Source organism: Nelumbo nucifera, chromosome 1, assembly GCF_055504915.1.
Source record: "Nelumbo nucifera cultivar China Antique chromosome 1, China Antique-T2T, whole genome shotgun sequence".
Lineage (NCBI taxonomy): Eukaryota > Viridiplantae > Streptophyta > Magnoliopsida > Proteales > Nelumbonaceae > Nelumbo > Nelumbo nucifera.
Genome location: NC_142649.1, coordinates 28,469,411 through 28,613,589, shown reverse-complemented (window position 1 = coordinate 28,613,589; position 144,179 = coordinate 28,469,411). Strand labels below are relative to the sequence as shown.

The following is a 144,179-nucleotide window of genomic DNA, read 5'->3' as shown; positions in this document are numbered from 1 at the left end:
TTTTGTCAAATTTTTTAAATAAATAGCTTTGGACCGATGCATGGCCTAACCTAGCCCAAGGCTCGGCCCACGGGCCAGCCAAGTCCGCGGCACAACAATGGCCTGTAAGGGCCTGGGCCATGGGCCATGCCGGGCCGACCCCCCAAGTTATACCAGGGGAGGGTGGCACAGCCCGCGGGCTAGAACAACATTGTTTGTGCTTTGCACAGGCCACCCACGGGTCGTGCCATGCCGGTCCAGTACGACCCACTTTACATCTCTACCAGTAGTTCCACACTTGTATGTGATATCCAGCATGAACTGCGACTTCAAGAAATAATGCTATCATGTTAGTCTCGAAATCCTTGTACTCAATCCAAATTTCACCAACATATTAATAGAACCTCCGTCTTCCACAACTTAAGGCAAGAGCACCGATACTGTTCACATCACCATAAGAATCGGTGATGCACTCTAATGTCGAAAGTAATCTTCTCTAACGATTGTAGTAATTACGAAATAATGTAGGCCTTGGCACATAGAGAGAGAAAATCATGGAAAATGGTAGGAATAAAGCTCTTTCCAAATAAAAAAGAAAGTAGCCTTATTGGATGCCCGTTGGGTGCCCATGACCCAACCCACCCAATCCATTAAAAATATTTTTATTAGGTTGATCCACCCGCTAAAGACCCAAGATTAATAAATACAACCCAACCTGCTAATAAATGAGTGGATTGGGCAGGTTGAGCGGGTTGGGTTGTAAATTGCCATCCCTACCTTCAAGTGCAAAAGAAATGCCAAGGGTGAGATATCCTCCCTTGGCTGAAATCCATTTACAGTCAAGCTGACCTGGAGTTGACAGGATTTCTTGGACTAGTACACATATGGCATGTCTGTGCATCTTTTTTTTCTAATTTATGTTTCTAATCCGCTCAACAGGACAATGGAATTGGATCATATCTCTTTTGGGGGAATGGATGTACCTGATGAGGGGAATTGGATCAATCCATTTGATTAATCACTATCATTCAATAAGTTGGCAAATGTCACATGTGAACAAAGGAAATGGTAATGTTCAACGCATAACAATATATCATTTTAATTTATGAAGGAATACCTTCAAATGACCATTTGGTCAACTCCATCAGCTAACATAATCAGTTTTGCCTTTGTGACGAAAAAAGCATCCTCTCCACCTTCAAATCACCACTAGGCCGATGAATCCAACGTCCATTTTATTCTCTAAGAAAAAAAAAATGACTAGAGGTCAGTTATGATATAAATGAGACGGAAATTTACAAGTTAATTCAACACTAAATAATGTTAGAAAACATCTTTCCACTTATCAAGTGAGACAAGATACAAGAGAAGTTGATATTCTCACCAACGGTACCATATTCCTAAAAATTAAGACTTTTAACAAAAGAAATCATCTATAAACTAGCATTGAGTTATCCATAATCCAGTGAGGGCATTATGTCCAATTGCGTTTCTAGCGTCTCAAAAGAATTTTGCTGGTTCTAATCTCATTCTTCCTAAGTTGTTATGTTCTACTAGCATTCTTTCTAAATTGTTTCTAGTGGTAATTGTTTCTTCTTTGACAGGTTCTTACCATATGATGAGTTATCCATAATAGCATATACATGTGTTATAATTAGAAGAGAAGAGAATTTGATGCAGTCATGTCTGTAGGTCTTAAAGTTAGGGCTACAACTTGATATGAGTTGTGGTCAGGAATTTGTTAAATTTCCAATGGGCCGGAACCCTAACCTGAACTCTATGTAGGTGATTGTTTTCATCAGGCAACCAACCTGCATCCCTACAATGTCTACACATGTAGGCCCAAGCCTACAAGTGCACAATCTCTCACTAGCTTAATTGAATAAAAAGAATGTGGATTTGCCACCACTTGATAGTTTCTTATATGAACTCAATAAGGGTTGGTTTCATCTTGCCACGTGTCAAAAACAAGTAAAAACATGATTGAAAGCCTATCTTCTAATATGAACAGTCAGTCTTATACACCATTTAGCATTAGAGCCTATGTTCTTCAATTGAAAGTTTTATAGTTGTGGACAAACTTGCAATTCTTTCAATTAAGCCTCGAGACCCTTCATAACCTAACCAATCTATACCTTTAGTTCTGAAATCATATATAAACACATTTCTAGCTAATCGATACCTTCCTAGACTCACTTCTAGGTCATAGTCATCCTACATTAGTTTGATATCAGAACAATCAGTCCTATACATCATTTGGCATATGAGCAAGTGATTGCACATCATTTGTATAGGAGTAGTGAGCCCTACACAAATTTTGTGTCAAATCAAGCTGTCCTACATCAGTTGGTATAATAGCAAGTTATTCTATAATTATTTACAGCCCTATCTTAAGGTTCATACTCCGCCCTTTCTTAAGTTTCATACATATATTGCTTGCAACAAAATTAATTCTTGCCGATAACTAAAGTCTATGTCTGGTTAATTGTTTGGAGAAAGATCAACATATTTGTTATTCCGCCATTGGCTATTCATCATATGTCTGGTTGGACTGGTGCCTTGGGTTTTGGAGTCACTATTAAAACAAAGTAGTTTGAAAATTGCTCTCAGAGGTCCCATCACCTCCATTTCTTAAATTGATGGGTGGCCTTTCCATTTCTAGCCCAAGTGGCAAAGTGAGCCATTTTTTTATGCTCATAATTAGTTTTAGGACTGATTTGGGTGTGAACTTTCACCTTGGGATCTGCATCTGTGGAATCCATATCATGTATACATCTCCCTCTTTGTTTGGTTTCAAATCTAGATCGGTTGAATGAAAGATCGATCCGGAAAAATGTAGTTTTTCAAAACATAGAAAATTCGATTCTCAAAAGATTTAGGAAATTTTTGAAATTTCACCCAATCATCTAACATAGTTCAAACATCCATAAGATGGATCCTAACTCCTCTAACATAAGGCTGGTAGTGTCAATTTTATAGGTTTGAGAAAATTTTAATATCTTTCTGATTTTTTTTATATTTTTTGGGCTTTTATGTAAATTTTAAAGCTTCATTTAGTTTGAATAATCCCAATCCGGTCCATTTGCATTTTAGTTGGACCAGATTGGATCCGGATTGTATGGGGTTTGGACCAGATTTGGTCCAGTCCATTTTTAAATAGGCCAATGATGGACTGGATCGGATTGGACCAAATCCAATCCAATTGACACCCCTAACGGTCATAAAATGAAGTTACATAAACTCAATGAGTTGACACTAAGGAAATAAAATACTGACAAGAAACACTTAAAGGTTACTAAGCAACACTTCAACATCATCTATGAAATTCAGAAGATAGAAAATTTCAATTGCAAATAGCGATAGATTTTCTCTTACCTGGACCCATGCACCCAAAGGCGAGATTTGCCATTAAGAAAAATAAAGCAGAAGTTGATGCATGGAAACTCGATCTGTTATCAAGACTTGAGGGTCCGCTTCCCCCCGGTAGTACCAATGAATCATGTGGTGAAATCTGTAGAAGGATCACCCTATGCTCACCATTCCTTTGTATATCGCTGATTAACCCTATATAGAGAATCCAAATCATTGACATGCTATTCTAAAAAAAAAAGAATAAATAAATAAAATGAAGGTAGGAAGATTTAGAAGGGAATCAAGAAGCACATAAAATAAGGGTTTTAAAGAAATCTCCCTTGCACGTAATCCCTATGGGGTTAATCGAAACGCAGTTTTGGGAACTCGTACAGAACTGAAAAAGGGATCTTGAGTTTCTTCCATAATCTCAGACCAACGATTACACGTTCGATTAATAATATCCCAAAGAAAGACGAGGATGCAAGAAAGGCGGCAATCCATCATCCTGTGGTATCAGATGCCAGAGTCAATGGAAAGTACATCTGTAGGGGATTTTTTATCCAACCATCGGTAATGGAATTTGCAGTATTAGAGCCCTAGCATACAGTAATCCGATTTCTCTCCCTCGTGTTCAATGTACTAGCTTGGACATTCGGAATCATAGGAAGCGGGAGGTGGGTGGATGAAATGCTTCCGAAATTTAATCCCTGATTAGGTTTTGGCCTAAGAACAGTTGATACATGAAGACGAGAAACTTTAAATGAGCTTTGGCTTAAAGGAATTTAATCGGACGGTGCTAATCCCAGTAGCAAGGAACGGGTGTACGACTGATTTCTATTGAATCATGAACTCGGCTTAGATTGAGAAGGAATCGCCATTGTGGTGCTCCCTACCACTACTGTGTTCGGTGTCGAGAAGGAATAAGCGGATAGTTTCTTTGACGAGTTAGTGAAAATGGCAAGTGATGAAGAGAGAGGTTATAGTGGCAGCGGGAAGAGTTGTAGTAGTGGGGCGGTGTTTCCCTACTGCCGTGAACCCCTGTTGTCGCGCCATTCTATTCGGTTGAAAGAGAAAAGGCAAGTGAACAGCACTTCCTCCCACCAATGCGAAGCCGCTTGGTTGGAATTCAGATCGAATGACTGCAACGAGGGACATAGATCGTTTTAATGCCCTCTTCTCTGGAGAAGAGAGATGTAACCAAAGATTCTAATGTAGGTAGGGGATGGTCAGGCTATGTGAGAGTGGTCTAATCTCTGTAAGTCCGGAGAAGTCGATAGGGAAGAGAGAACATAGGGAAGAGATGGGAAGAAAGTAGAGGAGGGAGAGCCTCCTGAGAAACCTTATGTCAAAGTTGTATATCCTATTGTCTCCCCTAGGGAAGAATTGTTCTTCCCTTTTATAGAGAGAAAACCAAAGCTATAAACAAAGGAATTCTTGAGATGGGAAGAAAGTAGAGGAGGGAGAGCCTCCTTCTGAGAAACCCAATGTCAAAGTTGTATATCTTATTGTCTCCCCTGGGGAAGAATTGTTCTTCCCTTTTATAGAGAGAAAGCCAAAGCTATAAACAAAGGAATTCTTTCTTGCTAGGAAAGAAGATTTTTTCCGTTAGGAAATAGGATCTTTCCTTGCTTTTGACTATTAAGGGAGCATTATTATAGAATCCTTTCCCTTCAAGATTCTCTCCGTATATAACCCTTTTATATTGATGCGGCGCGGGTGATGTCACCATTCGGCGGACGCGCTTTCATTAAGCCTATGTAGCGTCTTATCACACGCATAATTTAAAGACGCATGTGTAACTGGTATTTATTCCCAGTCTTTTGTGATTCTGTGGTTCTGTAATGGTCTTGGGTTCATCACAACTCCACATGTATCTGAAGTTCATCGTAAATTCATGCACGTCTAAGCTTTATCATAAATGTATGTATGTCTAAGGTTTATCGTGGATTTGCATTAGCCGAAGTTCATCGCAATCTGTTTCGAGCACGAGTTCATCGTGGATTTGCAGTGAGTTATGAACTCATCACAAACGTGCGATAAGTTATGGAATCATCACAAACACCCTCTGTACTCTGATGGTCTTAGTGACCACTATATACCTACAAGTGGGTTATTTATCCAAGTAGGACAAGTCATGTTCAAATCGTTTCCAAGAAAGACTCAAACAAACACAAGTCATTCAAATTCAAATGTAACAATGGATTATGTAACTACAACACAATCCTCCGATCCCTAGTCTCTTTTCCAATAGTATACTCAACCGATATCCTCCCTAAAAGATTCCTCTTAGACTGTTGTAGCAAACATCTTTGATAAGATTGTAATGACTTCATCTCCTACTTGTAGAATTGATATTAGTGATTCCAACCACATGATCTCTTCACTTTCACTTTATAATAAGGTTCTTCTTCTTGACAAGCCCAAACCTATAAATTTACCAAATGACAATACCATTTTTGCCACTCACAAAGGGTCTGTAGTCTTAGGATCACACACCATCATTGATGTCTTGCATCTTCCCAATTTTACATGCAATCTCATCTTTGTTAACAAGTTAACTCAAAAACTCAAGTGTGTTGTGGTGTTCTTTCCAACATAATGTGTGCTTTTATCATTTTTCCTTGTCATCGAAGTTCTCCTCACTTCATGTAGCATACTCTAATAATAGCCCCAATGTTTGGCACCGTTGGCTTGGTTATACTTCTAGATCTTGTTTGACTCTTATCTCTGAATTTTGATGTGCCAATTCTACCTCCAAATGTTTGTTGTGATGCCAATTGATGTGGCATAATCCGGCTGCTCCCTGCTGGAGATGATCTGGCTGTTAGAAATGACGTTAACAAGGTAATCTGCAAGAGAGGAGTCAGAGATCCTGGGGTGGCTCACCCAACGGGGACACTCTGATGGCTAAGTTAGAACACACTAGTAGTAGAGAGCTTGAAGATTATAACAGTGAGTTAGAGAGCTAGAGAGCAAAGATTACACACAATAATAATAGAGCATACCTTCGCCCTCAGGGGGTGAAGTCTTTATATACTGGAGTCCTGACGGGTTTGGTGGAGTAGGTCCTGAATTTCCGTTGTGTCAGGTCCGTTACTGTGTTAGTAGGGAGTAACGTCTCCCGTTGTGAGGTTGGCCATCTCTGTCTGAATCAGGGAGTGGGTGAACTAATGTAGCCGTTACAAAGTACAGTCTCATGGGATGCAGAGTACGGAGGTGTGTTCTTCGAGGTTGCCAGGCGGAGGTCGACCAGACTAGGCAGCGAGCTGCTTATGAAGTGTTGGGCTGCTTGGGTTTACGTTCCACAGACTTGATCTGCCCCAAATGCCGAAGTGCTTTAGTACCGAGGTGTTCTTGCACTGAGGTAGGCTTGTCCCGAGGTGGCTCATCTGACCGAGCTCGACCTGTAGCGGACTTGGCACTGTTGTCCTGGTCACAAACCGGTACTAGGACGATCTTGGCCCGAAGTAACTTTAGTTCGGGGTACCAGCGTACCCGAGATCGCTTTGTAGCGAGCTGATTTATGCTGAGCTGTCACCCGCGTTGAGTCCTGTCCATGTGCCGATCTGATCATGTCGAGTTGTCACTTATGTCGAGTCACGCCCCGAGCTAGGGGTCTTGACCTGGTAAGGGAGTTCACGATATGACAAGTGGATTTGGCTCGAAGTCCAGGCCGCCCTGTCAGATAGGTTGTGTGTAGTTTACGCGCGGGCGTCACCTGATCTATGAATTCCGTAGACGCCAAAAAATGCGCTAAACTGTTTTCGATCTCGAGGGTCGTGCAGCCGGTTATCTTAGGAGCCATCAGATTGCTTTGATCTAGGGGTGTACGCGGGTCGGTTCGGGTCGGTTTCTTGGGATTTTCCCAACCGACCCGACCTGGTCGGGTTAGCTAAGGTGGGAACCGAAACCGACCCACTGACAGGCCAAACCAACCAGGTCGGTTTGAGTCGGCTTGGGTCGGTTTGGGTCGGTTTGGTCGGTTTTGCTCCTGTATGTATAAAGCCAAATAAAATCTGATTTATTTGATAATTTGAATATTTGATATTCAAGAGTCCAAAATAAATCTAAATTTAATTCAGGTAAAGAATAAAAAATTAGAAACCTTCTAAATTCTAAATTTCTAATCTAGGTAAAAAACTAGAAAAGGACACCTAATTGAATTCTAATTGTAATTGTCTAATGAGCCTTCTAGAGTTCTAATTCTAGTAGAAGTCTAAAAGTAGAAGATTAGTAGGAATTAGGAAACTACTCAAACTAGGAAGTAGGAACTACCAAACTAGTAGATCTCTAGGTCGGTTCGGGTCGTGTCGGATTCGGTTTTCATGCAAGAAAACCGAAACCGACCCGAGATGTCGGTTTCGTTTTGTGCCCAACCCGAAACCGATCGATATGGATGCAAACCCGAACAACTCGGGTTGGGTCGGTCCGGGTTGGTCGGTTTGGTCAGGTTGGGCATTCTTATGAACAGCCCTACAGTTTGATCTTGACCGTTGCTTCTTTGGTACAGTGGCTATAAATAGGGGGGCCCGTGACTCGTTCTTCTCGCTGCATACTCTGAGATTGAGCTCTCCCGAGGTCGCGTCAGACTCTTAGCTCGGTCTTCCCTTTGTTTCCAGAGTCGTCTTTTCCTTTGGTGAGTCTTCGTTCTTTAGTCTTTTTTCTGTTCTTGTAATTATGTCTAGCTCTAGTGTAGAGAGACTGTTAGATAGTTCTAGTGAGGTGGAGGGTGCTGCTATCCCTGCTGAGGAGGTCAGCTCTCGGCAGGGTGCCTCCCCTCTTCGGTCTTTAGAGGGAACCTCTAACCCTGAAGTCGAGCCATCTCGGCTCGGGGAGACCAAAACTCAGGAAGAGGGTCTGTGCTCCAGATCGAAGGCCCCATCTTCTTCCCGATGTCGAGATCCTGATGACTTCGGTCCTTCCAAACTGTCTTTGGACAGATTGTTGTACCTAGTGTCCCGTTACCGCCTTCCCGACAACTTAGTTTTTAGTCTTCCTTTAGGTCAATTCCCTTGGGCTCATGATCACCACGAGCTCGCCATCTTCGAGGAGCAGCTCGCGGCAGGGCTGCGCTTCCCTCTTCACCCCTTCTGATAGAAGTAGTTAAGTTTTACAACATTACTATCGACCAGCTTCATCCGAACTCTATTCGGAACATAGTGCGTACTATTTCTTTGTTCCATGCTTATAACCGTCCTTTAACCCTTGATATCTTTAGCTCGATCTGCGCGATCAAGCGAAACTCGGTCTGCCTTACGCGGGGACGTAAGGCAGAGCTACTACATCTCTCCCAGGCCCGGATTCAAAATCCTGTTCGGCTGCCCGAACAAGGTTCCGGCCTGAAAAAGGCGGTATCTCATTGTTCATAACCCGGAGGGGTGGTCTTTCCCAACCCACTGGAGGGTAGCTACCAAGGACCCCGGGGTGAGTTTGGATGCAGAGACCAGGGCAGTAATTAATTCTTGGAGGGACCTCGGCCTCGAGATGAAAAGCTTCTTGGCCGAGGAGGCGCTGGTTCGAGCTGGTCTGAGCCCTCCCGGTAGGCTTCTTTTCAGGTATTTATCTGAAAGAGTACTCTAAGTTCTTTGACTGATGTTTTTATTTGTGCAGTTATGATGCCGGTCAATGCAGAAAGTCTCTTAAGGAGTTCCCAAAAGGGGAAGAAGCGGAGGGCTGCAAAGAGACCCCATCAGGAGGCTGGGCTTTCAACCGAGGTGCCTTCAACCGAGGCCTTGACCATGGAGCCGATTCCCATTCAGCCCTCCAGGGAGGAGGCACAATCAAATGCTCCCGAAGTGGTAGTAGGTGAGGACCGCGAGAGGGGAGCTCGTCCCTAGGAGCTGGGAGACTCGTCTGCGCCTGAGGAGGCGGACGGTGATCCGGAGAGCGCTCCCGCAAGCGCACAAGAAAGTATCCTAGACCACATCCTTGCAGTGCGTAAGAGTCGGGATGCCGTCTTCCAAGACGAGGTCGCGAAATGGGCGGACATGCCTACACGTCGGCTTTTGGGACTAGCCGCTAGCCACTGTATGGTGGTAAGTATCTAGTCTTCAACTCTTTTTTTCTTTTTTTACTGACCATGGTTTTCTCTTGCTAGGCCAACTCTGTTGTTCACGCACTAGTCTCTCAATCTACGATCCATTCGAAGGAAGCTCGGGATGCCAAGGTGGAGGCACGGAAGCTTCACCGCGAGCTGGACCTGGCTCGGGGTGAAGCACTTCAAGCCAAGAAGGGAGCTAAGGGCTAGAGGCCGCTAATCCTGGCCCACGAAGGGCAAATCTCTGCATTGACTGAGGAGAAGGCGCAGCTTCAGCGAGAGGTCACAAACCTCGAGGCCATGGCCATGGTCAAAGAACGCATTGAAATCTTTGAGACCGCCATCGCAGAAGAAAGGAAAAAGGCCACCGAGAGCTTCAAAGAGTCCCCGGAGTTTGAGGCCTTGTAGGTTGAATATAGCTCGGGCTCCTACCGCTCCGGGTTCAAGTTGTACAGGTATCTGGTCCGGCAGAAATTCCCTGATCTCGACCATGGTGGCATCACGATGTCAGATTTAGCCTCCGGAGTGGCCAAGGCAACGAAGGAGGAGCCCGACTCGTCGGGGGAGGAGAGCGATGATGAGGTTGAAGTGGTGGACCCCTCCCCATGATAGCTTGTTGTTCTTTCTCTTCTTTTTGATTTGTGGATGTACACCACAAAGTCATTGTGCTTGGGTCATAGTAAAATTCCTGTAATGAAATATACTGTTTTTGAGTAACCTGAGTGCAAAATAATTCTAAGTGTGGGTGAGCCCCGAACTGGGCAATTTAATGTATAGGTTACCCGAATTGTCGAGCTACCGAGTAGGATAACCAGTAAGGATAACCAATAATAAAATTGCCCAAGTGTTTGTTACTCCAATCTGTGTGGGTTACCCCGAACTATCGAGTTACCGAGCTTGGTAATAAGTAAGGGTAACCAAAGTGGAATTTTTTCCAAGTGTTTATCACCCCTAGCTGCCTGCTATGGCTATTAGTACGGGTAACATCACGCAATGTACTCTGCACACGGGCTACTTGCTTAAATGGTGGTTTCTCCTTTTCAGGCCCAACCTGCCGAAGTCTTCATTAGTTCGGTGTTTTTAGCCCTTAGGCTCTGGGAGCGACTTAAGGTCCACTCTCCTTGGGTTTACCCATGCCGAAGAGGCGACTAGGTCTTGTAGTATTTTAGCCCTTAGGCTCTAGGAGAGACTTAAGGTCCATTCCAAGGTTTTGCCCATGCCGAAGAGGCGACTAGGTCTTAAGCAGTAACTTAGCCCTTAGGCCTTTGGGAGCGACTCATAGTCGACTCCCGAACTTTGCCCACAGCGAAGAGGCAACTGGGTCTTGATCAGTAACTTAGCCCTTAGGCCTTTTGGAGCGACTTAAGGTCCACTCCCGAACTTTGCCCACGCCGAAGAGGCAAATGGGTCTTATGCAGTATCGAGGTCTCTGCTTGTGAGGTGCCGAGTAGCCTGTGAGGTGTTGGGCTGACCAGGTGCAGGGCTGGATTGATGAGCTTCATTGCTCTTTAGAGACCTACAAAGATCTAAATGTCAGAGGACCTGGCTAACCTGGTGGGGTCACTCCGATGGCTAAGTCAGTACTTCTCATAGTAGACTGCGAGCTAATAATCACAGTCTGAGAGCTAGAACTTGCTTACTTGCTTCGGGGGTTGGTGTCTTTAGTTTGGCAATCACGGGTAGTATCACCTTAGATTGCTGATATTCCACACTCGAGGTACTTGCTTTTCTTCTAGGGTTTCGAGCTCATACGTACCTTCTCCGAGTACCTGCTTTACTCGGTAGGGACCTTCCCAGTTTGGTCTGAGCTTATCTACATCGGGCTCAGGTACCATAACTTTCCGAAGGACCAGGTCCTCGACACAGAAGTGTCGCTTCCTGACCCAGGCGTTATAATACCGGGCTACTCTTTGCTGGTAGGCTGCGGTCCGGATATATGCGAGGTCCCGTACTTCTACCAAGTCGAGGTTAGTGCGGAGCTCGTCACCGTTTTCTTCTTCGTCATAGGCTTCCAGGCGTAATGTAGGTACCTCGATCTCGGCTGGGATTACCGGTTCCGTGCCATAGGTGAGGTTGAAGGGGGTTTCACCTGTGGCGATCTTGACGATGGTTCGGTAAGCCCATAGTACACTGGGCAGCTTGTCTACCCATAGCCCCTTAGCTCGGGCTAAACAAGCTTTCAGTCCGTGGAGTATGGTTCTGTTCATGACTTTTGTATGCCCGTTCGCCTGGGGGTGTGCTACCGAAGTGAAGTTCTACTGTATCCCCATCTCGGCACACCAGTTCTGGAACTTAATATCTTCGAATTGCTTACCGTTGTCAGAAATGAGCACGCGAGGCAGTCCAAAGCGGCATACTATGCTCTTCCAAAAGAAGTTCTGTACAGTTCGAGTTGTTATTGTTGCTAGGGGTTCCGCTTCTACCCACTTTGTAAAGTAATCCACTGCTATCACTAGGAATTTCCTCTATCCTATCGCTGGCGGGAATGATCCAAGAATGTCGATTCCCCACTTTGCGAAGGGCCATGGGCAGGTGAGGTACTTTAGGTCGGTAGTAGGTTGGTGATGGATGTTGGTGTACCTTTGGCATTTATCGCATCTTTTGACAAGCTCGAGTGCATCTACCTTCATCGTGGGCCAGTAGTATCCTTGCCGTAGTGCTTTCTGGGCGAGGGCCCTACCCCCCAAGTTTTCACCACACAGGCCTTCATGAGTGTCGTGGAGAATGAGCTCAGCCTCTGAAGGTCGCAAGCAGCGCAAGTATGGGAACGTGTAGGATCTTCGGTACAGCCGTCCGTCTATCATAACGTACTTGGCTGCCTGTCGTTCTACCCTTCTAGCCGCATTGCAATCTGCAGGTCGGGTTCCATGAAGTAGGTAGCTCGCAAGTGGGTCAATCCAGCTTGACTTTGTTTGTGCAACAGGAGCGGCCTCTTCTGCCCCCCCCCCCCCTAGAGAATGTTGGGTCGAGGCAGGTTCTCTACGTACACGGTCCTCATGGTATTGTTGCTTGTGCTAGCTAACCGGGACAGGGCATCGGCCTCAGCGTTCCCGGACCTTGGAATCTGCCTGATGAAGTGTGATTGGAAGTAGTGTAGAACTTCCCTGACCTTGGCTAAATAAGTAGCCATGGTGGGGTCACGACCTTCGTAATCGTCAGTGACCTGGTTGACCACGAGCTGGGAATCACTATAAATGATGATGTGTTTCGCCTGTACCTCTTTCGCGAGTGTAAGACCAGCTAGTAGTGCTTCATACTCTGCTTCATTGTTGGATGCCACGAACTCGAACCGAAGTTTGTACTCCAGTTTCACCCCGCTTGGCCCGTGCAGAATAGCGCCAGCTCCGCTTCCTTATTGATTGGATGAACCATCTACATGGAGGATCTAGGGCTCCTCGTCCCAAGTCGGCCTTGCTCTATCCGGAACAGGTGTCGTACTGGTCGAGGCCTCCTCTTTGTGTTCGAGCTCCATCAGTTCGGGGGTTATGGTGCTGAAGGTACATTCTGCTACAAAGTCGGCTAAGGCTTGGGCCTTAATCGTCGTTTGAGGCTCGTACTGGAGGTCGTATTCGCTGAGTTTGATGGCTTACTTTGTCAGTTTGCCAGATACCTCGGGCTTGAATAAGAATTGCCTCAGAGGTTTGTTTGTGAGGACTACGACAGTGTGGGCTTGGAAATACAGGCGAAGCTTCCGAGCTGCTGTGACCAATGCGTATGCCAACTTCTCGATCTTTGGGTACCTGGTTTCTGCATCATGCAAAACTTTACTCGCATAGTAGATAGGTCGTTGGACCCGATCTACTTCATTTATTAGTACCGAGCTAGCCACCTCATTGCTTGCGGAGAGGTATAGCTTTAAAACATCGCCCTCCTCAGGTCGGGTCAAAACCGGGATACTAACTAGGTATTTCTTCAGCTCGTCGAAGGTGAGCTGGCACTCTTCAGTCCATTCGAAGTCTTTACTTTTCTTGATTGCTTTGAAAAAGGGCAGGCAGCGATCTGCTGATTTGGACATGAAGCAGCATACGGCAGCCATGCGACCATTAAGCCTTTGAACCTCTTTCAACTTGCGAGGTGGCTTCATATCTAGGATAGCCTTGATCTTTTCGGGGTTTGCTTCAATGCCGCACCGGTTAACTATGTAACCTAGGAATTTACCCGAGTTGACACCAAAGACACACTTGCTAGGGTTCAACTTCATACTATACATGCACAAAATTTCAAAAACACATTGCAAGTCACTTATTAAACAGTCTGAGAACTGGGTTTTGACGACCATGTCGTCTATATAGCATTCAACCTTATTGCCAATCAACGGCTCAAAAAGTTTGTTGACATGTCTTTGAAAGGTTGCCCTGGCATTTTTTAGCCCGAAGGGCATGACCTTGTAACAATACAGTCGTAGCTCGGTTATGAATGTCGTTTTTTCCTCGTCGGCGGGGTCCATCTTGATCTGGTTATAACCCGAGTATGCGTCTAGAAAACTCAGCAACTCGTGCCCTGAGTAGCGTCCACTAGACAGTCGATCTTAGGGAGTGGGAAACAATCCTTCGGGCAAGCTGAATTCAGGTCGGTGTAATCGATGCACTTGCACCATTTACCGTTGGCCTTTTTTACCAGAACGGTGTTAGCCACCCAGCTCGGGTAGTGGATCTCCCTGATGAAATCAGCTGCAAGGAATTTCCTGACCTCCTCATCGACTATCCTCCAACGCTCTGGGGCGAGGTTGCGTTTTTTCTGTCTAACTGCCCTGACTAAAGGATCAGTGTCCAACTTGTGAGTTATTACCTTAGCATCTATACCAGGCATCTCTACCGCGGACCAGGCAAACACATCTAAATTCTTAAGTAAAAAACTTACCAGTTGAGAGCGAAGAGGCTCCTCGATCACTGCTCCGATCTAGAGGGTTCTGTCTCGATCTTCTGTTGAGGTCAGGATGTGGATTGTCCCTTCAGTTGGTGTAGCTCGCTCCTCAAAGTACTCCACAGGCCGCTCTAGCTCGAGGTCGTCTGCCAGCTTGGCTTTCCCTTTGAGAGCGGCAACATAGCACTTGCGGGACTCGAGCTGGTCACCTCGCACTGTCCCAACTCTGAATTCCATAGGGAACTTCATAGCCAAGTAGTAGGTGGACACCACCACGCGAAGCACGTGGGTGATAGGCCGACCTATAATGGCATTGTACGGGGAGGGAGTCACGACCACCAGAAAGGTGTGCTCAAACCTCGCGATGCTAGGCCAGGTGCCGATCTCCACAGGTATCGAGATTCGCCCTAAGGGTCTGACTTCCTCTCCGCTAAAGCCTACCAGTGGAGTGCTCGTTGGCTTGAGGTCGCTTTCCTGGAGCTGGAGCTTGTCGAACGCATCTTTGAACAGGATATCTGCTGAGCTGCCGGAGTCAACCAGGATACGCTTCACCTCGAAGTCGTTGACCCTCATCCTTTTCACCAGTGCATCATCATGGTGGTACTGGACTCCTCGCGCGTCGTCTTCCGTGAAGAATATCGGGTCTTCGGGCCTGGGTCGCTTCGGCGGATTCTGCTCGCACTCTAGTTCACGAACTAAGGACTTTCCTGTGGCCGAGGTGTAGCCTGCTACTATGGATCCGCCGGTGATCGTGTTGATCATCTTGCGGATTGGTCTCTCCTCGGGCGGCTGTCTCTGCGGTTGCTTGTTGCGCTGGCTGCTAGGCTCGAGAGCATCTCTCCTTTGCTCCCCCTGTCAATCTACCTGGTTTTTATTACTTTTTTGTACAAAATTTTTCAAGTAGCCGCGACGGATGAGCTCTTCAATCTCATCGCGGAGTTTTTTACAATCTTTAGTACTATGACCGTGATCTCTATGAAAGTGACAAAATACATTTTTATTTCTAAGGGTCGGGTCCCCCCTCAATCGGGGTGGCCACTTCACAAAAGAAGCGTCCTTGATCGCCATAAGAATTTCCCCTCGCTTCGCGTTGAGAGGTGTGAAGCTCGTTCTTTCAACCGGGGGAGCTCGGGGATGAAACGGCGAACTTAAGGAATTCTATGATGTCTTTGGGTTTGTTTGCCACCACATGCCACTTGAATTCCCTGTGGGTGATCCCCTTTTTTGCTGCCACGAGTCTTACGGCGGGGTTTAAGTCTGGGATTAGTAGGCAAGTGTCATTGAAGCGTTTGATGTAGATTCGAATCGACTCTCCTTCCCTTTGGACTATACTGAGAAGGCTTTCTTGTGACCTCAGGCACTTCTTACTGGTGATGAAGTGCGAGGTGAACAATTGTATGAGCTGCGCCCAACTTTTAACTGTCCCAGGTGCAAGGTTTTTGTACCAAGTGCGAGCTACCCCTTTGAAGGTCATGGAGAAATCAACGCACATGCATGCTTCGTCAGCCCCAACGAGGTGCATCTGGGACTAGAAAGAATCTACGTGGTCATTTGGGTCAAAAGACCCGTCATACTTATCCAGGGGGGACCCTGAAGTTCATTAGCATCGGGGAAGCCAAGAGTTTGAAGGATAGTGGAGAGGGTACAGAGAGGAGGGGAGCGGTTTTTGTGACTCCCGAGCTTACCTCCATCCTACCTTTAGGCTGCTCAAGTTGGCCAGGTCCCGCGAGTTGTCCTGAATTTACCGCGTGAGGTGCCCTAGCATGTCTCCTTTGCTGTTGCTGGACTGGCTCCGCAGCAATGCTGCTGACCTCCGCACTATCAGATGGTGCCTTGGTCGGAAGTGATTCGGATTGTCGGCTACTACGAACCGAAATGCCTCGTCTGGAGTCCTCGACTAGGACTTCAAACTGGTTTCCTGCAAGAGTGCCTTCAGGTCACGATGGCCGAGGTGGACTGGTTCTGGTCGGTCGAGTATCTCTCGACTTGCTTACTTGCTGAGAGATGGGAGGAACAACTTGTCTTTCCCTCCTGCCGCGAGACGAGACCTGGGAGGTCTCTCCCCGGCAAGGACGGCTGCTTTGGCAGCGATGCTTGCTCGGGGTGATTGGACACTGAGGTGGGGTTGGTTGTTGGTTCTACTGCAACGGTGGGAACTGTTGCTAGTACATGTGGTGTAGAACTTGCTGTTGGTACTGCTGGAACTGTTGGACCTTCTGCGTTTGGGCTTGAATAGCCCGCACACAATATACCAGGTCGCTTAGTTAGTTTTGTCCGACTCCAGGGGGAACCATAGAGGGTTCAACGGAGGTCACACCCACTACAAGGGGAAGTGGGGCGTTCATAGGCTCAGTTGGTTGAGGTACAGTAGGTGCTGGAACCCCACCCATGGGGAGCGGTATGGTGAATTGGCCTATGCAGATAGTCGGGAACTGAGGTTGCCCCCCGGAGATGTTCACTTCGTTGTGTTGTCCGACGTTGCAAGAAGAAGCCATGGGTTTGAGTTTTAGGTTTTTGAAATAGAGATAAAAGGCTTTTAGTAACGAGTTTCCCACAGACGGCGCCAAATGATGTGGCGTAATCCGGCTGCTCCCTACTGGAGATGATCTGGTTGCCAGAAACGACATTAACAGGGTAGTCTGCAAGAGAGGAATCAGAGATCTCGGGGTGGATCACCCGGCGGGGACACTCCGATGGCTAAGTTAGAACACACTGGTAGTAGAGAGCTTGAAGATGATAACAGTGAGTTAGAGAGCTAGAGAGCAAAGATTACACACACAACAATAATAGAACATACCTTCGCCCTCGGGGGGTGAAGTCTTTATATACTAGAGTCTTGACGGGTTTGGTGGAGTAGGTCCTGAATTTCCGCTGTGTCAGATCCGTTACCGTGTTAGTTGGGAGTAACGTCTCCCGCTGTGAGGTTGGCCATCTCCGTCTGAATCGGTGAGTGGGTGAACTAATGTAGCCGTTACAAAGTACGGTCTCGTGGGATGCAGAGTACGGAGGTGTGTTCCTCAAGGCTACCATGCGGAGGTCGACCAGACTAGGCAATGGGCTGCTTATGAAGTGTCGGGCTGCTTGGGTTTGCATTCCACAGACTTGATCTGCCCCGAATGCCGAAGTGCTTTAGTACCGAGGTGTTCTTGCACCGAGGTAGGCCTGTCCCGAGGTGGCTCATCTGTCCAAGCTCGACCTGTAGCGGACTTGGCTCTGCTGTCCAGGTCGCGAACTGGTACAGGGGCGATCTTGGCCCGAAGTAATTTTAGTCCAGAGTACCAACGTACCCGAGGTCGCTTTGTAGCGAGTTGATTTATGCTGAGCTATCACCCGCGTTGAGTCATGTCCACGTGCCGATCTGATCATGTCGAGTTATCCCTTATGCTGAGTCATGCTCACGTGTCTCCTGATTATGAGGTCGGGCCAAATTCCCCTTCATCACCTACCACCAAGCAAAACAAGATCGGACACCATTTCCTATTAGTAACAACAGGTCTATTGTACCCTTTCAACTTGTTCATTGTGATAAATGGTGGGGGTGTATAAGACCCCATCCATCCCACGCTGGAGCACATTACTTTCTTACTATTGTTGATGATTTCACAAAATGTACATGGGTTATCGTGTCTTCGGGTGTCTATGTTATGCTCAAATATGACCACCACCATCCAATGAATTTGCCAGCCATGCAATTCATTATGTGTTTGTAGGATACAGTCTTTATGGTTTGAATACTCATAGCATATTCACAGCCTATGATATCACATTTTACAATTCCGAGTTTCCTTACCAATCACCCCCACTCTTGCCATCTTAGAAACAGCCTATACATGACGGTGAAACCACTATCACAAACCCAATACAGTTACACATACCCCAGTCTTCACCCTTAAAAGCTAGCTGTTAGAAAGAGGGAACCCAAGCACATATATACCCCACAACAGCATCCCATTCTACTGATGTGAGATACCTCACATTAGCATCCCATATTATCAACATGGGACAAATGGATCATACAAAGATGGTGAGGGAAGTTCAGGATCGGTTTCTGGTGGGTAGACAGATTTACAGCAGTCCTTTGGTGGGACCTCTTCACATGGCAATCCAAAGAAAGTAATTCGGTAGGTGTTCTCTCTCAAGCAAACAATTTTGTTCAACCTGAATTGGGTGTGTGAAGAGAACGTTGCTTAGAGAATTGATGCCCTTGCTGAAGACGACAATTTTTTTTTTCTTTTGAACCTGAATTTGCTAGTGGGGAAGAAAGAGAATTTTTTTAATCTTGTGCTTATACAAGGCAGAAGTAGAACTCTTAGGTTTAAATTATTGGAGACCATATTCATTTAAGTTGCTAGGTATATGTAGGATGAGTATTAATTAAGAGCATAATTCAGTTTTTGTTTGGCAACATGCTTCAATATCATCCCTTCAGTTTTTTATCAGATTATTAGGCCTTCTGGTACAGGTTCTCTAGTTCCCTTTCAAGGGTGTAAGTTTTGCACATTAAATAGGTAAAGTGGCAGGTTTAAACAAATTATACTATAAAAAACTGTTAGAAACTTGGTTAAACTGAGAGTGTACACCTAACTCTATTTATCATTAACACAAAACATAGCCTCATGAAATAAGATAGGCAAAAATATTTTCCCTTGAATAAAAGAAAATGAATTCCATGGAAGCATTTAATTGGTAAAAACATCAGCAATATTGCATTATTTTTTGTATTTTGTTATGAATGATATCTTATATATCATGAGATCTAGAAAAAGAGTATGATGTATGTTGAGATAATGATATTGATAACTAAATAGAATTAAGAGCAATAAGAAGGAAAAGGACAGGAAAATAGAATTAATGAGCATATTGAAGTAAGAAAAACCAGAAGAGGCATTCATAAGTAGGGGTGCTCACGGTTTGGTTAACCGAACCATGGGCCTTTTTCTGTAACCGAACCGGTACTACTGGTTTTTAGAAAACTAAAAGATGATTTAGTTACTAATATTTATATTTAAAGTATTTAAAAAACATTTATTTACAATATTATTTCATTATTTAAATAATAATATTATTTTAATTTTAAAATATTAATTATTTATTAAATATAACAATTCATAAAATTATAACTTATATTGTTAATACATAATTTTTTTATTCATTTTGTAAAATAAAATGTAAAATATTTAAATTGTTAAATATTTATATTGTTAATACATAATTTTTAACTATTAAAAATTTGGTTACGTTAAATATTTCATTATTTAAATATTTTCGTAATATGTAAAATATTTAAATTGTTTTGTTGTTTAAATTTTATTTTTTTTAAAGTTATTTAGCTATTTTTAATATTTTGTTATTTAAAACGACAATTATTTAAATAATATTTTATTTTCTAATTTTAATTTCTATCATTTGAATAACATTTAAATAATTTTATTTATATATTTAAAATATGATTTAGTTATTAAATTGAATAATCCATAACATTATAATTATTGATATTTTATTAATATAAAATTTTAAAATGAATATTATTAATAACATTTTATTAATAATATGAATATTATTAAACCTATTATAATTCTTTTGTGTTTTTAATGAATATTTTAAAATTATTACATAATTTCATTATAATATTTAAATAATTGTTAAATTTTTTAATTGGAATTTTCTTTAATTTTATTTTATTTCATGTGACTTTTTACAAACAACCAATAGATAAAGAAAGAGAGAGTTTCTTTTCTAATGTCTAGCAACACAATTTGGTTCCATGGGCCTATTTTTTAAACCGAACTAGTACTACCGGTTTTTGGAAAATCAGTAATTGAAGTCAATCAATTAACTGGTTGATTGGTTTGGTTCATTGGTTTTTCCATTTTCTGAAATTTATAAAAATATATAAATATATAATAAAAATACTAGAAATACAAATAAAATATTATATAATGAATAATAAATAATATATTATTTATTATAAGTATATATAATGCATATATATATTCATTTATAATATATAGATAGTATAAAATATATATGGAAAATATATATAATATACATAAATATATGTATACTTGTCAGTTCAATTAACCACAAATTTTGTATATTGGTTAACTGGTACCTTCGATTTTTTGGAAATATCAAACCGACTAGTTCAGTTATTTGGAATTTTCAATTTGATCTCATCAGTTTAGTTCAGTTTTTCAAATTTTAATGATCACCCCTACACATGGCACCACTATCCCCTTTACTCAAGTCTCAGTCCAACACCCCTCTATTCTCTGCTCTACTTTCCCATAAAAAAAAAAAAAAATTGCTTTAAGAAATTTTATCTCCAAAAAAGCACACCCATTAGGCCATTAATCTTGCCTAAATTATCTCTAATTCCTATTTATTCTCTCCCCCACTTTCTCATCTATATCTATCTAAACAAAGTTTTAATTAAAAAATTTAAGAATTATTAAAATATTGTAATTAAATTATGTCATAACTTTAAAGATTTATTAGAAAAACAAAAAATATAATGGAAAATTATTTAAATGTTATTTAAATAATAAAAAATTTAAAAACTAATAAATAAAATATTATTTAAATACATCAAAAACTAAATATTTTAAATAAAAAAATATTAAAAGTAGCTAAATGATTATATAACAAAATATTTAATATTATGTAATAAATTTAAAGTAAAAAAGAATTAAAAAAAATAAGTATAATAGACTTCATAATATTCAAATTAATCAAGTTATTATATTTTACAAAAATAATAACAAACTTATGAAATAATAGTACAAATTATACTTTTATGAATTATCCAATTTCACAAATAATTAATATTTTAAAATTTTAAATAAAGAAATTATTTAAATAACTAATTAATACATTTAATAAAAATTACTAAAAGCATAAAAGTAAGTATAATATATTTAATAAAAATTTGCTAATAAGAATATAAATTATAAATTATTTACAAAAAAATAAATATCATTGTAATAATAAAAGATAGATTTAATAATTTAGAGGTATTTAAGCCTCAAAATAACATAAATATGTAATCACCTTCAAAAATTAATTTTTAATTATATTAAATATTAGAATAATAATTACAATTATTATTGTACTAATGATAAAATCATTACTTCACTTATATCAATTAATAATGTAGAAAATAATTTTCAGAAAAATTAATATTTATTAATAATAGTTTTAAAATATTTATCTAATATCTATTATATATTATATATATACTATTTTTTTGTATTTTTAGTAATTATTTATTATATTTTTTGATAAATATATTTTCAATAAGTACGTATAAATCTATTTTTGTTTTTTTCATTTAACAACAAATTTTCAATAATTATTGGAGATTTAACTATTGTTAGTTAAATGTATTATTATTATTATTATTATTATTATTATTGTTATTATTATTATTATTATTATTATTATTATTTTATTTTGTATTGTAAAAATTATTAGGGAAAATTCCCGATAGGTACCCTGTACTTTAGGTCAAGTGCTAATTTAGTACCCGAACTTTAAAATGTGGCAATCTATTACTCGAACTGGGGTTGTTCACGGGTCGGGTTGGGTCGGTTTACTGCGGTTTTTCCAACCGACCCGACCTGATTGGACTACCTGACATATAAACCGAAACCAACCCAGTGTTAAGCAAAACAGTCATAAATTGAACATCATTTCAATCATCTCCTATGATAAAATTTAAATGAAAAGTTAATCACAAAAGTTGTTCATTAATCACTATTCACTAATCCAAAGTTTCTTGCAACCATTCAAAAACTAGGTGGCCTAATGGGCTTTGGAACTTCATGTTTTAACTAGGAACTAAGTTGGTTCAGTTCGGGTCGGTTTCAGTTTTCTTGTGTGAAAACCGAAACCAACCCGAATCATCGGTTTAGGAATTTGCACAACCCGAAACCGATCCGTGCTGATGAAATCCCGGCTAACTCGGGTTGAGTTGGTCAGTTTGGTCGGGTTGGGCCTTCTTATGAATAGCCCTAACCCAAACTTTCATTTTGAGACTATTTTATAAGAAAAGACATAAATGCCCTTTACGTGTCATCTAATTTTCTTTATCAACCTTCTGTTATTCCAATTTCAACCTCTTTGTCTATTGGACTAGCGGTGTAGATGGACATGCAAGTCAGCCGTTAAAGAGATCGGTGAGCTTTGGCGTAGCGACTCCACCCGTCTGTGCTCTCTATCTTAGCAGCCCTAACAGTCCTGCTGGATCCGACGTAAGTGATTCTAGCCTTACGGTGATATCATCTTCTCACGTCTATCGAGCTGTGGCGAGGACAGGCGGTATCCTACCTCCTTAGCAGCCGTCGCAACCACAGCTGGAAACATCATCTTTAACCAGCGATCCTCCAACTGGTCTGAGTCTTTCCCTTCCCAGAGCCGACTCGTGTGAGGTTTCGAATCATGTCTCCGGATCCAACCATGCGCCAAACCCGCCAAACCCTAGCCAGCTAGTATTGCCACTATCTCTTCCACCGCCGGCGGCCGTACTATTGCAACAGGTGTCCCCGGCGCCTCACCATACGCAGTTCAACGAGTTCGCGTCACCAGCGGGCCCGGTTGAGAAGCCGTTCATGCCGTTTAGTACAGAGTTAGGAACATCTCAGGGCTTGAGCAGAAAAGCCTATGTTTGCGCAGACTGACGGAATTAGAAATGCTGCAGCGAAGTGTATCGGCATCAGCAAGATCGAGTAGTAGAGAGAAGACGATGACGCCAAAGCCTCTCCTTCTCCATTTACATCTTGAGATTCCTCCAGCATAACCGCATCGCAGCTATCGAATTCCTTGGAAGAATCGCAAACAGACGGATCAGAGAAGTGACCCACCTGGTCTTGCGATTCAGAACCTGGTTCTTTTGACGAATCTAGGGTTTCAACAGGCAAAACACAAGGAATCGATTGAGGATAGGTACAAATACAAGCCCTCGTTCTAAGTCAGTTCTGTTTCCATCATGCTCACGTTCCGGCGGTAATGAGAAATTGAAAGCAAAAAGTTGGACTCTGTTTTATTTTCTCGAAAAAGAAGATGATGAATAGTATTATATTTTAAGGGTAATTTTGATATTTTCAAAAGTTTTAAATTGTATATCTGTCTATTAATAAGGTACTAGATTATCTCAAAATCAAAGTTTGAGTATTAGATTATCACATTTTATGGTTGAGTACTAAATTGACACTCAGCTTAAAGTATAAGTACCTATTGAAAATTTTCTTAAATTATTAAAAATAGTAAATAAAATATAAATAATTATTAATTATTTAAAAATTAAAATATAAAAAATTATTTATTCTTATACGTTTCTATTGTCGCAATTTCTGTTAACAAAGCTCATACATTGCACAAATCCCTTCCTAATACTTTAATAAATGGTGAAACAATAGTTCGTTGTGTGCTTACCACACGCTACATTTGATCACTCAAATTAGGCTAGTTTTGTATATGAATTATTATAGTCAAAGTGGGAATTCAAGAATGTATTTGCATGTTTCATTACATTTGTATAGTTGCATATACAAGTATCAACATGAAAATTACTCATGAACCATGAGATTCACAATCTTGATATGATGTTATCTTCAACAACCCTAATAGGCTATTATTTTCACAACAGAAGAATAATTGGACTAGCATTTAGTGACAAAATGTGCTCATTCTAATTTATTTCAAAAACAAAGTTTTTGATTTTCAATATCTGAATATTTTTGTCTTTCAAATTTTCAAAACCTGAATATTCCATAATTTAACAATGTTATGGCACCAAACAGAAATGGCAAATCACGTAGCCGACCCCATATATAGTTTGGGATAAGGTTAATTTGGATGATCCCCAAAAAAAAACAAGAATACTAGCCGACCCCAAATTCTTACAACCGCCCACTAGAGCAGACACAATCCCCATTTATTTAAAATTCAAAATGCTGAATCATCTTTTTTTTTTTTTTGGGGATTGTACTAAAAGGGTCAATTGAAAGAGATTTTTCTGCGATAATGGTCGCGGCAGATGCAGACTTGTATGAAGTAGAGTAGTAGGGTCCATGGGAAGGACCTTTTCTTTCGCTTCTCTCCATTGGATGTACTTCTCACCTCTCACTTTCTCAGTTTGCAAAGCACCATCTTTTCTTCGAGTAAAAAGGTATTGTTATATTTGAATATTTTTTTCATGTTTTGGCTACATTTTATAGATAGCCACAATTTAGTCCATGGTTTTCAAAATCGGACCGGCCAGATGGTTGGACCGGAAAAATCGGGAACCGATCAGGTGACCGGTTTCGATTTTTACTAAAATTGGAATTTCTTCAAAAATCGTTGATTTTGGTTAGCAAACCGCTGACCCGAGTGGTTAACCATTCGAACGGTTTTGACTATTTTTTATTTTTTAATTCTTTTGTCAGAACGGGCCAACCATTCGACCCGATAACCAGATCCCTGACCGATTCGGTTTCTGAGTCGGTTTTAAAAACCATGATTTAGTCCCTATAAATTTGTTTTGTGACAGAAACCCACTGAAATTTTGGATTCCAACACTTTGCCCCTAACCCGCTAATAGGGTTTGACAGTGAGAATAAAAATATTAAATTGCCCATTTCAGATTTTATGGTCTGACAACAATAAATCAATGTTTTCAAAATCGGATCGGACCAGAAAAATCGGGAACGGTTACTTGACCAGTTCCATTTCACTCCAAAACCGTCTTTTAGCCAAAAACCATTGATTTGGTCATGAATTTGCTGACCTCGGCGATCGAATCGTTGAACCGTCAATCCGGACAACGGTTTTGACCGCTTTTTATTTTTTAAACTTTTAGATTTTTTTTTGTCAGAGCAGGCCATCCGTTCAGACCGTTCAATCTGGGAACTGGACCCTAGAACCGTTCCCTATCTAATTCAGTTTTAAAAACCTTGCAATAAATATCAAAATAATGAAAATAACCATCTTAAAGCACAATTTACTCTCATGGCATTGGTGAACCGGTTAATTATTCTAAAGGTGTTCCCAAGGTGAACTTAATTTGTTATAAAAATGAGAAAAACATGTGAGAGGAGAGAGTTAAGAATTTAAAAAAATAAATTAAAAGGGCAAAATGGTCTAATAAAATAACGTAAAGGTAGTTCGTGGTTTTAGAAATATTTAACGGAATTAATACCCCATGAACTTAACTGATGGAATATTGATCTTGGTACAAAGTGCTGAATCCAAAAGTTTAATAAGGTGTTTGTTGCAAGACAAAGTTCATCAGGGAGCCAAGTGTTACAACCCCGCAAATACAGGGTGGCTGTCTGTAACTATCTCTATCCATAGGGGTGTCTATAGACCGTTTTTCGACTGGATCTCATCCAATCCAAAATCAATTTAGATGGATTAGATGGACCAACAAAACATATTGAATTGAATCAATTCGATCTCAAATATTTATTAGATTGGACTGGACCTGGCCTGTTCGTAATAAATTTATATTGGATTTGATTGGATTAAGCCAATATCTGGTCTATTGACCTAGATAAGAATATGTGTTAATTGACGAGGTTTGGGTCGAAACTAATTTAAATTAAAACAAATTTAAACAGATTAGATGGTTCAGACATTAAATTAGACCGGTCCAAAATGGTCCAAAACATTCGTTGAATTAGATTGAACCTAATCCATTTGTAATAGATTCACATTGGACTAGATCGGATTGGAACAAATCTTGGACACCCCTATCTATCCATAATAGATGTGCTCAATTACTTTGCTAATTTACAGTCATCTACTTGTTTAGTTTTCTTGGTGAAAAAAAAAGAACTCAGACATTTTCCACCTGGACCACCTAGAGTATGGTTTATTGGTTTGGGCCCAAAAGGGTCCACAGTGCATCCTATTCATGGAGCAAATTCTAGCTTACATCTCTCTCCATCTCCTGTGTAGCCATATTAATTGTTGAAATATGGAGTATGGAGAGCCGATATGGACCGATAAGTTAAAAGAACATGTCATAGTTCAGATGGCCCACTAGCCAGTGAATAGTTCATGTCAGCCATAGATGTGGCAGATATAAGTGAGGTCATGTAGCAGCCTTCCCCATTTGACAGAATAGAGACTTTTCTCCTTGAAATAATTTTCCCACTTCCTTCCATTTCTCTTATCACACAGGTAGCTGACATCGTCCAATCAGATTCATTCAAAAAAGGAACAAAGAAATACCAAGAAGCAACTTATAGAGGATCTAGAAAATATAAAAAAGAAGCAGACAGAAGTTTATTCACAGAATTATGGGATATGTAATGCTGCAACGATTAGAACTGTTTATGGGTCGGGCTTCGGGTCCAACTTTATACTGTTTTGGGCTCGAGCTTCAGGCAAGGCTCATTAGAATTTTGATAAAAGCCAAATCCGAACCCAATTTATACATTGGCTAAAAATATTAGAAGAACCAGATGAATGGTCACAAGTTTATATTTTTCAACTAGAAATTAGAGTTTATTCTACATGAGAGGGATTCTATATTAGGATTCAGGAATAACGAATAAATCTTACATAATTTTTATATTTCTTAGACAAAGAAACCTACTAGCTAGCAGTGGATCATGATCCCACTGCTATTACTTTTTTAAATTTTGAATGTGTAAGATCATCATATTTAATTTTTATTTTTCCTTGTAAAGGGATGGAGTAATGGCTAAAAGCAAAATTTATGATTCCGACCTTTCTGTTTATTTTCAAGAAATGGCACATCTAGTATCAGAAATGTACAAAAAGTCTTGAAAAGCAAAGCGCTTTTGAATTTCAAAAGCAAAATGCTTTTCGATTTTACATTCTTCTTGAATCAGTACATTTTTAAACTTATTAGAGTTGCAGGGGTGAACTCAGCACTGCTTTCTGAAAAATTGGAAAAAAAGAGACATAAAGGTAGACTAAAATTAGATGCATTCATGCATTATTACATGGGACCAACTGTACTAACAGTTGGGACTTGGGAGGCCCACTCGAACTGATACAATGTTTCAGATGCATGATGTTCAGTGCATTTATAAGATATCTAGAAAGCAAACAAGTTTGTATGCTTAGCATTTAGCATTGCCCTTTGTATTATTAGTTTATTACATGTGGAGGGAGTGGGGCTCATGAGAAAGACTTTTTTCTTACTCTCATCTCCATTAAGTACTTTTTCATTTCCCCCTGTGCAAAAGTAGGGTTTTATTGGTCTGAGGCCAATTTATGGTTGAACATTTATAACTTGACACTAAATAGTTTGCAGGATAGATGTGATGCACTAGATTAGTCATGTTTGATGGGGTCCTACAGTCCTCTGACTTTTCTATGACTTGTTTGGGCCCATATCCAAGTTTGCCCCGTTAAGAATAAGGATCTAATGCATAGGTTTATGCATTAGGCCTACAAATGGATTATTAGCTCCAATTCAATATACCTAATCCAAATTTGATTCATTAATGCTTCAAACATCATTGACCATGTATGTTGGTGGGTTTGTCAGGTGGACTCTTGGATGGTATCTTCCAAATTTTCATTGGTTCTAGCGTAAGGACTTTCAAATAAAATTCAAAACAAATCCTATCTATTAGATTTAAACTAGTGGGGACCCGTAGGATGTATGGCATTGTTAAAAGAACTTGAGGCAAAAGGAGATACGGGTGCAACTTGGATAGGTTCAACCCGAGCCCGATTTAGCTCAACTAAAGCTTTTACACAGGCTGGGTTTGAGTTTTTGAGTTGGGTTTGAGTTGGGCTTGAGTTGAAGCTTTGAGTAGTCCAAGCCCGCCAACCAGACCCAATTTGTGTCTACCCAACATTTTATGAAATGCATGTCTACATATTATCAATCTATCTGCCCAGAAATTGGGTTAAAACATGCCCAAGCCCATGCCTAGTCTGAGATGTGTTGGGTTAAGCTCGGGTTAGGCTTAGGTTGATAAACTCAGGCTTAACCGTGAGCTGGGTCAAGTTTGAGCACAAGGTTTGTGACTTAGGGTTGGGCTTAGGTTGATCCACAACCTGACCCAACATGCATTAATTTTTATTTTTTATTCAATCTTTTAACTTTTACTAAATTTTTATTTAGTATTAATTTTGTTTATTTTCAATGGATCGGGGGATTTTAAATTAATAGTAACTAAAATTTAAAACTAATAGTTTTGTTAATCTTTTAATTTTATCAACAAATTTGTAGTAGCATTTTATTTTTTTAAATGGATATGAAATTATAAGATTTAATTTCAAAACTATAACTTTCTTACTTATTGTTGTTTTATTAATAAACATGTATTAATTTGTATTAACTTTATTTTGAAATAAAAACTTGTATTAATAAAAAATTACTAAAATAAATTTTATTAAATCATATTGTTTTTATCATATAATTAATGTAATTATAGATTATTAAAAAATTGATGTAATTAACTAAAATTATAATAATTAAATAAGATTAATTTTCAATATTTAAATAATAGTAATTGAAACTTATTAAGTGTAATGGGTCAAACCTAAGCTAGATAAAGAAAAGATCTGACCCATTTACACCATCACCCTGACCCGTTTTGTATCTACACCACAAAATAAACTACTCGGAGGAATGTTGGATTGCTCTCAAAACTCAACCACAGACTCCCAACACTCAAGTAACAACATGGCAATCCAACTTGGTGTAGAAAATTACAGAAAATATAGTTTCACTTGTGAAAACTTCCCTGTGGAAATTGATTTCCAAGGTGTTAGTGAGTGGAGGTTGTAGAGAAAGATCATTGTACTGAGTAGTAGATAACCATACTGTGTGGCAATGGAGTTGTAGAAAAGTGATCAATCTCAAACTAGAAGAAAATTCTATTAGAAACATAATGGGGTCAAGCCCTATTTCAATGTCTTGAAGGAAACGGGTGGATCCCCTGTTTAGATGAGCGGAAGAAGAAAGGAAGATGAATACATGTACCTGTGCTTCGATGTCTAAGCATTGTCAGTGAGATGAGAGATTTAAAGGGTTGTCTCTAAGACCAGAAAAGGATAAGAAGAGAAGTAGAAAATGAAAGAAAACTTGCTAAGTAATCTAAGAAGGTTTCCTAAATACTGTATGGTTATGTAAACTTGGTTGGGTAGGAAGGTTTCCTTATAGAAATTATAAGAGTTATCTCTTGTTTGGGAGTATCTTTTTATCATGTATCCTAGGTGCTATATAATTGTACATTGTTTTATTTGTTCTTTTATTCTTTCTTGTACTTGAAAAGGGCATAATAGTCCCTTCTCATCTTTTGTATCTCATTAGTATGTAATACAACTTGCTTGGGCATGTGACTATGTGAGACACTTTTACACACCCTTCAAACCCATTTTCTCTTCTCTTGTACAAACCCTAGCTACCCTATCTACCCTAGCTACCATGGTATCAAAGCAAGTAATTTGCATCAACCTTTAAGGTTAGAAGGGTTGCATTGAAGCTTTTCTAGCACTGTTATTGAAGATTGATTTAAAGACTGTTTGGAGGTTGTTTTGTTCAATACAAACTCAGCGTTATTTTTCTGGATTCTTGCTTTTTAGGTTGGATTTTTTTCCTCTTTGATCAATCACTATGTGCTTTATCCTTTCTCTTGGATCAAAGATTAGACTATTTTTGAAGGGTTTTGATCCCTTTCTTTTAATTATTGGGCTTACAACTTACCTATTATGGATGTTACATATTGCATCAATTTTTCTAAAGTTTTTATTGAAGGTTTTGATCCTTCTATTTTTCCCTATCATTTTCCACTTGTTATATCATTGGGTTAGTGCTTGGACCAATTGTTTCGGAGGGTTTTGATCCATTTTTCTATTTCATTCAATTTTGTACCTTCCTTTTTTGGATGTTACCAAAATACTTATTTGAGGTGATATTGTGGTGACTAATTTCACCATCAGATTTGATTTTGATTAGTTTATAACAAGTTTTCTTCCTATTATTTGCTTTGATATCTATTTTATTGCCTTGGAATGTACCTACTTGGTTTTTCTTGCTGGAATGGCCTCAGATAAGAGAGATATTCTTGCCATAAGATTTGATGGAAGTAACTATTCATTATGAAAGTTCCACTTCTAGTTTTATGTTGAGCGGTAGGGTCTTTGGAGTCCTATTGATGATTTATCGCCCAAAACCAATGAATTTGATATCAAGGGGATTAAACAATGGAAGATTGATGTTGCCAAAATTGTTTCCTGGATTCTTGGATCATTTAAAATTGATATAGTTATTCCAATGAGAAGCCTAAAATGATCAAGGAGATGTTTGAGTACATGGAAAAAAAATTATTAAAAATCTAATCCTTTCAGATGGTATTAGATAGAGACTGAAGTCTTCTCTTATAGCCAAGGGGAGAAGAAAATTCAAGAGTATTATGTAGGCTTTATGAATTTATAGGTAGAGCATGGACTAATAAATATGGGTGGATCTTTAACAATATGTTGTGTCAAGGCTATAAAAGAACATTTTGATAAAAGATCATGCATTTCTTGATGCACTTGTGACTCAAATATGAAGTGATCAAATTAAACATTTTGAGTAGAGATATTACTCCATGCCTAATTAAATGTGATTTTGAGAGAACTTCTAAGAGAAGAGAAAAGACTTGTAGCTCAGTCAACTATCAGTAGGAAGCAAGATTTGGGGGCATAACCAATTTTTTAGAAAACAAGCCTATGCCTAAAAAGGATCTATCTAAAATGTAGTGCTACGAATGTAAAGAGTACAGTGGTTTCTCATTGCAAAAAGAAAAATTCATGTACTTATTGCAAGCACAAGGAACACATAATAACTAAGTATCCTATGCATCTACCTAAGGGAAGCACTTCTACTTACACAAAGGGACAACACAAGGCTTTTTAGACTAGTATCGAGAATTAAACTAGTGGTAGTATAGTTCCCTCTTCTCCAACTAGGCTTTCAACTAAGAGTAAGTCTTATGGAATTCTTAGTGAGGAGAAAGTACTACAATTACTTTATACCGCTATTTCTTCTACATTTTCAACCATTGGATTGTCTGGTGAGTCATCTCTTTGTTGTTCTTTACCCAATCATGTTTAGATAATTGATTATGATGCCTCTAATCACATGATAGGGGCACATTCTGGTCAATATCTTAAACACCAATCCCTTAATAAACATATCATTACAGCCAATGGTGAAAAATTAGAAATCATTAGCTGTAGTGATTTGTCTTCACATACTTCCTCCTAATTTCACCTTCCTAAGACACTTCTTATCCCTAAATTTATTATTAATTTCATTTCGATTAGAAAACTTGTTGAGGATGGTAACAATGTATCTTTTTACACCAGTCCCTTAATAAACATATCATTACAGGCAATGGTGAAAATTAGAAATCATTAGTTGTAGTGATTTGCCTTTACATACTTCTACTTCCTCCTAGTTTCACCTTCCTAAGACACTTCTTATCCCTAAACTTACTATTAATTTCATTTCGATTAGTAAACTTGTTTGAGGATGGTAACATTGTATGTTTTTCTTGTGATGGTTGTCTGATTCAGGACTGATGCTTTGGGACAATGAAAGAGAAGGGGTGTAAACTTGGATAGTTGTTTGCTTTGAATTTCCAGAAGACACTTGCATCACGTAGTCCATCTTGTTTTCTCTTTACTACACCTAGTTTAAAACTAATTTGCAAAAATAATGAGTGGCACTTATGGTATAGACGCCTTAGCCACCCTTTCACTAATAAACTTGAATTTTTGTTTTGTTCTAGTTGTTTGTCTTCTAAATATACTTCTTTTGCTCAAGTTAATAAATCTTGTATTTCTTATGGCACTTATGGTATAGATGGCTAGCCTTGGGCACCCTTCTTTTGTTTACTCTTGCATTTTCCTATTTCTGTTGCACATTATGATGCTCCTTTTAAGTTGATTTATAGTGATGTCTGGTCCTCTCCTATGACTTCACATTTGGGCTATAAATATTTTGTGATTCTTGTTAATGATTGTACCCACTATACTTGAATATATTTCCTTAGATAGAAATCAAAAGTTTTTTTCTATATTTAAACTTTTTCTATCTATGGTGAAAAACCAAATTGGTACAATTGCAAAAATATTCCATTTAGATTTAAGGGATGAGCACATTGATGGGTACTTCCAATTATTTTTTAGGAAACATGGAATACATCCACAAAAGTGTTTCCTTAGCACTCCACAACAGAATAGGGTAGAAAAACGCATAAACAAGCATATATTGAGTGTTGTGAAAACTTTGTTGCAAGATTCCTATGCTCCTACTTTATTTTGGGTAGAGGCGACCAATACAATTGTTCATCTCATTAATTTTATTCCTTCCTCAATTCTCCATAATACCTCTTTATTTCAAAGTTTGTTTCATTAGCCACTAGATGTCTCTTTCTCTTCATATTTTTAGGTGTGTGCATCCTTTGTCCACCTTCCTTCCCATGAAAGGACTAAGTTCACTCCTCAGTTTGCCATGTGTGCTTTTATAAGATATAGCTCAGATCATAAAGGATTTCTTTATTATAAGCCTCAAGCTCGTTCTATCAAGATTTTCAGAAATGTTGTTTCTTGAAAATATCTTTATTTAGTCATATTGCAAAGCACCTTGCTCCTTCCATCTCAGTTCTATGCTCCTTTGAATTGCAAATTATTTGGATTCCTCATTAGCTCTTGCTCCACATTTCCTTCAATATGTTAGAAAGTGGGTAGCTACCCAGGAACCTACTACCCCAACCCCAACATTACCAGTTCAAAGTCCTTCCTCCTTGAACACTGCAAGTTCATTATTTATCTTTTATTTTGAAGCTTTGCCCTCTTCTCCTTCACATTTTTTTCATTCTACTCACATCTCTAAGCCCCCTGACCATTATTGCTTCTCTTTATACCATAGCTCATTTTCCACCATTTTGTAATCTGTAGATATTCCTAAGACTTACTAGCATGCTATGGTTGTTTTGCATTGGAAAGAAGCTATAGACACTAAAATCCAAGCCCTTCTGGAAAATGATACTTGGGATTCCTGCTCCTTTAGATGCTTCTATCATTGGCAATAGATGGATACATTCTATGGAATTGAACTCTGATGGAAATCTTGATAGGTACTAGACTTGTTCATGAGCTGGGCTTCAGGCCTGACTTACACTGTGACGGGCTCGAGCTTCGGGCTGGGCCCCATTCAAAATTTGGCAAAAGCTAAGCCCGAGCCTGGTCCATGAACAAGTCTAATAGGTAGAAAACATGTTTAGTGGCATAAGGATATAAACAGAAGTATGGCATTGATTATGAGGAGGCATTTCCTCCTATTGCCAAGATGATTACGGTTCGCATTGTGCTCGCAATTAGCTATCAAACAATGGGACATCCATTAAATGGATGTCAAGAATGCCTTCCTACATGCTCATCTAAAGGAGAAGTTTATGAAGCCCCCTTCGGGATATTGTGATGATCCTACTATGATATGTTGTCTTAAGAGATCCTTGTATGGTCTTAAACAAACTCCTAGAGCTTGGTTTGCAAGGCTTTGTTTTGTCATTACAAATGTTGGATTTATTCAAAGTCCTTTAGATTATCCACTCTTTGTCTAGTTGGCCACAAGGTATTTACTCTCTTACTATTATACGTGGATGACATTCTTATTGCTAGAGATGATCTTTAGGGTATTAATAATCTAAATAATCTTCTCAGTTAGGCTTTCAATGTGAAAAAATCTTGGTCTTCTTACCTATTTCTTAGGCTTGGAGGTAATTCATTCTTTTTGGGGACATTTTGTTATCCAGTAGAAGTATGCTACAGATTTAATCAAATTAATCCATCTTACAAATGATAAGCAAGTTGATACAACTCTTGAGGTTAAACTGAAGCTATCTAAAGATGATGGTGAATCTCTTATAGATGCTACATTATATCAGTAGCATGTGGGTAGTCTTGTTTATCTCACCATGACAAGTCCTAATATCTCCTATGTTGTCCAAATGGTTAGTCAATTTGTCTCTTCTCCCTGAGAACCACATATGTCGGTTGTCCTTCAGATTATTAGATGCCTTCATGGTAATCTATTTCACATCTTGTTTTCCTCATCAGCTTCTCTAGACTTAATTGCTTATGTTGATACTAATTGGGTGGGGTGTCAAGACTGATAGGATAGTGTGCTTTTTTGGGTGATTCTCTTGTTTCATGGAAGTGCAAGAAGAAACACGTAGTCTCCAAATCTTCCACTAAAGCAAAGTATCATGCTATGTCATCTATTTCCAATGAGATTGTATGGCTAAACACATAGCCTCCAATTTGGTTTCCATTCATGATGATCATGTTAGTTCAATTAAGATAGTCTCAAATTCTGTGTTCCATGAACATACAAAGGACATTAAGGTTGATTGCCGTTATATTTGAGATAAAATCATAGTAAGCTAAATTTACCTTCCTCATCTCTTATGGCCTTCAACTTGCAAACATATTCACCAAGGCTATGAATTGGCCTCACCCCAAATTGCTAGTTGTTGATGCTCGGATTAGCCGAGGACAACAAGGTAATTTTGTTCCCGAGCTCCGAGGTAGTGGACCAAAGGCTTCGAAGGTCCAAAGAGGGGAAGCCAAGGCCGAGGGCTATGTCCGAAGCGGAAGGTCTCTTCGAGTACTATAGAAGCCGAGGGCTGATGCTGAAGTGGATGCCCGAGGGGTCCGAAGGAGGCCTCAGTTTGAGTCCTGCGAGGAAGGAAGTGTCAAAAGCCTCGAGTGGGTACCTGAGGCGAAGACTCCAACGATCAAGTTAGTACACAGGTAAAGTAAGCCGAAGGTTTGGAACCAAAGGCTCCAAACGAGGTCTCAAGTAAAGCTTAAGCCCTCAGAGAAAGTTAATGCTCAGAGATTGCTCAAGTTTTGGATCCCTTACCTCATGGTAGGTGAGTCGTATTTATAGTCGGAGCTGCCTGGGGGTAGTTGAGTTTGGATGGTCCAAATGCAAGCCATACAAGGGCCTGGTGAGATCTTCCACCAGCGCCACATGGTGCCCTACGTATGGGTCCGTTCAATCTGTGCATGCTAGTCTGAGTGTCCTCGTGGTACGCTCAGACTGGCACCCTGGGGTTCAACATGTGTCAGCCTTTTACAGGCTGGCCCGATGCACCTACATCAATGGCTAACAAACTAATGTTTCTTCTCTAGCATCATTTGAGGGGGTGTAGAGATTATAAGAGCCAATAGGGTTGCACATTCACTTGCTAGTTTCTTCTTGCCATATTTGGATCCTTTGCTCCAAATTTCCTTATGTTCACATTGGTCGAAGACATCTTTTCCATACTTCCTTTTGTCTAGATTGGTTGAATAATAATGTAAGCCCTGATTATTTGTTGAATGGAATCAGTTTTAGTGATTTAAAAAATATTACATAAAAAATAGAATTACTTGAAAATCATCCAAACCAATTTTACTAATTTATACTACTCTGAAATGTATGAATGACATGTTAAGATTTTTGGACTTTTCTTCTTGATAGAAATTAAATTGTCCATGCTTTTTAAGTTGTCTTCGAAGACGATGACAATAACATCACTTGATCAACTATAGCATTTACTTTGGAAAGTATTTTAGCAGACATGCCCATACTTTTGAAGTTATCCTTGTTTGTCTAGTTGGGCAAAAATGTAAACTTAATTGTTATAACATTTACTTCTTCATATAGTGCCTTGGTTGTTTACAAAACCACACTCACTACTAACCACCAAATAAATCTATATCTAGATCTATGTATACTACTATTAAAAGTAGGAATCAGGTTTAGATTCCAGATTTTTTCTTGACTAAAATACCTCTATTGTTGAATTTGGCCCCTCTTTATTATAAGGGCAAAAACATAATTTGAATTACTACTTATATTAAATTCGTTTCGTTTCCTCTTATTAAGTCCTATATTTAAGGTATTAGCTTTCATCCTCTCTCATTAAATCATATATTTACTATATATTAAATGAATGACTTTTGTGAACTTTTTCTTGACTAAAACACCCCTACTTTTGAATTTGATCCTTATATAACCGTTAAGGTAGAAAATGTAATTTAAACTATTACTTTTCACTTCATTCAATTCCTATGTTAAGGTGTGAACTCCCATTCTCCCCCATAATCCTTTATTTGAAATTATTTTTGTTTATCACCAATAAATACTACCAATTAAATATACACCAAATAATTTTAACAATACAAAACATATGTTTCTACCCAATAGGAATAGCAATAGGGCGGAGCACCCCCTCCCCGTCCCCGGTGGCAGAGTGGGTTCAGGTGGAACACCCTTCCCTCATTGGGGATAGGGAATCCCCAAAATTTCCCCACCATAAAGAAATTACTTAAAAATACATTAAATTACAAGGGTATTTTAGAAATAGAATTATGGGAAATTTGGGGAAAATTTGGTGTGCTAGTGCTTTAACCTTTGGTGAATTTTAAAAATATTAAAAATATAAAAATACAAAAAATGTGAAAATATAAAAAAGATAGAGATAACAATTAAACACATCAACTAGTATCTTCTTAAAAAAGAGATCATGACTTAATGTTGGGAGGGGTAGACTCGGTATTGCCCCAACCTCTAGCATTTAATAATATTAGTGTAAGAACACATGTGCAAGTGGTATGTGCAAGTAAGTATTAACCATATATGATATATGGTATTGGGATTTAATTTTTACAACCTGCACAAAAAAGAAGGCAAGTATTCTTTATATAATTTAGATGAAATGGCCTTAAACTCAAATCTTCATTCTCATTACCCTACCCAATGGGTACCCACCTGATGGGATGGTTTTCTATTCAAAAAATTGGTTTAAGGGACAGAGATAGTTTTGGGGATTTTGAAACGTGTACAAATACATGTAAGGTATCATATTAAACTAAATCGTATAGGTTGTAGATCCAACCTGCCCCGCCTTCAAATGTGAGGAGAAAGGCTCAATGATTGTACTTACATATGCAGAGAGGATTTAGATTTTGAAAAATTGGGATTTATTCCTCACAGCCCCATCCCACCATGTATTGGGAAAATCTCCCTTGAATAATAATACACAAATATGGGGGAGATACAAACAGAATGGACCAAATTCGAATCAGGGGTATATCTGAATCTGATCTGACAACACATATCCGAGATACGATCAGATCCAAAGATTTTATCGGATCTCACAAATGGTGATTTGAATCCGAATTTGTTAAGGATGTCGGATATTCGAAACTGATATGATCTGATTCAAATTCTGAAAAATTTAATTAATTATCAAAAGAAAAAAAAGCATAACAATTTATATAAAGAAAAACAAAAAAATATAAGTATTTCTTCAAATTTTCGTCATATATATTAATACATACATGTCTTTCTATGAGTAAATATTTTATAAATATATACATATATAAGTCAGATTGGATTGGATCATTTTGGATCAGTTATGGAGTGATTTGAATTCGATCTGATTTTATTCTCAATAAGGTCCTATTATCTGATCCAAAAATCCAACAAAGAATGATCAAATCCAACAAAAATAATATCAGATCCAATCATGATTCGATCCATTTGTACCCCCTAAATGTTCTAGTTTGGAAACAGTACAAATGCAAATATGTATAGGGTGAATACATACAAAATATAAGGTTTTGTACTCTACGTATTTATATTTGTACTCCTTCCAAACCGAGCCTAAAAAGTATAAATATAAATACATAGAGTGCAAAACTTTATATTTTATATTATTTTTCATGTATTTTTACTGTATATATTTCTATTTACACTCTTTCTAAACTGAGCCGAGCCCGATTTTGAAAATCCAACCGGCTGCATATTTTGGGAGTTTTTTTTTTTTAAGAAAAGCTTTTGAAAGGATTTGGTAATAATGACCCCTAACTGCATATATATATGCATGTTATTTTCTTTGATAGAAATTAGTATGGGCAAATTCTTTGCAGAAATAAGTTTGGAGTAAAATCTAAATTGGATCCATTTATAAACAGATTGAAATTGGATTTGCCTTTATACATTGGATTTAAATTCGAATTTGGATAAACTGATATCATTTGCAGCCCTGACAAGCATCCCTCCCGTACAGGAATCTCGGGCTGAATTCACTAGAGGTATCATTTATCACAGGCAGCCAGGAACTACTGCTTCATAGGCGTATATTTTCAGGCAACGCGCTCCAATTATTGTTAATTTATTATTTCCTCCATCCCTTCCCGACAATCCACACAGCGGAAGGTACGCTTATTTTTTGCTTTTAAATTATCCACCCAAATTATCGAAAATCAAAATCAAAATTAATTAAAAAGCAAACTATATATTGTTTTTTAATTTCCCGCTAAAAATAAGCCGCGGGAGTTAGTTATATGGGTAATTGGTTTGGGTGTGAGTATGACCGTATGACAACGTCTGACCGCTATTTATAGTTTAATGAAACTTTACTTTTGATGATATAGTTTAATGAAAATAACATTAAATAATAAAATATTTATATATTGATAAAACAAGCATTTTTAATAAAAATTACAAGAAAATTCGAAAAACTTTTACATATTATTAATTGTAGAATTGGTTCGAAACAGCATGAATCAGTCCCAACCCAATTGTTAATTGGGACACAAACCACAAAACCAGAATCAACATTAGACCCGACCCGTTGATAGCTTTTTTCTGACTTGAGTATTGATTTTTGACCCCCCAAAAAAGAGAAATAAATTTAAAACAAAAATATCCATATTAATTTATTTTTTATTTATTAAGGGTATCTTTATCTTTTCACTAGCACTGTGAGAGATTAAGCTTTCTTAATTCAGTGGAAATCAGGCTTTTATTGGAAATATCGACTTTAATTAAAACAACTTTCCTGAATCAATTTAATGTAATTAGACTTTCTTACTTTTCCAGAGGGAAAAGAATTTGAAAAAGCTGTGATGTCAGAAGTAAAAAAGTATTTCTTACCATTTGAAATGAAGGAATTTCTTGTTTTGCTTTTTATAAAGGAAATGTGAAGAACAAGAGAATCTATCTAATTAAAGTATTAATCTTTTAATTCTTTGTAGGGGTCTTGCTTGATTTGGAGGCAGAAGGAATCAAGCACAAGCAGCTTTTCCCAATGAGAGGGGAATTATAATGTCGTTAGTCTGGCCCTTTTTTTTACTCTAGACCATACTCTTGGATGTGCCGAGGTGTTTATTTAATCCAACAATTGAACAGTCAAGATCCTTGGATTGGTGGGCCCAACCATGATGATCAACCTTTTGGTGAATTCAATGTTCTGGGACCATCTCCTTTGTGGGTACCACTAGGGTGGGACCCCTTAACTTTTAAATGGAGAGAGCTTGACTCAAACGTACATGGGTCCCAGATCATCATGACCGTCTGATAGATACCTCTTTGTTTTTCACATTATTGCCAAATGCCATCAATTGGATGGTGACGATTCTCTGATTGATTCGCCTTTGGGTCCAGGATAGATCTGGATGGTGGGACCTCATCATGTGAAGTGGAGTTCTAAAGTTGTTAGCTCTTTCTAACCCCAGCTTCTGTACTTACGTCAGTTGCAGCACAAGCAAGGAACAAGATTGAATAATCAGATCCTCGTGTAGCATCAGAAGATTTCATATTGGGTTAGCGACAACTAATCAATGAAATTAATGGAATTTATATTCCACATAGCTCCACAAAAAGGCAAGCCTCCTCTGCAACTTCACCTTCCCACCTATCTCATGCTCTGAAATCAGAATTCATGTTTCTCTGAAGCAACCCATCTCTCAGAAAAGATAAAACCAGAAGAAGAAAACCCACCTCCATTTCCTCTCCAATGGCAGAACCAAGAAATCCCAGAAAACCTATCAAGAAAGCCCACCAGGATCAGAACCTTCAACCCCAGAAGCCAAACGAAAAACCTCCTCCTTGGGCAGTTGTTAGGAATCTTCTTACTTGTAAATATGTGCAACCAGTAGAGCAGCAAGCTGTGGTAGCAAACAGTAAGAGGTACAAGAAAATGAGGTGTTCTGGTTCGCTTTGTAATGATACAAGAATCATGCAAAGGCCTGATTCATCTTTACCTGAAGATTGTAAGAAATGGGCTTCAATCTGTTCTTCCACCAATACTGCTTCTAGCAGATCCATGAAGGTTCCTCTGAACGAGATCAATGGAGTTGTTCCTACTCCCTCTTCTTCTTATTCATCCTCGTCTTTGTTCTCCTCTGGTTCTTCTGTTGGTGGGCCTTTCAGAGGAATGCCTTTGAGGAGGCTTTCAGGTTGTTATGAGTGTAGAACGGTTGTTGATCCCATTAATGGAGTCCGAAAAGCTCCTGCTCTTAGAACTGTAGTTTGTTCTTGTCCCGAATGTGGAGAGATTTTCAGCAAAGCTGAGAATTTGGAGGTCCATCAAGCTGTTAGACATGCGGGTAATGCAGCATTCATTTTTCTTTTTTCCTTTTATGTGATTCTTATTTCTTTTATCCATTACTGTTCTTAAATCTCTGCTTTCTTCTTTTATATTTTTCTTTATTATGGATTTCAGAATAGATTTTGTCTTTCAGTCAGCATCTACAACATGTTTATTCCTTTCTGAAATTACAAGTTCATTAACCAAAACCCAATTGATCTCTTGCGTTTCTTTCTGAATTCTGAGATGAATCTATATAAACTCAATCCCATTTCAGCAATCTAATGCTCCTCTTTTTGGGTGCAAAAACCACAGTTTCTGAGCTGGGTCCTGAAGATACTAGCAGAAACATAGTAGAGATCATATTTCAGTCAAGTTGGTTAAAGAAGCAAGCAGCAGTTTGCAAGATAGACAGGATTCTGAAAGTTCACAACAGCCAGAAAACCATCACTAGATTTGAAGATTACAGAGAGTCCATTAAAGCAAAAGCAAGCAAGCTTGCCAAGAAGCACCCCAGATGTGTAGCAGATGGCAACGAACTTCTGAGGTTCCATTGCACAACCTTCGTCTGCTCAATAGGCATGAACGGGTCCTCCAATCTGTGCAACTCAATTCCCCAATGCAACATCTGCAACATTATAAGGAATGGGTTCAAGGTCCCCACCGGCGACGCCGGAGCCGGGATCTGCACCACGGCCACCAGTGGAAAAGCACACGACAATGCTCAAATTAAGTCGGAAGACGATAAGCGAGCAATGTTGGTTTGCCGGGTGATCGCCGGCAGGGTTAAGAGGACCCAAGACACCAATCCAGCAGAAGAGTTTGATTCAGTCGCCGGTCCGACTGGAATCTACTCAAATTTGGATGAACTGTATGTGTTCAATCCCAAGGCTATATTGCCATGTTTTGTTGTAATCTACAGAGGCTTTTAGTGGTTCCATGGTTCCACTGATCAGCCATTGTTCCATATACAGATTTGGTTTAAGTAAGTAATCTTGATTTTGCTGGTTAATTAGTTTTGGTTCAATAAACGCTTGGCGTTTCTACTTTTTTGTGATTCAGTTCTTAGTTTCTTAGTGCTTACTACATGCATGGATGGGTCATGATCTGATTTGAGTTCTTGTTTTATTAGATAATTTTGACTCTTGTTTTGTATTTACTGGTATAATCTGGATTTTCTTTTCAAATACAGTTAGCAGCTTTTGTGGGTGGTAGGCCAATATGTGAGATTTTAGAGAAATGAAAATGGGGCACTTGATCAAACCTCGTCCCATCCAGTTTTTGTCTGGATTTGCTTGGTCTTCTGTCATTTTCTGCCTGAATCAAGTTGGTCCGGAGTGTGTAGGCTGTCCTCTCTCTCTCTGGCAGTAATGTTTTGGAAACCGGTTCTGGGTCATGGTCCAACCATTTCTCTTGATGAAACCTCGTCTCATCCGGGTTTATTCTGGAAGACTGGAACTGCACTGTTTGCTGTCATTTTCTGCCTGAATAAAGTTGGACAGAAGTGGGTAGCCTGTCATATTCTCTCTCTCTCTCTGCAGCAATATTTTGGAACCCGGGTCTGGGTCCTGGTCCAACCATTCAAATGCTGGTCCAAACCACTCATAGTTGAGTCATAATTAATTACTAAAAAAAGGTCATGATGGATGAAAATTGAAACCGGTTGTTTTTGAATATTTACACCAATCGTGTTTGATTGTTAAGGCTCAGAAGGAGTGCAAATGCAAATTTGTAGAGTGCAATGCCTTCTAATTTGTATTATTTTGTATGTACTCCTTCCAAACTGAGCCTAAGGTGTAAACTTTGATGATTTTTTTTTTCGGAATTTGGAATACACGTTAGTGTGAATATAGCATGTAGCGTATAGCTACTACAACCTGTAGCTTTAACCTGTAGCTTGTAACAAACGCATCATTGCTCACCGGCTCTTTCCTCCATGCTTCTCTTCACAGTTCGCTCTACTACAACACCAAATGGGAGAAAGAGATCTAGAGAGAGTAGTAGTGAACGAAGAACCACCGGAGAAAATGGCGGAGGCGTATAGGATGAGACAAGAGGACATGAAGGCTGCCAGGGCGGAGGCATCTAAGAGGCCGTTCAGGCAGCAAGGAGGAGGCGCAGCTCACCCACGGTGCCCCTTATCCTTCTCTCCGACGACCATGGCTGCCGAGGGATTTATTTTAGTAGCTGCCGTCACTTACTTCACCTTGCATGCTAAAAAGAAGCCTGAAGCTTCTGCCGTCAATGTGGCCGCTAGGAAGGCCGACTTTGCCACCACCCAAGTGTGAGAGAGAGATATCTAAGGGTGGTTTTCAATGAGAGAGAAACCACGAGCAAGATGGAGGTTGAGACGGAGGAGATGGAGAAATGGAGAAGAGAGACGTTAGAGTGAAAAGAATTTTATTTAGGTGGTAGAAAGGGTAAGTTTTACATCGATAATTTTGATGCAATTTTTTACATGTAAAAATATTTTAAAATGGAGTTTTACACCGATTATGTTGTAAATATACACTCTATCCAAACATTTGCAAAATCGAAGTGGATATAAGATTTACTCCGATTTGATTTTACACCTCAAACAAACAGAGCCTAAAAGTAAATTAAAATCTACGATACTAGAAAGGTAGATACCAGAAAGACTTTGATCCATCAAAATCTCATGTAAATTTTGATGAAAACCCACCTGACTGGTTATCAATTTTATGATGCCAAATGATGGTAGTATGTCTTTTGAATTTCAACATCATAGTTAAATCCGAAACAAAGACATGTACAACATGCGCTAAGTAATCAATCAAGAATGAACTCAAAATACACGATTGGGATGTGCTGTGAGGCGCACTGTGTGAGGTGTTAATGTGATTTTGTGATTCACGTACCTGGATAATGCCATTTGAAGTGATTTTTTTTTATGATTGCTGAAAAAGAAGCCAAAGAGGGATACCGAAAAGATTTCAAAATTTAAAAATGTCATTTACATTACTGAATGAAAAAGCATAGTTGTTGAGGTAATTGTTTCACCCTTAATGTTAATTAATTATCAATAATATTCTTGAATTTAAGCCATTTTTAAGTTTGAAATCTTTTACACATCTCACTTTTTTCTTTTTTAAGAAGTAATTCGTTTCAAAATAATTTATTGGTACAATAATCAATTTTATAGCCATAGTTGTTTTGAAAGACCTTTTTCTTCTCTTCAGTCGTAGTTGAGTTTTGTGACCAGAAAACAACAAACTAGAAATTAAAGTTATGGGGGGAAAAAGTCAAAACTGTAGCCCATGGATTTTGTTTTTGAAAATCTGATTAGTCTTTGCCAATTTGAGTCAAGTTTTGAGCCTAGAAGGTTCAAATGTTTGGTCTAAGACAGTTTTTTTTTTTCCCCGTAAAATCTAACATCAATTTTGGGGTTGGGTCAAGTAGGGTATAGTCTATTCACCATGGCCCTAATTCAACAGACCAACCCGGCTCACTGAGCTGGTTGAATAGTATCTTTTTCAAACGGAATGGGATATATTCCTCACACTTATCGATCGAGCACTGAAAACATTTCCCATAAAAAATAACTTACAAGTATAGAAAATATTTCCAATACATGATAGGATGTGCATGTGAGACGTCCTATGTGAAGAGCATATCCGTGTGCTTATGGGCGGAATTTTACCCATCATTACCACTACTTCCAACTTTGATCACCGAGTTCTGTTTCAAAGCGTGAACCAATGAGATGAGGATCGCTTTCAATACTTGAGAATTATTTAACGGGTTTGGTGAAGCCCTAAATGGCCTTACTACTAGTACCTAGCAACAGAAGAAATGAGAGGTGACCACAAACAACCACTTTTAACATGCTTCGACTGCAATTAATTGGTTATTGACTTGGTGTCCTTCTCATCCTTTGGCATGGAAGCCAGAAGTGTTCCCAGGTGGGACCCATGAAATTTTGAATTTTGTGTCTACCCACATTGGACTTTGGTGAAAGCAAGTCATAAAACTGTTTGACTTGGATCTCCATCAAATGGTCCATGTGATCTTCATCAACTGGTCCATAGCAGCTTGAGAAAATAACATGAGAGCAACTACTTCATGTGGGAGAAAGGACCCTTAATTTCTTGTTGAGGATCAGAACCTGCAATATCAATAAATAGTTTTAATATTGGGCACCAGTTGTGGGACCCACCCACATTGGTTTAGAGTCTGACTTGAGAACAAACCAAAGGGAACCCAAATGCTAAGTAGGGCCTTTTGCTGCCACATTTATTTGATTATAGAACGGGATGATGAACTCTTTGAGCAAGGACAAACAAAAGCCAGATGAGGCGAGTAACATCAGCCCCCCACAAGGGGGCGCCCCACAACGTACTGTGGGATCAATTACTTTCACAGCCCCACAACGTCCCACAACGGGCGCCCCCTTGTGGGAAGGGTGATGTAAACTCAGCTGAGGTAACATGGGCAAAGAACCTAAGCAAGACAGGATCAATTACTTTTACAAATTAATCTTTTTTGTCTATTTCTTTACCTCCCATTCAGTATAGCCTAAATTAACGTCTATTCCTTTCTAAGAGATACCTCCATTTACATATTTACATTTCTAATAATCTATCTATATCTATATCTATACTATTTATAAAAGTACAGATGAAGAGGCATTGTTTTCTGGAAATTTTTTTTATTAAAATATCCCTCATCTTGAATTTAGTTCATTCTCATATAAATGGAAGAAAATGTAATTAAAAGAATACCATTAAGTACATTCAATTACCTCTCATTAAATCTCACATTTAAGTCATTAAATAAATCACATTCTCTCTCATTGAATCCAACATTTATACTTTTGTGTATCATCATTAAATTCCACTAATAAATCCATACAATAATTATTAATAGAATGAAAATTTATATTTTTAAAATAAACATAGAAATGAAATCATATTTTTCATCTAGGTGGTGGGTAAGTAGTTCACCATTTGGGTCAAATGGATAATTTCATGATGTCATAAAGAAATAATAAAAATTTAGAAATATAAAAAAATACTTTTATTTATCATTATTAAATTCCACTAATAAATCCATACACAATAATTATTAATATAATGAAATTTTATATTTTGAAAATAAACCTAGAAATGAAATCATATTTTACATCTAGGTCATGGGAAAGTACTTCAACCATTTGGGTCAAATGGAATATTTCATGATGTCATAAATAAATAATGCAAATTTAGAAATATAAAAAATACAAAAAAATATAGAAAAATAAATTTTGAAAAAAAATGGACATGTATCTATTATTATATATTTGTCATATTAAAAAGTAAGTATGGTAAAATAAACATAATTTTATTACTAATGGACATCAAATACATAACTTAAAATCGATGGGAAATTAAATCATCTTCTTATCTAAGGGGTGGGCTAGTCGTTCAACCTTTCAAGTCAAATAGGTTAACCTATGATATATAATTAAAAATAAGTTTCTTAAAATAGAATATTACAAAAAAATATGAAACAATTTTGGGCACATCTATAATATTATATACTAATAATATAAACAAAAATAAGTATGATAAGCAATAATTATTTTACCAATGATATTCATAATGCCATACATAAATAATACAAATTTAGAAATATAAAAAATACTTGCGTTTACCATCATTAAATAACACTAATAAATCTATACACAATAATTATTAATAGAATGAAATTTTATATTTTAAAATAAACCTAGAAATGAAATCATATTTTCCATCAAAGTCGTGGGTAAGTACTTCAACCATTTGAATCAAATGGATAATTCCATGATGCCATAAATAAGTAATACAAATTTAGAAAAATAAAAAATACAAAAAAATATATAGAAAAAATTTTGAAAAAAAAATTGGACACGTTTCTATTATTATATTTTTCATATTAAAAAATAAGTATGATAAAATAGACATAATATTATTAATGATGGACATCAAATATACAACTTAAAACCGATGGGAAATTAAACCATCTTCCTATCTAGGGGGTGGATTAGTGGTTCAACCTTTCAGGTCAAATAGGTTGATCCATGATGCATAATTAAAAATATTTTTTTAAAATAGAATAGTACAAAAAAAATATGAAACAATTTTGGGCACATCTATAATATTATGTACTAATAATATAAACAAAAATAAGTATGATAATTAATAATTATTTTATCAATGATATAAATCAAATGAAAAATTTTAAACCAATTTGAAAATGAAACTATTTCCATATCTAGATGGTAGGTAGGTCAATGATCTAACATTCCGGGTCAAATGGGTCAATCTATGATGTCATAACTAAGTAACAAATATTAAATACACACACACACACACACACACACACACACACACACATATATATATATATATAAACTCAAAGAAAAATATAAGTTTTGTATAAAGCATTTTGATACAGTTCTATTGTTATCTATTCACCATATTAAACAAAATAAATTGAAAATAAGAATTACTTTTATTGATGATGAAAATTGAATACATAATTTAAAATTAACCAAAAAAGCAAAATGGTTTTCCATCCAAATGGTGTGTTAGTGGTTAAACTATCCATGTCAAATGGATCAATACATGATGTTATTATTAAATAATAAAATACATAAAATTCTAGAAAATATAGAAATTTGCCGATAATTTTGGGCACACTCTATAATATTATATATTCATCATATAAAAAATGTGATTAATGAGAATTATTTTCATTAATGATAAAAATGGGATAAAAATTAGGATAAAAAATAAAAAGCATTAATGTCTAATACATGACCCGACTAACCATGTCAAATGGTTCAATAATTTAATTATCTAGGTCATCGTAAGCAAGTGGTTTGGTAGGGATGCAAACAAATCAAATTAGATTTGAATCAGGGTATATTCAAATCTGATATGATCCAAAGATTCAACTAGATCTCATAAATATTGATATTGATTCGAATCCGAATCTGATCAAGATGTCGGATATACGAATCTGATAAAATCTGATTTAATTTTTTTAAATAATAAATTATTTGAAGAAAAAGAAAATATAACAAGTGAAATAAAAAACAAAATGTTTAAGTATTTTTCAACCATTTCCATCATATAAAAAGTTTACAAAAATGCAATATAAATAACATATTTATAAATAAATAATAAACAACATATATATTATATATATATAATTGGTTTGACCACAATATTAAAAATCAATGTTCAAACAATATATTGGAATTGCATTTCTTCTTGGTAAATGATTAATTTTTATTACCTCATAAATTAAATAATAAAAAATAAAAATATAGAATTTTTTTTATAAATTTTATAAAAAAGTTGAACATACATTAATATTATATATTCTTTATATTAAACAAAAATATGTTTGAAAAAATAAGAATTATTGTTGGTAAAGATAGAAATGGCTAAAATACAAAGAAAAGAATTAATTAATGTCTTAATCATAGTCCATTTTCCTGGATAAATAGATTAACAGTTCAACCAGTAAAGTCATTTGGTTGTTTATTATTATCATCATCATCATTTGATATTGTCACGTGCAAAAATAAATACGAAAATAATAATTACTTTTATTGATAATGCAAATGTAATACATGATTTAAAATCAACCAAAAAAGAAAAAATGGTTTTTTCATCCATGTGGTGTGTTAGTGGTTCAACTATCCACGTCAAATGGATCAACACATGATGTTATTATTAAATAATAAAATACATAAAATTCTAGAAAATATAGAAATTTGTAGATAATTTTGGGTGCACTCTGTGATATTATATATTCATCATATAAAAAAAAGTGTGATTAATAAGAATTATTTTCATTAATTATAGAAATGAGATAAAAAAATAAAGAGCATTAATGTCTAACACATGACACACTAACCATGTCAAATGGTTCAATGATTTAATTAGCTAGGTCATTGTAGGCAAGTGGTTTGGTAGAGATTAAATTTGATTCGATTTAAAGATCTTATCGGATCTCATAAATATTGATTCGAATCTGAATCCAACCAAGATGTTAGATATCCGAATCTGATACAGTCCAACTTAATTTTAAAAATCATAAATTATTAAAAGGAAAAGAAAATATAATAGTTGAAATAAATAAAAACAAAAAATATAAGTATTTTTCAACTATTTTCATCATATAATAAGTTTACAAAAATGCAAACAAAAAAAAATATATAAATAATTGATTTGACCACAATATTAAAAACCAATATTCAAACAATATATTGGAATTGCATTTCCTCTTGGTAAATAAGTAATTTTTATTATCTTATAAATTAAATAATAAAAAATATAAATATAATTTTTTTTATAAATTTTATAGAAAAATTTGAACATGCATTAATATTATATATTTTTTATATTAAACAAAAATGTGTTAAAAAATAAGAATTATTGTTAGTAAAGATAGAAATGGCTAAAATACAAAGAAAAAAATGAATTAATGTCTTAATCATAGTTCATTTTCTTGGTTAAATAGGTTAATGATTGAACCAGTAAGGTCATTTAGTTGCTAACTATTATCATCATCATTTGATATTGTCATGTGCAATGCGCGTGCACTTTTACTAGTACACTTAAAAATTTAATTACAAATTTACTTTGTTAGCCTTAGAAGTCCAAGTGCTAAATAACAAGTAATCTAATTTGAGTCTTTCTTTTTCTTTTTATTTTCTTTTGTTTTGGTAAATTAGAAGAAATTGATAAGCTAAGCAACGGGCCCATGGAATGAGTTCAGGAGTGCCATTACCATTTCCAAATTACATAAAAAAGCCATTGTCCAATGCTGATCCGCTAGTCAGGGTCTTGGGAGAGGTAGACTAGATGTGGACCTATCTCAGGCAATTTTCGCAACAAATGTCTGGCTGGATATTTAACCATTGCACCAAGCAACGACCCCTACAATGCCGAGATGGCGACAGACTAGGACAATTTCAATTGCCACATTGGCTTCCTTGTAGGCATGCCAAAGATTGTTTGTAGTATATGCTAGCTGTTTGATCAGTTTCAGCCTCATTAGAGTCACATGATAGGTGGTTAATCACTTTTGGCTTCAACTCATCTATTTTCTTTGTTCTTCGAATTGAAGACCTTGTTTAATGTCTCTAATTATAGTCCCTAAGAAACCCTTTTCATTCCTAGGCATTGCCAATTTAATTAATTAATTTAATCTCATGAGGAATCTTCACTTTGCATTTATTTATCTCAATAAAAAAAATCTGTTATTAGACTTGTACATCTTGGGTTATGTTTGGTTTGAAGGAAATGGTAGGGAAAGGAAGGGAAAGGTAGGAAAACCTATACAAGGTTTGTAAAGTTATCCCTACTTTTTCCTTCCTTTCCCTACCTTTTCCTTCAAACCAAACATAGCTTTGAGGAAGTTTTTTGTTCCCGTTTCACGGGCAATATTCACAATTTCATTTGATTTGAGTACATTTAGTTAGATGCTGCATGCTATCCTCTACCTAGGGGTGGATTCGAGCCGAAAAGCTAGCTATTCAAGCTCAGCTTGCCAAGACAATATGAGGCTCGAGCTCGGTTTAAGCTAAAGACTTGAGCTCGAGTTCGGCTCAAGTCAAAAGCTCATAAACTCGAGCTCGACTGTGAGTCAAATGCTTTATAAAAGTAAAAAATTATATATAAAAAAATTTATTTTATTTGATATTTAAAAAAATAATAATTATAATAATTAGTTATTATTATATATAAAAATAAAAATATTATATATATGTATGTATGTATGTATGTATGTATGTATGTATGTAGAAGCTTGATTAGGCTTGTGAGCCTCACAAGCCAAGCTTTATTATGCTCGAGCTTAGCTCGAAGTTCAGTTTAAACCAAGCCAAGCCGAGCTTTTCACGAGCCGAACTTGAATAGCTCGTGAAAAGCTTGACTTGTTGCCACCCCTACACAAAATTGCAAATAGTGCTTCAATTTGTATGATAAAGTGTCTTGTTTTGCATCCTTTTACTTCATAAAAGCCTGATCTTTGCAAATATTTAAAATAATGATTTAGCAAAATCGCCGCACCAATTCTGTATGGAACGCCATCGAGGTCTAGGTTCTTTACTCCTCACTCTTCCCCACACAAATTAATAGAGTAAAGCAACCAGTATGGTAAACTTTTCTATTATGCATATCGTGTACACATAAGCCTCCTCCTTAGAAATATTGACTATGTAAAGCAAAGTTACAGTTCAGAGATTGATTCTGCAAAGATCTTTATACCAATTTTGATGGTAGAGTGGCCACAAGTCCTCTTTTGATCCTCAACCAACATGTTGGTGTATCCAATAGCCATGTGATAAGTCACATGTTGATGGAAGATGATCATCTCATGGCAATCTCTATGCAATACTTTCACACACAATCATGTATTTCTTTTTTTAAATTATCTATCTCTTTATCTTTTTTCTATAAAAGGAAAATTATTTGGTTGTTCGCTTGAAAATCTTTTATGCATAGAGATACCAATATTATTGGATTACTTTGGATCTCATTTTCAGTTTTTAACTGGGTCAATGAAATCAATTTGGCTTAGTATAGGCTGAATGACCAAGTGATTAGATCCTTGGTCAATGAGACACTTGTTTCAATCTTGAGGGATTTGAATTGGTGTTGCCCCCAACATATAAGGCCAAGTTTGGGAGTGCTTAAAAATAAGTGCCTATTCAAATAAACACTTATTTTAGGTCAGGACCACACTTTTAAGCACTTATTGATGTTTGGGAAATAAGCCCAAAATAAGTGCTTATTGGATAAGCCTGAATTTCCAATTTTTTTTAAGTGCTTAAACAATAAGTATTTATTCAATTTTCTTTTACTAAAACTGTGACATTTAATTTTAAATTCCATTTATGCCCTTTTCACCAAAGCTCTACTTCACATCCTCTTCTCCTACTACTTCCCGTGTTTCAGTCTCCATTGGCGCTCTTCGTACCATTAAAGCAGCTCCTCTCGTCTTCTCTCCTCTCCTCCTCCTTCACTAACACCACCTCCAGCATCTTCTGGTGGACAGCCACCGCCACCACCACAATATCAATGGAGCTGACGAGGCGAAACCACCGCTCCCTAGCCGTCCAAGCCATTAGAGGGAAGTTCGAATGTAAGAATCCTCACGGCTGCCCTAACCATGGCCTTGGACGCTATTGGTATCAACGTGCCAAGAAACTGAGAAATGCCACTACACCCACGTCAACTGCCCTGATCACGCCTATTATGTGAAGAATATATTACTGGTGCTGCTCAAATGGACGACTTCATCCTTGTCGTCTCCGGTGCCAATGGTTCGATGCCTCAAACCAAAGAGAATATCCTGCTCGTCAAGTAGGTTGTCTTCCTTAACAAGCAGGACCAGGCCGACGACGAGGAGCTTCTCCATCTCGTTGAATTGGAAGTGGGGGAGCTCTTATTGTCTTATGAGTTCCTAGGCAACAACATTCCATTTTTCTCTAGCTTTGCTCTACTAGCCCTTGAAGCCCTAATGGCTAATCCAAACATCAAGAGAGGGGAGAATCGATGGGTTGACAAAATTTATCAACGCCAGACTGATCTCCCCTTCCTCCTTGTTGTTGAAGATGTGTTCTCTTGGTCGTGGTACCACCACCACTTGTCGTATTAAGGGGTTCCATTAATATTGGCTAAATAGGGGTTAAAGTTGTCTTTTCAAAAAAATAAGTGAACACCTAATATAAAATAAACGTTTATTTGAATAAACACTTGTTTTTAAGCACTTATTTTTAACATAAAACACTCCCAAGCTTAACCTAAGTTTGTTAAGTTCTTGCCTCAAAACAAGGAAAAGAACGTTGGGTTGAGACTTCTATATAATGTCGTCTCGTGTAATGATAGTAGACAAATGAAAATTCAGATATCTTAGAAGTTAGAAGGTCAAGAAACCTCCAAATTTTTTCAGCTCAATCCAAATTTAGTTGTTCCATTTTTGCATTTTTGCTCAAGTGGATTAGTGTCTCAGATCCTCCCGTGTGGCTGCTGTTCTTTGTTCTTGCTTGCAGGATTGGATCGCACAAGATTTCTGACCATCCATCACCAGGCTTGTTCAAGTCCATTCAGGTACCAACAAATTCTACAAAAAGAATATCGATGAAGTCTGGTTCTTTGCCCTACTCTTCTTGGCACAAAGCTTGCATAGCATGATCCAACCAATATATATAGTAGAATTTCCAATTCTGCATTCACTTACCAACTATCAACTAGCAATACGAGACACGAATCATTAGGTCTCAGGTTGGGAAGAATACAAATACAAAATTGTAAATGAAAATAGAAGCAGGTTGAGAGATACCGGATACAACATTAGAATCATTTCTAACTTATTGACCCATGATATTGTTGCTAGAGCACAAATAATGGAGTCGTTTGTTTATATAGATAGATTGCAAAAATAAACATTGTAGACCTGACTAAAATGAAGACTGATGACTACAAATCATAATAACTCTAGATCTATTGCAAATATAGACGTATATAACAGGCTACATAATCAATCATTAGTAGAGAACGTACCAAGACTAGATTGGCTATCAGGAGATAGCATCATGCACACCGGGCTGGACTACCTATCACGAGTGAATGTGCCATTATTAACTGTGGACCCATTTATACTGAACATTGGTGTGTTCACTCGTGATAAGTAGCATAACCCGGTGTGTATGATTTTGTCTCCAACTCGTCATCCGGACTAGAACATGCCAGTATTACACATGGAACCAATATAGCCTTTTATGCACAACTGCATTTGCAACAGATCCTAACATGACTTATTATTATCAGTAAAAGTAATATTTTAAAAAAAAATCAAAAATAGGGTAACTTTTAAAAAATAATATCAAGAAAGGACAGAATCACTGTTCATCTTCTTCCTCTTGCAATCTATTCACCAATGCCGCCGCCTGCTTGTCTCCGCCCACCTCCGCCTCCGCCTCCGGCAACATTGCTGGAGGTGGGCGGAGGCAAAGGTGGCAGTGGTGGCGCTGGTGGTTATTTCTCTGCCCAATGCTGCCACCACTACTCACCAACGCCGTTGTTGCCTCTGTCTCCACTTACCTCCAACAACATTGCTGGAGGTGGAGGCAGAGGTGGCGGCATTGGGTAGAGAAATAACCACCAGTGCCGCCTCTGCCTCTACCCACTCCGGCAACGTTGCCGGAGGCGGAGGTGGGCGGAGATGGACGGAAGCGCTGCCGAAAACAGTGATTTTGCCCTTTATTGATATTATTTTTCAAAAGTAACCCTATTTTTAAAATTTTTTTAAAAATATTACTTTTACTGATATTAAGGCCCAAAAGTTGCCCTTATATGCTATTATCTCATATTCTATACATGAATCTTAATAACCATAATATTCTATATATTTTCTATGAATTTTATCTCTTTTATCAAACTAAAAGCTAACCTCTCTGAGAGTGGGATCTGATGATGCACAATCCGGCCGATCTTAGCTGTCAACGATCTTGCCTCTGAACCGGGTGGCAGGGACCTGAAACGGAGGGAGAAGAGAAGCTCCGGGGAGAACCCGGCGTAAGGGCTCCGAAGCTCAAGTTAGAGTCTTTCAAAGGCAAGATAGACCAGATAGCGCAAAAGTTAGCATACCTCGTTTATGGGGGGTAGGAGCCTTTTATAACCACCTCGCGCACTCACTTCCAGGCTTTCGTCAGATCGGGCATGATTACTTCTGAACTCCTGCCAGTTCGGATGTCATTTCCTCTGGCCAGACAGAACCACCACTGCTCCTTTTGTCGGAGCCGTCTCTACGGCTAGTAACGACGGTGGCAGGTGGCGGTAGCAGGAGGCCGTTTGAAGTGCGGTTGTCAGGCGTCAGATCCCAAATCAGTCAGGTGCGTCGCCCTTGGATATGGACGTCCTTGGCGTCAGGTACGTTTGGTCAGCCTGGTGTTTCAGAAGCGAAGTGTTGGAGTGAGCGAGATGTCTTGAGTTCGGTTTGGGGAGTGTTCCGAGCTGCCAAGGGCCAGCTCGGGTCACAGCTTTGCGAGGCTTGGGGCTCAATATAGTTTGTGCTCCTTGCAGGGAGCTCGGGTTCTCAGTAGGGAGCTCGGACTCTTAATAGGGAGCTCAGACTCTTAATAGGGAGCTCGCTCTTAATAGGGAGCTCGGACTCTTAATAGGGAGCTCGCTCTTAATAGGGAGCTCGGACTCCCAGTAGGGAGCTCGAGCTCTTGGTGGGGAGCTCGGGCTCCTAGTAGGGCGATCTGGAGTTCGGGCTCAGTAGTGAGCTTGGACTTGCTTTCGGTGTTTGCTTCGGGCGCTCTACTGTCCCGATTTGCTTGTTTTTGCCACGTGTCGGGTGATTGCGAGGTCGGGCCAAATTCCCCTTCATCAATTGCCCCCCACTCCCTGCGACAAGGGTCCCGTCTTGGCACGGGGAGTTCGTAAAGTAGCAGGAGGGTTTTGGTCCGTGCTGAGCACGCTCGCTTTAATTTGATTTTCAAAAAAGGGCGCGCGTTTGGGAGACGTGACGGCAGTCATTCGAGAGTTGCGCCGCAGACGCTTTTATTGCGAGGAGACGTGCGCCGACACCCCGTCAGTTTCGGGAAGATGCGTGCTGACACCTGTCCTCTGACAGGACGTGCGTGACGCCTCGTCAGTTTCGGAAAGACGTGCACTGATTGGCTTCGGAAGACGTGCGGTTTAGCGCGGCTGCGGGCCGTTGGATTGGCTTCGATCTGGGCCGTCGCTTTCCGGCCGCAGTGGATATAAATAGCGCGCGCGCGTGGGGGGGGGCGTCCTTGCTACTGTTGTACCTCTTGAGCTCGCACCCAAGTTTCAGTTCGCGTCCAGGCTCTTCAGCTCGCGTCCCAGGTTCCTTGCCGGTTCGAGCTTTTGCGGTCTTCTTCAGTCTTCTTCCCGGGTGAGTGCTTTTGGAATCCCGTTCTATTCTCTGATGTCTAGTTCGGAGGGTTCAGATTGTTCATGCGGGTCTGATGTAGGTTCTACGAACCAATTTGCGTCCCCCGGTAGTTCAAGTGAGCCCGATGTAGGTCCCGAGGAAGGGGTTGAGCCTACAACCCGAGGTGCTTCGGGTAGGTCGGCGTCCACCTCCCGTCGTGGCCGGGTTGTAGATCAGTTCGGCCCTTCCACTATGACGTCTGAGGGACTTCAATCCCTCATAGACTACTACGACTTGCCCGGGGAGCACGCCTACTTCATCCCTACGGGTAGCTTCCCTTGGGAACACGGTCCTGATGAGATCGTGATTTTCTGGGAACAGCTTGCTGCGGGGCTGCGACTGCCCTTTCATCCTCTTCTCGTCGAGGTTCTAAACCACTTCGGTGTGACGGTCGGCCAGCTTCACCCGAACTCCATTAGGAATTTAGTGGGGACGATCTCCTTATTTTTTGACGAGAACTTTCCTTTGGATCTGGAGATTTTCTCCTCTATTTTAATGCTGAAAAAGCAAGCGGGTCCCCTTCCTGGGCGTAGGCGGGCATATTACCTGTCTCCTCGCCCAGGCTTCAAGCTCTTACACGGACTCCCTAATAAGGTCCCGGCGTGGAAGCGGGACTATTTCGGGGTGCGAAGTGTGCTGGGGTGGCCGTTTCAGACCGGCTGGGGGATGGCCGCTCCCGACAACGGCGTTACACTCGATAAGGAGACGCCGAAGGGCCTCCGGCAATGGGCGCGGCTTAGGCTGGAGTGTCAACGGTATCTGACAGAGGCCAAGCTTATTACTGTGGGCCTGAGTTCGGGTAGGTTCTTTCCCTAGCGATCCTGTCTTGCTCTTCTTTTACGTGTCTTACTGATGCCGAACTCCTTTTCGCAGGTACGATGGACTCTTGAGGGACCCGAGGTGGGCACTTGTTCCAAGGCATGAAGAGGAGAAAATGGGTGGCTAAGCGAGCTCGCGCCGAACCATCCCAGGGTGCGGAGCCCGAGGTGCCGGACTATCCGGCGGAGGAGCCCGAGATGGTTCCTCCTATGCAAGAGCCGGCGGGGGCTCCTTATGTTGAAACCACACACACAGGGGCTCCCGCTTACTCCGAGTCTGCCCATACGCGAGCTGGGCCGTCGGGCTCGGAGGCCCCGGGGGGCTTCAGGAGCGTGCTGTCGCCTGTTCATGCTCTTCAACGGAGTAAGGAGGCGATGTTTCCCGAGGAAGTTGCGGCGTGGACCGAGCTCCCTCTGCACCAAGTGGCCTGCCGTGCCGTTACTCATGCTATGGTGGTAAGTGCTCCCTTCTTTAGAGTTCTTCGGCTTTTATTCTTCTATTCGTTCCATTGATCCCGTTTTCCTTTGATAGGTGAACTCTTCTATTCACGCCTTAGCGAACCAGGTGAAGAGATGCTCGAGGCAGGCGCGAGCTGCCGAGGAGGCTGCTCGTGCTGCCGAGGCTGCTGCTCACCTCACGCGGTCTAGGCAGGCGAGGTCTTAGAGAGATGCCGAGGCTATGGGAGTGGTGGTGAAGCATATGGCGGAATTGAAGCTGGACCTGCAGCACCAGGTCGAGTATCTTCAGAAGGATATCAGGGAGAGGAATCAGATCTTCTCTCAAGGCATCGAAGACGCGAAGAAGAAAGCTGTCAGTGATTATATTGCTTCGCCGGATTTCGATGATCTGATGGTGGACTCCTACAGGAGGGGTTTCAAGCTAAGCCGGTGGATGATCCGGAATACGTACCCCGAGCTTGATACCAGCGCCATATCTACTTCGCGCATTACTCAAGAGATGGCTAATGCTGCGGATGCCGAATCGGACTCCGAGGGGGAGGCAGGTCCATCGGGTGTTGTCGAAGTGGCTTCTGATAATGATGTAGCCTCTGACTTGTAATGGCTCTTTTTTTTTTTTTTGAATGTACACATCTATTCTGAAATGAAATGGCTTTTTGTTCAAGTGCTCGTTGTCTTGTCTTCGAGCTGTGTTTTTTGCCGAACTGACCATTTCGTTCCTTCAGTTCATTTTCTGACATGAAATGGCTTTTTGTTCCTGGTTGCCTTCGAGCTGCGTTTTTTGTCGAACTGACCATTTCGATCCAGTTCGTTTTCTACCTAGGCTTCGGGGTACTTGCTTTTGTGGTTTATAGGTAGTATCTTCTTAAGTTGACGACGTTCCATGCTCGAGGTACTTGTTTTCCTTCTAGGGTTCCGAGCTCGTATGCTCCCCCACTGAGTGCTTTCATTACTCTGTAGGGTCCTTCCCAGTTTGGTCCAAGTTTCCCTACGCCGGGTTCGGGCACCATGACCTTACGGAGAACCAGGTCGCCGACGTGGAAGTTTCTCTTCTTTACTCGCGCATTATAATACCGAGCTACCTTTTGTTGGTAGGCCGCAGTTCGGATGTGCGCGAGGTCTCTCACTTTGTCCAGTAGGTTGAGGTTGGTGCGTAACTCGTCCTCGCTTGTCTGTTCGTCATATGCTTCTAGTCGCAACGTAGGCACTTCGATTTCCGCCGAGATCACCGCCTCGGTGCCATAGGTGAGGTTAAAGGGGGTCTCTCCTGTGGTGGTTTTTCCGTGGTTCGGTGAGCCCATAGAACACTTGGTAGTTCATCTGCCCACAAACCTTTGGCTCGGTCTAATCGTGCTTTCAGTCCGCAGAGGATGGCTCTGTTCATTACTTCTGTTTGGCCATTTGCCTACGGGTGTGCAACCGACGTGAAGTTCTGACTAATTCCCATACTTTGGCACCATTCTTGGAACTTGATATCTTCGAACTGTTCGCCGTTGTCGGAGATCAGTACCCGAGGTAGTCCGAAGCGACATACAATGTTCTTCCAAAAGAAGTTTTGTATGTTTCGGGCTGTAACTATTGCCAGGGGTTCAGCTTCTATCCACTTTGTGAAGTAATCTACAGCCACCACTAGGAATTTTCTCCCGCCTGTCGCTGGTGGGAATGGCCCCAGGAGGTCGATGCCCCATTGGGCGAAGGGCCATGGGCTGGTGAGGTATTTGAGGTTGGCAGCGGGCTGATGGTGGATGCTGGCATGCTTCTGACACTTGTGGCATTTTCTGACGAGCTCGATTGCCTCTGTCTTCATCGTTGGCCAGTAGTATCCTTGTCGAAGTGCTTTTTGGGCGAGGGCTCTGCCCCCCAGGTGTCTGCCGCACAAGCCTTCATGGGTGTCGCGGAGTACCAGCTCGGCTTCGACTGGGCGCAAGCATCGCAGGTAGGGGAGCGTGTAGGATCGTCGGTACAACCGTTCGTCTATCATGACGTATTTGGCTGCCTGGCGCTGCACCCTCTTGGCTGCGTTGCGGTCCGCAGGGAGGGTTCCGTCTAGCAGGAAGCTCGCGAGTGGGTCGATCCAGCTCAGCTCTGCTTCAGTGACGGGAGCGACCTCTTCTGCCCCATCGAGAATGCTGGGCCGAGGTAAGTCCTCTACGTACACGGTTCTCCTGGCGTTGTGGCTCGTGCTAGCTAGACGGAACAGGGCATCGGCCTCAGCGTTCTCTGACCTCGGGATTTGCTTGATGAAGTGTGACTGGAAGTTGAGCAGAGCCTCCTTTACTTTTGCCAAATATGCAATCATTGTGAGCTCGCGCGCTTCGTATTCGCCTGTAACTTGGTTGACCACGAGCTGGGAATCACTGCAGATAACCATGTGCTTTGCTCCAACCTTGTGCGCTAGGTTTAGCCCGGCTATCAATGCCTCGTACTTCGCCTCGTTGTTGGATGCCGCGAACTCAAAGCGTAGTGCGTATTCCAGTTTTGTTCCGCTCGGGCCGCGTAGCACTATTCCAGCCCTGCTGCCTTGTTGGTTTGAGGAGCCATCTACGTGAAGGATCCAGAGCTCCTCATCCCAGTTCGCGCTTGGTCTAACCAGGAGGGATGCCACACTAGCTGCTACTTCATGGGGTTTGGACTCGTTTGGTTTGGGAGCTCCGAGTTTGCCCGAACTGGGGATCTCGGGCTCAACCGGCTCAGGGGCTTCGAGGCTAAACTTGCATTCTGCGATAAAATCTGCCAAGGCTTGGGCCTTAATGGCAGTTCTTGGCTTGTACTAGAGATCGCACTCGCTAAGTTCGATGGTCCACTTCGTCAGCCAGCCGGAAACCTCGGGTTTGAGTAAAACTTGTCTCAGAGGTTTGTCAGTCAGGACGATGACGGTGTGAGCCTGGAAGTATGGGCAGAGTTTCCGTGCTGCTACCACCAGTGCGTACGCTAGCTTTTCTATCTGCGGGTACCTTGTTTCTGCTCCCTGCAAGATTTTACTGACATAATATATGGGTCGTTGGACCCGGTCTGCCTCATTTACTAGTACCGAACTGACCACCTCGTCGCTAGCCGAGAGGTACAGTTCTAAGACTTCGCCTTCCTCGGGCCGAGCTAAGGTTGGCACACTAGCGAGGTAAACTTTTAGATCGTCAAACGTGAGCTGGTAGTTTTGGGTCCATTCGAACCCTTTGCCTTTGATTGCTTTGAAGAAGGGTAGGCAGCGATCTGCCGACTTGGACATGAAGCGGCTTAGAGTGGCTATGCGGCCGTTTAGCCTCTGGACTTCTTTTATTTTCCGAGGTGGTCTCATATATAGGATGGCTTTTATCTTGTCCGGGTTGGCCTCGATACCGCGTCGATTGACAACGTAGCCTAGGAATTTGCCCGAGGTGACGCCAAAAACACATATGTTGGGGTTCAACTTCATGCTAAACTGACGCAGGATTTGGAAGACAGAGTCCAAGTCTTCTATTAGTTCTTGTGAAAACCGTGTCTTGACGACCATGTCGTCTACATAACACTCTATCTTTGTGCCGATCAGAGGCCGAAACAGCCTATTTACAAGTCTTTGGAAGGTCGCCCCGGCATTTTTTAACCCGAAGGGCATGACCTTGTAACAGTATAGACCGAACTTGGTTATGAAACTGGTTTTCTCCTCGTCGGACTGGTCGATCCGGATTTGGTTGTAGCCTGAGTAGGCATCCAGGAAGCTTAGCAATTCATGTCCCGAGGTCGCGTCCACTAGGCGGTCGATCCTAGGAAGGGGGAAGCAGTCTTTCGGGCAAGCTCGGTTCAGGTCGGTGTAGTCGACGCACATGCGCCACTTGCCGTTCGCCTTTTTCACCAGCACAGGGTTGGCCACCCAGCTCGGGTAATGGACTTCCCTTATGAAGTCCGCCGCGAGGAGCTTCTCGACTTCCTCGTCGACTGCTTTCCAGCGCTCTGGGGCTAAGTTCCGTTTCTTCTGTCTAACGGGTCTGACTAAAGGGTCAGTGTTAAGTTTGTGAGTTATAAGACCAGAGTCAATACCGGGCCTATCGACCACGGACCATGCAAAAATATCTAAATTTTGGAGTAAAAAACTTACCAGTTCGGTTCGTAGGGGTTCTTTGACGGAAGCGCCAATCTGGAGTGCGTGAGCTGGGTCTGTAGGCGAGGTTGGGATCGCGACTGTTTCTTCTATGGGCGAGGCTCGTTCTTCGCCTTGTTCCGCGGGCCGCTCCAGATCGAGGTCGCCAGCCGCCTTGGTCTTTCCCTTTAGGGCGGCAACATAGCACTTGCGGGACTCGAGCTGGTCGCCCCGCGCTACCCCCACATCAAAGTCCGTAGGGAACTTCATGGCCAAATAGTAGGTGGAGACCACCGCCCGTAGGATATGCGTGATTTGCCGCCCTATTATGGCATTGTAAGGGGAGGAGGTCGTGACAACCAGGAAGTCGTGGTTGAGTCTGACCGCACAAGGCCACGTGACCAGATTTCCAGTCTTGCCCTGGACCTTGGAGATAGATGGGCAAAACTGGAAAGTTACACCTGACCCCTAGACTCGATTATGACACTTCACTAGGTGTTGGATCAGGCTGCCTTTGATATGCCAATCAGTGAGATCCTTAGTGGGGATCAAAACCTGGGTATGTTGGGGCAGTTTGAGAATTCATCTGAGTGGGTGGTCATAGTGACAGAATCAGCCACTTTGTCGGACAAAGGGTAATGATCGGGAATGCACTCTCTCTGATGGAAACCAAACTGCCGGCAGTTGATTTCAATCGTTGGAATTTTGTTTTTGCAAAATTAATATATTTACATATATATGTACGGTTTCAAAATGTTTGCAAATGGTTTTAATTCCCGGGATCCATGTGAGAGGAGAGTGCGGCACTGTTCCTTGCAGCCGAGGGAGAGGTCCTCTCTTGTCGGGCAGTGCTTGATCATTAAGGGCTGAGAGGTTAAGTGTAAGACCATTTAGGATAATACCTGATGGGCTAATCTTGCACCTGCCCACAGTCCCTGGGTTTTTATAAGATGGCTTGGCCCAGGGACCACTTAATGTAAGTGTTGGGCCCATAGGGTTCATACGATGGACTCAAGGGGTTCATTGAGATTTTCAGTGAATTCGGCTGGGCCTTGTATTAAAGGCTGGGCCGAACCCATGTGGCTGGTGTGTAGATCAATGCTTGGGTCCCACGCCATACAAAGAAGCCCAACTGGGCAGCAGATTGGAAACTAATTAAACACTGAATACTTAATGGGCCAAAAGCCCATTTCGAAGTGGGCTGATATGATCACCCATCAATGGGGCGAATTTGAGATTGAAGTTAGCAAAAAGGATTGGGCTCTTAGCCTTATCCACTCTTAGAGACCAAATTCAAATCAGATTTGAATCTGGTAACCTCCTGATAAGATCAGGAGTAAGCTAACTCTATCTGGGAAAGGGATTAAGATTATCCCCTATCCAAATACTGATTTGGATTGGGATAACTCCTAATTAGGAGATTTCTTAATCAAGAAGAAAAGAGAGGAGATTTTCGAATGAACAAAGAGAGGGAAATCTTTTTTCGATCCAAGAGGTTCTGGTAAGCAAGAAAGGTTCCTGCGAATTGAGATTAGATCTCATTCTCTCCAGAAAAGAAAACAGTTCAACCTTTTTCGTTTCTGGAAATCTCCTCCTACCGCCGCCATCTGCATTGTTGCAAGATTTGATCTTTGCAGAAAAGAAAGTCAAGAAACCAGTTCTTGACATCAGTCTTGCAAGAAAGACTGAAAGAATTCAGTGTTTAGTACATCCAGGGGATTCTTGTGAAGGATCCAATGTGTAGGACGCACCCTGCTGGTTCTGTTCCATCCACAGCTGTGTCGTCTTCAGCAGGGACAGATCTTGGAGCATTCTTTGGGCGTGAACACCAACTTTGGGAGATACTGCTTCTCCGGATCAGGTATAATCCTCCCATTTATCTTTTGGTACAGATCTGGTTTGATTAGGGTTCAAGTAGATCCTTGAATATTGTATTCTAAATTCAGGGAATATGATTCCCAGTTGGGAGAAGGTAGGAAATTTTTGAAATTCGCCCCACCCATTCCGCAACCTTTATGGCGTCCATTAGATGGATCCTACCATTCTTTCAAAAGGTATGCACTACAGCTATGTACTTACAAGACACTGCCATGTTGTGGTGGCGTAGGCGGTGCATGGATGTTGAATGTGGCACATGCACCATGAATACTTGGGAGGATTTCAAGAGGGAAATCAAGAAGCGATTCTACCCGAAGAATGTCAAGTACCTTGCTAGGAAGAACCTTTGGCACCTCAAATATACGAGTACTCTAAAGGACTACGTGAACGCATTCTCCACGCTCATGTTGGAAGTACCTGACATGATAGATAAGGACTTCTTGTTCCACTTTATGGAAGGTCTTCAACCATGGGTAGAGTAAGAGTTAAGGTGCCGTGGTGTTCAAGACGTGGCTAGTGCCATGGTCGTTGCTGAGCAGCTAACTGAGTACGAGAAGGAGACCAAAGACCAATCCACCAAACCAAGTCAAGGTAAAAGTGGGAGAGATAAGGCCTATGCCAAAGGAGAATTGTTTAAGCCCCAGTTCTCTCAAGGCCAGAAGGATGGAAAGGGGCGGCTGGAGAGACAAAGTTAAGGGCCCAAAGAAAAAAGCCACTCAAGTGCTTCCTATGTGATGGAGGACACATGATCACAGATTGTCCCAAGAAGTAGGTCTTTAATTCCCTTATAGCCAAGGAGGGAGAGTAAGAAGACGGGCATGAGGAGGCCAAGATTGGGTCACTACAATTACTTTGCAGCATTAAGAAGCTAGAGGGGCCAGCTAAGGGGGAAACCAAAACCATAGCTAGGTCAAGGCTAATGTATGTTGAGGCGTTGATCAATGGTGAGAAGACCCAAGCCATGATCAACACAAGAACGACTCACAACTTTGTCTCAACTAGGGAGGCAAAGCACTTAGGCTTAGAGGTCACAAAGAGCATGGGCATGATCAAGGCAATTAATTCCCAAGCATGTGAGATCGAAGACATTGCTCAGGGAGTGAGTATCCAGCTAGGTGGCAGGGTGCCATAGATGTGACCATGGTGCCAATGGATGACTACCAAACAATATTAGGTATGGACTTCTTCAACAAAGTGCGGGCTATGCCCATACCTTACGTAGAGGTGTTGTGCATAATGGAGGTAGGGGCCTCATGCATGGTCCTTTTGATGGATGGGACATGTGCAATTGTGAAGAAATTATCAACCCTACAACTAGGCGTGGGTAAAGGCCTTGGAGGCCAGTCTAGTCCAGGGGTGGACAAGCAACCAAGGGCAGCACAACGCGACAAGCAGGTCCAAGGCAAGGACAAAGTCGTATATGTAGGAACAAACCAAGGCAAAGGCCAAGACAAGGACACTAGCAGGGGCCAGACAACTTATCAAAATTGGAGCAAATGGGCGGCTATAGCAGCTATGAAGGCTACATATCCAAAGGGCAGGGAACCTGAGGAGATTATCGCTGAAACCAATGACTACTTTTCCTAGGGTAACTCCATGGGTGGAGTACGCAGTCAAGTGGAAAGGGTTGCCTGCATTAGAAGCATTGTATGTACGAGCAGATGAGCTGATTGCGGTCGGGCATGAGGACTTGATCAAGCAATGGGATGCACAAGCAAACTAAGTGCAATGATGGCATTACACAATCAAGTGGGGGAGAATGTCACGGGGTAACACAATGGGTTGCTGGGCTAGAGGTTTTCTAGATGTTTCTTGAGGCTTCTAGTCAATTCTGCATGTTTTTTGGGTGTTCTCCATGTGTCTAAAAGGGTCTAGATGTTGGTGGAACTCTCTAGAATCTTGTGGAACAATCTAGGTTTGTGTGGAACAACTTAGAGGGGTTGGGAGCAATCTAGACTTCCTCTAGAGTGTTCTTGTATCTTATGGAGAAGGCATCCCCTAGAAGAGTGTAGAAGGTAGAATGTTTTAGAGGTGCTTCTAGATGATGCCAAGTGTACATAGTTCTAGAGAAATCCTTCAAGGAGGTGGAAGTCCCTATAAAAGGGGACCCTCTCCCTCATTTCCATTCAACCAAGTGATCAAGTGTTGTATTCCACTCTTGAGCAATACAAAGATTTCCTTTAAGTTCTCCATCTCTCTTTCCTTGTGTGCTTTGTGCCCTTGTTGCCTAAGTGTGTGCCTTAGTGTGAGGGACGATTTGGTAAGCTACTTGGTCTCAAGAGCCAAGAGAGTGTTCTAAGTAGGGAAGGCTGACTTGTGTAGCGATGGACTACTGCTCAAGTGCCGCACGAAATGCTAGAAGAGTCTAGGTTCGTGACAACGTGCACACCTACTAGTGTATACATAAATGAGGGTAGGTCTTCAACCTGTAATGTTCAATATCACCATCTAAATCTTGTCTCAACTACATGGGATGGACTACATAAATCATGTTTTTCCATTCTATTGATCCTATGCTATTAAGGTATTAATTCATTTCAACTGCTATGTGTTCATTTTTCATTGGGGGTTGCAAGGGAATCCTGTGGTCATGGTAGTAGGAAATATAACATGTCTTTACCCTTTCTGCTTCTATAAAGTTACCTTACCTAATGAATCAATGCTATCATGATAGCATCAGTCCTTTCTAGCCTCCTGTTGGTTTGATGTTCAATCCTATTATAAACCAATGTTCTTATAAGAGTATGGCTACCAGCCTACATGATGCTTGGTCACTATCATATTAACATATTACGGTCCAATAATATCAGAGTCTACCTACTTCACAAGAAAAGAATAGAAGAGTTTCCTATAAAAGGGAAAAGGTTTCCCCATCAAGGACCTATTGTTCCATTTCTTCTTGAAATCAGTTAAAACAATAAACTGGGGATTTTATTGTTGTTAATACAAAGGGAAAATTTCCGATCAGTACCCTATACTTTGGCTCGAGTGACAATTTGGTCCCCGAACTTTAAAATGTGATAATCCAGTACCCAAACTTTCAAAATGCGACAATCTAGTACTCGAACTTTCAAAATGTCATAATCCGATACCTGTTGTTTACTAGTCAGTTAATCAGCCGTTAAGTGACACTTGAAAAGTCAAAAATGCCCTTCAAATGCCATCTAATTCTCTTTATCAACCATCCAAACATTGACAAAAACTGAATAGTCCCAAATCTTAGCCTCTTCTATTCAAAAAAGTTGGTGACTATTTAGAAGAATCTAGAATTTGGGACTGTTCATTTTATTGTCCATGTTTGGATGGTTGATAAAGAGAATCAGATGGCATTCTTACGACATTTTTGACTTTTCAAATGTCACTTAACGGCTAATTAACGGACTGGTTAACGGCAAATACTGGATTGTCACATTTTGAAAGTTTGGGTACTGGGTTGTCACATTTTGAAAGTTTGGGTATTGAATTGTCGCATTTTAAAGTTTAGGGGCCAAATTGTCACTCGAGGCAAAGTATAGGGTATTGATCAAGAATTTTCTCTAATATAAAAGCTTTCCAAAGGAGAAAAAAATAGTTGTTGTCATTGATCTACCATAGATATTATGGATTTGGCCCATGTACCTAACTGTAGGCTTTGTGTCATGGGATGATGGGAAGTGACTCTCCATCAAGGTTCAAAATAACAATGCAGGCCAATATGCTTGTAGGGGTGTATCAGCTTGTATCGAAGCTCGCTCACCTTTTTTTTTCTTTGAAACCAATTCAGAAGAGTTGGTCTAAGGCTAATCTACCCCCTGAACCAAGTCACACTCCGATACGACCCCTATAGGTGTGTATCATTAAGCTTTCAATACGATACGATATGCCTGATACAAGGCATATCATATCGAAATTTTGAACCTTGCTCTCCATCCCTGACTTGCTCTATTGCCATTCCTAATTGTGTGTTATAGACTTGAATGGGCTTAATGTATAAAAGACTTGCATAAACAAGCCCAAATGATTCAAGCCTTAATATTGGACACTAGAGATGTTAAGGGGCCAGGTTCAGTATATGCTTACCTCAACCCCGAACATCACCCAAAGCAACTCCAACTAAAACCCAATCTGACCTAATAAAGAGTAGATCTCAGACCCAACCTGCCCCATTTCATATATAGCACAACTATACTCAACCAAATAAATACAAATATTTCAATGCTAGAACTAGTATTGGTCCTCCTTAATCCAAGCCTGACCCAAAACCTTATTAAGGTTGACCCAACCCTAACCCAATAGGATTGTGTCAGTGTAGGTTTACCCTTAACTTGACATACTGACATCCCTATCTGACACACTCAGACTTGTCAAAATCTCAAGCCAAGCTTGTCACCACCAAATAATTCGTAGGCCTGGATTAAATGGTAAAGCTTGGCTCAGCTCAATGCTAACTAGTTAAATAGATTAAAATGTGAGGTGAAATATATAATTACTCCCATTGAAGGCTATCAATGGTTTTGATCTAGATGGGATGTATCTATTCTTCCATAAAATCCCTTATTCCCTATCTTCACACATGTGAAATATTAAAAATCCTCTTTATAGTCACCTCATAAAACTCTTTTATGTATTAATAATTTTCTTTATTAAAACATCCCCCACCTAAATCTTCTTCCTAAAACATCCCCTAATCTATCTCACATGTCCAATAAACCATCTAATACTAACGTCTCTTTCCCTCCCCTTTATCTCTTTATATATTTTTAGGGAAAATCTATGATACAAAAAAGACATGGTACTGGAAAAGCTTTGACCAATAAAGCACCTCATGAATTTTGATTAATACCACCTGCAGGTCACTTCTTTTATGATACCAGTTAATTGATTGTAAGCTCTTCCAATATCATGTCTTTCTAGTATCATAGTCAAATCCATATTTCCATATCTATCTCTCTCCACTTTCTAAATTCATGCATTTAATTTTCATCAATGAATTAAACACCAATGTTCAATTAAGTTAAAACATTTTTTCAAAAATAATTTAAATTAAAACTTAAATAGTGAAATAAGATGAGTAAAAAATATCTAAAATACTAATAAGAGAGAAAAAGTAAATAATACAATTAGACAAATATTGTATGATACCCATTGATTGGTTGTAAGCTCTTCCAATATCATGTATTTTCGGTATCATAGTCGAACCCATATTTCTATCTATATCTCTCTCTACCTTCTAAATTCATGCATTTAATTTTTTATCAATGTATTAAAACATTAATGCTTAAGTTATAACTTTTTTTTGAAAACAATGAAATGAGATGAGTAAAAATATCTAAAATACTAATAAGAGAAAAAAAGTAAATAAGACAATAAGACAAATATTGTATGATAAGTTGGTAGGTTGTAAGGTTTTTTTAGATCATGTCTTTATGATATCATAGTCAAACCCATATTTCTATTTCTATCTCTCTTCACCTTCTAAATACATGCATTTAACTTTTCATTAATGTATTAAAATATTAATGTTTAACTTAAAACATTTTTCTGAAAATAGTTTAAATTAAAATTTAAATAGTGAAATAAGATGAGTAAAAATATCTAAAATACTAATAAGAAAAAAATAAATAATATAGTAAGACAAATAATAAAAGTAAATTAATCAAATTTAATAATTAATAAAAATATTATTATAATTATAAGTAATATTTTAACATTGTCATTAAAAATGAAATAATTAATTATAATAATTTTATAATTATAAAGTAACAAAATTTAATCTCCATTGAGAAATGATTAAAATAATAGAAAATTCAAAACAAATTACTATTTTTATTATTATTAAAATTAATTACAATAATATTATACTTAATTTATAATAACAAATTCTAACATTATTAAAATTTTAAATAGTAATAAATTTAGCAAAATATGAAAACTTAAATTATACATCAATAACAATTTACTAAATAAATTAAAATTTAATAAAAGTAAAAATTATTAGTTCAAAATAAATTTAAAATCAATTTTAAAATAATGAAAAATAAACACAACAAGTCAAGTCGAATACAAATTTCCCTTCACCCTACCCAAGCCCCTCATTTTGTGACGTCATCAGGCTCTTACCCTTTTTCCACGTAACCTTGCCTCCTATTTCACCACCTAAATTATCCAACCCGAGCCCAATCTATACTAAAATTTGATGCACTTGAGCCCTGACTAGGCTTAGGTTGGTCAATCATCCCACACTAAAATAATGATATTTATATATATACATATGCATGTATGTAGGGATGATAATTCTTGGCTCGGGAGCTTACAAATTTCTAGGCCTAGGCCTAGATTTGTATGCAAGCCCTGCTTGGGCCTGGGCCTGGGCCTGCTTAAGCCTAGAAATTCAGGGTTAGGCTTGGGCCTAAGAAAAGATTTCTTGAAAATTTGGGGCTAGTTACATGGAGGTTAAAACCATGTTCGCCCATATGAAAATGAGTCTTTCCAAAATGTATCATGCCAAGAGTCTACGGAACCATCACGGTCCACCCTCTTCTAAAATTTATGAAAAGAAACGTGGGAGAGTTGAGAGGTTTGAATTCAAATATTTGTGTGTATATTCACACACATACACACAAACAAGCAAGTCTTTATTTTTTCTCATTTTCTCATTTTGTGTTTTTTAAATGCCATGTTATTTTCCATAGTTTTTAAAACTGAACCGGTCAGGGGTCTGGTTACCGGTTCGAACGGTCCAACCATTCGACCCGAATGGCCAACCTATTCTAACAAAAAAATAAAAAAAATCGAAAATTGGTCAAAACTGTTTGAACAGTTAACCGGCCGATTCAACGGTTTTCTGATCAAAATCAATGGTGAGGAAAAAAGTGGTTTGGGGGAAAATGGAACCGGTTCCCGGTTTTTCCAATCCGACCATCCGGTCCGATCCAATCCGGTTTTGAAAACCATGTTATTTTCAAACAAACGAATCATAGTTAAATAGAATTCAAATCACTCTAAAAATGTTCATCTCTATAAAAATAAAACTTAATTTAATCTCTTAAATTAAATAACAAAAATGGGTGTTAAACAAAAATAATAAGCATATATGAGTAAAAAAGTATCTTAGAATACTAGCCCATACTTAGTACGAAGGGTCATGCCTAGTTTCAAAGAAAAGCTTTCTTACAAATTTGGGGAAGTTACGTGGAGGTTAAAGCCACATTCACCCATATGAAAAGGAGGAGTCTTTCCAAAAAATGTATCATGGCAAGAGTTTTAAGAGGCGGAACTATCACGGTACACCTTCTAAAAGTTATGAAAATAAATGTGTGAGAATTGAGAGGGTTGAATTTCAAAGGACAATATAGATCTTGGAAGGTGAAAAATATGGATGTGAAGTACAATTAGTAGTAGTAGTACGTGCTCTTCTCCCCACCGTAATCTCTGCTTTATCGACCTTGAAGCTCTAATGGCCGGCGGTTGTGTTTGAAACTACTTTCTTTTGCACTTTTAATTATTCAGAATTGCACAATCTCAACGTGTATTGGGAGATGTTACCAATACACGCGCTGTGAGGTATGCCCTATAGGGCACAGATGTGAACTCTTTCTTGCTAGCTGCATGCCGTTAGATGCTCTATATTAGAGGAATAGAGTCCATTTCATGGACAATCAGTGGTAATGATATGATGGAGGTGTTTATCTGTGGGCCCTTCTAACCATAAGACATATGCTCATAGTTATACATGCCAGGCAACCGTGGCCTAAGAATTTGAGGGACATGATTGGAGTAGGGAGTTCACATCGACACCCCATGGGGCATGCCCTGTGTGCCCACAATACATCCCTATCGTGTATTGGTAATATGCAATGTTTTAAAAAACTATCCGGAAATGGAACTGTTTTAGTCATCGGTTTTTAGGTTAATGGTCTGACCATCCGGTTTGAATGGATGGTTTGTTTTGATAGAAAAATTTTAAAAATAAAAAACATTGAAAACCGTTGAATGGGTCGACGGTTCAATGGTTCAACCACCCAGGTCAACGTTTTATTGATTTTTTCAACGGTTTTTTACCAGATTCCGGATTTATGCAAAAATGGAACCGGTTGCTTTGACGATTTCCGAGCCGAACGGTCCGACCATCCAGGTCAACGACGGTTCACGATTCGAAAACATTGGTAATATATCCCAATGACAAGTATAAGGGATATTCTCAATGCACGCTAAGATGTGCATGTGGGGCATTGATGTGATCTTTGGAGTAGGGGTGCAACTTGGGTGGATCCAACCTGAGCCTAACTGGCCCAATTCAAATTTTTGCATGAATTAGGCACTTAGGCTTAAGTTTTTGGGTTACAAGCTAGGCCTAGGCCAAAAAAACTCGGGCCTAACCTAAAGTAGGATTAGGCTTGGGTTGAGGCTTCAAGTAGCCCAAGCCTGACCCAACCCAGGCCCTACTCAACTTGGGCCCGCACGAACAAATATATACACATGTATATTATATTTATATTAAGATATCTTTTTTTTTTCTAATTATGAGTACATGTCTATATGTTAAATGTTTAAAGCATGTATGTATAACATTTTATAATTGAAATTTGTACATATTTTCAATGAATTCGTCCAAAATTAATCCAACCTGACCCATCTTGAACCCAAACCCAACTCGAATTATGTTAGATTAAACATTAATTGGAACTAAATTGATAAACTTGGGCTTAACCTCATGCTGGACCAGGCCCGAGCCTGAGGTTTACACCTTTAAGGTTCGGCTCAGTTTGTCCTTCAACCTGACCCAACCCACCTGAATTGCACTCCTAGGTGGGAGATAAGTAGCCTAAGCTGATGGTCATGGAGCATTGGCTGCCATGCGCTGAAGGATGGTAGCCCAACAATACTCTTACACTCAAATTGTTAAAAGGTTGTTTTGGGTAATTTGAGTTGGGGATACATCAAACGTGTACAACACCGAAACCTTCATTACTTGGCACCTTGCATCTTTCAATGTTTATTGCTGATTGGTGGCTGTACGGATTGTCAATATTCTTGGCTACGCCAAGCTTATTCAGCTTAGTGTCGGGATTTCTAGGGAGACCAAATTTGAAGACTTGAAGTTTTTCTCCCAAGCAAATGGGAACCCACCCCATGAGTTTCTTCACGAAGAGGTCCAAAGATTTCAGACTGAGGGTAGAAAGCTCCGCCAGATTCAAAGCTTGAAGCATTTTATTTTGGAGGGCTGATGTGTTCTACTATAGAAACAAGGTTCGTACTAGCATGAAAATTGTAATAAAATGCATAAAAATACATATTATTGGGTATTGAATTTTTTTGAAGAGGTGTAAAATGGGCCATGCTCGGTTGGTATGGCATGCCTTTATGTGGCCCCTGCAAAAGCGCGGGTTGGGCCGTGCCTTCTTTTCTTGAGATATTTTGAGGGGTCGGTCTAATATGGCTCATGGCCTGAGTCCATACGGGCTCGTATTGGGTTAGGTTGGATTGATCCATGGGCTGAGCCTTGGGTCAGGCCGGGCCATAGATTGGGCCAAAGCTATTTATTTAAAAAAATTGAAAAAAACTTAAAATTCTAATTTTATATGAATTTTGATGTATACAATTGCTTATATATATAATAATTAAATAAAATAGTATAATAAAATTGAAAACAATTGTTTATTTTATATATATGTTGGGCTGGGCCAGCCTATGGGCCACGATATGACACAACAATGCGGGCCATGCTGGCTTGGCCCACTGACTTGAAACCCCAAGCTCGGCATGACACATACAATGATACTGTACTGTGACCCAACCCGTGGACCATCTAACTGAGCCAGCTCAAAATCATGTTGGGCCATGGGTGTCACGATCTGATTTACACCTCCATTTTTCATGAATAACCCAGGCCATATGTATATGTTTGGACTAGGTTGGAGTTAGAAAAAGATGGACTGGGTTTGTACTTTATACCTAAAGGTCAGACCCGAGCTAAACCCAAAAAATTAAAAATATAAAATTTTGGACCCCGAAGATTGAAATTTCAAGCCAAGTCGTGTAAAAATATGGGGGTGGATCCGACTGGTTCAGGTTGGGCCGCCCAAATTTCACCGTTATACGAATTAGAAGCATCTCGTGTTATGTGGGGAGTGAATCTGGATTATGTGTAGTATTAGTAACATGAAGTGTCATGATTAGATCACAGTATAAGGCTACGTAGTAGATCACAATTGTAAAGTATCTGCGCCTAACAAAGGGGCGCCCCACAGTGCTCACAGCACATTCTCACCTTGTATTGAGAATATCTCCTGTGCGGCACAGATGAGACGGTATCTCCTCCTCATAAATGGGCGCCTCACATGCATATCGATCGTGCATTAGGATCATCTCCCGTGTGAATAATAATTAAGAAATATTTCTTGTGAATAATAATTAAGAAGTATGAGAAATATTTCCAATAGATGGTAGGATGTGCATGTGAGGCACCTGTGAGGCGCTACGTGTGAAGAGCAGATCCGGTTTTGGCACAGATATAAAATTCGAATATGCCACTTTTTTAGTTTAATCCGCGGTACGGACGTCAATGATGACACGTGGCTAACGGAAGAAATGGATTATTCTGAAAATAAGGGAAATTTGGGGCTGATCTTTCTGATCAACGGTTTTGAATTTTTTATCTTCGTTTTTGCCCTCCCTTTGGTGACTACACCACGGGTGTCTTGAGTCATCATGGATAACCAAACGGATTAGAACTTGTGACCGGGTGCTCCGTGAACTTTACGGTTTACTCCCTACCTTCAGGCTTCAAACGTCGACCTTCGTCTCCCCGTCACCCCTACCCACTCTCTTTCTCGCTCGCTCGCTCTCGATTTCTCTGGTTTACTGGTTTGCATTTTACAGGAGAGAGCAACGAATTTGCTGAGCACCTATATTTGCTTTGATCCGTTTGGGAGCTCGATTCACTGGTTTCGGTGTATGCTTTCTTTAGTTTTCTCTTTCTCTCTTTTTTTTTTCTGCATATTTTCTTCTGTAGATCGTACATGTTATGTTTGGAAATGGTGGATAACTGTTTGAATTGTTAATGATGGAATTGTTTGGTGTTCTGATGTTGACACTGGATATTGCTTTGAATAAAATTGTTTGGTGTTCTGATCGTACATGTTAGTTTTCTTCTGTAGCACTTAAGTTTTAAATAAAATTTCTATTTTTTTTTTCCTTAATTTCTTCTCATCCAAATTGTATGCAAGAAATAAAAATTAAATTATTTTTCCATGGCATTTTCTCTTCACCATAAACATGAGGACGATAGACGAAAAATGAACTCTAGGATTTTTGTCAGATAAAAAGAAAATTCCAGTAAAGCTGAACTAAGAGTTTCTATGTGTTCTTAGGATGGAAAAGGTAAACGGCATTAGCTCTCTCTTAGATAAAGGTGGTTCTAGTAATGCCATCAAATTGACCAAAGGAGAAGCTATTGGGTCATCGAGACTGGCGTTTCATAACAAGGAGACTATATTTTCGGTAAGGGGGTCTTGGTATCTTTTTTATGGATTCCAAGGGAGTAAACTTTTTAACTGATTCCTTTGCTTAAAATGGAGAAGAAAGGCATAGAGGTTTGATTAGAGAGGCTAAGGCTTGGCAGCCAATGTGAACTGCTTCTTCAAGTGGATCCCTGAATCTGTTATTTTTCTTGCTAATTCTTTAGCAAGTGATAGGGATTACAGGAACTGAGTTGAATGGGGGGGGGGGTAATTATTAACAAAGTGTAAAGGTGATAATATAATATAATAATTATTTTTTTTGGTATTTGATATATAATTATTCAGATTTGGGCTGTTCTGTTGTACTGGTTCCCATGCCCCTATCCATGGGGAAAGGGGGGGTTTATTTATTATCTTAATAAAGATTAAGTACCATTACTGTCAACAAAATGAGGAAGTGAGAGGGGTTTTGTAGTTTCTATGTCTGTAAAGGCCTTTTTTCTCTTATCATTTCTATTTATCCAGTAGAGGCTGATTCTGTTTCTTGGTGCAATTTTATCATTCCCTTTAGAGAAACAATGTAAGGACTAAGGAAATGAAGCCTAGCTTTCTTTTCTTTTCTTTAATAAATTATTGCTATACAGAATCGTTATTTTTACAAAGCTCTTTTTTTTTTGGCTTGACAGAGGAGATTTTCACTTCCATGGCTCCCCCAGCTCCAAGAACCGGAGATGCAGTCTTTGCCAATGTCGAGCGTGTGGTAACAAATCCTAATCTATATATGAAGAAACCATCATGAGGGAGGCAGGCTGAACTTCTTGCACGAGTCTTCCTGGGTTAAGTTGTTGCTGCTAGGTCTTTTTACTAACCAAACCCTCATTCCTACTAAACTACCTTCTTGTTCTCTTCTTTTCGTGATGGTTAAAGGTAACAAATAAACCAATTTTCTTCTAATTGGATTATCGGCACCACCCATTCACCCAAAAGGCCAAAACTGAATTTCCAGAGAAGTTTAATTCTTTCATTATCTATTGCAAACCTGACACCAGTTGCACAAAAAGACCTCAGGGTTCTTACTCATATTGTATTGGCTAAAGGTTTTGGCATTGACTGCCAACCTGTCACGGCCCTCCTTTATCTGGGCTTGGGATTGGCACTGTAAGACATGCTACCTAAACTTGCCACGAATTCACAAGCCAAATTCTAATAATGTAGACTGAAAAATAACAAAAATAAAGAATTGAAGACGGGTCCACTCCTATCTCATTGATCTTATACTTTGTCAAGAGTTCTGATTGGCGGACTACTCTGTGCCTTCAACTGCTGTTCCTTCCTGGGAAATTCCAATTCCTGGAGTTCATTACACTTTTTTTTTTAATCTTGTTTATCAGCCCCAAAACCAATTTATCATCATCATCTTTGCAAAAGTTCTGTTATACTTCATTACCAGAACTTTGAGATCAAATTATTCTGAAGAATAAATTATAATAGGAACTTCTTAGATACCCATTGCATAGATTCAGTCCTAAGGTTGAAAATGTGTATGGTTAAATATTTGAAATAAGAGGAATTTCACTGAGCAAGGATGGTTCTGAAGTTGTCTAGCATATATTAGTTGTTTTGGTGTCTTGATAAAGTCTCATTGGCTGAAGCTGTAATAGGAGTGACAAAGCCTCATGTTTTATCATTAACCATGAGATAACAGGAGGGTAGGGTACTATGATTGGGTACTTGGGTTAGTAAGGGATCTAGTTTAGTTGGTAAAAGTCTTTTGACGAAGAAATTTGTGCAATAAGTTTGGTTGGCTTCCCTTATCTAATTGTGTGTATTTTATATAAGGCAATCTTGCTAGTAATTTTCCCTTTTTTATTGATTTGGGATGACTCTTGAGATTGATTCAATATGATCTTGTGTAGAATGCAGAGTTATTTACCCTAACCTATGGGGCAATTGTACGGCAACTGCTTACGGATCTGGAGGAGGTGGAGGAAGTTAACAAGCAGCTTGATCAAATGTACTGGCTTTATCCTTGATCCAGTTTGTCTTTTTTTTTTTTTTTTTCCTTTTGTAAGTATGCGCCTATGTTGTTTCAATCCCTGATTAAGTGCATTGTCTTTCAATCATGTTATCCTTTCTGTGGATTTTCTTTTCAGGAGATTTCAATGGTACTTCCATTTCTATTATTGTGATTTTATCTTTGATTGTGGAGAGTAGAGTCTGTCTAAGAGGTAGCTAGGAAATTACTTGTGAAAATGTAGTTGACTTTGTATCAAGTCCCATCTAAACTCTGCTTTTGTTATGACTTACAAGGTTGCCTACAATGTGTGTCTGTTTATGACACTGGTATTAGGCGCCTGATTTGGTGGCTTCAGAAAATCTAAAAAAGATGTCATTTTGTAAATATTAACATGCATATGAACTGTGTACATGGAACAGAGTTTGACACCACCTTTCAGGTAATGGACTATCTTTATTAGGTAGGTTTTCAAGTGTGGAACAACATCAAATGCATTTCCTTATGAGGACCATATATAAACGAGATAAGGAACCTTGAGAGAGAGAGAGCTTGTAGAGATACGTAAACATGTTCTCATACATTAAAGATTTAAGGCTTTTAGAGGATTTCTGGTTAGAAAGCATGTTACTCTTGTACAGTTGGAAATAATAAAATGATATAAATGAACAGCTGCATGAACTCTAGTAGCATATAGTGTGAACACCTGAGATTTTTTTTTTTTGGTACTGGTAATGTAGATTTATTTTGTAAGTTAATGTGATAAGCAGAATTGTTAGAACCCCTAGAGGATGGATGTGCACCCAAAAAGAAAGGGGCCTTAAAAGATTTCCTATGTTTTTTTCTTTGGTAGTGATGAGTACAAGAAGGTATTGAGAGATCACCAAAACAAAAGAAAAGAACAGCTATCTCAAACTTTTACATCATTACAGAAATGCTAACCAGAATTCCCACCGAATTCAATTGTTTCCCAAAACTTTGCTTCAAAAGGATATCTTCATACATCTCTGAATTTTTGTAGTATTAATACCCAATCCATAAGCTTTGAGCCAATCCTTGAATATAGGCAATGACTTGATAACTATTAACAATTTGCAGCCATTCATTCAGGGAATTCTGTTTGCTTCTGGGAGGATGTTTGGGTTGGTAATGTGCTCTTAAGGATGTTTACCCATCCTTGTACTCCATTTCTTTGTATAAAAAATGTTGTTTCATCTTTCCTCACCCCTTCTTTATTTACTATAGGTTTAAGTTGGGACTTTGGGTTTCATAAAGGGTTGAAGGGTGATGAGTCTGTTCCAATGGCTGGGCTTTTGTCTATTCTTGGTAATGTTTTTTTGGAACCCCCTAAACCAGACAAATGAGTTTGGTTTCCCCACCCTAAAGGTTCCTTTTCTTGTGCTTTTTTTTTTTTTTAAAGTCCCTTTGTCAGTCTCTAAATCCTCAGTTTTTCCTTGTAAACAAGGTTTGGTGCAGGCCTATCCTCCCTAAAATCAATGTGTTTTGCTGGGAAGTGTTCTATGGGAAAGTAAACACTTCGGAAAGAGAACACCTTTCTTTGTATATTGCCAAACTGGTGTGTACTTTGCAAATCTAATGGAGAAGATCGTTACCACTTACTAATCTCTCATCCCTTCACTGCAGCTATTTGGGATTGGTTCATTTCTTTGTTTGAGTACAGGTGCAATCTGCCAATGGATGTAAGGATACTATTTGACTCATCAACCTTTGTTTGGCCCAAGAAAAGGGGAAGGGTAATTTGACAGTTTAATAAAGCAGCAGTAATTTGGACCCTTTGGGATGAAAGAAATGCAAAAACTTTTCAAGAGGAGAGAAGCAGATGGGAAATTTAGGACTGTGTGATGACTTGGGTAATACATTGGCTAAAGACCTTGGACACTTTTCACAAATTCTCCTTTGATGATATTTGGAGGAATTTGTTAATGGTGGCAAGTAGTTCCTCTAAGAAGGACAGGATAAATCTGATTTGGACACCTCTTGGAGGATATTTGAAGTTGAATTTTGATGGGAGAAGTCAAGGCAACCCAGGTCCCTCTGGAATTTGAGGGGTTATTAGAGATAAGGATGATATTGTTATGGTCTTATTCTCAGGTGCTGTGGGAGTAGGAGATACTATAAGGGCTGAATTGCTTGCTGCTATACAAGGAACCCGGATTGCAAATGAGCTAAGAGTAGAAAACTTGATTATTGAAGGTGATTCTAAGGTGGTGATGGGATGGTTGAAGGACCCGGAGTGTATCTCTGGGTGCTACAGGGATGAATTCAAGAAATTCAAGTGGTTAACAAGAAACATGAACTTATTCATCAAAAAAAAAAAAAAACAAGAAACATGAACTTGAGATTACAATGGATGGGGAGATCAGCTAATACTATGACTGATTACTTAGTTAAGCAAGGGGCAAATAGGGACCAGCTGTGGTTTGTATTTTCAGTTTTTATTTTTAATCTCTTTGTTGGAAGAGGTCACAGCTCATGCCTCTCAAAGGGCTGCTTGTAGTGAATGCTTGATTCTTCTGATATTAATAAAATTGTTGTAAGGCTTGAGTGTTCCTTGTAACTGATGTTAGTGGGACAGTTTCAGCTACTAGTCCTTTCTTTCTTTCTTTTCTTATTTTCTTATCCTAGGATATGCCACCAGGGGCATACTTGTAATTTTGCCTTTTTTATAAAGATTAATATAAATAGAAGACTGGCGGCTGCCAGTACTGAGTTTGCTTTTCTTTCTATCATCCGTACCTCTCCTCTCTCTCTCTCTCTCAATCATCACAAGCAACAACATGGTATCAAAGCGGAATTTCTGGACTGGAGAAGACCTACGATCCTAGCATCAGTCTTTCCAAAAGGGATTGGACGTGGCTACTTTTGTTTCAGAAGAAGAAAAAAAAAACCCTAGCGGCGGCTTGTGTTTTCAATTTTCTCCGGCGGCTGTGCTTGCAGAAACCCTAGTAAGTCCTGCGGCTGTGCTTCTGATGAAACCCTAGTGGCTCCTTGCGACAGTTACTAGAAACTCTAGCTGTGTCTGGCCGTGGGATGGTGCTGGTCTGCTGAAACCCTAATCGAAGGAGGGGGTTGATGGTGCAATGAAACCCTAGCAAGTTCTGATCTAGTGCTGAACAGGTGTGGTTTTGTTTCAGTTTATCTCAGTATTCTTTATCCAATGGTGCGTAGGGCTTATGCCTTGATTATATGATTACTAGTTTGAATAATTGGATGGTTAGAGTGGGGGAACCACATTCAGACTGACAGTAATGTCTGTATTGGTGGTGCTGAACCGATGACTGGACTATTTATTGTTCTGTTTGGACGTTGTAGTGATTGATCTCTCATTCTCGGCAGTAGTTCTTGTGCTCTCAGCAATATTCAATAGTTTGTTGCTCACATTCTAGGAGTAAACCCTGAGTTGCCACATTCCAGTTGTGGCGGCTGTGCTGTTAGGTGGCATTTGGACTGGTTGGCTGTAATTTTCAATGGCAGGTCATGAATTGACCTCACCGGGGAACACCTCAACCCGCAACACAGCAGGTATGGGAGGTGAAACCGTGGTTTTTTCCATGCCAATTACCCCCTTGAATGGTCTGAACTACCTGGAGTGGGCTAAGAGTGTAAAACTCTATGTAACAGCAAGGGGTAAGGCCGGTTACATCAATGGAAGGGTGAAAGAACCCAAGGGTGATACAGCTGAACATGATAGGTGGGACCAAGAAAATAGTATGGTGATGTCTTGGCTCCTCGTAGCTATGGAACCTGATGTGAAGAAGAATTTTATGTGGGCAGACACCGCCAGTGAGATCTGGGAACAGGCCAGAAATACCTATTTTGAGCAAAGGCATTATGCCAAGATTTACCAACCACAAGCTGAGTCCTCTACCTGTAAACAGGGAAACCGTAGCTTGTCCTCATATTATTCAGCCCTTACCTCCATATGGAAGGAGTTGGACCATTATCAGGCCATAGAGTGGAAGCACGATGATGATGCTAAGGCCTACAGGAAGCTGATCTCTCAGCAACGAGTGTTTGCTTTCTTGTTAGGGCTGAACCCTGTATATGAACCATTAAGGGTGCAGATTCTAGGAAGCAAAGAATTGCCTACAGTACACGAAGTATACTCCCTTGTCCAATCTGAAGAAAGCAGGCGAAGCGTGATGGTTACAGCTGAGGGGGAGCAACAAGTTGCCTTGGCTGCGGTGAATAACAGCCCAACAGGGAAGAAAGGTGATCCTAAGAAGGCAGATGATAAAGACAAACTCTTTTGTACCCACTGTAGAAGGTCATGACATACACGTGACACCTGTTGGGACATCCACGGGAAACCCAAGTGGGCAGCAAAGAATCAAGAACAGGGTAAAGGTCACGTGAAAAGAACGAGTGCAACACATGTGACAACCCAAGACACTCAGGTTGCCGATAGTACCCGGGACCCTCCTAATAAACCTGACCCCAAGGAGGATATAATGAATTCATTCAGAGAGCATATGGAATCTTATGGTAGGGCATTGCGGCAATTGGACAGCTTAGTCACTGGTACTCCCTCTACTCCCTCTACCTCTTTTGCATCTACTTCAGGTAATGTGGCTTCTGCATTCCATGTCACTCCCACAGATTCCCCTTGGATTGTTGACTCAGGGGCCTCAAATCACATGACCGGTAAGCCTAACCTATTCCATTCTTATAGCCTTTTGTCAGAAAGGGATAGAGTGAGACTTGTAGATGGTTCCTTTTCTTCCATTGCAGGTCAATGATTGATATCCCTTCCCCATGGCCTTAACTTGAATTGTGTATTGCATGTCCCTCAACTTCCCATAAATTTGCTTTCAATTAGTAGCATTACAAGTTCTTTAAACTGTAGTGTAACCTTTTTTGCTGACTCATGTGTTTTTCAGGACCTAACTTCTGGGAGGACGATTGGTAGAGGAAGCCTGGTGGACGGTCTCTACATTCTCGACAACAAAGCTGGTCTTTCCATGTCATCCTCAGAGTCACATAGTCAGTCAAATAAGAGTCAAATTTTGTTGTGGCACAGTCGTTTAGGTCATGTTTCTTTCGAAGTAATAAAATGTTTGTTTCCACTCTTATTTAAGTTGTTTTAGTGTCAGAGTTCATGTGTCAAATGTGTCAGTTGAGTAAACAATGTAGAATAACCTTTCATTCAAGCAATAAAAGATCAAATGTTCCTTTTCATGTTGTGTATTCTGATGTATGGGGGCCTACGAATGTAACTTCTGAGGGTGGATATCAGTATTTTATTACATTGATTGATGATTACTCTCACTATACATGGGTAATCCCTATGCGTAGCAGAGACGAGGTTCCAAAGATAGTACAAGACTTCCAGAGGATGGTGTTTACACAGTTCCATGTTGAAATACAGATCTTCTAATCCGATAATGCGAAGGAATACTTCCATGGGGAGCTAAAATAGTTCTTCGCCTCCCATGGGTCTATTCATAGGAGCTCATGCGCCAGAACACCACAGCAAAATGGGGTTGCAGGAAGAAAAAACAGACACATCCTTGAGATAGCCCGCGGGATGATGTTCCACATGAATGTCTCAAAAAGGTTTTGGGTGGATGCTATACTTAACAGCTGCGTATGTCATCAACCGCATGCCCTCCAGAGTATTGAATTGCATGGCCCCTCATCAGTTACTGTACCCTTAGTCACCTTTATTTTCCATCCCCATGAGAGTCTTTGGTTGTCGGGCCTTTGTCCATGATTTGTCTCCATCCAGAGGTAAGTTAGACCCTCGGTCCATTCCTTGTGTCTTCCTGGGGTACCCATCCTCTCAAAAGGGGTATCGGTGTTTTGATCCAATCAGTCGTAAATATTTTGTGTCTATGGATGTGTCCTTCTTTGAGTCCGAGCCATTCTTCCCTCCATCTCAGGGGGAGAGCCGTAGTGTGGAAGAGGAGAAGAAGGTTCAGGTGTTTCTTCCTTCTATTCCGGACCTCACTCCCTTCCGTGTCTTCTAGCGTACTCGTCGGAGAGATCAACAGTGTGATAGAAATGTGGAGCAACCAAACACTGAGCAACTGACATCATCAGAATCCCTGGAGGTAAGTCCAAACCCTAACCCTTCTCCCACTGTGGACGACCTAGACATCCCTATTGCTCAACGAAAGGGAGTCAGGTCATGCACTACCAAACACCCCATTACCCACTTTGTTTCCTATGACAACATCTCTCCCTCGTACCGAGCCTTCCTATCGGCAGTTGACTGCATCCCTGTTCCCAAGAATGTTGCAGAAGCCTTAAAATACCCTGAGTGGATAGATGCCATGAAGGAGGAGATTGATGCCCTCCACAAAAATCAGACTTGGGAATTGGTGGATCCTCCAGAGGGGAAAGAACTCGTGGGGTGCAAATGGGTGTTCATAGTTAAGCACAAGGCAGATGGAATAGTTGAAAGGTACAAAGCAAGACTAGTAGCCAAAGAGTACACACAAGTATATGGAGTTGACTATGATGAGACTTTTGCCTCGGTGGCTAAGATGAACTCGATTAGGGTTCTCCTATCCTTAGTTGCTAACTTTGACTGGGAATTGCATCAACTGGACATAAAGAATGCCTTCCTGAATGGTGACTTGGAAGAAGAGGTATACATGGTTCAACTTCCTGGATTCTCTGCCAAGGGAAGTGAAAACATGGTGTACAAGCTACAGAAGTCTCTCTATGGATTAACAGTCTCCCAGAGCTTGGTTCAGTAAGTTTCACATGGCAGTTCAAGAGATGGGATTCCAATAGTGCCAGTCTGATCATACACTTTTTGTGAAGAGATGTCAGGAGCAGGTTGCCGTATTGATAGTGTATGTAGACGATATCATCATTACAGGGAGTTGGAGTTCAGAGATACAAAAATTGAAACAATTCCTTGCATCCAAATTTGAAGTGAAAGATCTAGGACTCCTAAAGTATTTCCTTGGGATCGAAGTTGCCCGTTCAAATAGGAGTATCTTTGTCTCTCAAAGGAAATACACCCTTGATCTATTACGGGATATAGGTAAGTTAGGTGCAAGGCCGGCAGACACTCCTATGGATGAGGACCACACAAGCTAGGTGACTGTATTGGTGAACCTCTGAAAGATGTAAAGCAGTTCCAAAGGTTAGTGAGAAAGCTGATTTATCTATCCATGACCCGTCCAGATATTGCCTATTCAGTTGGAGTTCTGAGCCAGTTTATGCACTCTCCTAAGAAGCCACACATGGAGGCAGCAGAGAGAGTCCTTAGATTCCTGAAGAAACATCTAGGAACAGGCCTATTATTCAGTAAACACAATCACCTAAAGGTGGAAGTCTTTACAGGTGCTGATTGGGCAGGAGCCGTGGATGATAGAATGTCCACTAGTGGGTATTGCACATTTGTGGGAGGAAATCTGGTGACCTGGAAGAGCAAGAAGCAAAGTGTGGTAGCAAGATTAAGTGCAGAAGCTGAGTATAGAGCTATGGAACATGGGGTGGCTGAAGTCCTTTGGCTAAAGAACCTCCTAGGTGAGCTTGGAGTTTCTGTTCATAATCCTATGTCTCTTTACTGTGACAACAAGGCTGCAATAAACATCGCCAGCAACCCGGTCCTACATGAGAGGACTAAGCATATTGAGGTGGATAAGCACTTCATAAGAGAGAAACTGGAAAAAAGGGAAATTTGTATCCCTTATGTCAACTCCAAGGAACAACTTGCTGATGTCCTCACAAAAGGACTTCTGTGTTCGCGGCACAATGAGCTATGTGACAAGCTGGGCATGATAGACATCTTCAGCCCAACTTGAGGGGGAGTGTTGTAAGGCTTGAGTGTTCCTTGTAACTGATGTTAGTGGGACAGTTTCAGCTACTAGTCCTTTCTTTCTTTCTTTTCTTATTGTTCTTATCCTAGGATATGCCGCCAGGGGCATACTTGTAATTTTGCCTTTTTTATAAAGATTAGTATAAATAGAAGACTGGCGGCTGCCAGTACTGAGTTTGTTTTTCTTTCTATCATCCATACCTCTCTTCTCTCTCTCTCTCAATCATCACAAGCAACAACAAAAATCACCTTTTATCTATAAAGAAAAACAATTTGCAATCATGTGGGTACTGAATCTATGTGGCCTATATGTAAATTCTGGTTGATTATGTCAACAATCAAGAGGGGCTTCCCATAATCCTTGTCATAGTTCATGAGCACTACCCTCCCAATCTTCATGTACTGCTTGAAAGGCATTTTCTGGAATTGTGATAAAAGCTACTATGATGATGAGGGGTAGGGTGTAGGGGAAAGGTGTTCCCTGTCTCCTATATGTTGATTGTTGACTAGAAATACAGGTTTTGCGGGGTTTGTTTGTATACTTACAGGTCTGTTCATCCTTGTTTGGGAACTTTATAGCCTTGAACATGATATTAATGCTGCTGCATTTTTATTAATATAAACATTAATAAGCAATTCTCTCTAGTTGAAGTTTTCTTTTTATATGGTTATATGGTTTCATCCATGATTAGATCCATTTTCAGGGGTTACAATATTGGAATTCGATTGATTGATGAGTTTTTGACGAAGTCCAATATCTCCAGATGTGTTGACTTCAAGGAGACAGCTGAAGTAATTGCAAAGGTCTCTTCAAACTTCCTTTGTTTCATACATACAATATTTTCCAAGCATTGAAGTTTTCTTTAGTTTCATTCTACAGTTTAAGCTGATGGAATTTTTATCATTAACTAATCTGAAATTTTTATTTGAGTATCAGGATGGTGAAAGTACAAATCCAAAAGTTCAGTTATCTGATGATATAGTTTTAGTGCATTTAAATTACTATTACTGTAAAACCTGGAAAACAAAGTTAATAAACTGATTTTCTGTTAATTCCTTTTAAGAGATTAGTAAAACATATATTCAAAACATTGGGAGACAATTATCTGTTAGTACAAGTCACTTCATCACACATTGAGGCTGTAAAGCTATGTTATTCGGATATGAAAAGGAGATGTCTAGGTATGGAATTTATACTAAAAATTGAAGTATACCACATAGACATCATCATTATCATGTAAGCCTTATCCCAACTATATGGGACCAGCTACATGAACCTGTTTAGCTCCTTTTTTTATAATAAAATAAAAATTCATTTAAAAAAAGAGAGTACAAGAGGAAGGTAATCAGAGAGAAGATAAAACAGCCCCCAACTTCAAGAACAACTCATATCCTACAAGAACCATGAACGAAAGACCCAAGACAAACAAATGACAACACTCAACATCCTTTTAAAAGATTAGTACACAGAGCAGCTCCAAAACTCCTCCCGAAGAAGAAAAAAAGTATTGCTCCCTATCTAAATCCTCTCCCTGACCTTTTCCCTCAGTCCACACTTCTCCCCTTCCCTTATAATGGTCTTCATATGCCTCTCCTCCTTATCTCTCTTCTCACATTCTTTGGAAGCTCTTCTTGCAAATGCCTCTCCACCTAAGAAAAATAAACCCAAAGCCTTACTGATAGTGCGCATATATGTGACCCAATCTGAGCTGCCATGTGTTCCTAAATGAAACACTCTAGGAACTCGTTGATGACCTGGACTGGCCTGGCCACCAATCCGATCAACTGGTCTCACCCGGATGCCTCCAATGTAACTAGACCCTAATAGGGACAATCACCAAAAAGTTCAGGCCAGGCCTGATAGCTGTCTTCCAACAGGATTGGAACTCCTAGTCGAGCATGACACCTCTATAAATAGTTAAGACATCCTTGTGAAAAGGTAAGCACACTATCACCCTCTTTTAGTCCTGACTCACTTTGTCCTTTGGCTTTCATTGCTGACCTAGCCTCCTTTGCTCAGTTTGACGACCGCTTGCTCATCTACCAACTTAAACATCGGAGAGTTCTCCTTGGGGACACACTTCAAGAGTCTCTACCTTTCTTGTAGGTGCCTATGGGAGTAGCTTGGTTTGCCCAACCTTCTCAGCTCGTCTAATTCTCAAACTCCTCCCTCTCCATTATTTGTTGCTCGAATTCCGACTGCAATAGGTTGACATCATTTATGGAAGTTGAATAGAAAAGCCTGACAACCATACATCGGGAGACTCACACCTATACCAATAGATTCACAGACCTTGTCTCACTATCAGTAGGTCTCCATTGTTGCAAAGAATCGGCCACAAAACCAACCACAACCAAACCCATCACAAGCAACACAGGAGAACCAATCCATCATGCAAGAGTAATTCTAGAATCTCCAGTTTTGGGCCAAAGATCTCCTTGCCCTACTGACTCGTGACTCGGAGCACCTCAGCAACAAGGTTAGGGACCGGTTCCCCAGACTGGCCAACTTGATCATCTCGATATCCGAGAAGAACGATTGCCTTTGAACAATCAGCATCCTTAGTCCCTGGGTGCTCAGATCCATCATCAAGATGACCAACAACAACCTTCGCAGCGGAAACAACAACCACAAGACTATGCTCTGGACCCACTGAGAGGGTGGACGTCCAACTAGAACGCCCCTCTAACACTCTCCAAGACCAAGATTGACCCAATTAAGGACAGACATAGCTAGTCTCCAAAATTGGGTCAAAAACAAAACCTCGGTCAAGAGCTCAAAGACATCCGAGTTCAGCCTTCAACAATCAAGAGAGGGAGAAAGTCACAGCTCAATTTCGAACAATAATTATCAAACTCGCTCGCTTTGCTCACTCGCCTCCGCTTCAACAAGGCCCCCCCTTTCAACTAGTGCTATGCATTCTTCATTCTTCTTAATATAAAACATTTTGATTAAAAATAAAGAAAAATGAGATCCTCCTTCCTCTTCTTCCTCCTCACCTCCCTCTTAAGAAGTCTTACACTTCCTTGTGTTCTTGAGGCTTACACCTCTTACGTTCTTAACCATGCCTCACACCTCTAGGTAGTCAAGATTTAAAATGTCAATGTTAGTGGAAATGTTATCCATCCAAATATAAGAAACATGTCGGAAATATCGTATGGAAATTTTGTAAAATTATAGACATGGTGGAAACATTGTAAAATATGGAAAATATATAATGATATTTTATCAAATGATAAAAGAAGCGTAGGCACACCTTTTTAAATTATTGTCTTGTTTCAAATCATTAAATAAAGCTAAGAAAACAAGGTTATAGACAAAAGAATATGTTTTGAAGTTGCTCTGTAAACCTTAAGATTCAAAGCTTCATGATAGAATGAGTTAAAGCAAAATTTTAACTCAGAGAAAATGTAAATGGTTGTAACAGATCAACCAATAAGTCTATTACACAAACAAAAAACTAATAATTAATTTCATGTTTGAAATTAATATCGAGCTAGCTCGAAGCGGTAATCTTGAAAGTTAGGCAGAAGATAACATTGTTGCTTCACATATCTACAATATTGCCACCAACTTATGTCATAATACTATTTCTTGCACTCCACATAGTACTAGCAGTGTTCATTGGGGAATATGTCGATTCTAGTAAAATTTTGGGTTGCTACCCATGGAAGTGGAAATGGAAATGTGTTGTGGGAACCATCTCTTGTACTCCACATAGTGCTGGTAGTGTTCATTGGGCAAATGTCGATTCTAGTAAAATTTCATGTTACTAATGGAAATGGAAAGATGTCGTGGAAATATTAGGGACATTTTAAACCATGTAGGTAGTGGAATGCCTCGTGTCACGCCTCTGCATTTTAAAACATAGCTCTTTAGAGGTGTACAAGGGCAGCTGTTTGTTGGACGACTTGGGAAGAAAGGAATCAAAGAATCTTTTTAGGGAATGAGAGAAGCAGGGGTGCCTTAATGGAAATCATTACCATTAGAGTGGTCTGTTGGGTGAAGTTCTTGAAACTCTCTGAGGACTTTCTTGCTGGTGATTTGATGAGGAAGTGGTTTGGAGCTTCTTCTTCTCCCTTTAAGCCATTAAGGTTGTTATTAGGCGATCTTGGTCCCCACCTAATGGTGACTTAATAAAGCTGAATTTTGATGGTAGTAGTGAAGGAAATTCAGGTCCTTCAGGTATTGGAGGAGTTTTAGGGATGATGAAGGAAGAGTTATTGTTCTATTCTCTGGTCCAATTGGTGTGAGTGACTCACTGAGGGCTGAAATAATGGCTGTGTTGGAAGGGGTGCAAAAAGCTAAGGTATTGCTTATCCGTAAATTACTGATTGAAGGGGACACAATGTTGGTTATAAATTGGCTGCAAAAGGAGGAGGATGCTGGCTGGTGGGGCTACATCTATGAGAGAAGGGGAATTAGAAGGATGTTACAAGAAATGGAGGTCATCCGACAATGGGTGAAAAGAGATGCTAACTTCTTTGCTGATTCTTTGGCTAAACAAGGGGTGGGAAGAGTTCAACTTTTTCAGGCAATGTTGTAATCATATTTCTAATTATGGGAGAGCTAAGAGAGTTTATCTCTCCCTGTTTTCATTCTTGTACTTCCGTGTTTTTAATTTAATGAATCCATTTCAGTTATTGATAAAAAAACAGGTTTTTTTACAGGGTTATCTTATTGTCATTGTTACAAAATTATAGGCTGTAAATATGTAGTATTAGCCCAATTAGGAATAGCTTGATTATAGGAATTATTCTTTCTTTGATTTTCTTCCTATTTAGTATCTACAAGGCTGTATGATTTTCTTCCTTTTTTGTATCTGCAAGGCTGTATGATTTTCTTCCTTTTTTGTATCTGCAAGGTTGTATGATTTTCTTCCTTTTTAGTATCTACAAGGTTGTATATATATGAACTACTTTCTCAATAGAAAGACATCAATTTCTTCTAATTCTTGTTCTATCACATGGTATCAGAGCTGGAGACACCAATTCCAGTCTGAAACTAATTTTTGGTTTTCTTCCCTCTGCTGCCCAAGTGAGCAGCTTTGAATTCTTTACGTTGCCCAAGTGAGCAGCAGCTGCGATCTCTAGGTCACCCATTCGGAGTGACATTTGCATCTCACCGCCCCTACCAATGGAAGCGGAATCCCAAATCGGCCTACCCACCTTCACCCATCTCTTCTTCACTTCGAACGGGAGAGGGCTTTCAAGTCTGCAACGGGTCGGAGAGTAGCACAGCAGCCTCGGTGTTACTCCTGTGGTGTTTGTTTGCCCATCAGGAAAGTCTTTCTTCTCTGTTCTTTTTATACAGTTGATATTTCGGTGCTGCCAGTTGTGGTTTCTTGCTGTTTGGGTGTTGCATCTGCTGCCGATTCTGTTTTATTGGCTTTGCTGGTTGTTAAAAATTTATTTTCCTGTGTTTATGATGGCGGTTGAACAAAAGAACTTGGCTATGCCTAGTGTTATCCCCATTCTGTCTAAGATCACTGAACAAAAACTAAACGGAACTAATTATTTAGACTGGAGTAAGACTGTTCGTTTGTATTTACGGAGTATCTCTAAGGACAACCATCTGACTAAGGACCCTCCTACTGATGAGACCCGCACTGAATGGCTAAGGATTGACGCTCAATTGTTTTTGCAAATCCGCAATTCTATTGAGAATGAGTACATCGGTCATGTCTCTCATTGTGAGTTTGTAAAAGAACTAATGGAATATTTGGCTTTTCTGTTCTCTGGTAAAGAAAATATTTCCCGTATTTTTTATGTTTGCAAGACATTTTATCGGGCTGAACAACAGGATCAGTCTCTTCAGACCTATTTCATGAATTTCAAGCGCACTTATGAAGAATTGAACACCTTGTTACCCTTCAGTACTGATATCAAAGTTCAACAAACTCAACGTGAACAGATGGCTATTATGAGTTTTCTGGCTGGCCTTAATCCTCAATTTGATGGTGCTAAGTCACAAATTTTGTCTAATCCTGAGATTACCTCTTTAAAAGAGGTCTTTACTAGGGTCCTTCGTACAGATACTGGTTCCCATACCTCACCTGTACAACAACCTAGTGTACTTGTCAGTCAGAATAGTGGATCAACTGGCCGGTCTCGTTCTCAGAATGGTAGCAGAGGTGGCAGTAATAGTGGTTGGAATGCTGGAACTCAGGCCACAAGGAGAGTAGTTTGCTACTATTGTCATGAACCAGGACACACTAAAAGGACTTGTCAGAAATTGCTAAAGAAAAACCAGAAGTCTTCTGGGTCTCAGTCAGCTCATGTTGTAACTACGAGTGATGCTCCTCATCCATCGTCAAATCAGACCATTACAATTTCTGCAGATGAGTATGCGAAATTTACCCAGTATCAAGAGGCATTAAAGAACTCCTCTCAGTCCATCACTGCCCTTGCTGAGTCAAGTAAAACCAATACATGTCTTCTTTCTTCTTCCTCTCAATGGGTCATTGATTCTGGTGCAATAGATCATATGACAGGTAATCCTAGTCTCTTTTCCACTTTCCAATCACACACTTTTCCTTCTTCAGTCACCTTAGCAGATGGTTCTATTTCTTCTGTCCTTGGTTCTGGCACTATCAATCCCACACCAACACTTTCTTTGTCATTTGTATTGAGTTTACCAAAATTTTCTTTTAATTTGGTATCTGTTAGCAAACTCACTCGTACTCTTAACTGTTGTATCTCATTCTTTCCTGATCATTGTCTGTTTCAGGATCTTATGACGAAGAGGATTATTGGTAAAGGACGAGAATCAGGAGGTCTGTACATTTTGGATACCCAGGAACCTCAGACCATTGCCTGTTCCAGTACTTTATCTCCTTTTGAAGCTAATTGTCGGTTGGGGCATCTATCTTTACCTTTGTTAAAGAAGTTATCTCCTTAGTTTCATGATGTATCTTCTTTAGACTGTGAGTCTTGTCAGTTTGCAAAACATCGTCTATCGTCTGTTTCTCGAGTTAATAAAAGGGCTAGTCATGCTTTTGAGTTAGTACATTCAGATGTTTGGGGACCTTGTCCTATTATGTCTAAGACTGGATTTCGATATTTTGTTACCTTTGTGGATGATTTTTCTCGTATGACTTGGCTTTATTTAATGAAATCTTGTTCTGAGTTGCTTTCACATTTTAAAACCTTTTGTGCTAAAATAAAAACCCAGTTTGATGTGTCTGTACAAACATTGCGAAGTGATAATGCCAAAGAATATTTCTCTGATTCCTTCCAGACTTACATGACTCAGAATGGAATTCTCCATCAATCATCTTGTGTTGATACTCCATCTCAAAATGGAGTGGCTGAGAGAAAAAATAGACATCTTCTTGAAACTGCCAGGGCTCTTTTATTTCAAACACATGTTCCTAAACAGTTTTGGGCTGATGCTGTTTCTACAGCGTGTTTTTTTGATTAATCGCATGCCTTCCACTGTTCTAAATGATCAGATCCCTTATAAGATTATGTTTCCTAATAAATCTGTGTTTCCTGTTGAACCTCGTATCTTTGGATGTTCTTGTTTTGTTTGTGATGTTCGTCCGCAGGTTTCCAAATTGGACCCCAAGTCATTAAAATGTGTCTTCCTGGGATACTCTCATCTCCAAAAAGGGTACATGTGTTTTTCTACTCTCTTAAACAGGTACCTTGTGTCAGCTGATGTTACATTCCATGAACATCTTCCTTTCTTTACTGCTCCATCTACACCTGTGTGTCCACAAGAGGATGATGATCTACTAGTGTATCATGTCACCGGTCCAGACGCTAGTGTTGTTCCAATACCCCCACCACCACCTTCTCAACCAAAACTACCTATTACTCAAGTCTATTCTCGACGACCTAATCCTCCTGTGACAAGTCCGGCACCGGTCCTTCTTTGTCATCAGATCCAATGCCCAGTGATATTGATCTACCTATTGTTCTTCGGGAAGGTAAACGTCAATGTACTTATCCAATTTCCTCTTATGTTACCTATGATCGTTTGTCCTCTACTTCTTGTTCGTTTGTTGCCTCTCTTGATTCTGTAGGGATTCCCAAAACTGTTCACCAGGCTTTATCCCATCCTGGGTGGCGTGATGCCATGCTTGAGGAAATGAATGCCTTGACTGAGAATGGTACTTGGGATCTGGTCGATTTACCTGCTGGTAAGAAAGCGATTGGATGCAAGTGGGTCTTTGCAGTCAAATTTAATTCTGATGGATCAGTGGCTTGCCTAAAGGCTCGCCTGGTGGCCAAAGGCTATGCACAGACATATGGAGTGGACTATTCTGATACTTTCTCCCCTGTGGCAAAATTGACTTCAGTTCGATTATTTATTTCTCTGGTAGCTACATATGATTGGCCACTTTACCAACTTGATATTAAAAATGCTTTCCTGCATGGAGTTCTTCAGGAGGAGGTTTATATGGAGCAACCACCTGGGTTTGTTGCTCAGGGGGAGTCTGGGAAAGTTTGTCGTCTTCAAAAATCGCTGTATGGACTAAAACAGAGTCCTCGAGCTTGGTTTGGAAAATTCAGTCAGGCAGTAGAGAGGTTTGGGATGAGGAAGTGCAAATCTGACCATACTGCTTTCTATAAGCAGTCCACGTTTGGCATCATTCTACTTGTTGAATATGTAGCGATATTGTTATCACTGGGAGTGACACAAAGGGAATCTCATCCTTGAAATCCTTCTTGCAGAGCCAGTTCAATACTAAAGATTTGGGGCACCTAAAACTTCTTGGGGATTGAGGTGGCAAGGAGTAAGAGAGGCATTTTCCTGTCTCAGAGGAAGTATGTTTTGGACCTGTTAACAGAAATTGGGAAACTGGGAGTCAAACCATGCAGTACTCCAATGCTTCCTAACCAGCAACTCACAAAGGATGGAGATGCTTTTGATGATCCTGAACGATATAGAAGATTAGTTGGAAAGTTGAACTATCTCACAGTGACTCGTTCAAACATTGCTTACTCAGTTAGTATTGTAAGTCAATTTATGTCCTCTCCTACAGTGCATCATTGGGCAACCTTAGAACAAATCTTGTGTTACTTGAAAGGAGCTCCTGGATGGGGGATACTGTATCGGAATCATGGTCACAGTAACATTGAGTGTTTTTCTGATGCGGACTGGGCAAGTTCCAAGATTGATCGAAACCACTACTGGTTTCGTGGAAGAGTAAGAAGCAAAATGTGGTGTCGCGATCTAGTGCAGAATCTGAGTATAGAGCAATGGCACAAGCTTCGTGTGAGGTTATGTGGGTTTCTCAACTCTTAACTGAGGTCGGTCTTAAAGTCTTAGTTCCAGCGAAGCTATGGTGCGATAATCAAGCTGCGATTCATATTGCTTCGAATCCAGTTTTTCATGAACGAACTAAACATATCGAGATAGACTGTCATTTCGTTCGTGAGAAAATTCAACAAAACTTGATCTCTATAGCATATGTAAAGACTGGAGAGCAGTTAGGAGATATCTTTACAAAAGCTCTTAATGGAGCTCGGATTTCTTATATTTGTAACAAGCTGGGCATGATTGACATCTATGCTCTATCTTGAGGGGGAGTGTTACAAAATTATAGGCTGTAAATATGTAGTATTAGCCCAATTAGGAATAGCTTGATTATAGGAATTATTCTTTCTTTGATTTTCTTCCTATTTAGTATCTACAAGGCTGTATGATTTTCTCCCTTTTTTGTATCTGCAAGGCTGTATGATTTTCTTCCTTTTTTGTATCTGCAAGGCTGTATGATTTTCTTCCTTTTTAGTATCTACAAGGTTGTATATATATGTACTACTTTCTCAATAGAAAGACATCAATTTCTTCTAATTCTTGTTCTATCACAGTCATGTTAATATCTTGCTAACATTTTGTACGGTTTATACACAAATGGGTGTAAATGGTGCGTTGTCTAATTAGGTTTAATTAAGTTCAGAAGTAATCTTTTTGTTTTTAATACAATACCTTACCTTTTCAAAAGAAAAAAAAGGCTGTATGTTAAGAAATAGCAGATTTGGACTATATGTTATGTTTAATCACCAGAAATTCAAACAGCAGGGATAGTTAGAGGGCCAGTGACATGATGGATTCTGTTGGTAGGTAGAGTGTAACAATAGAATTTTTGAAGGGAAGAAGTTGCAGACTAATTTGTTATTATTTTTTAAGCCTACATCAGTAAAGAATTTATGAGTTTTCCATCAGCACTTCAGTATCCATTGGTAAAGCACCATATGGAATAATGATGTTTTAGTAGAATACTTTTTGTTTGAGGGAAGTTCTCCCTCTTTTTAATACAAATTCATTTTACCTCTCGAAAAAAGATGAATTTGTAGGGCATGCCACAGTTCAGTAGGATACAAGGTGAAGGAATGTCATGCGTAGTTTCAAATGGAGAGCTTTATCAAGTTAAATTAGGTTGAGATTTTGTGTTACTTGCGTTGATGATTCCAAATTATCAATATTAACTCAAACTTTTAGAAGTGGAAATATTTTGATGTATTCTACCTTGTAAGAAGCATATTTACATGGGAGTTGACAACCATTGTGAAGTTTGCTCATAAAAAAAAAACACTATTATGTGATTTATAATAAAGCTACCTCAGAAGATACAAATCCTAAAATATCCATACAGTTTATATAAATTATTATGATATGCATTGCTAACAATGTTTATTTAAGCAAGTAAAAAAGCAATTTACTCAGAGTAAGCAGATTTTTATTGGAAAACATATTAATGACACAAGTAATAGTTGCAAACAAGAGAATTATGGTATATTTAAGTTTATTTATGCAGAAGCATCACCCTGTTTTTTACATGTAAATACAACATAATGTTCATCATGGCTAGATTTCAGAAAGTAAAGAGATCAAGTTCTCTTAATATAATGCACATCATAGAATTATTATATTTCACTTTTATTTGTAATGTTATTCTAATTCCCTAAAGATGTAACCATAAGTTATCACTCTTAACCCACTTGAAATTTTTGACAGTGTTTGGATTTTCATGAATCATGATTCAATTGAACAGGCTGGCTTTAAAATGTTTCTGGGGGTCACTGCATCTGTGACCAACTGGGATGCTGATGGAACAAGTTGCAGTCTTGTTTTGGAGGATAATCCCTTGGTAGATTTTGTTGAGCTTCCGGATACATGCCAAGGTCTATATTATTGCAATATCTTAAGTGGAGTTATCAGAGGGGCTCTAGAGATGGTGAGTTTCTCATGCGTTTGATGAATTTCTCACTTTGTTTCCTTAATTAATTGAATCTTGAAACAGTAAATGAAAACCAATAGGGCATTTTACCTTGGAACATGACAGCGATGCCAAATAAGTGTCTGCAAATCTGTTGCTTGCCAACCTCTATGAATCCTGTCTCAGAATTATGACCGGTCTAAATATGAAATAAGATAAATAACGTAAAACATAATAGAAGGTAAGATATTAAAGAAACATTTGGAGAATCTAAGTAGCAGCATGTTATTGGATCTGCCCTTTCTCATGATACTTGTCTAAGAGTGTCATGAGATCTTTAAGAGATCAGTCCCAGTGTCAAAAGTTTTCACCAGGCTGAAGGAGGGTTTATTTGGGACGAATCCTGTTAAGAAGACGAAGAAAACAAAGAAAATCTTTAAGATAAGGAAAGAGGTTTCATTCCAAGTTGCTGAAGTAAATGGATAACCAGGTCTGTTGTTTTGTCAGAGGTTTAGGGGTTTTATAAATTTGGGAGTTGTCTTTGTTGGGCTGAACGAAAGATTGTACTATTTGTTGAGGGTTAAGTTGTAAGGCTGATATGGGTATTGTTTTCGGAAAAGGTTAGGCCTTGTTTTGTATTTCGAATATTTCAGGGATGCTTGGAATGGGATGTTTTTGGTTTCTTCCTGGGTTGTTTTAGTCCTTTTATGTCAAGCATGATTTCTTATCACCTCTCCTTATAATGTTCTTTTTATTCTTGAATAAATTTTCCTTTTATTTATTTTCAAAAAAAAAATGCTACTTGTCTAAGAGTCTTAAGTGTCAAAGTTTTCTGCTGACTTTAACTTGGGGCACTTCCCTTTAATAACACTGCATATTTTATTAATATCTGTATGATATACAAATTGTGCGCCAAGCACTTAGGTAGATAGCCTCATCTATTTTCCTTTCACAAGTTCCCTCCTTGGGGAATTGAACCCCAAAATAACTTATTTCAGTTTACCCCTTGTTTTACTAGACTATCAATGATGCTGTTGGCTGATTGCAGCATCCATTTGTAACTTGAACTCAGTTCCAAAGCTACCTTTTGATCTGTGTTACCTGGATACAGAAAGGAAATGGCTGGATATGGTAGTAGACAAAATATTTACACTAGAAGCTGAATTATCCAACACAATATGGCACCATTATACAGGTATTGGGATCATAGTTTTTTATTTCCCTGAAAGTGTGTCTATATTCCTATGAGATAATGTAGTCCTATTTTTGTCAACCCATAACCACATGACAATCCCCCTCAATCATATCATTGTAGTCATTGTAGTTGAGGAGGGATTTTTCTATCCTTGAACCCTGATGTACTGACCATATTTTTCCGGGTTTGAGTTACCAACCCCAACTGGCCTACAGTAAACAGCTAAAATGTTCGCTTCCCAATTTTTGGGAACACGCCACCCCCCCAAAACTCTATAAGGTCCTAGATTCCCTACACTGCAGCCATCAAAGTTCATCTTTATGTTGTTTGGGGAAGGGGGATTCAATAGAATAGAGGTGCTATTTTTTTTGCTGATGAAGAGAATGCCACATTCTGTCAATTTCTTATGATATCATCTGTATGCCAAATGTCAAGTGTCACTTCTCCAAATGTTGGGTGCACCAGACCCATTAGTTTGAGGTGTCCTGGTAAAAACATAAATAAGTTGCACATGTTAATATGGAGTTGTGGTTTTAGTTGGTTGGAATTGTTTAGTTCTGATATGTTTTGTCACTTTTCTTTATACAAGACACGTGCCTGGTGTTGTATGGACAAATTTCACAGTGCTTTCTGGTGTTGTTTCAAGGCATGCATTTCCCCTGAGCCCAATTTCTGGTGCACACACCAAGGCATGTGCCTGGTGCGTCTTGCAACTCATCCAAGGTGCATTTCTTTTCTGTCTTTTCTGCCAACATTTCTATCTATAGACATTGTATGGACAAATCTCAGTCTTTTCTGGTGTTGTTTCATCACCCTTCTTTATACAAGACATTCTTCATCAAATAATATCTAATTCTTATCCTAAAATAGAATGAATTGCTACTACAATCACAAATCCAATCTCCATATATGCATGGCCAATCCACCAACTACCCTTTGCATGAACTTGTTTGGGCTTGTCTTATGGGGCCTTTAGGGCCGATCTTCTAGAATTAGGAATGGAAGGTTTAACATGCTTGAAATAATGCAACTAGAAGATAAATAAAAACAAACAGATTGAAAGTTTCATATGCTTGAATTATGTAAATGCCTGATACACTTTATTGTAATTCAGATATGTTTGCTTTTACTTCTACAGTTTCACTCTGAACAGATTTTATATGTTATATTTATATATTTTACTTTGAGACAATGGGCTTTTTAAGACATTTAATTTCTTTTAAATTCCAAGTTTGCATTTTTTGTATTAATATTTTGTTATATTTTTTGTATATTTTCAAAAATTTGTGCCTCATTTCAAAAAGGTGTGTGCCTTGCCTTATGCCTCGGTTGCTGAAAGGTCATTGTGCTTTCCTTGCATATTGTGCTTAAAAGGAGAGCTACAAGATGGAAGAGAACTTAGAGGTGGAAAAAAGAGAAGATTGCTAGAGGAAGGCACCATAGAAAGAAAAACAAGGCTGAAAGTGCAAGAAAGTAGCAAGGCACAATCATGTTGGATGAATGAAATGTTGTATGACTAAAAGGTTTGTTGTTGGAGCATGCCATACTCTTACTGATGGGCATGAAGCAACAAAATGAGCAGTGGCAGAAGACTACTTGGCAGATATAAATAAATTTGAAGGGCAAATTCATACAGATGGTTGAAAATTTCACTCCTGGGAGAGAACAGTGTTTGTATTCCAGAAGGGCTGAGGAAAATGAACTGGTCAAGAGAGGCAGGCGAAAAAAGGAGCATAGAAGCCTTATTCATCAAGCAGAGCAAACCAAACATGAAAGCCTCCATATTAACAGTGACAACTAATGAAAAAAAAAACATAGAAGTGATAGAACAATGTTTTGATAAGGCTTGAGAGAAAGATCAGTGAATGGAGTGGAGTGGAAGGATTCATAATCAAACATATGAAGATTTTGCCAATGAAGATAAAACCCTTCAGTGACAGGGCCGTGCTGATCTTAGTTAATGATTCCTCTGAAGAAATTTATGCTGCATCGGTTGAATCACCATGGGGAGACATTGCTGATAGCTAAAGGGTCTCCTGCCAATGTAGTGCCGCATATCCTAAACCAAGAGCGGTAGGGATAGGATTCAGAGAACTACCATTTAATCTTTGGACAACACCAAGTGTTTAAAAATGGTTTGGAGATTTCTGTGGGGGCTTAATGGAGGTAGAGGAATCAACTACAAATATGAACAATATATGAGGAGAGAATCAGGGTAAAAGGTGAAAACAGGGACTCAGTTCCAAGATATTTAGAGCTACTGTATTAAAGCATACTACAAGCTTCTTTTATTGTCATCGGCTGAAGAAAGAACATGAGAGAAGTTGTGTGAGGTTGAAGATGATGATGTGGTGGTAGGGAGAAATTTGGCAGGAGAAGAGAGGCAGTCAACTTTCACAAATGAGGGATGATTGACCGAATGGATAGAAAAGCCAGTTGGTCTCCCTCAATTTACTGACCTACCAAGGTTTAAAGTATTGATACACCCAATACGCATGAGAAAGTGTATCGGGTGTTTCGATATGTAATAATTTTTTTCTAGTTTTTTTTCTCAAAATTTCTCTTACCTGTCAGGTTGGGAACATCAAATGACATAAACATCAGCACTTCAATCATGATGTAACCTTAGTTATGTGCCGCAAGGGCACTTTTGTCTTTTCTTTTATTTTTATTTTTATTTCTTATGTTGTCTCCCTAACATATAAATACCAAGTCTAGTGCCGCCAGCTACACTTTTTGATCTCAATCGTCTCCTCTTCCTTCTCTCTTCTCTTCTTCACTCTTGATCGAAATCATGGTATCAGAGCAGGACAGCACTCCGTAAAAGGTGTTTTATCTGATCGAAGGTCTTACCGATCACATACCTGGACTGAGAATGGGAAAACTAGTTCGACCTTGCACTGAGAACTGTTGCTGGACCCTATTCTATTATTTCTAAACAGAAACTGAAAAGAAAATCACACTCAGAGATTGGTGGATGATTGACTGAGTTTTTTTCTAGATGTCGGTGGCTGTTTTTTTCTTCTTCTCTTCCATTGTTCTCTGGACTGTAACTTCCAAAAGTCAGTCGAACTGATCAGGAACCTAGCATGAAGTGATTTTTATCATTGGCTCTTGGTATTGTTACCAAGAACATCCTAAAATCTGCCCTAGCCGAATGGTGTAGGTGTGTTTAATGACTTCTGTGGGTCGGTGATCCAAAACTGTGTGGATGAAGAACCTGTGTAGGTGCTATGTGTGGCTTAAACTAGCCCTTGTGAGGTCAGTTAGACCTGTAAATCTGTGACAGCAGGTGCAGTGATACTGTGACTGCAATTTGACTTTAAATCTTACAGTGAGGGTTGTGTGTTTGTGAGTGTGTGGACTGCGGGAGAAGGGTTGTAGGTCTGAAACTGCTGCTAGCAGCCTTTGTTATGGCCTCTAAAGACTCTGCAACCTCTGGAACTTCTTTCAACAAAGGAGGAATGAATAGCAGTCATGACTCTATGAACTTTCCAACGACCATTACTCCCTTAGATGGCAAAAATTATTTGACATGGTCTAAGGAGATGCGACTGTACACCACAGCCCAGGGTAAGGCAGGGTATATCAATGGAAAAGTGAAGGAACCTAGGACTGGTACTGTTGAATATGATAAGTGGGACCAGCAAAACTGCATGATTATGTCATGGCTTTTGACTTCTATACTACCATCTGTTAAGCAGAATTTTATGTGGGCTGAGACAGCCAAGGAAATATGGGAACAAGTAGAGTCAACTTACTCCAAGCAGAGACGCTATGCTAGAATCTATCAATTGCAAGCCAAGTCTGCAACATGTAAACAAGGGGAAAGAAGCTTATCCACCTACTACTTTTTTTTTATCAGTAACAAGAAACTTTCATTAAATTATAAGAAGATTAAAATACAAAGGTGGGGGGAGGTAAACCCTCTTACCACCCCCTCAACAATAAGATTAGTAGCCCAAAACAAATGGCTTCTTCCCACCCCCTGTTTGGCCAAAGCATCTGCAAATGAATTAGCACATCTTTTAATCACCGGACACGCACATCCATTCCTTGGGTTAGCCACTTGAAATGCCTTTTTGCGTTAATGTATGCCCATAACCCGTCTTTATCCACCTACTACTCTACCCTCACATCTATCTGGAAAGAGTTAGGTTACTATCAGGACATTGACTAGGAGAGTGAAAAGGATGCCAAAGCCTACGAACAGTTAGTGTCACAACAGCGGGTATTTGCTTTTTTGTTAGGGCTTAATCCCATGTATGAACCCATTTAGGTTCAAGTTTTGGGCAGTAAGGATTTTCCTTCTGTCCAAGAGGTGTATGCACTGGTAATCCGAGGAAAGTAGAAAATCTGCCATGAATCCCCCTGACGGGGAGACCATTTCTTTAGCTACAAAAGGTAATACCAATTCAGCAAGAAAGGGAGATGGTCAGAAAAGGGTTGATGATAAAGATAAACTATGGTGCACTCATTGTCAAAAATCCCGACACACACGGGAGACATGTTGGGAATTGCATGGAAAGTCGAAGCGAGCACAAGACCTAAATAAGAAATCAGCACAAGAATAGAACAAGAAACCAAATCAGAAGAGGTTCACCTCAGCTAATTTGACCTCTCACGAGTCACAGAGTGGAGGAACTACTGTGAACTCTTAGGATTGTCCCCCTAGGTCTAATCTCAAGGAAAATATTATCTCTGCCTTCTGTGACCATTTGGAGCTGTTATAATTCAGGTCTGCCTTAGAGTTCGGCCTGACTGAGTTCAGTTATGTAGAAGAAGAAAAAGTGATAAAGAAAGAGAGAAAGAGAGAAAGAGAGAAAGAGAGAAGAGAGAATTCTGGTTCGAACTGAAAGAGTCAACTTGACTTCTCCCAGTTGGCCAGTAAGTATTTATATTATTATTAAAACATGATTGAAAAGACCTATGTGCCCTTACTTAAGTTAAGAGCACATGTTTCAACACAACGTTACAAATCAGCAACATCAATCAAGGTATAAAGACAGAAATACCCCTATGCTAACACTCCCCATCAAGCTGGTGAGTATATCATATACTCCCAGCTTGTTACATATGCAGCCACTCTTCCCCGACTCAAGCCTTTTGTAAATAAGTCAGCCCATTGATTTCCTGTATTAACATGTGTAGTGTCTAGCTCTCCATTCAGCACCTTTTCCCTCACAAAGTGACAGTCAACCTCAATGTGCTTGGTTCTTTCATGAAACACTGGATTAGAGGAGATATGAACTGCAGCCTGATTATCACAATAGAGCTTCATTGGAGTGTTAATGTTGTACCCTACTTCCTGTAGAAGGTCCTTAGCCACACTAATTCACAAGCGATGTGCGCCATAGCCCTATATTCTGCTTCTGCACTGCTTCTTGCCACAACCGTCTGCTTATTACTTTTCCATGTCACCAGGTTACCTCCTAGAAATGTGCAATAGCCTGTAGTAGACCGCCTATCAGACATAGAACCGGCCCAATCAGCATCAGAATACCCTTCTATTTCAAGTTTTCCCCCACTCTTGTATATCAGACCGCGACTCGGGGCCCCTTTTAGATACTTCACAATTCTCAGAATCGCATTCCAATGAGGAATCAAAGGTTTTTGCATGAACTGGCTTACCACACTAACTGCAAATGAGATGTCTGGTCTGGTAATGGTTAGGTAGTTCAGTTTGCCCACAAGTCGTCGGTATCTGCCAGGGTCTTCAAACACTTCACCCATATCACTGCTTAGCTTGGTATTTGTGTCCATGGGTGTTTCAACTGGTTTGGCACCCAACAAGCCTGTTTCTTCCAGCAAATCAAGCACATACTTCCTCTGGCATAGGTTAATCTCATACTTGGATCTCGCTACCTCTATCCCCAAGAAGTATTTCAGTTTACCCAGATCCTTTGTCTGAAAGTGATCCTGCAAATAAGTCTTCAGCCTGTCAATACCAATGTTATCATTCCCAGTAATAACAATATCATCTACATACACCACCAACAGTATTTTTCCTCCCGGAGAGTCATGACTAAATACAGAATGGTCAACTTTGCATTGTTTCATGCCAAACTTCTTTACCACCTCACTGAACCTACAAAACCATGCTCGAGGAGACTGTTTAAGCCCATATATTGCCTTCCTTAGTCTGCACACCTTACCATCCTCCCCCTGAGCAACAAACCCTGGAGGTTGCTCCATGTAGACCTCCTCGAGTAAGTCACCATGCAAAAAGGCATTTTTGATATCAAGCTGATATAGTGGCCACTCATGCATGGCTGCAAGAGAGATCACAACACGAACTGACCCTATCTTAGCAACCGGTGAAAAAGTCTCTGTGTAGTCAATGCCATAGGTTTGGGAGTACCCTTTTGCAACTAATCGCGCTTTCAGGCGTTCAACACTACCATCAAGCAGATACTTAACCGTATAAACCCACTTACAACCAACAGCTTGCTTCCTAGGAGGAAGAGTAGTGAGGTCCCAAGTATGATTATGATGAAGGGCTGAGAGTTCTTCTTCCATGGCACGACACCACCCTGGAGAGGCACGGGCTTCCTGGACATCTTTAGGAACAATAACTGATGATAACAAGGTAACAAACTAGCGATGGGAAGCGGAAAGGTGAGTAAGAGAAACATAATTAGAAATGGAATGAAGGGTGCAAGTACGTTTACCTTTCCGCAAAGCAATGGGTAGATCAATCTCAGATGCTAAGTGGGGGTCTGGTGCCGGATCCGTCGACGGAGATGTAGCTGGAGGAGTAGTAGCTGGTGCACGTGGGCGATGTGTATACACATGACGGATAGGTGGGCGTTCAACAGGTGGTGGCACCGGAGGCAAGGATTTGGTTACGACTGGAACAAAGGGAGGAGGATCGACAACGGGAAGTGGAAGAGGAGGAGGTGATGAGGAGGAAGAAGCATCACCAGACCCCAAAAAGAATGGAGTAGACTCAAAGAAACTGACATCAGCACACACAAAGGACCATCAAGAACGAGGATGGTAACACCTATACCCTTTCTGGGTCCGAGAATAGCCAAGGAAGATGCACTTGAGAGAACGAGCATCAAACTTGTCATTCCCGAGACCCAGATTATGGACAAAACAGACACACCCAAAAACTCTCGGCGTAAGAGGGAATGGAGACAAAGTGGGAAACAAGACCTAAAACGGAGACTGACCATCAAGGATGAACGTGGGCATCCGATTAATCAGAAAACAAGAGGTAAGCACTGCATCACTCCAAAAAGGTTACGAATTTCAGCATAAAATTTTTGAAAAATGGTAAACAATTCACTTCTTTCTTTCATTAAATAGAGCCACGTCATCCTTGAAAAATCATCCACAAAAATGACAAAATATCTGTATCCATTATATGACATTACTTTATAAGGACCCCAAACATCTGAATGAACTAAAGAAAAAGGACTTGACACACGGTTATCAACCCTAGAACTAAAGGGAACACGATGGTGTTTCCCAAACTGACACGACTCACAATTCAAAACAAAAAGCTGACTCAAGGACGGAACCAAGGACTTCAAGACTTTGAGCGACGGATGACCAAATCGGCAGTGCCACTGGAGAGGAGAAAGAGATGACTGGAGAGCTGTTGAAGTTCTACCACCACCACCGTCAAGATAATACAGTCCACCTGCTTCATGCCCTCCACCAATCTTCATCCCGGTCTTGAAATCCTGAAAGACACACATAGAAGGATAAAAGGTAATGGAGCAGTTAAGTGATTTGGTCAGCTTACTAACAGACATAAGGTTAAAAGGCAATTTAGGAACATACAGAACTGATGAGAGGGATACAGAATCTAGGTCAACATTACCAACACCACAAATTGAGGATGTGGAACCATTAGCAAGGGTGACAGATTGTGATGTTGAGCAATGAGATAAGGAGGAAAACACACCTGGAGTTCCAGTCATGTGATCGGAGGCTCCAGAGTCAATGATCCAGGGATTGGGTGTAGATGCCAGACAAGCCATACCTGAGTGAGCAAAAGTCGCCGTGTTCTACTGTGATTGGATAAACCTCTCATATTCATCACGGGGAACACTCACCATCTCCTTCATGGGACCATCTGTTGAGGGAGGCAACTGGTCAGATGAATGATTCTCCTGTCTAAAGCTGGAACTTGAGTCACCGGTCGCGGCATGATTGGCCCAGGTTGAGGGAGGACCATGTAGATCATAACAATAGTTGATGGTATGTCCATCCATACCACAATGAGTGCACTTCCTCTGTTGCTAAATCTTGACATCAGAAGTGAGAGGATGATAGACATTCAACTCATTACGTATGTTCCTCATGTTGGCATAGTAATCCTCAAGACTCTAATTGCCCTGTTGCATATTAAAATACTCTTGATAAAGCTGATTAACTTTGGTTGTATTGTCCTGCCCCGAATACAATTTCTTCGCATGGTCCCACACATCTTTGGCAGTATCAAGGAACATGAAGTTCACACTAATCCTGGGTTCCATACTCTTCCACAACCATGTGATGATCTGAGCGTCCTCTTGCTCCCAGTCTTCATACTCGTGAGAGTCAGAGGAGGGTTTTTCCTCTCTGATGTGTTTTACCTTCTTCTTTGCCTTCAGAAAGACTTCAACGGATTTAGCCCAAGGCACATAATTCTCTCCATTTAACTTAATGGAGGTCATCTGAACATTCAGGTAGTCTGTAGGCACCATCACACTAGGTTTATAATCATTATTGTCTCCCATTATGTTATCACCAATTCTGCACACTTGCTGAATTCTATTATCACTGAGATCTGCACACTACACACCACTAGGTCACACCTGTCACACTGATTGCAGCACTAATTGTTGCTGGAATGTGTGCTCTTTACACCACAAACCCTAGATCACACCTGTCACACTGATTTCAGCACTTGTTGTTACTGAAAAGTGTGCTCACACCACAAACCCTACTCCTACAACTACCTGAAATCTCACCACTATATGATCATATCTCTTCCTTCAAAATGCATAAAGAAACCAACATAAATCCTAGCTCTTACTGGCCGAAACCCTAGCAAATGGTCTGAAACACACCTCCTATTTAATCCATAACAGATATCATGCACTGAAATCTCTTACCTTATCGTTGAAGTAACACCCATGCGAGCAGGAGAGCAGTCCACACACAACAGCCGCTTTACACACAACAGCCACTACCCACACAGTTCGGCCCTCTATTCTTCCTCTACTAGGAGAGGGCGATCTCAGAAATCACAGCAACCGACCACATACGACCTGACTGGAGGCATAGAGACCCCCAAGGGAAGAGGGCAATCACTCCTTTTCAGCCCTTTCCCTTATCTCCAATCGAACACAAAAAAAAAGGAAAACCCTAGATAGGGTGCGCAGAGAATGAACCCTAGGCAAGCAGAAATCTAGGCAGATTTAACCTAGCTCTGATACCATGTTATAATTCAGGTCTGCCTTAGAGTTCGGCCTGACTGAGTTCAGTTATGTAGAAGAAGAAAAAGTGATAAAGAAAGAGAGAAAGAGAGAAAGGGAGGAGAGAATTCTGGTTCGAACTGAAAGAGTCAACTTGACTTCTCCTAGTCGGCCAGTAAGTATTTATATTATTATTAAAACATGACTGAAAAGACCTATGTGCCCTTACTTAAGTTAAGAGCACATGTTTCAACACAATGTTACAGATTAGCAACATCAATCAGGGTATAAAGACAGAAATACCCTTACGCTAACAGGAGCAATATGGTAGGGCTCTCACACAAGCAGATTCTGGACCCACTCCAACCTCTTTTGCTTCTTCCTCAAGTAACTTAGCTTCTGCATTCCATGTGTCTATTGATACCTCCAAATCTACATGGATTATTGATTCTGGTGCTCCCAATCACATGATTGGTAAGTCAACCTTTTTCCAATCATAACACCCTTCTTTCTAGCAAAGATAAAGTGATGTTAGCTGATGGATCATTCTCCTCCATTGCTGGTTGAGGATCTATATCTTTTCCATTTGGCTTACCTCTATCAAATGTTTTACATGTTCCAAAACTGCCTATTAATTTACTATCTATTAGCAGCATTACACACTCTTTCAACTGCTTAGTAACATTTTTTCTTCAATCTTGTGCCTTTCATGATTTGGCCTCAGAGAGGACGATTGGTAAAGGGAACATGGTGGATGGTCTCTATGTGCTGGAGAATAAAGTTGGTCTTGCGGTCTCAGAGTCTTTGAGTCAATCAAATAAGAGTCAGGTTACTTTGTGGCACAATCATTTGGGTCATATGTCCTTTGAGTCTTTGAAGTACTTTTTTTCGGAATTGTTTAAGTTTGTGATAGTTAATGATTTTCAGTGTCAAGTGTGTTAGCTAAGCAAGCAATGTAGAACTTCATTTCCTTTATGTAATAAAAGATCAGATGTTTCTTTTTCCATTGTGTATTTTGATGTTTGGGGACCTGTAAATATTCCAACGGAGAATGGCTACAAATATTTCATATCCTTCATTGATGACTTATCTCGATACACATGGGTGTACCCTATGCACTCTCGAGAAGAAGTTCCTAAACTTGTGAAAGCCTTCCAACGTATGGTATACACGCAATTTCAGGCAGAGATTAAAATTTTCCAATCATAAAATGCCAAAGAGGATTTTCATGGTGACTTCATTGAATCCTTTGAAACTTGTGGCTCTCTTCATTGTAGCTCTTGTGCTAGAACCCCTCAACAGAATGGGGTTGCAAAGAAAAAGAATGTTCCCAAAAGGTTGATACACATGAATGTTCCCAAAAGGTTGCTCGAGGGTTGTTGATACACATGAATGTTCCCAAAAGGTTCTGAGTGGATGTTGTTATGACTGCGGCTTATCTTATCAATTGGATGCCATCTCGTCTCTTGAAATACAAGTCCCCTAATCAGATCATCTTCCCTACAGCTCCATTGTTTCCTATCCCTATGCGTGTCTTTGGGTGTAAATGTTTTGTCCGTGATTTGTCTCCTACCCGTGGTAAGCTAGATCCCAAAGGTATTATTTGTGTTTTCCTTGGCTACCCCCTTTCCCAAAAGGGTTATCATTGCTTTGATCCTATTTCCAAAAAGTACTTTGTATCCATGGATGTTTCTTTCTTTGAAGATGTGTCTTTCTTTCCTACTTCTCCTCAGGGGGAGAGTCCAAGTGAGGAGAAATAGAGACAAGTTTTGTTCCTATGCCATCAGACTCTCAGGGGTTGAATCCATCACCGCATCCAGGTACTATTGTTCCAGTTAATGTCCCTGAACCCATTGATATTGATACTTTTAATTATGATCTGGACCTTCCTATTGCTAAGAGGAAGGGTGCCAGATCATGCACCACACAACCCAATGGCTCACTTCTTATCCTATGAGAATGTTTCACCCTCTTTCGGTGCTTTCCTCTCTGCTATTGACAATGTTTCCCTTCCTAAGAGTGTTGTAGAAGCTTTAATTGTTCTTGAGTGGACAGATGCAATGGAGGAGATCAATGCCCTTCACAAAAATGGCACATGAGAGTTGGTAGATCTTCCTAAGGGAAAGGAACATGTGAGGTGCAAATAGGTATTCTTTGTGAAACATAAGGCAGATGGCACAGTGGAGAGGTACAAGGCCCGACTAGTTGTAAAAGATTTTTCACAAGTGTATGGAGTTGACTATGTGGAAACCTTTGCACCTGTAGTAAAAATGAATTCTATTTGAGTTCCCCTTTCTTTAGCAACAAATCTAGATTGGGAGCTTCATTAACTGGACATTAAAAATGCCTTTTTGAATGGTGACTTAGAAGAAGAAGTGTACATGACCCAACCTCCGTGTTTTTGTGCTAAGGGAAATGAGCAGAAAGTCTGCAAACTAAAGAAATATTTGTGTGGCTTAAAACAATCTCCAAGGGCTTGGTTTAGTAGGTTCCACAAGGTAGTTCAACAGATGGGCTTTAAGTAGTGCTAGTCTGATGACACACTCTTTGTGAAGAGAGAACAAGGAAGAATGGTAGCTTTAATTGTGTATGTCGATGACATTATTATCACCGATGATTGTGACTCAGAGATTCTTGGCTACTCAATTTGAAGTGAAGGATTTGAGGCCTTTACGTTATTTCTTTTGAATTTAAGTTGCCCGCTCAAATCAGGGTATCTTCATCTCCCAGAGGAAATATATTATAGATCTCTTGAAAGATGTAAACCAGTCATCAAAAATAGGTGTAAACTTGAAAAATTAGAGAGAAAAAGGAGGAAGAAAAGTAAGAGCAGCAGTACAAGAGAAGAAGATGGAGAAAAGAGGAGGAAGAAGAAAGGTTCGAGTAATCCTTTCCTTTCTTCTCTAATCCCTTTTACTAAAAATTAATGTTAAAATAATTACAAGTATGCCCTTAAGTGGGTGGCCAGCTAGGCAGTAACCTAAAGGGGTCAAACAAAAAGAAATAACAGGCCCATTTAGACAAGGCTTCCGGGACGGACTTGAGTATCACATGAGAAGAAACAGAAGCAAGAAAAGAATAGTAGGAAGGAGTGAGAAGGTTGTAAGACAGGTGTTTGGAGATACAATGGGCTGTACACTTCCGCTTGCCCTTGCGGAGAGCAATAGGAAGCTCAAGGTCTGCGAAAGATGTAGATGTGTCAGAGGAAGGCTGATCTGTTACCTCAGTAATGATGGGAGGAGCAAAAGGCTCTTCTGTAAGAGTGGAAACAACTTTCCCATGTCTGAATCTGTGCCTTTGGTACCACCTTTGAAGAACAGGATGAAGAGGAATTATAGGAGAATGAGGTGGAGGAGGAGGAACAGGAATATTGGAGGTAGGTCCAGTGGGAGAAGTGAACACCTCATGAGAGGACTCAAGAGGAATGGGAAAAGGAACAATTGGAGACATAGCAAAGGGTTCTTCATATTTCTCCCCCTCAGGAGAAATACTAAAGAAATGAGTCAAGTCAGCAAATGTGACATCCCGAGATACAAAGTGAGTACCACTAACTGGATCAAAACAGCAATATCCCTTCTGTGTGGAGGCATATCCTAGAAAAACACATTTACGAGCCTTAGGTTCAAATTTGTGCCTTTGATGGCTGTGAACATGCACATAGCAAGTGCACCCAAAAACACAGAGAGGAAGAGAAAAATATCCTCATCCGGAAAGAGAAGACTAAAGGGGGTTTTGAAGTTAAGAACCCGGGAGGGCATACGGTTGATCAAAAAGGTAACAGTAAGAACAACATCTCCCAAAAGTTTTATAGGAACATGGGATGCAAACAGAAGGGATCTGGCAACTTCAACCACATGTCGGTTCTTCCTTTCCGCCACTCCATTCTGTTGTGGAGTGTAGGAACAAGAACTTTGATGAATAACCCCAAAAGTTTCAAGATAAGCGGAGAGGGTTTTCTCAAAATACTCCTTAGCATTATCAGAACGAAATATTTTGATCCGAGTGTTAAATGGGTAAGGATGAGTTCATGAAATTTTTGCACAATAGCTGGTACTTCATCCCTGGATTTCATGATATAAATCCAAGTGTAACGAAAGTAATCATCAATAAAAAGGATAAAGTACATGTAACCTCCCATAGTTGGCAAATGATATGGCCCCCACACATCAGAGTGAACAATATTTAAAGGAGAAAGAGATCTTTTATTGCTTACTGAATAAGAATGTCTACATTGCTTTTCCAGTTCACACAACTCACAATGAAGACTCAATAAAGACACTCCCTTAAACATATATGGAAACAAATGACAAAGCAGAAAAAGATAAATGACCAAACCGAAAGTGACATAACAAGACTTTGTCAATAGATTCTGACAAGACTGACTCTAAGGCAACTCCATGAGGTAGTCCAAAAGCTCTATCCGGTGTGTCCAGCAAGTATATTCCGTTTGCCTCATGGCCACTCCCAATCATCCTCTGAGATTGCAGGTACTGAAAAACACAATAAGTGGGAAAAAAGGTTATGCTACAATTCATGGGTTTAATTAAGATGCTAACAGATAAAAGGTTTGTATTAAGTTTAGGGACATGAAGGACAGAGGATAAATAAAGGGTGTCAGAGGTTTTTATATCCCCTTTACCAGAAACGGGAGCAAGAGATCCATCAACAAGGGATATTTTCTCTTTACCAGAGAAAAGGTGGTATGAGCAGAAGAGATTAGATAGGCTGGTCATATGTCTAATGCACCAGAATCAATAATCCAAGGGATTTTATGATTACCTGAAACTGAAGCATTATTTGCAGAAACACGAATACCTGAGTGACTAAATGCAGATGATGATGATGTGTTGCTGGAAGAGTGAGATGAAGAAATAGTACCTTCCAAGTGATTTAGCAACCTCCCATACTTTTCAAAATTCGCCTTCATTGCTACCAACTGCTCAATGGTTGTTTTTTCTTCAATCTCCTTATTTCCTCCTTCAGGTACTGTTGCAACATTAGCTGTCTTAGGCTTTCCTACCTGACTGCCCTTCTTAGAACTGTTGTTATTCTTAAACCTATCAGAAAGAATGTCAGGATGAAGCTTCCAACAAGTGTCCTTTGTATGCCTCGTTTTCTTGCAATATTCACATACCTGCTCCTTTTTCTCAATAGGTGCCTTTGGCTTTATTCCAGCATGTGCAAAGTATTCTGTAGGTGGACTTTGTAACTGAACCTGTCGCCTACTCTCCTCACTGCTTATCATAGCGTATGCCTGGGAAAGAGTAACCTCATCTTTGGCCAGGATATTTTGCCTAATGATGTCAAACTCAGGGTTGAGTCCAGTAAGAAATTCAAACACCCTATTTCTCTCCACCAACTTCCTATACATTTCAGCATCATTCTTACTCTCCCATACAATTGTCTCCATAACATCAATTTCTTGGAGATTTCAGTATAGAATAGTAGATTGCTACACTCTTCTCCCCCTGTCTTAGGTTCTTCACGTCACTTTTCAACTTGTAGACTCTGGCTACATTCAACTTCTGTGAATAGATCTCAGTAACACTATCCCATATCTCCTTAGCCGAAGACATCCAGAGATAATGCTAACTTATATGAGGTTGCATAGAGTTGACCAACCATCCAATGATTGTATAGTTCTCCTGCATCCATTTCTCAAATTCAGGGTCTGTCTCTTCGGGTTTCACATTACTACCTGTGAGATACCTGAGTTTTCCTCTACTACAGAAATAAAATCTTATAGGTTGTGCCCAAGCAAGATAATGTCCCATCTAGCTTGATTGTGGTCACACCAGTCAAAACGGAATCTACCGAGCCAAGGCCGGAAACCGGCACTTGCTTGAACCCACTTCCGTATGGCTCCATTAATCAAACGAAAATAAAAAAACCAGAAATTTGGTCTATATAAACTTACTTGAAGTCAAGCCAAAACCTAGATGCTTGAAAACTAGGGTTTTACTCCGTCCAACTATTGGGAAGGAAGAGAGAAGATGCAGCCGCTCCTACCAGAGCTTCCCAATCTCTTCCAAACCTGAACCGCCTTCCTTTAGGATTCAAAAGGCACCTCCCAAGCACAAAGCACCACACCCAAAGCTTCCCCTTTACCTGTACCTTCGAAAATCTCTAGTCGGCTAGGGTTTTGGGCAGCAACAGAACAACACCACTTCTTGGCAGTATCCAGCCAGATTTAAACTCTCCAAACCCTCTATCAACTAGGCTAGAGATCCTCTGAGCTATAGAGAACCTATCTCTCCATACACTCTCTTAATCTAAGGGTGTATGGGAAAAGAGGAAGAAGAAAAGAAGGAAGAAGGAAACCTGCTCTGATACCAAGATGTAAACCAGTCCTCAAAAATAGGTGTAAACTTGAAAAATTAGAGAGAAAAATTAGGAAGAAAAGTAAGAGCAGTAGTACAAGAGAAGAAGACGGAGAAAAGAGGAGGAAGAAGAAGAAAGGTTCGAATAATCCTTCCCTTTCTTCTCTAATACCTTTTACTAAAAATTAATGTTAAAATAATTACATGTATGCCCTTAAGTGGGCGGCCAGCTAGGTAGTAACATAAAGAGATCAAACAAAAAGAAATAACAGGCCCATTAAGAGAGGCCCATTAGCTAACAGGAAAATAGAAAAAATATCACAAGAGAAGATACTATGACCCATTCGACCCAGTCTCTTTACATTGAAAAATACCGAGAAGCTTGGAGCAAAACTTGCTAACACTCCTATAGATGTAAACCATAGGCTTGGGGATTGCAGTGATGAGCCCATAGCAAACACAAAGCAGTATCAAAGATTGGTGGGTAGACTTCTCTACCTATCCATGACAAGACCTGACATTGTGTATGCAATGGGAGTCCTTAGTCAGTTTATGCATGCTCCTAGGACCACATACTTGGAGGCAGCATACAGAGAGTTCTTAGATATTTGAAAACACTCCCAGGGATAGGACTCTTATTTGAAAAACATGGGCATATGAAAGTTGAAGTGTACACTGATGCAGATTGGGCTGGTTCTGTGGATGACAGAAAATCCACTAGTGGTTATTGTGCCTTTGGGGAAATCTTGTTACTTGGAGTAAGAAACAAAGTGTGGTGGCCAAATCGAGTGTAGAAGTTGAATATAGGGCCATGTCTCATGGTGTAGCAGAACTTATATTGGATAAAGGGCCATGTCTTATTATTATTATTATTATTATTATTATTATTATTGTTGTTATTGTTATTGTTATTGTTATTGTTATTGTTGTTGTTGTTGTTATTTGGGGGGGGGGGGGGAGGGGAGGGGGGGGGGGGTAATTTGAGTTCAGTCCCCATCAGAACTCAAGGGGAAAGATTCCAAATTGGGATGGGGATGTTGTTTATAGGGGGTGGGAATTAATAAAACAATTCTGAGGCGGAGTGGATTATAAAAAGTTCTTTTTTTTTGTAGAAAAAAAAAGTGTTTCATGTATGCCTCTTTGAGGTAGATTCTTATTGTAGTTATACTGATGCACTAACAAAATACATGATTCCTTCTAATATCTGTTAGATACGGGCATCATTTGTTATTTCCATCTGTAGTATCTTGTATTGATTTTAGTTTCTTTTTCTACTATTCACTTCCTCCCTCTAAAATCAGGTAGCAATGAAGACTGAGGTCACATGGATTCGAGATATGCTCCGAGGTGATGATGCATATGAGTTACGGGTGAAACTCCTGAAACAAGTCCCAGAAGAGTACCCATACAAGGATGACGAATAATTTACCATTATGGAGAGTAGCTTCATGTATATGCTACTTTTGATTTTCTACATTACTCATGCTTAGAATTTGAGCATCCATGGCTTTTTACCCTAGCATTTCTCTCAAATTTTTACTAGGGTATCTGCAATATTTCATTATTTTTATTTTTTATGGGTATTCAATATTCTATTAGTTATTTGACAAGGCATTGCCATATCATCTTAGAGTTGAGGTTCGGAATATCATAGCATATGGGTGTATATTGTATGATATGTATTGTATATTTACATGGATTTTCAGGCCTCTTGGAACCAAAGTTTTGAAAATCGTAATTGTATAGTAAATCATAGAGAAAGTTAATGGAATGGAATCGTGAATTGTATTAAGGTTATTTACATTTTTTACAAACTTACTGAAAATTAAATATAATATGCTAAAACATTATATATATATATATATATTTTACAGGTGTTAAATTCTATTCATTTAGGTACATATATGGTAAATATAGATTTAAAAGAATAGAATTTAACACTTGTACAGTACAAGCCTAAAATGATAAAATCAAATTTAATTTGAAAATAAAATAACTTAAATATAATGTCTCTTCAACCTATATATAATGTAAAACAAACCCAATGTTTGGTTTTAAATAATATAAATAAATTATTGTTTAGTAAGGGATTTAAAACAAGTCTCTATTAGCAAAATTAAATACAAAAACTAATTCTTAATTGAATTTTTTCGAATCAAATCATAAAAATCATATAATTTGTAAGATTTATGAATCATAGTGTAGGATTCAAACAAAAATCATAAGATTTTTGCAAAAAAAAAAGAAAAGATTCAGACATAATATTCAAATTAAAACCCCAAGAATTCATGGTTCAAATCGTGAATTGTATCGTAAATGGTAAGATTTTGACAATATTGCTTAGAACATCTCCTAACATTCTTAACCCTGAAACAACAGCCTCAAAAAAGAGTATCAACATGAACAAAACACATGCATATGCATTTCATACATATCGATATTTTGAACCATGGTTAGGATTGGATTTATAGGTTTTTTTTCACTTGTTTTATGTTAAGTGGAGAGTCATAGCCTACTACTCCCAAGATATGATAGTGCTGGTTGTCTCTAATATATATATATTCAAATTTCTTGGAAGAAACAAGCATTCTAACCATTTAGGAGCACCCGTTAAAGGAAAATTTCCACATACTTAACATGATTGAATAATTGAATTTTAGGTGTTCATACATTGTAGCCTCTTTATGATGTGCTAAAATAATTGTATGCTTCAATAGGCAAGTGTTCTTTCTTCTCGCATTAGCCGAGTTTCCTTCTCATAGTAGGCAAGTGTTCTTTATTCTCCCTTCCTCCCTTTCTCCTTCCATCTTCCATGCCTCATCTATGGAAAACAAATTGGATTTCTCTACTCGTTTCAATGATTTGTTCTCTTCTGAACCTCTCAGAGTAACAACTAAAGGAGATGCCATTGAAGAAAAAGATTGTGAAAGTTGTCTAATATTTGGCATATTCTCCGACCAGCCACGACAATTGGCAGCTCTTAAAGGGGATCTATAGAAGAGTTGGCGCCTTAAAGACAGATCAGCTATTACTGAGTTTATTGATGATTTTTATAGAGTAAAGTTCCCTTCTCAAGAAGTTCGAGTTGGTGTTTCTACGCGAGGACCTTGGATGTTTGATGATTATATCCTTATGGACAAGGCAAAACCTAATACACGACCTCATAGTTATAAACTTGATCAGGTTGATCTCTACGTGCATATATATTTTGGGACTACCAATTGACTATCTCACCAGAAATGTTGCCATGGCCATTTCTTTTCTATTTTTTTTTTTGGTAGAAATAGGAGGAGATACACAAGATGGGAGGTAGCTTGGCCCCAAGCATCACAAAAATAAATAGAACTTAAAACCCTAGGGATAAAAGAAGAGCAAAAACTGAAAGTGTTAAGAGGTGATGAAAGAGCTTGGTTTTACATCCAGTCCGCAACTTGATTGGCTTCTCTAAAAACGTGGTTGTAAGTAACTCCACATTTCAAACACTCCTCAATGATGGTTTTCAATCTCCACAGGTAGTCCACTTTGTTCTTTAAGCACGAAATCACTAGAAGAGTCTCCCTCAATGAAAATGGGGAAATCCCTATAGTTAAGAGCTATGTTATGAGCCTCCCACACAGCCCAAGCCTCCGTTACATTAATTGAGGAATTCCCGATAAAATAAGCTTTGGTCTCTAGAACATTCCCCCATTGATTTCTTGCAATGCAGTCGATTGCATAATTGCCTTTATCATTTCTAGACGTGTCGAAATTGATTTTGATAGAGCCCCCTTTTGGTGCTTTCCATTTGATAGGCTTCCATTCTTTAGCTTGTATAGGGCTAGAGTTAGAAATATTCTCAACATTGTGATTAACATATAAAGACAAAGCTCTATGTATAATGACCGAAGGGTGGCAACAGCGGTTATGGAAGGTTTTTTCATTTCTATTTTTCCAAATCTACCACAAGATAAAGCAGGATTTCACAAGGATCATAGAATCGGTCTAATTGGGAAGTAAGCCATCCCACCACTCCCTAATTGATGAATCATTTCCACTAGGCTCAATATTTGGGTTTAAGATACGCCAAACTTGTTTGGCAATAGTATAGTTTTTAAAAATGTGATCCTGTGTCTTCAATTGCATCGTAGAAGTCGCAAACAACATCAATGGAGATACCTTTAGACCGCAAGAAGGACTAAAGGCAGCCTAGAATTAAACAAGTATTAAAAGGTTTTGATTTTAGGAGGAATTTTAAGCCCCCAAATCTTGTTGAGCTGAAGGTTTTGATCACCTTGACCCCTGTGCATAATAATAGCTTCTTTGCAGTTTGATTTAACAGTAAAGTGTCCTTTGGGGTTCAGTCTCTAAATCAACTTACCCTCATTCGAGTTAGAGGGGATAAAGATGGTCCTAATGCCATTCCAAATTGTCAGGGGAACAAAGTTATAGATCTTATTCTCCTCCCAAATATGTCTTTCATGATTAATAATATCACTCACTAGTAATTCATCTTGCTCAATTACAACCCCTGAAGGGTCTCTATTCAATATTCCCTTCAATTTGAGTCAAGTCCAACCAGTTATCTTTCCAAAACTTTATATTTTTTCCATTACCAAATGCCAACAATCCAACTCATACCCCTTTTGAGTAAGTCTCTAGAATTCAAAACTCCCCTCCAAGCCCAAGAAATTCTATTTTTAGGCTTGTTATTCCAAAAAGATTCATTTTGAAGGTATTTGTGGGAAATCACTTAACCCACAAATTATGCTTATCCTTTAGAATTTTCCAACCTTGCTTTGCTAGGCAAACCTCATTAACCCTGTGAAGATTTTTAAGGCCCATACCACTCCATCTCTTGGGGAGGCAAATTTTCCCCCAACTCATTAGATGAATGGGCTTTTTGTCATTGTCTTTGGACCATAGAAAATTTCTTTTAACTCTTGTCATAGAGTTAAAAAGTGTGGCTCTGCCAGCCAAAGAGAGACTCTTCCTCTTTCATCTAGTCAATTTTTTGTTTACTTTATCTCTAAGATTGTTGAAAACTTCCTTTCAAACTCTTCCATTGATGATCGGAACACCTAAATAGGTGGAATCTTTTATCTCAAGAGGGATTTTAAGCATCCTTGAAAGAATCTTCTACAGTTTAGAGGGGGTGTTACTAGAGATTCTAAGAGCTGATTTAGCAAAGTTTGGACTTTGACCTGAAGCTTCAGCGAACTTTTCAAGAATCTCCCTAATCTTCACACAAACAAGAATGGTAGCCTTTGCAAAGATCAAGCAATCATTTGCAAATTGAAGTATTGGGATACAAGGACCATCCCTTAAGGCTTTAAATCCAATTGGACTCTTATGCTTGTTTGATTCTTCAATTAGGTTCCTAGTTAAAGTTTCAACACATAATACAAAATTGTACGGGAGAGAGGATATCCTTGCCTAATGCCCCTAGATGGCTCAAATTTTCTAGAAGGGGAGCCATTAATCAAAATTTTATAGGAGACTGATTTTATGCAAGTCATTACCTTCCTATGGAAGCCAAACTTTGTAAGAATTTTTTTTTATAAAAGACCGTTCCAGCTTGTCATACTCCTTCTCCATATCAACCTTACAAGCCAAAAAGCCCGAACTCCCTTTTTTCTTTTTCATTATATGGAGAATTTCATGTGCAATAAGAATATTATCATTGATATGTCTGTTTGGGACAAAAGCACTCTGAAACAGAGAAATAATTGCATTAAGAATCAGTTTTAAGTCTATTGACCAGAATTTTGGTAATGATTTTATAAGTCACGTTGCAAAGACTTATAGGCCTGAAGTTGTTAACATTATTTGGGTTTTTAACTTTGGGAATAAGAGTGATGAATGTTTCATTAAAAATCTTATTTAATTTTCTAATTGCTCTTATGACATTGCACACCGTGTTTCCAATGATATTCCAAAATTTTTTGAAGAAGAGAGCGTTTAGCCCATCTGGGCTTGGAGCTTTGAGGTCTTTCATTGAGTTTACAGCTTCCCAAATCTCTTTGTCTGTAACTTCCTTACAAAGTAATTTGTTTTGCTCCTCCAAGATGCATGGATTTATGTTTTTGATGAAATCATCCACCCCATGAATAAACTCAGACTTAAATCTCTCATCAAATTTTTTGACAATAAAGTATGTTAATTATTGTTGGTCTTGTTAGTCTTCTATCCAATCATCTTCGTCATTTTTTAATCTGAAAATTCTGTTTGTGTTTCTTCTAATAGTGACCACTATGTGGAAAATTTTGTTGTTTTTGTCTCCAAATTTCATCCAATCAATTTTCGATTTTTGTGCCCAAAAGATTTCTTCACATTTTAGAATGTTGTCAAATTGAATTTGGAGAGCACTCTCCAGATTGATGGTGGCTCTATCATTTGGGTTCTCTAGTAATTTGCTTTGAACTTTATTAAGCTTTTGTAAGAGCTCCTTTTTTGTAAAGATATTACCAAAATGGTCCTTGTTCCATTTTTTTTTTTTAAGTTTTGAACAAGTAGATTCCTTTTTTTAATAAATTGGAGAGCTCTATACCCCGTAGTATTACAACTGCAAAAATGGGTAATAACATCAACAAGATTGGGATCCTCAGACCACATTGCTTCAAATTTGAAAGGCTTAGGACCCCTTTGGATTAACACATCAGTAGAGAGAAGGATGGGGGAATAGTTAGATGATAAGAAAGGAAGATTAGTGAGAGTTGCATCAGCAAACTTCCTCCTCCATTCATTGACAAAAACCCAATCCAACCTCTCCCAAGTAAATTTGTTTCTCCAAGTAAATTGATTCCCAATCATGTTAATTTCAAGGAGGTTACAATCACTAATTAAGTTATTGAAATCCCTAGTATGAGAAGGAAGAACAGCTCTTCCTCCCCTCTTATTTTCACTGGACCTAAATGCATTGAAATCCCTAATAAGGTACCATTCTCTATTGGTATTATTACCAATGTTTTTTGTCCATTCCCAAACCAATTTTTGGCTTGTCTTGTTAGGGGGAGCATAAACAAAAGTGCAGAAATATGATTTCTGGTTTGACAAATCAGTAATAAGGGAGTGGACAAGTCTTTCATTATAAAATATAACATCAATATTGCATTTGTTCTTATCCCATAGAACCCATAAACGCCAGAAAAACCAACCAAATCAACAACAAAATGGCCTTTGAAATAAGAAAATGAGCTGATAATTTTTTTGATTTTCTAGGATTAACTTTAGTTTCAAGAAAACAACAAACATCAGGCTTGTGAAACCTCAGGAGTTCCGAAGTCTAATGACAAAATTTGGGCCTTCTAGCCCTGTGAACATTCCAATAGAGAGTCTTCGTTGGAGAACATTCGTTGTGCCTGGACCCATGTTGTCCTGTTCTTCTTGACCTCCATCTTGGTCACAGTTGGCATTTTCCTCATTCACCATGGCCTCTAAGTGATTGTTGTCAAAATCCTCATTCCCCTCTTGACCATCCCAATCGTCCACCATATCTCCCACCCCAACACCCTCTTCATCATTAATGAACTCATTTTCATCCTCAAGATTATTATTTTGAATGAAAGAAAAATCACTCCCTACATTCTCTATGTTTGGGTATGGAGCAAGATTAGGACTTGAGACGATACTTTTGCCTCTTGGTGGTTCCTTTGATGTCGGAATTGATTTCTGAACCCACTGCATCTTAGGTTTAACAGACTTGGGAGGCAGGATTGTAGTATGTCCAACATTCAAAAATCTTGTTCGCGAATGGCCCTTTGCTCTTTCAAAATGTTGGATTTTGATGTCAGCCCAACCACGTCGTTTTCTAGTCCAAGCTCTCTTTCATATTAGAGAAACCAAATTTATTCTCAGAGTTGAATCTTCTTTGACCTGCACTTTTCCTATGATTAACAATCACCCATTCATTATTGTATTTCTTCTTGTTGGAGTTTGTGCAGCTGGCTGCCTTATGACCTCGCTAACCACATGTGGTGCAACGGTCAAAAAAAAATTCTCATAGAACACCCGGATGCGTTGATTTTCACCACAATAACTAATTGGAATGGTGAGAACAAAAGGCTTGTTGAGTTTAACTCGGACACTGATCCTAGGGTAGTTTGTCCTATGCATGTTAATAGTATCATCATCAAGCTTTAAGAAGGTTCCAACGTTGCGGAGGATGTACCCCAGATCATCTCTAGACCAGAACTCCAAGGGGAGACCTGGGAGACTAATCCAGACATCCACAAATTCGAGCTTTGCTTTGATTGGACTAAAACCAATCTTCCAAGGATGATTAATAAACATTTGCCATTTATTAACCAAGGACCATTTTCCAAAACTTTTTCATAATCAGATTTTGACGTGAAGGTAAGAAGATAATATCTATTACCTATTGTCTACACATCGGTTTTGCATTCTATCTCCCGGTCAGATGCTTTCTCAGTGATAGCCTTAATGGGTTCCGGGTCACCTAGGAATTTGGTATACAGACACAAGCTTCATCTTTCATCAACTTCCGTAGTTTTCTTTCACTTGTCCATGTTGACTGGCCTGGCCACATTCGTAATCTTGACATAGCTTCCCCTTTCCTTGTCATTACTTGATTGTGAGCATCAAAAAAGGGGCTCACTTGTCACTTGAGCTGAGAATGGAGTTGCCACCCATCATTTTAGGAACTGGAGGTGATGGGACCTCCGAGAACAATTTTCAAAAGGCACTTTTATTTTTTATAGTGACTCCAAAGACCAAAGCATTGGCTAAACTAGTCCAGGTAGGTCACAGATGGGAGAGGGAAGGGGTTAAGCACTCCTCTCCTGGGTCAAACAGGTGGGTCCCACATACGAGTTTCAAAATGGAATCTTGGTCTAATGGAGGGACAAATGAGGGAATCTAGGGTTGAAACTTCATGGGAAGGTGTTTTGGTGTCTGGAGTCTAAAGGTGTGGTTTGATCGGTATAGGTGTGTCAAGATCAAGGTAATCTGGGCTCTGGGTGTTTAGGCTAATGAGGAAGGTCAAAATGGAATCTTTGTTTGATGAGGGGGAAACAGGGGAATCTTGATTTGAAATTTTACAAGTAGGTGTTTTGGGAGATCCTGGGTCTAAGGGTTGTGTCAGATCTAGTGGTGGAGGTGTAAGTAGGGGTCGATTGGGGTCATCGTATTGGTATCAAACAGGTTTAAACGGTGAATCTAAAGGCTCTCGAGGTGAAACTTGGGTCTTTTAGGTTTTTGGGTGTTTCAGAGAAATCGGAATGGTCTGATCGAGTGTTTGGGGTGAATTGGAAGCTTAAGTGGCGGATCAAACAAAAATCGGGTGCTAACAGTTGCCCCTTTTATTGTGAGGTAGGAAACTACGAAACAACAAAGACCAAAAGAAGCACACAGAGATTTTTGCGAAAGGCGGCTTGGAAGAGGGGCAAGACGAGGAAGGAGGAGTGAGACGACAGGGAGTTCCAATGCAACATCATTTCATCATGTTCAGGTCATTTTATTCTTGGCAAAGTGACCCTTCCTAGGTATCAAGAACCTTCGGAATCAGGGTACATTTGTTGTAAAGAAAGAAGAAGAAAAAATGAATAAATTGAAAAGAATGGTGAAGGTTTGGTTAAAAGTTTGATGTGCAAGCATGGCGGAAAATACTCATGTTATAAAGCGAAGAAATCAATGACTTATGATGTGCCAAAGTAACGGAAAATTTATGTGCTATAAAGCAGAGAAATCAGTAATTTAAGGTGTGTGAAAGAGGCAATAAACTCATGTGCTATTCGATAGAGAATCCTGATTTGCGATATCCTAGTGGCAAAAACTTATGTGCTATGTAGCAGAACAACTCTGATCTATGATGTGCTAGATGCGAAAAACTCATATGTTATGTAGCGGAAAATCCTTAACTGTGATGTGCCAAAGGCGAAAAACTCACGTGCTATGAAGTGAGAAAACCGGTGATTTATGTCTTAGATAGTGTATGCCCTTAGCTCCAATCAGAATGATGTGCATTATAAAATTTATTGTAAATGAATAAAGTACATATTTGATTCATGTTATTATGGTGTGTTTTTGTGTAATACCCTTAAACTGGACACATATGAGACTCGTGTTAGTTTAGAATGTTTACAGCCGTTGGATAAGTCTAGGGAGATTCATCCTGCTAAAGCTGACACTGATGTGCCGCCAAGTGTTGGGGTCGCCTGTCTCAGCTGCCAATGTGAGACCCGGGGTACATGCAGTGTAGGTTTACTTGAAACCCTGAATCGGACTAGATTTTCAGTGTTGCCCATGACCTTGGAGATTGATGGGCAAAACTGGAAAGTTACACCTGACCCCTAGACTCGATTATGATACTGCACTAGGTGTCGGATTGGGCCGTCTTTGATATGCCAATCAGTGAGATCCTTAGGGGGGGTTAAAACCTGGGTAGGTTGGGACAGTTTGAGAATTCATCTGAGTGGATGATCATAGTGACAGGATCAGCCCCTTTGTTGGACAAAGGTACTGATCGGGGATGCACTATCTGATGGAAACCAAGACTGCCGGCAGCCGATTTCAATCGTTGAAATTTGTTTTGCAAAGTATATTTATATAAAGATATATATATATATATATATATATATTATAGTTTCAAAATGTTTGCAAAAGGTTTTAATTCCCGGGATCAATGTGAGAAGAGAGTGCAACATTGTTCCTTGCAGCCGAGGGAGATGTCCCCTCTTGTCGGGCAGTGTTTGATCATTACGGGCTGAGAGGTTAAGTGTAAGACCAATGAGGGTAATACCTGAAGGGCTAATCTTGCATCTACCCACAGTCCCTGGGTTTTTATAAGGTATCTTGGCCCAAGGACCACTTAATGTAAGTGTTGGGCCCATTAGGAGCCCGTGTGATGGGCACAAGGGGTTTACTATCCATAACAGTGTATTCGGCTAGGCCTTGTAACAGAAGCTAGGCTGAACCCATGTGGCTGATGTGTAGATCAATGTTTGGATCCAACGCCATACAAAGAAGCCCAACTGGGCAGCAGTTTAGAAGGCCACTGAGCACAAAAGACTTATTGGGCCTAAAGCTCATTTCGAACTGGTTTAGTTAGACTAATTAAAGAGGGGCAGATCTGGGATTGGATCCGCAGATAGGATAGGGTCTTATCCCTATCCACTCAGAGAGTATAGATTCAAATAAGGATTTGAATCTAGAAACCTCCTAATGAGATTAGGAGAGAGCTGATCTAATCTGTAGATAAGATAAGGAGTTATCATTTTCTCTTAAAGATAACTCCTTATCCAAATACAGATTTAGATTAGAAAACTCCTAATGAGATTAGGAGCTCTCTTTAAGGCTATAAAAGGAGGAGGGGGCGAACCATTCATCCCATCCAAGACTCCAGAGATTAGATCTCATATCACATAGAGAGAAAACAACAACATTGTGACTACACCATTTTCTCCCTGCGTTCTCCTCTAATTGCCGTCTGCTGCCAATTCGATCTCCAATTTTGTAGGAGTGATCAAGAACAGTTCTTGATATCATCCATTGGAGAAAGGCTGATCTGAAATCGTGCTCACAGCCTCCATCGAATTCTTGCTGAAGGGTTCGGTTCTTGGGAAGAACACTACTGATTCTGCTCCACCATACATTGTGTCATCTTCAATGGGAGCAGTCTTTAGAGATTTTCTTTGGAAGTGAACACCTTCATTGGGAGATACTATTTCTTTGTATCAGGTATATCCCTCTCCTACTTTTGGTTTCAGATCTGGTTCGGTTTAGGGTTCAAGATTGATCCTTGAAAATGAAGATATTCTAAAACAGGGAATGTGATTCCCAGATGGGAGAGAGAGAAATTTCTGAAATTTTGCCCTACCTTCTTGTAGGGTTCAGCCATCCATATGATGGATCACTCATCCCTTGATTGTCTTTATGTACAATTGTACTGAAAGATTGTCTTTATGTACAAAATTTGAGAATAAATTTGATTTCTGTTTCAAAACTGTGTGCAGGTGAATATTTTATTTTCTTTAGTAATACGATTACTATTAAAAGAAACAACAAATTCATCGCATATGGAGAACTTGAGAACAGTCTCTATGTTCTGCATTCTTCTCTAGAAACTAACATAGCCGAAACTACGTTAGCTGATATCCCCAAGAAAAGAATCCTTGATACAGTTAATCCCACATGCTTGTGGCATTACCAACTTGGCCATATCAGTATTGATCGTACCACAAGATTGGTAAATGATGGTCCTTTGGATTTTCTAACTGTAGAAGATCTTCCCACTTGTGATCCTTGCCTTCAGGGTAAGATGACGAAACGGCCATTTAACGGTAAGCCTAAAAGATGTGCAGGCACGCTTGACCTTATATATAGTGATGTATGTGGTCCCCTGAGTGTTAGGACTCGTAAACAGCACGTGTATTTCATTAAATTTACCGATGATTATTCTCGGTATGGTTACGTGTACCTAATGAGACACAAGTCAGAATCATTTGAAAAGTTTAAAGAGTTCAAACAAGAAGTCGAGAAAACAGTTTGGGAGAGAAATTAAGACCCTTCGATCAGATTGAGGTGGTGAGTATCTCTCTAACGAATTCAGGGACTACTTGAAGGTCAACGGATAGTATCACAGTTGGCTCCTTTTGCTACACCACAACTTAACGATGTTTCAGAGATGAGGAATAGAACCTTATTGGACATGGTCCAATCATTTCTCGTGCACTCAAAGTTGCCCACATCCTTTTGGGGTTTCGCATTAGAGACTGCGATATACATGCTGAATCGGGTTTCAACCAAATCGGTTCCGAATACTCCATATGAACTTTGGACCGGAAAGAAACCAAGTGTCAGACACTTGAAGATTTGGGGTTGTCCAGCACACGTTAAAAGGACGAGTGTGGACAAATTGGAATCCAAGACTAGTTGTTGCCTATTTGTAGGCTACCCCAAGGGTTCTGTCAGTTACCTATTCTATGACCCAAGTGAGCAGAAGGTGTTCTGCAGTCGGAATGCACATTTCTTAGAGGATGAATACATCCTGAACAACCATCGTCAGGAAATAGTTCTTGATGAGGAGAGCTGAGGAGCAATGGGAGGTGTTCCACAGGTTCCAAGTATTGACCAACCTAGAAGATCTACCCGAGTTTTCAGGCCACCAGTCCGTTTCGGCTATGACCAAGATACTTATCTAGTGGAAGCTATGACTAGTGAGGAGGATCCCGTGACTTATGCGGAAGCTATGTTGGACATAGATTCCTTGAAATGGATTGATGCCATGAGAGCTGAGATGGACTCAATGGAGACCAATGGAGTCTGGACTCTAGTAGATCCACCCCCCGGGGTAAAAGCAATTGGTTGCAAATGGATCTATAAGAGGAAGAAGGGTCCCGATGGTAAGGTTGATACCTACAAAGCTCGTCTGGTGGCGAAAGGGTATACTCAGAAAGAGGGCATCGATTATGAGGAAACCTTTTCATCCATGGCCATGCTAGCTGTAGCAGCATACCATGACTACGATATTTGGCAAATGGATGTCAAAACTGCATTCCTAAATGGAAATCTTACTGAAGATATCTATATGCAGCAACCGCAAGGTTTCATAGCTGCGGGTCAGGAACACATGGTATGTAAATTAAATAGATCCATATATGGACTTAAGCAAGCTTCTAGAAGTTGGAACATCCGGTTTGACTCTACTGTCAAAAAGTTTGACTTTGAGCAGAATCCGGATGAGCCCTATGTTTACAGGAAGTCCAATGGGGACAAGGTTACGTTCTTGGTTCTGTATGTAGATGATATTCTACTCATTAGGAATGATGTAGGAATGTTGACGACGGTGAAAGTATGGCTTTCACAGCAATTCTCCATGAAAGATCTTGGAGATGCCTCCTATATACTGGGTCTTCGACTCTATAGAGATAGATCGAAGCGGATAATAGGATTATCCCAATCTGCTTACATTAACAAAATAGTCAAGAGATATAGCATGGAGAACTCCAAAAAATGAAATGTTCCTTTCAAGCACGGAGTCACTCTCTACAAGAAGATTTCACCCAAGACTTCTGAGGAGATTGAGGGCATAAAGGGCGTTCTCTATGCCTCAGCCGTAGGGAGCATCATGTATGCCATGTTGTGCACTTGTCCTAACATTGTTTAGGTAGTGAGTGTGGTGAGCAGATTCCAGGCCAACCCAGGGCAGGAGCACTAGATCGCTGTGAAAAATATACTTAAGTACCTTCAAAGGACAAAAGAGTTTTGTCTGGTATTCGATGGTAGCTCAGTACAGATCCAGGGGTATACTCATGCAAATGGTTATAATTCCCGGGATCCATGTGAGTAGAGAGTGCAAATGGTTCACTGTCCATAACAGTGTATTCGGCCAGGCCTTATAACAGAGGTTGGGCTGAACCCATGTGGCTGATGTGTAGATCAATGTTTGGGTCCCACGCCATACAAAGAAGCCCAACTAGGCAGTAGTTTGGAAGGCCACTGAGCACGTAAGACTTATTGGGCCTAAAGCCCATTTCGAACTGGTTTAGTTAGACTAATTAAAGAGGGGCGGATCTGGGATTGGATCCGCAAATAGGATAGGGTCTTATCCCTATCCACTCAGAGAGTATAGATTCAAGTAAGGATTTGAATCAGGAAACCTCCTAATGAGATTAGGAGAGAATTGATCTAATATGCAGATAAGATAAGGAGTTATCCTTATCTCTTAAAGAGAACTCCTTATCCAAATAAAGATTTGGATTAGGAAACTTCTAATGAGATTAGGAGCTCCATTTAAGGCTATAGAAGAAGGAGGGGGCGAACCATTCATCCCATCCAAGACTCTAGAGATCAGATCTTAGATCACACAGAGAGAATACAACAACAGTGTGACTGCGCCATCTTCTCCCTACGTTCTCCTCCATTTGCCGCCTGCTGCTAGTTCGATCTCCAGTTTTGTAGGAGTGATCAAGAACAGTTCTTGGTATCAGCCATTGGAAAAAGGCTGATCTGAAGTCGTGCTCACAGCCTCCATCGAATTCTTGTTGAAGGGTTCGGTTCTTGGGAAGAACACTGCTGATTCTGCTCCCCCATACACTGTGTCATCTTCAGTGGGAGTAGTCTTTGGAGATTTTTTTTGGGTGTGAACACCTTCATTGGGAGATACTATTTCTTTGTATCAGGTATATCCCTCTCCTACTTTTGGTTTTAGATCTGGTTCGGTTTAGGGTTCAAGATTGATCCTTGAAAATGCAAATTTTCTAAAACAGGGAATGTAATTCCCAGATGGGAGAGAGAGAAATTTTTTAAATTTTGCCCTACCTTCCTGTAGGGTTCGATCATCCATATGATGGATCTCTCATCCCTTCATTATGATGTGTCAGATGGCGAAAAAACTATGTGCTATGCAACAAAAAATATAATTTACGATGTCCTAGAGGCAAAACTTATTTGCTATGTAGCAGAAAAATTCTAATTCATGATGTGCTAGAATCGAAAAACTCATATGCTATGCAGTAGAAAATTCTCATTTGTGATGTGCCAAAGGCAAAAAACTCATGTGCTATGCAACGAAAAATCTGATTCTGTGATGTGTCAAAGGCAGAAAACTCATGTGCTATGTAACGGAAAATCTGATTTATAATGTGCCAAATGGAAAAAAATCTAAATTTGAAATGTGTCGAAAGACGAAAATTCCACGTGCTATTTAGCGGAAAACTTGATTTATGATGTGCCAAAGTGAAGGAAAAGCATGGTTCATGTTGTGTTGGAGGTGGAAAAGCTCATGTTATATAAAGTGAAAAATCAATGGTTTATGATGTGCCAAAGTGGCAAAAATGCTCATGTGCTATTAAGCGGAAAAGCATATGCCATAGTGCAGAGAAACATGTACTGATAAGCGAAAAACACTAATTTATGATGTGCCAAAGGGAGAAATATTCATGTGCTATGCAGCAGAAAACTCATGTGCTATAAAGTGGGGAAACCTGTGCTAAAGAGCGGAAAAATCTGATTTATTTTGTGCTAGAGGCAGATGTGCTATGTAGCGAAAAACTCATGTGCTATAAAGCGAAAAAACCTGTGCTAAAAGTGGAAAATTCTGATTTATTCTGTACTAGAGGTGGAAAACTTATGTGGAGCAGCGGAAAATTTCATGTGCAATGGCGGAGAAACCTATTTTAAAAGTGGAAAATTATGATTTATTCTGTGCTAGAGGCGGAAAACTTATGTGTAGTGGTGGAGAAATTAAGTATGCAGTAGCGGAAAAGGTTTTGTGCAATAGTGGAGAAATTATTGTGCAAAATGATGACAAAACTGAGAATTCAAAAATGCCAAGAGCATGCCATATGCAAAATGTGATAAAAAGTTCAAGAAGTATCATCTCAATAGATTCGCTTTGGGAAACACCTAGGTTTTATGAGAAATTGCCCTATCATGGTAACCAATTTGGCTAACACCGGCTATGGCAACATCAATGAAATGTTCACAGATCCGGCATCACCTTTTTATCTGCATCCATCTGATAATCCCGAAACTGTGCTCGTATCCTGTCCATTGAATGGTGATAACTATTCAACCTGGAAAAGAGCAATGTTAAATGCTCTTTGGGTGAAGAATAAGGTCGGATTTGTCGATGGCACGATTGTGAAGCTTGATGTTTCCAGAAGTTCAAAATTACTTGCTTGGAGAAAGTGCAACTCAATGGTGGTTTCCTGGATCTTTAATGCCCTATCTAGAGATCTATATCAGTGCATTGCCTATGTTGAAAGTGCTTGTGAGATTTGGATGGATCTTAAAGGCAAATACGATACTCACAAAGAAATGCTTACGGGATTTTCACCTAAAGCGTGAATTAACCTTACTAAGTCAAGAAAATCTTCCAGTTTCTTCTTATTTTACAAAGATTAAAGGACTCTGGGGTGAGCTCTCCATCTATACAAATGTACCTTCATGTTCATGCGGTGGTGCAGTCAGAGAATTCCTTGCTGAAAGAGACAAGGAACGGGTGTATCAATTTCTCCTTGGGCTAAGTGATCGGTTTAATACAGTGAGATCCAACATCCTTGGAATGGATCCTCTACCAAGTATTGAGAAAGTATATTCCATGATTTCACAAGAAGAGAAACGTCAACTCTTCTTTGTCCAGAAGGCACCAGTTGTGGAGGCAGCTACTCTTCATGTACTGGCACATCCAAATTCAATTCCAAGAGTGGAAAAGATCATCCAAAATTTAAATGTGATCATTGTAAGAAAACCGAGCATACCAAAGATCGTTGTTATGAGCTAGTAGGCTATCCAGACAATTGGGAAAAGAAACCACGTACTGTGTCAAAGGTCAGCAATGAAAGGAATCAATCTAATGTTGCTTCAACATCCAACAACACTGTGAAATCCTCTCCTGTTACATGGCTGACTACTGATCAATATCAATGGCTACTTAGTCTTCTTTCCTGGACCACCCAATAGCACCGGTTTCATCCAACTTTGCTGGTAAGACAAATTCATTATCTTGGTCTTTTAATCCATCTGAATGGATATTGGATAGTGGCGCTACAGACCACATGGTACCTGTTGAGAACGTCTCTAGTGGTTCTAATACCACTTCAACCCATAAACCCGTGCAATTACCGAATGGCACTTTACTATCAGTTCAATCACAAGGAGATGTTAAGATGACCCCTAATCTTGTGCTCCGTGATGTCCTGTTTGTTCATGGTTTTCACTACAATTTTTTGTCCATAAGAAAACTTACTACGCAACTGAATTGTGTGGCCTTATTTTCCCCACCTTTTGTGTCTTGCAGGACCTTGCCTCCAAGGCACTGATTGGGGTAGGGACGATGCATGACAGACTATACCATTTCAACGCTTTGAACCCTTCTGCTTTTCATACTCAACATACAATTTCCTCAATCCTTTGGCACTCACGATTGGGGCATGCCTCTTATGGCCCCTTATTTCATATCCCTATTTTGCACATCATGATGCCAGAGAATGATTGTTGTGATACTTGTTTGAAAGCAAAACAAACCAGATTGTCATTTTCCATTAGTTGTACAAGGGTTGCAACTCATTTTGAATTGATTCACTGTGATTTGTGGGGAGGGTATCGTACACCTTCTCATAGTGGAGCACATTATTTTCTCACTATAGTGGATGACTACTCACAGGCCACATGGTCTACTTGCTTAATAACAAGTCAGATATGTACTTCTATTTTACCATGTTTTGTGCAATGGTCAATACACAATTTCAAGCCAAAGTAAAATCTGTTCGTTCAAATAATGGGTCTGAGTTTCTCTCTGGTCCCATGAAAGAATATTTAGCTGAACATGGTATTTTGCATCAACGGTTCTGCGTTGACACTCCACAACAAAACGGAGTTGTTGAACGTAAACATAGACATCTTCTTGAGGTGGTGCGGGCTCTCCGATTTCAGGCTCACTTACCCATACAATTTTGGGGAGAATGCTCCTAACTGCAACATACTTGATTTATTATCTACCTAACCCGTTGATTGATGAAAAGACATCGTATGAATTGATATTTCACAAACCTCCTTACAATCATTGAAGGTATTTGGTTGCCTCTCTTATGCTAATACCTCCAAGGTGGGGCGAAACAAATCCGCACCACACTCTCGTGAATGTGTGTTTGTTGGGTACCCTCAAGGACACAAGGGGTATCGCCTTTATGATTTACAAACTAGGCAGATATTTGTATCACATGATGTCATTTTTTCAAAGACCAATTTCCATTTGTTGGACATTCATCTGAAAATGGTTACTCTTCAGATATTGTGATCCCGTTACCAGGATGTGATGATGTTGACATGAGCTCACAATCAACCCATGGTCCAACTATTGATATTGACCCACCTCGTGAGATTGAATCACATATTGATCCTATAAAAATCTCAGATTTGTTAATGCCTACCTTGGGCCGACCCAGTCGTTCTCGTCGTCCTCCATCCCATCTTAATGATTTTGTATGTCCTACATTATCATCTACCAACACACAATACCCCATTTCCAATTATCTTACATCTTCACCCTTAGCTTTCCAAATAAACCTTATGCAAACACACACTGAACCAAAGTCATTTACCCAAACACATCAGTTCCCTTGTTGGCACTAAGCAATGGTTGATGAGCTAGTTGCTTTAGAAAGAACTAATACATGGACCCTCACTGATTTGCCACCTGGAAAGAAGCCCATAGGCTGCAGTGGATTTATAAAGTCAAGCACAAGGTGGATGGCAGTGTTGAGCGGTTCAAAGCAAGCCTAGTAGCAAAAGGTTACACGCAAACCGAAGGCGTGGATTACACTGACACATATGCTCATGTGGCAAAGCTTGTCACTGTTTGATGTTTGTTGTCCCTTGTTGCGGCACGTCACTGGGAGCTTCACCATATGGATGTCAACAATGCTTTTCTACATGGAACATTGCAAGAAGAAGCCTACATGCTACCACTGCTAGGTTTACTTTCCCCAGGAGATGCATGCATATGTTGTCTTAACAAGTCCATATATGGCCTGAAACAATCTTCAAGAAATTGGTTTGATACCTGAGCACGAGCATTAAAGCAATGAGGGTTTGTGCAATCTCTTGCTGATAATAAACTCTTCACCATGACCAAGCCGGGGTGCTTTCTTCTTGTGTTGGCTTATGTTGATGACCTTGTACTAGCTGGGAATGATGCTTCCGCCATTGCAACCCTAAAACAGTATCTTAGCGATTGCTTTCCCATCAAGGACCTTGGACCTTTACATTATTTCTTGGGCATTGAGGTATCTCGTGATGATCATGGCATATTTCTTAGCCAACTTAAATACACGTTGGATATTCTAAAGGATGCTGGAATGCTTGCTTGTAAACCCAACCTATTTCCCATGGAACAACAACAACGCCTCCAACATGATTCCGGACCACCCATTGATCATCCAGCTCAATACAGAAGACTAGTTGGTCGCCTCATTTATCTGACTATAACACGACCCAAGATCACTTACTTAGTGCACATCTTAAGCCAATTCATGGCTGCTCCATGCCAACACCATCTGCAATGCATATACTTCCGTTATTTGAAATCTTTCCTAGATCATGGCCTTCTTTTGCCTTCACAAAATGATCTTGTTATGTGGACTTACTATGATTCCGATTGGGTTGGCTGCCCGACTACTCGTCGATCCACCACAGGATACTTCACCACCCTCAGCTCTTCTCCTCTTTCTTGGAAGACAAAGAAGCAGTCCGTTGTATCTCGTTCCTCTGCTGAAGCCGAGTACTACTTCATGGCTGCAACCACTAGCGAGCTATTATGGCTGAAACATCTCTTTCATGATTTGGGCCTCCATCATCCAGAGCCTAAACAACTCTACTATGACAACAAAGCAGCTCTTCACATTGCTGCTAATCCCGTTTACCATAAACGCACCAAGCATACTGAGCTTGATTGCCACTTCATCCGCCAGCACATTCAATCCTAAACCATTGCTACTGCACATATCTCCTTGAAGTTACAACCAGTAGATATCTTCACGAAGGCCTTGAGGCGGGACCAGTTTCAAGCTTTAGTTCCTAAGTTGGGCATCACCCAAGTCCATGCTCCAACTTGAGGGGGCATATAGCAGCACGTGTAAATCTGTTGGAACAGATTCTGTTAGTCCAGCTGTTCAATTGGACTGACAGCTTGCATTAGTTAGAACACCTGTGCTTATTTATCTATATATACTAAACTCTGTATTAAACAAACATGCTTTTCTCTGTTTTTCTCAATTGCTTCTCGCAACCATTACCTCTGCTCCAACCAAATTACAATCTTTACCGTAATTGGTTTTAGTAGCAAGTCCCTTATTTTTTGTTAAAGGGACCTTAACCTTTTCATGCTGTTCCAGACCTTTGATTAGACTGTTTGTCTGTTGGTTCCTGTTTAAAAACTTTGTACTTAATTTTTTTTCTTCCTTCTGATTTCTAAGAATATTTTCAGAAAACTCTTTTGAACAAACTTTCGGAGTTTCTGGTGACAACAAAGGACTAACGAAATGTAAGATAGGGTATGTTCTCCTTGTTTCCTAAACTAGCTAGGATGTTTTCTACTTGTGTGACCCAATCATGTTGGCAATGTAATCAATCCCTTGCCTTAGGTGATGCTTCAAGTCAGTAATTAAACTTATTTACGTTTATAGAAGCTATAGAGAAGGAAAAGTAAATTTAGAAAATGGAAATTAGGTAATAGGGGGGAGAAATACCTATTAATGTTTGTAGTGTTTACAACCTAGTTTTTCTCTACATTCATTACATGTTATGCCATCATGCTTGTGGTTGTGTTTGTATTGCACATCCCCTTTTTCATTGACTTGTGGTGCTAGGGGGGGTTTGCTTGCATGTTTTTCCATTTTTGTCCTTGTTCTTTATAGTTGAAGAATTATTAAAATCGTTTATAGCTTTTTTGTCCCTATGGTTCTCCTGAGTGATCTGGTGAATCACAAATAAAAATTAGTTAGCAAGAGGTAGGGTTGCAAACAATATCCAATTGTCCAAATTCAAATTTGAATTCCATATAAATTTGATTTGATTAGATATGATTTAAATATAACCGAATCAAATTTGGATCTACATTTGTTTTTATATAAATTATAAAATAAATTTAGATCTTACAAGAATTTGGTGTTTTAGTCAATTTTTTTTTTTTGGAACTGTTGATGCAAACTTCTGTGGTTCAACTCACCACCACACTAGGAACAACAATGGGGCAAGGCGGGGATGGGGAGCCACTCCTCTCCTCGTCCATGTTTTTGTACTCGTGATGGGGATATGGTTTTCCCCATCCCTGTCCCCATGGGGATCCCCGCTCCCCTCCAATTTTTTATGATGTCAAACTCGTTTTATTTTTTTTTATTTCTATTTCATTCCAAATTTTGTTAAAAATAGTTATAATTTATAATCCTATCAAAATAGATCTGAATATATTAATATACATTTAAACATATTCAACTATGTTTTTAAAAATATTAGCACACACACACAAGAATCATAATTTCTAAAAACCGGTTGATTGGCCGATTTAGGAATAACTTTAGGAAGGAATATACAAAGGGATAAACATAGAGGAAAGAGGGATGGGCCAGACATGCTGAGATGTCAAAACGAGAGAGGAAGAAATAAGTGATGAGGTGGCTTCATGAAGGAACAAAGAAGGCTAAAATGAAAAGGGGCTGAAAGTTCTCGATTGAGGTAAGGGAGAAAACTAAATTCATGACATGGCATGTTTCTATACCTCTTAGTGCTGTTGAGAATATTACTTGGGGACAAAGCATTATCGTAAACCTTGTATGTTAAGGAAGCAGCTTTACAAAGGAGAATAAAATAATAAAGCAGATAATAGAAAAATCAATTAATACCTTTCTACTGTTGGGGTTCACATCAGTACTCTTGGCGAATTTGCATGTTTCATGCACAACCTCTTTAAACATCCTTCCCGATTCCTTTTTGTAGGGTCTTTCAGATCCAAGTCTTTGGATGCATCTGGAAATAGGACCATTTCGCCTTGACATTTGGATCTCGGATTGTAGACTTGTAGTGACCAGCTCCCCACTCAGCAAGTCTGACTTAATCACTCCCCAGGTGCCCGTATGGAGGATCAATTTTCAATGGACTAATTTGTTTTCGGATTGCTTTATGCTAAGGCTCCGTTTGTTTTTTTGGTAAGTTATTTATTCGGATAAATGCAATTATCTGGATAAGTTTTTCTGTCTCCAGCAACGAAGGTTCCCAGCGACTGGACTCACCTAAAACAAGGTGTACTCGATAGTGGTTCACATATTTTCACTTGCACTCCTCGGTGGACTAGTTTCCATTAGAGAGATTATGCTATAACTCTGGGGAAGAAGCTCTTGGACGCGAACCATACAACTCTCTGATGATAACTGATCCCATACCTTGCCCATGAGCCACCTTCCGTTTAGACATAATCACATCTTCTCCTCTGGTTCTCACCTTATGTTGAGACATAATCACATCTTTCCTTTAATTTCTTCCTTAAGCCCTTCTCCATCGCATATTTAGTATAGCACTTGGCTTCTTTGTGACCCAGCACTCCTTGGAAGAAATAGAAAATGCGGAGCTTTTCATGCTAAAAATCATAGGTTAGATGGGCCCAGCCCACATAGGGCTAGAGGGCCCAGCCCACTAACGCCTACTAACGTCAACCACAGTAGGCGAAAGCCCTACTACCTTCGTACAAAGCCAATCACATAACTATCTAGCGTACCACCAGGGCCTATAGCCTGACTTCGTATGACTCTCATCCGAGGCGTTCATCCCTACCTACCACCAGCACGCTCGAGTATAAATAAGAGGTAACTGCCCCTAAAAAGGGATTAGAACAAAGTAGCTCCAACATTTACTCACTCATTTACTTCTTGCACGCACATTACCTGCCAATCTAGGAGATCTGGTGTATCCGAGGACTTTCTCCAGGAGCACTCTCGCAATCTCCCTAGCTTCACACCTTGTACTAACTTGAGCGTCGGAGCCTCCGCCTTGGGTATCCACCCCGAGGCCTCTAACACTCTGTCTTGTAGTGCCTCTGCCTCAGGTCAATAGGGACCTCACCTCGGCCGGTAGTCCTCGGCTACCATAGTCTTCGGTTACCATAGTCCTCGCCTCGGTTTGCTGTCCTCGGCTTCGGTCAACCTCTTCCGAAGCCTTAGGTTCCTTGGATAATGCTTGAAACTTGAAGAGTAAATTTACCTCGTTGCCCTTGGCCAAACCGCGCGACAACAATTGGTGCCATCTGTGGGAATCCGTTACTAAGACGACCCCCACTTTAGGATAAATAATAATAACACTCTAAGATCTAAAATCCCTGTAAACTCGGAAGCCATGGTGAGGAGAGCAAGGAACACCCCAAACCTGATTACCTACGAACAGTTTCAGGCCATTCTTGATCATTTGGACCGCCTCACCCAATGAATGGAAGAAGTCTGCCCCCGAGCAGGAGGTCTCAAGGCGACCGCCCCGTTGGGGTGTCAGAGGATCAGGGTCAGTGTGAAAAAATTGAGATACCGGCCCTCGGCCACAGTAATCCACTGGCCGAACCATTAGAATCGGGTAATAACCACCTCCTGGACTCACCTCGAAGGAATGTCTGTCCTCCGAGCCAAAGGGAGAGTGCGCACGCTCAATCCGAACACAGTCATCAATCTTTGAAGCAACACCACCGTCGTCGTAGGGAGGTCCCCCAGGATGATGGCAGGCAGTTCGGCTGCCTTGGAGTTTGCTCCCGAGGTGAGAGCTGACGCCATCCCACTCCACCTCTTGTCTCGGACCTCAGGGACGTTCTGAATGATCGTCACATCTGTAGAGGAGCACGCGACCCTACCTCAGAGTATTCGGGAGTTCGAGTCGACGCCCATCGGGTCCGCAAAGACAAGAGCAGGGCCCATGCCAGTGCCGACCCAGGGATCGCCAAGTTGCAAGCCGAGATTGGGACTGTGAGGACGAGCTCCGCCAGGTTAAGGAGAGTCAAGCCGATGCATCAACCAGCCATGGCAACTCCACCAGTCACATAGACGCATTCACCCAGGAAATCATCTCAGAGCCTCTCCCCCGACACTTCAAGGCTCCCACGCTAGAGACGTACGAAAAAAGCTCTGATCCCGATGACAACCTAGAGGGTTTCCAAGCGCTCATGATACTATACGGCTATTCTGACGCCTTGACATGCCGGACCTTCCAAGCTACCTTTAGGGGAGCCACTCGCCATTGGTTCTCCAGTCTTCCCCCTCGATCGCCCGTGGGAACCAACTGATTGCCTATTGATGCTACGTGGCGGCGCTAAAAGGAAAAAATAAGGAGGCCTTATCATTGGAGGGCCTCGACCCCCAGGAAGAACTAGCGAGACGAGGCCAACCAGCCGAGGATCTCGTCTCGGTTCCCCTAGATAAGTCCAACCTCCCCCCTGAACGCCTATTTGAACTGGTAAGTTTCCTTAGAACTTACATCTTTGATCACCCCAAAGACGAGGATAAGACATCTTTCATCACTGAGCATGACACATATTGCTAAAAAGTGATTCCGTTCGGCCTTAAGAATGCAGGGGCCACTTACCAGCGCATTGCCAACAAGATTTTCAAGAATCAGATGGGGAGGAATGTCGAAGCCTACGTAGACAACATGGTGGTGAAGAGCCTGAAGGCCGAAGTACACACATCAGACTTGGCCGAGACCTTTGATACTCTGCGTAAGTTCAACATGAAGCTCAATCCAAGAAAGTGTGCCTTCGGGTTTACCTAGGAAATTCTTAAGCTTTGTCGTCACTCAAAGGGGCATCGAGGCCAACCCAAGCAAGGTACATGCCATACTAGAAATGGCATCCCCTCGGTCAGTGAAGGAGACTCAGAGGCTCACCGGCAGAATAGCCGCCCTTAACCACTTCATGTCGAAATTGGCAGATCGTTGCCTTCCTTTCTTCTGCACCATCAAGAAGCTAAAAGATTTCCAGTGGACGGAGAAATTCCAGCATGCCTTTGGTGAGCTTAAACTGTACCTCGCCTCACTCCCGCTCCTCGCACGGTCGGTGTCAATAGAAACCTTGTATTTGTACCTGTCAGCCGGGGATGATGTCGTCAGCTTGGTCCTAGTGAAAGATGGCGGAGTTCAGAGGCCGGTATACTGTCAGCAAGGTCCTCAGCGGCGTTGAGACCCGGTACCCCGAAGTGGAAAAGCTAGCTTATGCTCTCATCACCTCGGCCAGAAATCTCAAGCCGTATTTCCAAACCCACTCCATAGTAGTCCTGACAAATCAGCCCCTTAGGGTCGTCCTCGCCAAGCTAGAGACTTCGGGATGCCTAATTAAGTGGGCAATAGAATTGTCGAAGTTTGAAATACAGTACCAGCCGAGGCCCACGATCAAAGCGCAAGCCTTAGCTGACTTCGTAGCAGAAAGCATTTTCAGTAGGCCCCTCAACCGGCCTCGCGAAGAAGAGCCAGATGAAGCACAATCGGCCGAGGAGGTCCCCCACGCTTGGAGACTTTTTGTTGATGGTTCATCCAACGCCAAAAGAAGTGGAGCGGGCCTCATTCTCCTCACTCCCGACAACACCGTCATAGAGTATGCACTGAGATTTGAGTTTCTCGCATCCAACAACGAAGCTAAGTACGAAGCCCCTCTTGGTAGGGTTACAGCTCGCTCGAGACCTCAGCTCCAAGCACGTTGAAGTCCTCAGCGACTCGCAGCTGGTGGTGAACCAAGTCAATGGTGAGTACGAGGCCAGGGAACAAAGCATGGTCAAGTACCTCGCCAAAGTTCAAGAGCTAGCCCGCCACTTCTAACACTTCTCTCTGCAACAAGTCCCACGAGCTGAGAAATCCAGAGCCAATGCCCTCTCCAAATTGACGAGCACCTCGGATGCGGCCCTCGACCGTACTGTGCGCATGGAAAGACTATCCTAGCCCTCCATAAAGGAGATCCAAATCCTACTCGTAGAAGTCGAACCGTCTTGGATGGATCCCATCATCAACTTCCTACTAACAAAAAGGCTACCCGATGACAAGAACGAAGCCCGGAAATTTCGACGACAGGCAGCGCACTACACTTTTCTAGAAGGAAAGTTGTATAGGAGGTCCTTCACCTTGCCTTATCTCCAATGCCTCTGCAGGGAGGAGGGCGAGAATGTGCTCTGGGAAATTCACGAAGGCATCTGTGGCAATCACCTCGACAGTCGGACCCTAGCCCAAAAAACTTTAAGGCAAGGGTACTTCTGGCCAACACTTCACAAGGATGTGGCCGAGCTGGTGTGGAAATGTGATCAGTGTCAGAGACATGCCAACCTCTGCTATCAACCAACAACCACCCTCTTGGCCCTCAGCAGCCCCTGGCCCTTTGCCAAGTGGGGGATGGATCTCCTTGGCCCCTTCCCTTAGGTTATAGGAGGCAGGAAGTACCTCATCGTTGTTGTGGATTACTTCACTAAATGGGTAGAAGCTGAACCCTTAGCCACTATCACTACGTAGGCAATTCAAAGCTTCTTTTGGAAGAACATCATTTGCCACTTCGACCTCCCTTACATGCTGGTCACAAATAATGGAAAGCAATTCGATGACACTAAATTCTGAGAATGGTGCACCTCCCTCGACATCAGGCAACAGTACACCTCGGTGGGGTACTCCTAGACGAACGGCCTGGCCGAGGTCACAAATTGGACCATCCTAGACGAGCTAAAGACCAGGCTGGATAGAGCTAAAGGCCTATGGGCCGATGAACTACCCAGCGTCCTATGGGCATACCGAACCACACCTCGGACAGCGACGAGGGAAACTTCATTCGGTCTGACCTATGGTACGGAAGCAGTGATCCCAATGGAGATTGGCCAACCAACGCTTCGGGTCCAAGGGTATACCAAGGATGGGAATGACGAGGTGCTCAGAGCAAACTTAGACCTGTTGGAAGAAGCCTGAAAGCAAGCACAAATAAGGATGACTGCCTATTAGCAGCAAGTGGCCCACTACTACAACTCCAGAGTAAAAGACAGACACTACAGAGAGGGAGACCTTGTCCTCATGAAGGTCATGGTTCCTAAACCTGGAGTAGGGAAGCTGGGCCACAACTGAGAAGGCCCCTACCGGATCAAGTAGGCTCTCGGCCCCGGCACATTTTGACTGGAAAACTTAGATAGAAGACCTGTCCCTCGGACCTAGAACTCGGAGAACCTCCAAATGTACTACAGGTGAATGTAACTTCTCGATGAAAGTAATGAATGAATTAAGAAAAGTCACTCTTCACTTCACCTCATCACCTCTTCACCACCGGACGCAGTGACCCCCTCAGCCATCTACACTTAGCGTAAAGAAAACAACAAGGCAGAGCCCTCAGCTTCGCCGGTGGGATGCCTCAGCCTCTCCCGAGAGAACACTTGGTAAGAATGAGTGAGGGGAGCTGCACCCTAATGGTGCTACTCTGTCGTAACTCTTCATCCACCCAAGTACCTCAGTGGCATACTTCAGCCCTGGACCTTGGCCAAAGCGCTAGGTCTCTTCGACCTTGCCTGAGATAGCACGGGAGTTGGAGGCCAGGCGAACTCTGCCTCGAGCATATGAATCCACCTCGGCTTCCAATATCTAAACAAGACGAGATGAGCGTTCAAATAAATGAATGCTACAACTGAATCGTATGTGCCTTGTGTATCGTGGTTTCAACCTTTTGGAGAGGCAAGGACCTCTCATATACAAAAAAAAGAAAAGAAAAGAAAAGAGAGAAGAGGAAAGAAACAACATACGCAAAACACAATACACAAAAAATGGCTTCATTTACTTCATTCACTATTCAATTTTGATCTTGGACAGCCTTTACAAAATTTTGTATTGTGCTCAAAAAAAAAAAAACAAAAAAACAACAAAACTATTACAGCAACATAACAAAATAAGATAGGAGGAGCCCCGCTTGAGTACCAACCATCGTTTAGGGGTCCTGGTGCAAGGCCTGGGCCATGAGGTCCTCCTAGTGAGTTCGGTGACAAGGGGGGATGTCTATGCCTGCACCTCGTCATGGGCCAGAGGGGGAACAACATCTTGGTAGGAGCGTCGGGGATCACTTGCAGTCCCTCGACATCAAAATCTGGCAGCACCAGTAGGAGTGCCTTCTTAGTGTTCTCTATGCCGTTGAGGTAAGATGATGAAGCGTACTCCACCAACGTGTCCAAGTAGTTGGAAGACTTCTTGTACGTCTCCACTGCCTCGACTGCAATCTTCTTTGACTTCTCTGTCGAAGCTAGGGCTTCAGCAACCTTCGCCTCTGCCTCGATAGCTCTCTTTAGGGCTTCAGTAGCCCTCTTCTCGGCCTCTATAACTCATCTCTCCGCCTCCATGTCAATGCTCTCCAGCCTTACCAGCTCCACTTGCTCTTTGGAGAGCCCTTGCCGCACCTCCTGCAACTGGACTTCGAGGCAGTCCCGAAGCGATTGTTCATCCAGAAGCACATTGCGGAACTTTTGGTGCTTCTCCTCGGTAGTGGCAATTACCTTCTGGAGCTTCTCCTCTGCGGCCTTCTTCTCCTTCTCGGCCTTGTCGACGTGGCCCATGGCCAGCCTTGTTCGGTCCCCCAAGCTGGCGAAGTGTAGACAGACCTGCCACAAAACCGATAAGCGAAAACAAAAAATAAATAAAATGAACATACACATGGTGAAGCATTGAACAACGTCTTACCTCGGCCAAGTGGTACATGCCCTCGTCGTAGATATCCTTGGGGTCGCTTTGTAGAAGGCGGTAGCGATCCCTTGGCAGAATGGACCCGTTGACCAGCTCCTAGCTGACCCCCTCATCGCAGATGGAGTCCCCCTCTCGGAGCTACCATTGGGGGCGAAAAGCTTTGCCAACCCCTTCTGTCCTCTCGGAGGCACCCTGTACTGATGGGGGGGCTGACGAAGGCCCAAGCGGGCGCTCCCAAGTCACGGACCTCCTCACCACCTCCTCGGCCTGCCTATCTATGTTGGCAAGCTTCCGCGGGGGCTCCTCCCTCGACGCGTCTCCGATAGGCCTCTTCTTTCCTGCCTCGGGCCCCTTTGTGGTCCTCTTTGACGCCTCTTCTCGAGTGGTGGGCTTCTTAGGCGCTTCGCCCCTGGTGGTGGGCTTCTTCGGCGCCTCCATCATCCTCTTCAGTGCCACCACAGTTTGCTTCCCCTTGGAGGGTACCAGTAAATCCCCCCCTTTCCCGGGGCAAGGGCAATCTCGTCGCCAGGCCTTTTCAGCGTCTGTCCACCAGACTGCTTTGCCTGGGCCTTTGCCAACAAGTGCTCCTTGACGTCCACCGGAACTTCTATGAAACAACAAAAGAAAGTAGTTAGCACATCGACAAAAGGAAAGATAAAAGAACGTGGAAGAGGCACTAACTACAAAACCTCTCCTACCAGGGGGGCTGGGCTAATCCCAGCGAAGACTAGGGGGACCTCCTCCTCCATCAATGGCTTCGCTTGGAATGTCCCCATCACAAGTGGATGAGCTATTGCCGCAGCCTCTTCGTCACGGAGCAATGGGGGACATCTCTCGACGATGACACGGGCCTCCCTCCAGTCGGACCTGAAGCGCCAGCCCCCGGGGCAAGAGATGTAGAAAAACTTGTCCTTCCACCCATGAACGGAAAAGGGGTTGTGCATTGGCTTCCCTCTCCTTGGGTGGAAGTAGTACATGTCGGCCTCAGAAGCATGCTTCCTTAGCATGAACATGGCACGGAATAGTTTGAACATCAACTCCATGCCCCTGAGCCGAGCCCACACCATGATAGCCACGATGGTCCGGAGGGCGTTAGGTACGAGCTGGCTGATGGTAATGCCATACAACGCCAGCAGCTCGAAAGTCAAGGTTGGGAGGGGAAACCTAAGGCCAAACTCTAAAAAATGCTGGTAGATGCAGATTTCCCCCTCCTCGAGGGTCCACGACCTATCGCCCATGTTGGGGACCCTCAGGCTGTAGGATCGAGGTATATGGAACCTCTTCGCTAGGGATTTGACCTAGCACACGTCCAAGGAGCTATCAAACTCCGAACATGGGATGCCAGCATCAGCCACCCTTCGGGCAGCACTCCTCCCTACTGGTCTGGCGACGAGTTCCGCGGCATCACCCTCGGAGAGAGGAGGTCCCTCAGGCTCCCTTGGCGACGCCGAGGTGGCGATTTCATGAGGAGAGTCATGTCCCCGGCGACAGCCTTCAGCACCCCCCAAGGTAAGCCTCTCCCTCAAAACGGCCACCTCCCGTCGATTGAGGATTGCAGCTAAGGAACTTAGAGAAGATAAGGGAGAGGGGGTTGCGGGAGAGCTCCCTCCCGAGATGTTCGGGAGTTCATGGCACTCGGGACTAGAGTCTGAAAACGGTATCGTGAGATTATTTAAAAAGGATGGAGTGTCCTAAAGAAAGAAAGGGGAAAAAGAGTTCTGGAGACTTTGGAGTTAGGGAGCTGCGTTCACCTGAGAGCAAGGGCGTCTAAGTCCAGATAGAGAAGAAAGGCACCGCCAAGGCCCCTATTTAAAGGAAAATGAACGGCCAAGATTTCTCCAAATCTGATGGCTAAAACTAATCCTGTCCCGCCATCCAACCGCGGTGCTCCACCTAGTGCAGTTCCTTGGAAGACGAAATGACACCCAAGGCAACGGTTCAGATCAACGCAAATCCAACGGATGTTGGATCCCCCTAGAGCAAGCCCTTGGAAGACGAAAGGACACTCAAAGCAATGACTCAGATCGATGCAAATGCAACGGACGCGGGAGTCCCCCGCTCCTGCGAACCTGTCTCACCGTTCCTCCTAGCGCATCCCCTCGGAAGGCGAAATGGCGTCGGGTGAACTGCAAAGACCGCCCATAGCAACCTGCCGAGCGAACCGAAAGACTCGCTTGCCGCGAACCACCAGACGGACAGTTCAATCTAGCAAACATAGGATTCCTGGGGTGTCCATCTGCATGGTAGCCCCGATAAGGTGGCTCGCCTGTGCGAGATACGGTACACCCCTCGCTAGGCCAAGGCATCCGCGTCGTTCGCGCTTTCGAACCGAAGAGTGATGACACGAACAGTGAAAACGACGCCACTGCAGGGCATCCCTCAGTTGACGATTCCGAAGGCATTACGACCGCTACTCCCAATGATCGAAGCCGAAGCCTCACTTCGATGACCACCCTTATTACGGGTAAAAGTCGAGGCCTCACTTCGGTCTTGGGAGTGGGGGGCAAGTGATGTGGGTTAGATTGACCTAGCCCACTAATGCCTGTTAACGTCAGCCACAGTAGGCGAAAGCCCCATTGCAAGTACTGTGAGGTGGGTGTGAGAGGATTTTAAGAGGAAGAAATTCGAATTTAGCAAATACAACCCTATCCAATCTATTGGATTTTAGATGGCCATGTACATGATGTCAGCTGTCAACTGATTAATTTGTAAGATCTCATCTCGTGTACTTGTCATTGGGAGATGTTCCTAACATATGATTGGGGCGTGTTGTGGGGTGCACCTTATGGGGCGTGCCGATGTAAACTCCATGGATGGTTGTAGCTGAAACATTGGAATCAAATCTTGCCGGAACCAAGGTTGGGAGGTTATGTATTTGGC

General features: G+C 40.4%; 3 protein-coding genes and 2 pseudogenes across 15 annotated transcripts; all 5 read left to right on the top strand.

Moving 5' to 3' along the window:
• Positions 1-22,320: 22,320 nt before the first annotated feature.
• On the top strand, positions 22,321-23,379 carry LOC148803048 (uncharacterized; annotated as a pseudogene).
• Positions 23,380-39,800: 16,421 nt separating this feature from the next.
• LOC104609687 (uncharacterized) lies at positions 39,801-43,187 on the top strand. 2 transcript variants are annotated; one of them, XR_737314.3, is made up of 3 exons: positions 39,807-40,648; positions 40,945-41,614; positions 42,582-43,187. XR_737314.3 is itself a non-coding variant. In XM_010276060.3 (2 exons), exons 1-2 carry the CDS (start codon positions 40,057-40,059, stop codon positions 41,559-41,561), a joined length of 1,209 nt encoding a protein of 402 aa, XP_010274362.1. In that variant the 5' UTR covers positions 39,801-40,056; the 3' UTR covers positions 41,562-41,737. The 2 variants fall into 2 exon arrangements, 1 of the variants encoding a protein (XP_010274362.1); XM_010276060.3 differs by lacking the exon at positions 42,582-43,187 and having other exon boundaries at positions 39,801-40,648; positions 40,945-41,737.
• Positions 43,188-51,523: 8,336 nt separating this feature from the next.
• LOC148803047 (elongation factor TuB, chloroplastic-like) lies at positions 51,524-52,310 on the top strand (annotated as a pseudogene).
• A 21,159-nt stretch (positions 52,311-73,469) lies between these two features.
• Positions 73,470-115,318, top strand: LOC104609685 (uncharacterized). 12 transcript variants are annotated; one of them, XM_010276055.3, is made up of 7 exons: positions 73,470-73,735; positions 74,930-75,003; positions 76,160-76,257; positions 84,748-84,859; positions 95,062-95,244; positions 97,011-97,144; positions 113,459-113,597. In XM_010276055.3, exons 2-7 carry the CDS (start codon positions 74,947-74,949, stop codon positions 113,460-113,462), a joined length of 588 nt encoding a protein of 195 aa, XP_010274357.1. In that variant the 5' UTR covers positions 73,470-73,735; positions 74,930-74,946; the 3' UTR covers positions 113,463-113,597. The 12 variants fall into 12 exon arrangements, 10 of the variants coding, with proteins under 10 accessions (XP_010274357.1, XP_010274361.1, XP_088752400.1 ...); XM_010276059.3 differs by having other exon boundaries at positions 73,472-73,735; positions 97,068-97,144; XR_016081148.1 differs by lacking the exon at positions 97,011-97,144 and adding an exon at positions 96,338-96,421 and having other exon boundaries at positions 73,474-73,735.
• A 13,207-nt stretch (positions 115,319-128,525) lies between these two features.
• Positions 128,526-129,378, top strand: LOC148803046 (uncharacterized). The gene is made up of 2 exons (XM_088890561.1): positions 128,526-128,889; positions 128,975-129,378. Exons 1-2 carry the CDS (start codon positions 128,526-128,528, stop codon positions 129,376-129,378), a joined length of 768 nt encoding a protein of 255 aa, XP_088746687.1.
• The last annotated feature ends 14,801 nt before the right edge of the window (positions 129,379-144,179 follow it).

What these genes read in the sequence shown, in the direction of transcription:
- LOC104609687 (XM_010276060.3), top strand. Translation starts at nt 40,057, where the DNA reads ATGGCAGAACCAAGAAATCCCAGAAAACCTATCAAGAAAGCCCACCAG. An exon ending in TCAAGCTGTTAGACATGCGG is followed by an intron (nt 40,649 to 40,944) that starts GTAATGCAGCAT and finishes CAAAAACCACAG; the next exon opens with TTTCTGAGCTGGGTCCTGAA.
- LOC104609685 (XM_010276055.3), top strand. Translation starts at nt 74,947, where the DNA reads ATGGCTCCCCCAGCTCCAAGAACCGGAGATGCAGTCTTTGCCAATGTC. An exon ending in AACAAGCAGCTTGATCAAAT is followed by an intron (nt 76,258 to 84,747) that starts GTACTGGCTTTA and finishes ATCCATGATTAG; the next exon opens with ATCCATTTTCAGGGGTTACA. An exon ending in CAGCTGAAGTAATTGCAAAG is followed by an intron (nt 84,860 to 95,061) that starts GTCTCTTCAAAC and finishes TCAATTGAACAG; the next exon opens with GCTGGCTTTAAAATGTTTCT.
- LOC148803046 (XM_088890561.1), top strand. Translation starts at nt 128,526, where the DNA reads ATGGTAACCAATTTGGCTAACACCGGCTATGGCAACATCAATGAAATG. An exon ending in GATTTGGATGGATCTTAAAG is followed by an intron (nt 128,890 to 128,974) that starts GCAAATACGATA and finishes AAAATCTTCCAG; the next exon opens with TTTCTTCTTATTTTACAAAG.